The following is a 122,666-nucleotide window of genomic DNA, read 5'->3' on the forward strand; positions in this document are numbered from 1 at the left end:
TTTCAATCAAATAAGCATTATAATCAACAACCACCAAAAAATATACCACTGTCTTTATGCTGAAGACGTATACATCTTAAGTCAACAAAAGGATAACACCGACTCTAACAACACGTTTTCTAAAATAATATTAGAAATTTTAAACTGGTGTAAAATTTCGGGAGCAAGAATTTCCCCATCTAAATCATCTATACTACACGTTTGCAGAAAACAGAAATGCCAACCGAATGATTTCTCAGTCAACAACATAACATTTCCATATGTAACTCAATTGAAAATTCTCGGAATAATATTTGAGAAAAATTATCGCTGGAGAACCCATTTATTAGGGCTAAAAAAGGATCTTATACCTAGATCAAATATAATTCAATACCTTGCTAACAAATCTTACGCTCATATTAACACACTCACTTATCTTGTTAAAACACTTGTTTTAAGCAAAATAGATTATGGCCTTTATCTCTTCGGAAACAGTCCAAACTCTTCATTAAAATACATTAAGTCGGTTTACCATGGTTCTGTTAGATCCAGTATATACGCATACAGAACTACGCCTATTAAAACGCTTTTTATTGAATCAGGTTTACCGCCCTTAGAGGAAAGGTACCTTGAAATAAGGAACAGATTATTACCTAAAATTCTTTCCATAACCTCCTCAATAATCAATCAAGACGTCAAAAAAGTAATTACATCGAAAAGGAAGCCCAAAGTTCCATCTATAATATATGAATGTGTTAAAAACAATGTATTAAACTTTGTGGGGAAAACAGAAAGCTATACTGAGAAATATCCTGTATGGATGTATTCCGAAGATTCCTGTGATATATCTTTATCTGTGTACAAAAAAGATAACACACCCAATGAGATATATATAACCAATTTTAATCGTCTAATTGCACAACATACAAACTGGGACACTCTGTTTACAGATGCTTCAAAAAACGACTTCATCACGGCATACGCAGTAGTGAGTAGTGCTGGTAAAGTTCTCTCATCGAAAATACTATCAAATTATTGCTCAACGTTAACAGCGGAAGTAGCAGGTATACTCGAAGCCGTTAATATCGCTAAAAGAACCAAAAGTAAAACGTTAATTCTATCCGATAGTTTGTCGGCGATGAAATGCATAGGAAATATCTCTAATACAAAATGGACTGGTATCAATAAAATCAGAGATGAGCTAATATCCAGTAATAATAATATTAAACTAATATGGATTCCTGGCCATGTTGGCATAGCAGGGAACGTTTTCGCTGATACCGCTGCAAAAAATGCATGCAAAGCACCTCTTATAAAAAATGCCATAGTCGAAACCCTCGATATTAAAACTCACATTTTTAATCGACTGCGTCAACTACATAAGGACAACATGAGCAACTTTTATCATAATCACTACAGTGAAATTAATCCACTTTACAATATCGCATTATATCCCACCAACGTTGACAAAAAGAAAATCAAGGTTTACTCCCGATTACGTATGGGTCACACCATATTAACACATGGATACCTAATAAACAGGAATATTGACAACAGATGCCCAAAATGTGGCGAAATGGTCAGCATTAAACATATTCTCGTAACATGCAGATTTCTATCTCACCAACAACGAACCATTCTACAAAACCAAGGATTGGAAATGCTTAAAAATATCAACATCCAAAATATAAATTGTATATTTCAATATATTAAGCAAAATAATTTAATTATTTAAAAATTATACAAACACAATGTATCAGCTGATGGCCTTTGTCGCTAATGCTGTATCTTGTATATTAGTCTTATATTTACTATAAGCCTAATTATAAATAAATAAATTTGTTTTGCTGTACAAAGTTGATTTTAATTAGCCAAGACTATTATTTATGATGTCTAAACGATAAAATAATTCTTTATTTGCTCTTTAGTTAGCATTAGTAGTATAATGTGCTAACATTTTCAGTATTAAACAATAAACTTGTAATTTGAAGTTTGTTTTTTGAGACGAATTCAATTTACAAAAAATTCTTTTGACGTTTCATATTCGATCAGATGGGCTGATGCATCTACCTTGGTAATTGTGCTATGAACAAAAGTCAGCTGACTGTCATTTAAATCATCCAAAATGTATATCTAAATGCAATGGGATTTGTACAGGATTTATTAAATCCAGTCGAGGATTTATGGCTAAATGAGCTATTATCTACAAATTTGCTTCAGAAGTCAGAAGAAGATTCGCATTGGTTTCAGATATATAGCCCCGCATTTCTTTAAAAACTCAATATTTAACCACGTTTAACCCCAACTAGGGTTTCTTGTCGTTAGGGTCTGTACTTTCAAAAAATCCTTAGTTCGAATTGTTTGCACAAGATCACCTTAAAAATGCTGCACAGCGTTATTCCATCTATAAAAGACTAAAGGGTCGCAATTAACAATTTTAGGAGATTTTAAATAAATATTTCAACGAGTACATGGTTTAGTTGACCATGAAAGGTCATAGTTGTTTTTAGCTTGACATGAAAGGTCATAGTTGTTTTAGCAGACCGAATTCTCTTTGATTTCCGGTCAACCCAGTTCGAAAAAAACCCGCACAGTGGGATTGTGAAAGGTCGTAGTTGAGCATTGTGATGGTGTCGAAACTATCAAAAGATCCAAGGAGGATGTATTCAGCATACTGTTTGTGGGACCTTATAAGTGTGCCGGCTTTCTATATATTTCATCATTAAATGTCTAAACATAAAATTCAATATGAATTTGCCTTCTTTTATCCCACTGTAACTTCATATATGATTAGCTTTCTCTAACAAAGTCCATGACTAGATTTTTCATATAAAAGGCATTGTTTTGGTGGAAACAAATTATTCAAATGTTTTGCATTATGTTTTACACATACAAACAGCACGCCAAATGTCCGCTATATTCCCTATCTAATCTTTTAATCTTTGTTAAAACTTATATACAAGCATTGCTGCTGATAAGTACAAATCCATACGTCCGTACGTAACAAGAAAAATAACTCCCCTTACGCGGCGCCTTATCGTTCCGATTAAAGTACATACCACCTTCTGTCCTACTTGGAAGAAGCATTCCACTTTTGTTGGTGTACTTGCATACATACCTTCTTCCTGTGCTGTCTGTGACACAGTTCCCAGTAATTTCATAATCAAATATGGTGCAGTAAAAATGAAACTGAGGAAGGCCACAACTGGCCAGGGTGACTGTCCTTTACGTGGCAATTTGGGAGCACCTTGTTGGGCCGAAGTTTCATTTAACGCCTCGGCAAAGGCCTTCTTAAAGGATTCCGATGAGGGATCAATATTGGATAAGCGTAGCCAATAGAGAAGCCTAGAAAGACATAAATATTATCCAATTTAATTCTCCCTATAAAATCATATTTACTTACTTTCTATACAACCATGTTATGCCACGGAATAGCGCAAAGGTGTGCCAAAATTGTGAGAAAACTCCACGTAAACGACCAAAGTTTGCTGCTACTCCCAGTATTGCTCTGAAACTACTGGTCAACGCAAAAAATGTGGAATCCAACATGGAAGCAATATTTCCTATGGCCATAACCAAAGATTCAATACTTTGGAAGGCTGGTCTGGAACTGGCCTCAGCCAGCTGAATAAAACGTGCCTCAGGATCCATTGGATTCATGCCACCTCCATAGCGGCTTAATCCTCCATAACCACCACCAAATCCTCCATAACCCCCGTAGCCACCACCATAGCTACCATAACCTCCTCCATATCCACCCATGCCACCAAAACCGCTTCCAAAGCCATAACCTCCGCCTCCATATCCTCCATAGCCACCACCATATGCAGATGCACCATATCCACCTCCTGTACCAAATGTCGATGGTGCCAATGGTAGTGGAGGTGCAGACAATGATCTTACATTTCCAGCAGGTGTTCTTAGGGTTAAACTGCCACCGTTATCCATACTATTTCCACCTCCTAGGCCAGTAGGAGGTATCAAGTTCGTTTCCGATATAACGGGACTGCGGAAATTACTAGCTGTAGCAGCACTTTCACTCATTGCTCGTCTGGTCGTCGCGCTGATATTTACGTTCGTTCCTTCGCTTGACTAAATTATTAATGAACTGGTATGAACTTTGTTCTATGGGCCGGGAATAATTGCTATTGAGGACGGGGGGTAAGTATTGTTGTTCACAAATCAATGATTACTGCAATCAGGTGAGAGCATAATTAAAAAAAAACTTCAGAAAAACAACATGCAGCACAAGAAAAAAAATAACAAAATATGCAATGATTTTAAATTCAGTACTTTTACCTTTAAATAACTAAATTTTTAACAAATGAAACAAATTTTACTCGAAAATCGACTGAAATCAGAAATGGCGGATGGATCTATAGATCGGAAAATGAAAGGCAGATGGATCTATAGACCGAAATAAAGCTTATTCAGAAATTAGGGATTTATAGATAGCATTGCCAACCAAATAAGAAATGTCCCAGCAAAAAGTTTGAATCCGCGAATGCAATTGAATCACTACAAGTGTACAGTACAAGTGCCGTTGGAGTCCATCTATTTCTATGAATTCACTTATGAATTTTACAAGAGATCGCGCAGCTAGGATGCACAGCACACAGCTAGGATGCACTCTGTTTTCTATCCAAATCACAGCTTTTGATGCATGCCCGTAATTTCTACGCGTAGTTATCTATGAGTTCATAGATATCCCCCGTGTAAGCAAATTTTCATAATTTCAATCCATAGGTAACGTTACCGGGTCGAAAAGGGCCGTGTTACTTACACCAAGAATTTTGTCTGGTTGATCGTTGCCAATGTGTTAAAAATTGTAAAACACTTATATGTGGCAATGTTTTTACGAAATCATGAATGAAAATTACCAATGTTACCACATGTTTTCAAAATGTACACGCCTCGGTAAATGGCACGTAGAAATTACCAAACACATAGGTAAAGATAACTAATAGGTAGCTACCTACCCGGTTACCAAGGGCTAGAAATTACGGGCAGCAGTCGTTTGGATTGAAATTAAAGGAACTCTTCGTAAAAAACTGTTGCGAAATATCCCAGAATAAATAAAATGCACTTATATTGTTGTTTTGTTCTTTGGCCAATTTTTTATGTTATTAATGTTTTTTATTGCTCTATTCCAGAACATGCAAGAAGCCGCTACTTTTTACTATTTTTTTCCGATAACATAAAGGAAAAAATGTTATCGTAGTAAAAAATAGTAGATTCTGGCAGGTGCTGGAACAGAGCAATAATAAACTACACGACTTAAAAATTAATATCACAGGCCGTTTCACTTTATTGCAACTCCATAGCACGAGCTTATGTTGTCGGTGTCCTCTGTTTGGTTTACATTCGGCGTCGTTTCGTGATTTAGAAGGCGTTTCGTGATTTCGCGCGGAATCAAGCTAAATTTATCCTGATTTCGTATACAAAAATGAAATCATCTCATTTCGTGATTTCAGCGAAATCAACATCGAAATCACAGTACACATGATATACAACCCTGTTTTTGCCTAAAAAAGTACCAAAAGTTGCAACACTTTTCACGTGTTAGAATAAACAAATTTGTAATCAATATGAAAAAATATTAAATTACTTTGTTACAATGCTATTTTTCATTGTGTTCCCTTACTTTTTTAATGGCAATGTTAGAAACAAGTGCGAATTGTCAAAAATTGCTTCCCCATACAAATTAATGTATGTATGTATCAGTTATCGTATTTAGATGCCAATGAACATGCTGCAAGTTTCTACTAGGCCAAAATTGTATGGCAGAAAACAGGAGAAGAGGGTGTTATTCGGCGCTATTTTTTTTTAAAGAGAATTGCCAGTCTTGCTTCATTTCGGAGTACGGGAACTCATTTTGAGCACTAAACGGGAAAACTGCTGCAAGTAGTAATATTTTGCAAGTTCTGTAGTGGGATTCTCTAACTCATTTTTTAAGTTACCGACAAAAATCGGTAACTTTAAAACGCCAAATTATGAATGAGAAGTGGAAATAAAAGTTAACAACACTGCTGCAATCGGTAGAACTTTACGACTGCTTTTTATTCGTCGCTAACTTACCGAAAAACATCGGTAATTACCGAAATTATAAGCATTTTAATTTTACCGACAATTGTCGGTAACTCAAAAAATGAGTTAGAGAATCGCACTACTGAACACAAATTTTATCTATCAAAATTTATTATTACGATGTCTCAACGACAAAAATTATTTTTTCAGTTGTTAGTACTATACAAAATTAATACGATATATAGATAATTCTACGATAATTTTCGAAATAAAGTTGTAAAGTTCTATATTGTCGTATATTTTGTATGACTAATTCAATTTACATCAACTTGTTTTGTAAATTCATGTTCGAACAGCTGCGCATATGCATCCACCTTGATTATTGTGATATGTTTGAAATCAACAAAAAAATAAGTGTAAACACCGGGGTGTATTTCAGGATTTCGTGAAATCCAGTGGATTTTAGAGCGCAAGTGTAAACTTGGCACTCCTTTAAATTCATCGTTTTGTCAAACTACAAGTGTACAGTACAAGTGCCGTTGGAGTACATCTTTTCCTATGAATTCACTTATGAATTTTACAAGGGAGCGCGCAGCTAGGATGCACTCCATTTTGCTTCCACAGCACACAGCTAGGATGCACTCCATTTTCGATCCAAATCACAGCTTTTGATGTAGTGTTTTGGATTGAATTTAAAGGCACTCTTCGGATTGCATTTTTAGTCAGTCTAAAGATGTAATAAAAATGCAAGCCATTGCGAAATATCCCAGAATAAATAAAATGCATTTATTATTTGTATAAAACAATAATGCAAATAACTTTATTATATAAACACAAATTAAAAAAAGTTTCAATCATACTAAATTCAATCATATTTGAGTTTACTTCCTCCGTTCTCCTTTTATTTCAAGCGCATCTGATTTTGTTTCATCATCCTAATGCTTGGTTTACATTTACGAAATCCACTCGATTTCAACTGTCAAATCCATAGGTTAAACGTCAAATGAAATCCAGATGAGATTTCATTTGACGTTTTTATGTTGCCTTCCCATCACTAGTTCAGCTTTCGACTTCCAACTGGACTCCACTCCATTAAAAATTTCCGTCTCGTGAATTACCGCACAAATGTTCGCAACTTAACTTTTTATTTATTTTATAACAAATTCTTTTTTTTTTGGTAGGGATCTCTAAGGCAGCTGCTTATAAATTGTTCCAACGGAGTGCATTTTTCATAACTCCGTGTGGATTGCATCGAAGGATGTTGTGAAATCATAACTCCATTTGCACAACTTCCAACATTTTTTGCTGGGATACGTCAAAAATCATCCATCGTTTTGAATGAAAATTAAATAATTTGAGTAATAAATGACACAAAACACACGAAAACTGGAAGGGAACGCTATTTTATTTATTTCCATAGAAGCACACGCGTATATGTACATCCGTTTCTTTATATTATCACAATTATTTTTGGACAAATTTGTTTACATTTTTTCTTATTTTTTGTTTGTCATCTGTTTATTGGGGTTGCCATCAAGTAACACATATTACGTACAGATGCCTATGCGAAATTCACAAAATAAGTATTATGGAAACCCTGAAATATAAAACTTTTCTGAAATAGACGAAAGCTTTAACTAAGCGTTTACACCAGACAGTTTGTCTTCAAATACAACTCTGATTTACTAACACATACATACATTTGTCGGCTGTCCATCATTTTTTCAAAGACAGCCTGGTTAACAAATGTTTGACATTTTTTGAAAAAATGTGTGAGATAATAATTGAAATGTGTTGAAAACAAAAAAACATGAACAAAAACAAAATATGTGAACGGAAAACAAAATGAAATCGATGATTTTCATCCATAACATGGTGTAAGAAAGAAGGTGGTACAATAATAGCAACCTATGTCTTCATTTGCTGTCAAAACATATTTTTAATCAAAAATAAATAACAAATATTTCGCTTCTATAAAAAATATCTGTGTACAACATCTTTGTTTAAGCTTCGCAAATAATATTTTAACGTTTTCTTCTAACTTTTGTGGATATTTCGCGCAAAAAAATTTGACAGGAAATGAAGACTACAACCTAACGTCAACTATTGGATCACCTTGTTAAATTCGCCTTGATCCATAATTTTACAACTGTTTTTGCAGTTGTCTGGACGCCTACGTCACACAGGCAAGTTTTGGGATTTTGACAATCAATACATGAAGTCAATTGTCCTGTCATTTGTAAACGCAGGGTTAGTTTTCAAAATGTAATGTTTGGTTTACATTCGGCGTCTTTTCGTGATTTCGAAGGTGTTTCGTGATTTCGCGCGGAATCAAGCAAAAATTATCATGATTTCGCATACAAAAATGAAATCATCTCATTTCGTGATTTCAGCGAAATCAACATCGAAATCACAGTACACATGATATACAACCCTGTTTGTGACTGAAAAAGTACCAAAAGTTGCAACACTTTTCACGTATCACAATAAATAAGGTAGATGGTCAATTGCTGCAACAAAAAATTTTAGAATCAAAATTTTTAAACAATGTGAAAAAAATATTAGATTACTTTGTTACAATGCTATTTTTCTTTGCGTTCTCGTACTTTTTTAATGGTAATGTTAGAAAAAAGAGCGAAATGTCTAAAATTGCTTCCCCATACAAATTTCTTAAAAAATACGGGAACGAAAAAATGACGGAAATTGCAAAAACTGCAGCAAATCAACGTATCAGCTATCGTATTTAGATGATAATGAACATGTTGCTAGTTTCTACTATGCCAAAATAGTATGGCAGAAAACAGGAGAATATTTGACGCTATTTTTGTTTAAATAGAAGTGTAAGTCTTGCTAGACTTCGGAGTACGGGAACGGGTTCTATACACAATTAATACGATATATAGATAGTTTTACGATAATTTTCGAAATAATGTTGTAAAGTTCTATATTGTCGTATATTTTTGATGACAATTTGCAACAACTTGTTTTGAAAATTCATGTTCGATCAGCTGCGCATATGCATCTACCTTGATCATTGTGATATGTTTGAAATCAACAAAAAACTAAGTGTAAACACCGGGATGTAATTCAGGATTTCGTGAAATCCAGTGGATTTTAGAGCGCAAGTGTAAACTTGGCATAATAGGTCTACTCATGAAATTTGAAACTTCGAAATTTGCTACCATAAAATACTGCTTTTCAACCTAAACGTGTAACAAAAAAGAACTACGAGAGTTCTGAATGCTTTATATTTACAGCTCTGTTCCAGAACTAAAAAGTTTTTACAATTTTTACCACTTTTACACATTTTGCGTTCCCGTACACAAAATTTATATGAAAATCGTTTAGGACTTTTACAACTTTTACGACTTTTAACACTTTATAAAGTACGGGAACAGGCCATACATTTTGATTCAAAATTTGTTCTATTTTAGAGGATTTTCAAAATGTATTTATGTTTTTCCTGAAAGAATTTTTGGAACGACCCTATTATTCAATATTTTCTTTGACAATTAATTTTCAATAAGAACAATGTTGTTTTTGTAAATTTGTTAGTTGTTGTAATTCATGCATATACCTTATAATAAATATGCCTTGGGTGGTAATGGTGGGTAGTGTTATGATGTTATGTGACGTTTGTTTTTTGGAGGTTATGCTTTCGTTGTTTCGTTGTTGGCACAATTACCAGGTAGGGGAGCATCAGCCAACAACTACAGCAAAAAAAAAGCTGTATTAAAAAAGCGTCAAAAATTCACTATTTTAAATTTTGTGTTTTCTTTAACAACCTTTTTGACAGCTCGCAGTACATCAGCTGGGCTGATGCGGGGGTATATGATTGTTGTGCCATGTACTGCTATTGTTATGCATCCGAATTTTGAATGATTTTCCGAATCATGGCTGATTTTTGTTCAAGTTTTGAAGAGAAATTTTGAATTGCACGATCAATTTTTCTCTTCTTTATTATTTGATTCTCCTCCCTCATAATTAATTTTTCTCTTTTTTTAAGGTATTCTTTGTTCTCTAAAAGGCGGGCATTGAGACAATTTCTTCCGACGTTGTATCTTTCACTGACAGCTAATACTGACATACCCCGACACCCGAAATTAGTGATACATTCATTCATGGCGATTTTCATTCTCTCCTCTAAGTTTTCCTTCTCGACTTGTGCATTTAAAGCCGTACCAAGAGATGAAGCAGAAATTGTACTAATTTCATCATCTTTATATTCTTGCATTCTTCGTTCCAACTCCTCTTGGGAGACGTTATAAATTGATGCCGCCTCTGCCTCGCTTCTTTTGGTGTATAGGCATCTACGCACTGCACGTGCCATTCTCTGTTCTTCATTAGCAATTTTTAGAAAAGTTTCCAAATCATTGATGGTGTTAATATTAATATCGCCATCATCGTTTTCATGGTTGTTGTCAGGGTTTCCAGCATCGTCATCGTCGAGGGGGCTATGGTTGTTGTCGGGGGGGTCCATGTTGTTAGCGAGGGGGCCATGGTTGTTGTCAGGGGGGCCATGGTTGTTGACGAGGGTGGCATAGTTGTTGTCAGGGGGGCTATGGTTGTTGAGAGGGGGCTATGGTTGTTGACGGGGGGGCTATGGTTGTTGTCAGGGGGCTATGGTTGTTGTCAGGGGGGCTATGGTTGTTGTCAGGGGGAGCTATGGTTGTTGTCAGGGTTTCCAGCATCGTCATCGTCGAGGGGGCTATGGTTGTTGTCGGGGGGGGACCATGTTGTTAGCGAGGGGGCCATGGTTGTTGTCAGGGGGCTATGGTTGTTGACGGGGGGCTATGGTTGTTGTCAGAGGGGCTATGGTTGTTGACGGGGGAGCTATGGTTGTTGACGGGGGGCTATGGTTGTTGTCAGGGTTTCCAGCATCATAATGGTTGTTGGCAGCGTTTCCAGCGTCATTATTGTATAATGTTAAAGTCAATGGAGCGTATATTTTAAAACAGACATTCTGTAGTTTTATTAACACTACGTCCGGCAGAAAATCAAGTTGACAGGAGCATTGTGTGTCTCTGTAAAAAAATCACATTAGGTACTATATATCTATATATAAAAAAATGAAAATGACATGTAATAAATACACTCCACTTTTGTTGAAATTGCATTCTGTAAATACATCCGGCATTTTGTAAAACGCGATTTAAAAAAAAATGAGTAGACAAAAGACCAACCAACGAATTTATTACGAATATACAATGGGAAGAATCCCAGAACCGTTTGCTGTTGACCACGCACATAATAATGTGCTGGTACGCAAAGCCTTGGTCTCCAGGAGCGGATACGATGGGGAAAAGGAATATTTGGGATTCAATACACCCTCCCTCGAAACCCTAGAACATACACTTTTCCCACAGTGTCAAGTGGGTTTCCAGAGATCCACTATAAGGAAACTAAGTGAATTTTTTAGGTCAAAAACGGCCGAATACAAAATGTGCGTCCTCAGCTTTGACGCTGTGAAGTTGGATGATGAAATTATAAAAACACAGTATGCTTTCATGTTGTCAGGCCTCAAAGAACATTGGAAACTATTAATAGGCACCGTGGCAAAACAAACGTATACCCCGCAGGAATTGTCCACTTATTTTCCCACTATCTATACTGCAGCTAAAATGATAGGTGTGGAAATAGTGATGACTGTATGCGATGCAGGCGCTCCGAATTTATCGCTGATTACCGCCTTTAAAATCGGGGAACTATATATGGATGAAACACGCCACATAGTGTGGGCACTGGACCTGCCTCACATTCTCTGCACCCTCGTTAGGGAATTTATGAATGTAGAGATTACATACGAAAGGAAGATCCCTAATTATCACCACGTGAAGGAATTGTGTTCGGCGAAACAATTACATCTATATTTTTACGATACATTCAACATTAAAAAATTTCCTAGAAATTTTTAAGAGCGGTGTAGTTGAAATTCTACGAAAACTACAACATAAAAAACAACAACAGCTGCAAGAGCAGCAACAACAACATCAGCAACAAGAGCAGCAACAACAACATCAGCAACAAGAGCAGCAGCAACAACAACATCAGCAACAAGAGCAGCAGCAACAACAAGTAAAGAAACTAAAAGAAACGTTTCTTCAGAGTTCCAGCGGACAAAGAAAAATGGTTACGGTGGTCTGCAGCCAGTGGTGTTTCATTTGAGTTGAAAGATCGCGTTTGTGAAGACCATTTTCTTCCATGGGATATAATTCTTCGGAACAAAAGATGCTCGTTGATGCCAAAGGCTGTTCCAATTGTTGCTGCAAAAAACATTCCGGAGTAAGTATGCAGTATATGTATTGTGTTTAGATAAATATTAACGACGTGTTTCCAGAATGATTGGCCAGCACTTTTCGCAGGACGAAAACAATATGGAAGACTTCACGGAGTAAGCTTTCTAAAATGAGTTTGACGAAAAAGTTATAATCTGATATATGAAATTTCAATTTAGAATGGAAGTGCTGAACTTGATTGAACGAGATTATCAAATGGACAACCAGTTCAGAATGGAAGTAGAGTCGGAGTACCAAATGGAAAACCAAGGAGAGGAGTAAGTTGCTAATATTGCTTCGCATGTATTTTTTATAAGATGCACACATGTGTCTACTGTTTTCAGTTTGGTCAAGTTCAAGTTTTGACATAGACACCATGTAAACTTTCTGGTACTTTGTTATTTGGTATTGTGCGGTCACAGAACATAACATGAATATAAAAAAAAAAACATTGTTCCACAACATCCCATACGGGACATGGGAGACTTCTCTCATATCAATGAGTGCACCCCGATTCATATTTAGCTCAATGATATGGGACCTACTGTTTATCGCCGAGTCCGAACGGCGTGTCTTAAGACACCACTTGTGGAGAAGTTTTTCAAGGCTGAAATACTCAGGAAATGTCGCCAACATTACTGAGGGGTATTTTGCCACCGTTGAAAAATGTTTGATGTTGCTTGGCCGGGGAATCGAACCCCCGACCTTCTGCGCGGAAGGTGGGTGTGCATACCATTGCACCACGGTGGCACCCAACATGAATATACATTCATATATTTCCCATATTTTTGATTGGATAAACTGTGACATTTTGAATCGTCTGTGGACTACCTTACTACTTGAAACTTTAATCCGCACGAAGATCACCCCAAAAAATTGTTTTGTTCTTATTGGAGAGTGTGAGTTCGATATGACCAACGTTTTTTGGTCATTAAGATTACACTCAGAGCTACGTCTATATAGCAGATATCGTTTAAGGAACCTATTTGTGAATGTTTATTTCGACGTTCTATTCATTTTTGCAGTTAAGAATCTTCAAACTGGAACTGAAAAATATTAACTTATTTCTGTTTCAACAAAAAAACCGAAAGAGAATTAAAGGTACTAAGGTACCTTCTTCATTTAGACCTTGTAGTCACGTGGTACAATGGTAAGCACACCCGTCTTCCACTCTGTATGCCCGGCTGAAATGTCAGGGTCAGTATCCCCGGGTCACACTTTTAACGGTGTCAAAAATACACAGCATAAGTCTTTTTTTCAATTCATTGTGAACTATATGTAAATGGCAACAGTGAACATAGAATTAATGTCCGTCCGTTTGCCTGTCATATTGGATTAGTTGCATATGTAATGGAATCTGATGCGGTAAACCATTGATATAAAATATATTTTCTGATTTAAAAAATACACAACATCTACCCAACGAAGATAACATATCTCATATGCGAATCAGTCTACAACAATGTTTCCCAATCTTCTTATATGAAATATCATTCGTATTACTTCACTTTTACGTCAAACTAAAGCCAGAATATACATATCGCACCCGTTCCATAAAAGGATGGTACTTGTAAATTTTCAATTCCTTGTTTAAATTGATCACAGTGACACTTAAAATATTGAGCCAATTTATGTATGTACCTCTATTGAATTCAACACGATTCCCCGATTGATAACAATAAAATTTTCCAAAGAAGAATGTACCGATGTACACTTATAAGTATCGGAAGTGATACATATACATAAATGTTACAATAATGTTATTTTAAAACGATTGCCTTAATTTGATCCCTTCTTTAATGTTTTATTTAAAGCGATTATTTTAAAACGATTGCCTTAATTTGATCCCTTCTTTAATGTTTTTATGCTTTTGATTTCAGGCATATATCAGCTGTGTTCCAGAAAAAAGTTTTTACAATTTTTACGACTTTTACACATTTTACTCGAAAAAGCGTTCCCGTACACACAAAAGTTGTAAAATGTTCACTTCTCTTTAAACAAAAATGGCGCTGAATGAAGCTCTCTTTAAAAACGTTTTACACGATAAATTTAAGCGAGTAAAAAAATAGTAACATGGTTGCCGGCGTCTGATTGGCTGATACGCCGACTTTGACATTTGTTCCAGTTTTTTTGACGTATTTTCCATTTCTCCGTTCCCGAACTATTTCAAAAAACTTGTGTGTGACAACAAATTTTTCGCAGTTCTCTCTTTTACGAGTTTTACTATTAAAAAAGTACGGGAACGAAGCTATCAATGGAATATGTTGTTCAAATGACAGATTGTGCTGCACAGAGTATGCATTTGAGATATTATACTTTATTGTTACTTCAAATAATTGATTTTATGAAATAAACAATTTATAATTACTTTATAACAATACTCGTAATGTACTTTATTTTCTTTCTTTCTTATAAAAGGACAGTTCAGATTAATTTCGATAAATCTTTTTGTGTTATGAAGAAGAGTTATATAAAGCTGGGCTACCCACCCACCTTGTATGCTGCATATCCGAGTTCGATTCACAGTCCAGCAACATCAAATTTTCTGGCAAAATACCCCTCCAGTGTAAAGTTTCGACATTTCCTGAGTAATACTTCTTTACAAGGTGTGTCTTAAGGCAGGCCGTTCGAACTCGTCGCTAAACAGCAAGTCCCAGATCATTGAGCTAATATGAACCGGGGCGCGCTCACTATTATGAGACAAGTCTTCCTTGTCCCTTCTGTAGTGGGATTCTGTAACTCATTTTTGCTGTTATCGATAATCGTCGGTAAAATGAATATGCTTATAATTTCGATAATTAACTAAATTTTTCGGTAAGTTAACGATGAGTAGAAAGTAGTCGCTAGCCTCTACCGCCACAAACAGTGATGCCAACTTTTCTTTATGTTTTTAGTCATAATTTTGCAATTTTATTTTACCGATTTTTGTCGGTAACAGCAAAAATGAGTTACAGAATCCCACTGCTGGGATGTTTATGGAACAATATTGCAATCTCAAGTAAATATGTACACCCATAGGAAGATCAAATATTATATATTTGTCAAACAGACTATTGAAAATCGGGACTGTAAAATAGACCACAATAATGTTTTTGACATCAAACTTAATAATCAGTAGTGCGATTTTGTAGCTCATTTTTACCGTTACAGACAAAAATCGATAAAATTAAAACGCAAAATTATGAATGAAAACTATAAATAAAATTCACATCGTAGAATCGGTAGAGCTTAGCGACTGCTTTTTATACCCTACACTTACTAACAACACTTAAATGTAATATTCATGTTTTAATAATTTTTAAAATTAATAAAAATTAATACCAAAATAAAACTCGTGTTTGAAAACTTTGCATATGAAAAGAGTAAAGTAAATATTTACAAGAATTGTTTAAAATTCATTTACACAAATATACAGTCAACCAAAAAAGTCTACATACACCCTATAAATCTCGGTTTTAAGGGTAAAGAAGCTTTTTTATGAAAATCAAAGTACATAGTTCTATCTCATATCCCTAATAAACAATATTACATACAACAAAGATATATTTCATTATACGAATAACGGTAAATTCTATAAAAATTAAAAAAAAATAATAGGGAAAAAGTGTACATAAACCCAATGAAATATTAAGATTACCGAATAATTTATGGAATAAGCAATAGAAATTTTACATTTTATTGCTTTATCGAATGTCTCTTGTTGTCTATGACATAATTTAGACAAAATAGGAACATATTTGTGGATTAATTGCTATTATTTAATGTCAGACTTCGCGTATAGCTCGTTAAGGCGGACCCTTGCAGATTTCTTTGAGTTTTTCAGTCTGGTAGTTTCAGTCTGGTCAAAAACGGCCATAATTAATTATTTTCAAAAACGGCCATAATTAACTATGGTCAAAAACGGCCATAATTAATTATGGTCAAAAACGGTCATAATTAATTATGGTCAAAAACGGCCATAATTAATTATGGTCAAAAATGGCCATAATTAATTATGGTCAAAAACGGCCATAAATATATTAATTAATTTTTGATTTTTTGGTTATTTAATTCGACCTTTATTTTGATTATTTTAAATGTAGTAAATAAATCGAGCTCGAGGTCTTGGATGTTTGTTGTTTTTATTTATTCATTACTTTATTCGATATTTCGTCTTTCTTCGAAAGACATCATCAGGATCTGTAGAAAAACATTTACATTTTATTGTTTGCATACATGATCACATTGTTGTTGTTACACTTATGGCTATATTACACCATATGCTTTTTCACATGTATGACATCAGCTGATCCGTATATTAGTATACTCAAAGTGACTACATACATGTGAAAAAGCATATGGTGTAATATAGCCATTACAAATAGTGATTAAAACTATTACAACAATAACAATAATTTCGCCAAGCACAAACGTCGACCTGTTGCTGCTGCCATCTGTTTCGTCACTGCATTAATTTCTTCTTATTGTATTCTATTTATTTTTCTAATTAGATGTCTGTAGCTGTGCGCCTAATTCTCCGTATCTGTTTTGTAGTTCATTCTTTGTGATGTTGGAGTATTCATAATGTGTAGAGTTTCCAACATAATGTTTGGTTTACATTCGGCGTCTTTTCGTGATTTCGAAGGCGTTTCGTGATTTCGCGCGGAATCAAGCAAAAATTATCATGATTTCGCATACAAAAATGAAATCATCTCATTTCGTGATTTCAGCGAAATCAACATCGAAATCACAGTACACATGATATACAACCCTGCTTTTGCCTGAAAAAGTACCAAAAGTTGCAACACTTTTCACGTATCACAATAAACAAGGTAGATGGTTAATTGCTGCAACAAAAAATTTTAGTATCAAAATTTGTAAACAATGTGAAAAAAATATTAAATTACTTTGTTAGAATGATATTTATCATTGTGTTCTCGTACTTTTTTAGTGGTAATGTTAGAAAAAGAAGCGAATTGTCAAAAATTGCTTCCCCATACAAATTTCTTAAAAAAATATGGGAACGAAAAAATTACGGAAATTGCAAAAACTGCAGGAAATCAACGTATCAGCTATTTATTTAGATGCCAATGAACAGGCTGCTAGTTTCTACACATACACACATATGTTCCCACAACATCCCTGAAGGGACAAGAGAGACTTCTCTGCTAGTTTCTACTAGGCCAAAATTGTATGGCAGAAAACAGGAGAATAGGGTGTTATTCGGCGCTATTTTTGTTTAAGGAGAATTGCAAGTCTTGCTAGACTTCAGAGTACGGGAACGCATTTTTAGCACAAATCGGGAAAACTGCTGCAAGTTCTAAACACAAATTTTATCTATCAAAATTTATTATTATTTATTGTTAGTACTATACACAATTAATACGATATATAGATAATTTTACGATAATTTTCGAAATAAAGTTGTAAAGTTCTATATTGCCGTATATTTTTGATGATTAATTCAATTTACAACAACTTGTTTTGAAAATTCATGTTCGATCAGCTGCGCATATGCATCTACCTTGATCATTGTGATATTTTGAAATCAACAAAAAAATAAGTGTAAACACTGGGATGTATTTCAGGATTTCGTGAAATCCAGTGGATTTTAGAGCGCAAGTGTAAACTTGGCATAAGCCTCTTTTGGTAATTGTTTTCGCACTGTAGCACTCTCACTCTCTCCAGTTCTGGATGGTGTTGTTCAGTGGCACAGTGGGTTGAAAGTGCGGTTTTGGTTATTGTGGTAGATGATCTATTTTTGATATCAGATTTGTGTCCTGATAATCGCGTTTTTAGTTTGTTTTTTGTGGTCTCGATATAATATTTTTTACAATTTTCTTTTTCATTGCCATTGCATTTAATTTTGTATATTATATTTGATTTGTCCATTATATCTACTTTTGATTTTAAACGTGTGAATATTTTTTGCAAGGTTTTAGAAGTTTTTGGTGCTATTGCATAGTTTATGTCTTCATAACATTTGGAGTTAGTGAAGCGTTCGGAAATGCCGAGAATATATGTCACCGATTTATAACATTTATTTTGTTTTTCTGTATTTTTTGGTTTTTTGTTGTGGTGTTGTTTGATTAAAACATTTATAGTATTTGGAGGGAAGCTATTTTGTTTCAATATTGATTTAATTTTCTTTATGTTTTCTGTGTGGAATTCTTTGTCGCTAATATTTAGAACTCGATTAATAAAGTTTGATGCGGTGTTCATTATTATTGTTTTTGGGTGTTTTGAGTGGAAATTAACTAGTCTCCCAGAAGCCGTGGGTTTCTGGTACCAGTTCGTCAGTATGTTATTGTTTTTTCTTGTGATTAATACATCCAAGTATGGAAGTCGGCCGTTATTTTCGTTCTCTAATGTAAATTTTATGCGGTGATCGTAGCTATTGAATGTTGTCAGTAAGTTGTTTATTGCACTTGATTTAATTATCCCAAAAAGGTCGTCAACGTATTTTGTCAGGAACTTAGGTCTAATATCACAGTTTTCAATGCACCGATCCAATAGCTCTTCCATCACAATATCGGCTACTATCGGAGATGCTGAAGATCCCATGGGCAGACCTTTCTTCTGTTCGTAAAAGTTATTCTTATATCTAAAATAACGATTATCACAGATGCAAAATTTTATTATTTTTATAAATAAGCTCTTTGAGATTTTTGTGACTGGTTCTAGGTGTTTCCATTTTTCTTCTATTATTTTCAAGGCTAAATCTACAGGAACACTTGGAAAGAGGGACACAACATCGAGTGAAAAGAATCTCTCGTCTTCCTGTATTTCCGTTCCTTTTAACCGCTCTTTGAATTCTGTGGAGTTTTTGACATTGTATTTTGAGTTGATGGTAAGTTGTTTTAGTATGTACGTGATATATCTACATAGTTTTGTTGAAGGTGCGTTGATTGAAGAGCAGATGGGACGGAGTGGATTTCCTTCCTTATGAATTTTCGGTAAACCGTAAATTCTCGGGGCAATCACCGTATCAGTTTTCATATATTTCTTTTCCATTTCGCTTATATAACCATTTTTAAACAATTCATCAACTAATTCATTGTTCTTCTTTTGTAGTTTGGATGTAGGGAGATAGCGAGAAACAATTTCACATCGATGATAGAGAATCATATGAACAAACACCAACTATCGGAGAGAGACAAATATTGCATACGCACAGTGAAACAAACTAGAAAGTTCATGGAGGAAAATAAAAACATAATTATACTGGAAGCAGATAAAGGCAATACAACGGTCGCGATGGAAAGATCAGATTACGAAAAGAAGATGGACACAATAGTGAATGATATAATGACTTATAAAAGAGTGAACTCGGACCCTACATCCAAACTACAAAAGAAGAATGTTGCATGTGTTTCTGATGCCGAAGTAATTTTCCTTGCAAAGGAAATTGTCGGGGTTTTTGCGCGAAGCCGAATCGAGAGAAAACCGGATACACAGTGCGGCTGTCTAGAATGTATAGAAAGTGCTGCCACTGTCAGGGTTGTTTTCCAACAGGGCAATGCTTGAGCCAAGACGTATGGCAAATACAACCCTGATATTACCATAGGGTTTAGAGGACAGCTGGTGAAAACCAAATAAATAAATGTCGGAAAATTGTGGGAAAATTATAGAAAATAAGGAAAATGGTGGGATAGCGTCTTTCGCGGGGGTATTTAAGCGACGGAATGCAAGAAAAACGCCATTATTAATAAGTGGTGTGCTTCAAGGGGCGGTTAACTTTCGTCCTAATAACCTTTCGAAATAAAAAGACAAATACATTTCAAAGTGTTTTTTTTATTGGTGCCGAAGTAATTTTATTGTGATTTTTTCATATGTTTAGAGTGTACAAAACAAGATGTGAGTTGGTTTTAGAAGTCGGGTAAAAGTTTAATTAATTTACAGAGTGTCTTGTGTTTCGTGTTTTTTTTTTAAGATTACACCAAATCAGCTAAAAATCAGAATACGAAATACTAAGAGGGCTGGTGCCAAGGAGGGAATTCTATAACGAGGGTTGTGAGGTCTTCCAGGTTACATATCCGCCGGAGGCCGTAGCCCCGAGAGCCGCCACTTTTTAGCCCTCGGCACATACGGTCCGTTTAGTGACACGTTGGGACATGCGTTGTCCCAAAACAGTTAAATTATGTTTAACTTCAATGCGTCAGCCATGTTGTTGTTTTTCAAAAAACTTGGCATCACTTACACTTTTTTCATGTGGTTGTTGTAGCGCGACGCACAACGCACCGTATGTGCCGAGCGCTTTTCCCTGTAAAGACAAAATTGAATAAAAATAAGTTTCCAGGAAACAAGGTAACAAGTCAAAAATTATCAATACGTACCAAGAATTAAATATCCCCCACAATCCGAGCAAATTGACTGCTGTTTCCATTATGTGTATGGACTGGAATGTCCATCGAGTTTTTTGAAGCCACCCTGAAAATAATATAAAAAGATAAAAATTAATAATTAAAAAAAATATAATTAACAGAATTAACATAATTAAATAATGACCAAAAATCTGCAAAGATAAAAACCATTTATTTAATTTGCCATAAATACCAGATTTTATAATAATTGATTTAACATATCTTTAGATTATAAGAAAAATCGTGTTGTCCGTAGTTAGTATGACTAGTGTTTAAGTTTCGTTTGTGAGGATTAGTAATGCCCAGTTTGAGTGTTTGAACAAGTGTGAGATAGGGTTACCTTCGCATATATCTAGATTGTTGTTTTGGTACATATTTGGGACATGAAATTGAAATGTCCAAATTCTATCTAAGCGAGCTCATTTAGGAAGAAGTTTTTTTTTGAGTAGAAAAAGGATGCGTCACGATTGGCATCAAATCTAGTACTAAAGGAAGGCAATCTGTATTATTGACTCACGTAAATGAAATTAATTATCGGGTATTAATAATCCAAAAAAATATCTCCTAATTTGTTAGTGTTAAGAAAAATGATAATGTCAATAAATTATTATTCTGTATGAATGTTAAGATGAATATGTTGTGTTAAGTCTGTTTGTAAGAGAGGAAATCAGGCGTACGTTAGGTTGAGGTAAGTGTGTGTGGAAATCGGGGCCTTTTTAAAATTCTAGTAAATTGATATGGACTAAAGGGTCAAGGATGGGCGGGCATAGTGGGGGAGCATACCAAAACCAAGCTCCTTTGTCATAGGTGTATGTTGTGTAGTGTTTGTTTTGTTTGTGTGTTTGTTTAAAGATCCATTTTTCACGATTGGAACATTCCCTAGGTTTGATGGTGGCAGGGTTAAGAATCCCCCCTGAATTGCGCTCCTTCCTGAGCTAGACGGAACCCCACCATGATGCCGCATAGGCCAGAATGTAACAAGAACAATGAATTAGTTGATGAATTGTTTAAAAATGGTTATATAAGCGAAATGGAAAAGAAATATATGAAAACTGATACGGTGATTGCCCCGAGAATTTACGGTTTACCGAAAATTCATAAGGAAGGAAATCCACTCCGTCCCATCTGCTCTTCAATCAACGCACCTTCAACAAAACTATGTAGATATATCACGTCCATACTAAAACAACTTACCATCAACTCAAAATACAATGTCAAAAACTCCACAGAATTCAAAGAGCGGTTAAAAGGAACGGAAATACAGGAAGACGAGAGATTCTTTTCACTCGATGTTGTGTCCCTCTTTCCAAGTGTTCCTGTAGATTTAGCCTTGAAAATAATAGAAGAAAAATGGAAACACCTAGAACCAGTCACAAAAATCTCAAAGAGCTTATTTATAAAAATAATAAAATTTTGCATCTGTGATAATCGTTATTTTAGATATAAGAATAACTTTTACGAACAGAAGAAAGGTCTGCACATGGGATCTTCAGCATCTCCGATAGTAGCCGATATTGTGATGGAAGAGCTATTGGATCGATGCATTGAAAACTGTGATATTAGACCTAAGTTCCTGACAAAATACGTTGACGACCTTTTTGGGATAATTAAATCAAGTGCAATAAACAACTTACTGACAACATTCAATAGCTACGATCACCGCATAAAATTTACATTAGAGAACGAAAATAACGGCCGACTTCCATACTTGGATGTATTAATCACAAGAAAAAACAATAACATACTGACGAACTGGTACCAGAAACCCACGGCTTCTGGGAGACTAGTTAATTTCCACTCAAAACACCCAAAAACAATAATAATGAACACCGCATCAAACTTTATTAATCGAGTTCTAAATATTAGCGACAAAGAATTCCACACAGAAAACATAAAGAAAATTAAATCAATATTGAAACAAAATAGCTTCCCTCCAAATACTATAAATGTTTTAATCAAACAACACCACAACAAAAAACCAAAAAATACAGAAAAACAAAATAAATGTTATAAATCGGTGACATATATTCCCGGCATTTCCGAACGCTTCACTAACTCCAAATGTTATGAAGACATAAACTATGCAATAGCACCAAAAACTTCTAAAACCTTGCAAAAAATATTCACACGTTTAAAATCAAAAGTAGATATAATGGACAAATCAAATATAATATACAAAATTAAATGCAATGGCAATGAAAAAGAAAAAGAAAATTGTAAAAAATATTATATCGGGACCACAAAAAACAAACTAAAAACGCGATTATCAGGACACAAATCTGATATCAAAAATAGATCATCTACCACAATAACCAAAACCGCACTTTCAACCCACTGTGCCACTGAACAACACCATCCAGAACTGGAGAGAGTGAGAGTGCTACAGTGCGAAAACAATTACCAAAAGAGGCTTATGTTGGAAACTCTACACATTAGGTGTGTTCGTTTACTCAATAATTTGTACAAATTTGTACAAGTCCAGTAATTTCTTGTAAACGACTAAGGTCTTTTGCATTGTACTGTAGAGTAAACGAACAACATCCAGTAACAATTTGTACAAATTTTCAGTAAACGAACACACATATTATGAATACTCCAACATCACAAAGAATGAACTACAAAACAGATACGGAGAATTTGGCGCACAGCTACAGACATCTAATTAGAAAAATAAATAGAATACAATAAGAAGAAATTAATGCAGTGACGAAACAGATGGCAGCAGCAACAGGTCGACGTTTGTGCTTGGCGAAATTATTGTTATTGTTGTAATAGTTTTAATCACTATTTGTAAGTGTAACAACAACAATGTGATCATGTATGCAAACAATAAAATGTAAATGTTTTTCTACAGATCCTGATGATGTCTTTCGAAGAAAGACGAAATATGGAATAAAGTAATGAATAAATAAAAACAACAAACATCCAAGACCTCGAGCTCGATTTATTTACTACATTTAATATATTAATTAATAATTAATTATGGAATTATAATTTAAATTTATTAAATAATGGAAAATTAACAGTATTTCTTGTTACATAACAGTCTTTAGGTAGGTAGGTAGGTAGGATATAAGTTAATAACAAACATAACTCATAAATTCGACTGAAGGGCTTCAACGAGGGAAGCATAAAAAAAATTGTAGCCTGTGGAACCTGAAAATGTAAAGGGAATAAAGAAAAACAGTTTTAATATATATAAATAGTAAAAATAATGATAATTTCAATACTTACCCATACTTAGTCGCCACCCATTAAGGATGCTGTAACAGTGGAAAGGGATCTCCTGTTTCTGTAAATTTCTGCCCTAGCTTTTTTCACCTTTCTCGCAACTGTAGTCCTAGGGGTGCCATACATCGCTTGTGCCTTTGTAGGGTACAAACGATTACTTAGGCACATTTGTACAACTTCTTCCATGGTTTCATCGCTGTATTGCTTTCTTTTTTTCCTGGCGACTGGTACAACTTCCTCCGCAAAGTTTGCATCTTCCATGCTGGATGCCGAACTTGATGGGCGTTCTGAGTCCCAGTGCGAGTCCGAGGAGGCAGTTGTAGTCGATCCGGCTGCTGCTGCCGACGTTGATGGGCGTTCTGAGTCCAAGTCCGAGGAGGCAGTAGCAGTCGATGCGGCTGCTGCTGCTGCCGACGTTGATGGGCGTTCTGAGTCCGAGTAGGCATTAGTAGTCGATGCGGCTGCTGCCGACGTTGATGGGCGTTCTGAGTCCAAGTAGGCAGTAGTAGTCGATGCGGCTGCTGCTGCCGACGTTGATGGGAGTTCTGAGTCCAAGTCCGAGGAGGCAGTAGTAGTCGATGCGGCTGCTGCCGACGTTGATGTGCGTTCTGAGTCCAAGTCCGAGTAGGCAGTAGTAGTCGATGCGGCTGCTGCTGCCGCCGACGTTGATGGGATTTCCGAGTCCGAGGAGGCAGTAGTAGTCGATGCGGCTGCTGCTGCCGAAGTTGATGGGATTTCCAAGTCCGAGGAGGCAGTAGTAGTCTCTGGGAACCCGTGGAAGCCGTCCTCTATAACATCACCAACAAGCGGTGGTGGTGGTGGTGGAGTTGGTGACGTAGCCCTGTCAATAAATGTTCGTCGAGTTGTTGGCATAGTGGTAGCTACAATTTTTAACCGAACTAGCCGTAATTTTTGCTATTGATGTTCTCAATTATGCCATATGCAGTTAAGAATATTTTTACTTTTTAACATACAGTTTACCCTCTTCTTTTACAGCTACATACATTTGCTTCGAATCTCATTTTGACGACAAATCCGAAAGAAGTGCAATTTGGTGAACATCGTGAAGTCTCATTGAAAGTGGGTTCGGGGCCACCCACAGTGGCATTTAGTTCAGATGGCATGATGAAATCTATACAACTGAAAGAATCATAATGTCATACCCCAGTTAGGGTACAATTCTTTAAATTCCAGCTTGTAAATACCCAAACTCCAGTGGTTTTCGTTACAAAGGGCCCTGGAATCGAGTGTTTCTGCAGGTCTTGCATTTGGCACCCACCACACACTGTACTGCGAGAAGGGTGAACCACCCGAAATACGCAATTTTGTTGATATTGTTGGTATGGATGATACTTTTCAAACACGTTTACGCAGTGGAATACCTTCTATACAGATTTGAATGGTTTGCAAATTATTAAACGTCAGCGTTTCGCAAAACTTCCCATACAAGACAATACTATCCCATAAACTTTAATTCTAAATCAATATTGAATCCCTTTGATAAATTAATATTTGCCGAAAATGATTGGTTGGGTGTTTTGCCCCGGAATTGGCAGCAGCCATCGGCTTGGGTGATGATATGGAAATTGTTGCATTGAGAAATTTAAATCCCACCTATTACTGTAAGCTGTGGCACGTGATCTAAACCTCATGCGACCCTAAACACTGGCGTGGTTTTACATCGGGGTATACAATATCGTAAAGCGGCTGAGTCGGAAATCACCGTTTCCAACATTGGAGAATCTGAACAAATGACTTGTCGGTACATAGCCGAAATATTTCCAAAATGCCACGAAATATTTCCAAATGAAAACAGCAGCGAGAAAGATGATCAGATAATGATAAAGTTGACCAAAAACTTGAAAACCTGAATCATTTCTTAAAGCTGCCGGTTTGGATGTTAATGGAGTCAACATTTCCGTCCGTATGTGATGATCCGTATAGTTTTAATGAAGAATTTGGGCGAACAGTGTGTTTTGGGTCCATGGGCATAATCAACGAAGAGAAGGGCATCATTAGTGATACACCATTGCCTGACAATTTAATATTTTCCGTGTCCAAAGATGAAAATCTAGTTTTTGCTGATAAGAAAACGTAAGTAAGTGAATTATTTCCAACATATTTATGAGTGAGGCTAATCAGTTCTTCTATAATGTTCTAGATATGCTAATATTAAATAATTTTCAGTTGTGAATATAACAGCAGTAATTGTTTGGAACAGTGGCGTTAGAATGGGTCCAAGTGCTTTGATAGTGTTTCTGCCTTTTCTCTCCCAGTCAATGGCTATGCAAAACGATCTCCCAGTTTAGTTTCAAGGCAGACTTGGCAATATAAGAAATATATGATGCTATATATGATGGTGATATTGAATCAGACGTTATAGCTTTCATTAATGTGTACTCCGAAAATAATTTCATGGTATTTTAAGTCACAATTATCCAGGGCTCATTTCAAAGACTGATCGTATTGTACGATTTACTAATAGAGTTATTGTTGAAAGGCGCATGCAATATGAGATATGTATTTTTGCTGCTAAATGTGTCCTTACCCTCAAAACATTTATTTAATAATTGTTGTAGCATGTACATGATTCAAACTGTAATTTAAAAGCGAGCAAATTGTCGAACGATTTTAGCTTAAATTGACCTGTGTTTATTCATAATAAAATGTATATATACATATATATTTGTACTTTTTAGTTCAACTGGGATGATCCCCATCAAATTTGTATTTGCTCAAAATACTACTCCTATTCACTAGGTATCACCATCTCCTGAGTGAGTTGGGTTACCTGGGCATCTAAATAAATGCATCGTATGGTTTGTTGGTGGCATCAATTCGGGCTCAATATGTCATCCGCATCTTAGGTGGTCTAAAACTACTAGTGTTTGCGTTGGCAGTTGACGTTCTTCGATGGTTCTGAGATGGATGGCGGATAATCTCCGCGACTGCGTCAGTGTGAATGCTATTCAAGCTGTCAGGGTGGAGGAAACCCGTCCCTTACATCGCAGCAGTGATGGTCACTGCGATACACACAAGCACGTACTGCATTGAGAACATCCTGTTGTGTTGATGCAACGGTAAACTCAACATCCTCAACTTGTTTCATGAGAAAGAAGGTATCCTGTTGTTGTCTTCAGACCGAAGCTCTGGCAGGTTTAAATGTTCTTCAACAGTGTAGCGCCAACATTTCGTCTTTATTAAAAAAAAAAAACAAATATTGGACCAAATTGAATTAGTTACAATTGTTTATGTTATACCTGAGATAACTAAATACATACACATATATATTGTTTTGTATGGCTCCTTAATTGGTTTAATAATTTCATTAGATTCGCCATTTGCGAACGATTGTTGTTAGCCATCAATTGTTTGGCACAATTTAATTCCGACAATATTGTTTTGTAGTATGGTATCATTTCATGTGCTTTCCTAACATTTTCTATCGCTTCCTCATAATTTTTCAGCTCAATTTGGGCTTTGCCAAGGCGATAATAAGCTTTACCACATTTTGGATCCAAACGTAAGACTTCGCGACAAACAATAGATGGCTGTTGTTTAGTTTAGTTGTTTGACGGCAGAAAAACTATCAAATTTATTCAGAACTTCACCGGAACGTTTCAGATGTTCCAATTCCTCCCAATATAACGTTTGCGTAAAAGATTATAATAACGATTTGCCTTGCGATATTTCCGACGAGCATTGTAATATTGCCGTTTTGTAAAGAAATGATTACCATCATTTTGGCTGCAAACAAAACACATTTACAAATTGTATTGTAGTTCTAGTCTATCCTTCTTACGGTATATTCCTTGAATTTGTGTTCCCAATCTTGGGGAAATGGTGGTAAACTTTCATTGGTTTCGTCATTATCATTAATACCCCAATCTTGTCCTGGTTTGATTTCACCGCAATCCGCTATGACAATGTCCTAAAATTAAAAAGAAATTAAATAAACAATGAAAATAAGATTTTGTAATGGTAGCAACTTACTTACCGTTGTCGGTATCCTGTCTTGAATTCTGATCCATTTCTCCTGTAATACCCAAACCTCATAAAACCACCTTCCCCACCACAACATTTGTGCCATTTAAATTGTCACAGGCTATTGATGGTATAGAGAATTGAGAATTTTTTGTATTGGGTTTTCCAAAATTCGCCATAACAACTACGCCTTCATTGGAACGCTGCAATTAAGTTATTAAAGTAATGAAATGAATAGTTACAGATTCCCTCTGTATCTTTGTAATGCCTCGCAACTGCATGAGTGTGCATGCCTGTGAAGCCTTCCCGATAGTCTAACTGATCTAGAGGTTATCGTTTGTACCTTTGGAACTCTCTCTATAAATCAGGAAGATTTCTTCTCCTCATGAAGATGGTCCACTTCATGAGGAGGCACCACGTTGCTGTCTTCACAGTGGTATTTATTTACTTACCTCTGACAATGTACAAAATGTAAACAAATGGTTTGTGAACACGCTTGCAACTTTCCGTACAGTGGGAAATGAGTTGCATTTTTAGTACAAAAACAGTGTTGGATTACATTAGTATCCAGATTTGGTGCAGGATCTCAAACAAATCCGGTCATGAAAAGATTTAATACCCCGGTTACACTATTGAAGGTTAACCCACTGGGTTTAATAGATCCAGTGGGTTAATCTTTGCTGGTTACACTTAGCTTTTCGAGGATATAAACTGTCAGCTGACGTTTGTTTACGTATACATAGAAAATAACTAATAAAGTCGTGTTTTACACTTTTGCAATTTCTCGTATGAGATATCGTCCCCTCTTTGCTCATATTGGTATATTTTACACACAGGGATACATTTTTGTATCATTGTATCAAGCGTACTTTTCGTTAAAAAAGTGTCTAATGTAAAAAAATAAATAATTTTATGATTTTCAAATAACTTTAGATTTATTAACTCCATAAAATCTCATGCGACCAATCGTAAACGTGTAAAACACGACAAACTCTGTTGCAAAAACAGTTGCAACTTTTGGTACTTTTTGAGTAGAGTTGGATTTTTTTGCACAAATACCGAATACAACACTGTATTTTTGGTGGATTTGTGCCGGATTTAAAATAAACCCAGTCGTGAGAGGATTTAATTTTTGTATGGCAAATCTGGTCAGATTTGACCAGATTAAGCAATAAATCCTAATAAAGTGGGTTAACCCGGCAAAAAACTGTAGTGTAACCGCACTATAACTTGGTGTGGTAAATCTTCATAAATTTGAGGAGATTAGGCAAACAAATCCTGATAATGAGGGTTAACCCTGCAAAAAGCTATAGTATAAACAGCATATTATTGAAGTTAAAAGTCTTATGGTTTATAGATGGCAGCTATAACACAACACACGAACACAGCGTGTCACCTTTTGGACACGTATTTGCTATATGGCAGGAAATTAATTATTTAAATTATCAGACCATAGTCTTTTAGAATTATGTTAATCGTGTTCGAACATCCAGAAGTATTAATACTAGATAGATGATACATGTGTAGATAGATTGATTATTACACTATACAACACTGAAAATGCAAACAACTTCTTGTATGCATTTTTTGAAAGTACATATTTAGACTATAAAAACACCAGTAGGATTTTGTCCTGTCAGATCCAGGACTTTATCTCAGAAACGAATAGAATTTGGCCCTGCTGTCTTTAGCAATATTGCAGCCTTAACTTGTAGAACTTATCTTTTGAAAAAAAACACATAAGAAAAACTCCATCTAGGCCATCAAAATCTATGAAATATAGACAATTTTACATAATTCATGAAATTCTGGTCAATATCGGCAAAACTATTAGGAGTTGAACCGAGTAACCTTTTGCAAAAATATTCCAAATAAAGTTCTCAACAATTCTTTAGAACATTCTTAAACTCTAAAATGCTTGCTTCGTGTTGTTTCAGCGGTATTTTGCATCATATCGTTTACAACACGTATTTCAAACGCAGTTCACGCCAACTGTTTTTCTGGCATTTCGGATTACACTCATTAGCTTTGTTCCTTTACTTTTTTAATGGTAAGGGTGGTAAAAGAGAAAAGTGTTAAAACTGCTCAAAATTGCTCTCTCATGAAGGTCTCATGTAGGTCTGGCAGCAATGTCTAAAAGAAACAAAAAAATCAATTTTCGTCTCTCACACAGTTTTTAATTTAGTTTTATCAGCGTTTGACTTTTTCTTCTGTTTTGCGTCCATTTTCTTTTTCATTGTGAAATAATCGTCAAACAAAAGTCGAAAAATCAGTTCTGCCATTTTTTACCTGCAGACATTTTGCTGGTAGCCTGTGGTAGAAGAGAAAGCCATTTTCGCTCTCTCTCCACTCTCACTCTCTTAAAAATTGCTTCCAGTTTTGCCACTTTTCGGGGTTAAGGAACGCTTTGCAGGTTAAAAATGGTAAAAATGGCAACCTCAGGTAAGTAAAGGAACACAGCTATTATTGACATTTTATTAAAACCGTTGTTGAAAAATTTACTGAAAACAACGGCATGGAGGCATTTTACAACAATGACATGTTCTGAAGAGTTGTGTATTACATTCCAGGGAATATTTTTCCAAAAGAAAATAATAATATTCAGAAAAAATTAACGGTTTTGGAGATACGGTGCGAAATGTTTAAAAATTGTGGAATTTTTGCATATATTTTGAAATTTGAGGCAATAAATGTAGTTTTTCGAGTTCATTATTTGTCCATATATTTTATTCTTATCCTTATCTACAAATTTGCTTCAGAGGTCAGAAGAAGATTCGCATTGGTTTCAGAGATATAGCCCCAAATTTCTTTAAAAAATCAATATTTAACCATGTTTAGATGGGCCCATACAATCCGAGCTGGATTTGACACAACAAAACACAACTAGGGGTTTTTGTCGTTTGGGTCTGTAGTTTCAAAAAATCCTCAGTTCGAATTGTTTGCACAAGATCACCTTAAAAATGTTGCACAGTGTTATTGATTACACAGAAAACAAGAAAACCGACTTATAAAGCGACTTCTATCAATAGAAGGCCCATCCAAAGGTGCATCTATCAATATAGTGCCCTCGTAAATGGGATTGTAGCAATATGTATAAAACCTTTCTAAAGTGACTTCTATCAGCATTAGATCTTTATAATGGGGCTTTTATCAATAGAAGACCCTTTTTAAAGGGGACAATACATGAATTGAAATATAAACCAATATTGGCCCATTTGTACCATTTTACAGTGTTTTAACGGTGTTTTATTTAACTTGCTTTTCAAATCTGGTAACTCATTTTCAACACACTAGACCAATCGGACTAAAACTTTGCACTTTGGATGACAATACATGAATATGAAACCAAAATCAATATGGGTCCATTTTTCTTATAGCCCCCATAATTATAATAATCGACAAATTATTTTCTAGTTTTAAGTGCATTTATAAATAAAGCACTGAAACTTAATTTTTTTTAAATTATCTTTTATTTATTTATATATTTATCAAAAAGATGTATGTTTTATTTTAATACTTTTGAGAGATTGTTTATTTCTTTTATAAGAATTATATGAGCAAAACATTTCATGACAATGGATTTTTGCTAGAGTTTCACAGTGAATCTTCATCTAAAAAATTATGTTCGCTTAAAAATAATTTATAGGGAACATCATTATCAGTTGTCGTCTCTAATGCCGCATCAAACCTAGCCTTTGCATACTCCATGTCTTGAACCGTAACTCTACCATTTACCCGTCTTCTAACTTGAGCAAAGAAACGTTCAATTGTTGGATGGGATGTTGCGAAATTTATGATCAAATTTCCATGCGTTGAAAGCATTCTTTCTAGGGTGACGCATGTTGTGACGATTCGAAATAAAATTGTAGATTGCGTACATTCACAGCTTTCAAAAAATTCTTTATTTCTTCTTAATATTGCCAATTTCTCCGCTATTGACATCTCTTGATCCGGTTCCACCTTTTACACTAACCTCAGCAATAATGTCATAATTCTAACAAATCGAACTGTTACATTTAATGTTGCATTAGCCCGGTCATTTCTGCGATCTTCTTGAAGCTCATTAAACAATGCATGATTGTAAATGCGATTGAATACTTCAATTTTGAAGTCTTCATATGCGTAGGTCTTGTTAATTTTGGTTCGATGAGCTGCGTCGGAGCGGTGTTGGACATAGCGAAATGAAATCTTCTCATTTCTATATTTTATATTGTTGGCAAGGAATTGTTGTGTTAATACTACAATCAGATGGAGAAAATCAATTCACCAATTCAATATGCGGACCGTTTGAACGTAATTGGGTAATACGGACGCTCAGAGAGCGTTCTTGTGGGGGAAAGGTGAAATATTTGTGTACGTCCCGTCGTTAATTAGGTATAGCAGTTATGTACCAAGGTCTTTAGTTACTTCAAATACAATTTATAGAACCCTAATTGAACAGCTGATGTAATTTTGTTTTGATTTTTGTTTTCTTGTTTTGTTCGCTTTGTACGTCCATTCTAAACAATCTAATCATTTATCCATTTTTCTCTATTCCCTATAGTAGTCATTGTGAATGGCTGTGTTGACAAAAAAACTACGGAGAAAATAATTTTGTGCAATCGCCTCATCTAAAAATAAGATTAGTCCACTTCCTGGGAAAAAATGAATTCCAAAGAGTTGTATGCTATACGAGAATGGGCACCCCTAACTGATGTATTCGATCGAATACCCACCAAGATCTCCCGTGGTCTTTTTCCAGCCGATTTAAATATTACCTGTATTGATGGTATTGAAGAGTTCTTGGCACTCGGCTCGGACGCCGGCATTGTATTTTGGTATAATCGCTACACAGGACAGATACAGAAATTGAAATCCGAGGTAATTTTATAAAAACTAATTATGGGTGTTTGGTAATGTGAGACGCCTTGTTTGCTTGCTTTCCTCATGACTCACACAAATGTTAAGTAAGTTGAGGGTGTTTTTAATGTTTATTACCTTCTTCTTCTGTCCGTGCAGAATAACTCACGCATAACTTGTGTGAAGATAGTCAATTCAGTGGAATATATGGTGGCATCTGGTAATAGCACTGGGCAAGTTAGTGTGTTCCAGATACAAAAAGAGTTGCCGGCCGATTTGAATTTGGTTGCACCATGCACGAAAGCCAAGCCCATTGAAAGATATACCATAAGAGATCTACATCAGAGTCCCATCAGTTGTTGTGAATGGTCCAAAAATGGCATGAAATTGTATTCGGGAGATCGTAATGGTGTTGTGGTTCTAACGGAATTGGATTATCAATCGGTAGGAGGCAGTATTAAGTGCTCAAACAAACAATTTTCTAATTGATTGTTTTTTTTTTTTTTGCAGCACATTAGTAAATCGGTGGAAATCCTGAGCGAAGCATATGAAGTTGTGCAACTAAGTGTCCATCAAGGCTATCTTTTGGTCTCCACACTTTATCGTTCTATTGTTTGTTCCAAGGATGAATCGGGGGATTGGGTTGTGAAACAAATTGGCAAAAAGGATCGTAAACAATTGGTAGATTGTGGTGGTACATTCTTTAAGCAAAAGGCAAGCAAGAAACCTCGACTAATATGTGGACGTCCAAATTTACGTTTTTGGTTGGCAGATGTGGAGGGAAATGTGGAAAAAACATTACTTTTTCGAGAGGCTGTGGCAATGAGCCCTACATGGGAAATACCCATACTAAATCCAAAATGTTCAATGTTGATGAACACGTCCATGACCAATTCCCATCATGTCGATGAGGCCGTAACAACCATAGGTGATTCGAAAAATTTTCGCAATATCTATTGTTATGCAGGGCAGGATTCACTGATTGTTACCCATGATGAGCGTACATTGTATATTTTAAATTTGGAGCGATTGAAGGTGGAAGCTGTAGCCCGGGGATTTCGTAAAATCGTTGATTTTTGTGTGTGCAATAAGGAGATATTTGTTTTGGAGGGAGAAAGGTCACTTTTACGATTGGCTCCAATGCCCGAGAAGCCAAATAAAAATGGTATGCAGGACAACTTTAATATTCGACATTGTACAACTTTATATTGACATCTCTTTATCTTTTAGCCAAAATAATTTACAATCCATCTATGCCACCGCCTGTACCCATCATGGGTTCTTCGATATGTGGTACATTTGAAGCCCCCGTAGAATATGAACCAGAAGATCAACCAATTATTAATGCCGAAGAATGTTTTGAGCTGCCACCCATTGAAACATTAAATCTTAACATACCCATAGAATTAGCCGTGGAATCTTCCAAGGCCGAGCAAAATCGACGTTTAGAAGTTTTTAAAGAAATCTCGGAAATGGATTTTGATGATGATATTTTACACCATAGTGGAATTTTACTTAAAACTAGTACACATAAAAAACGTCGCAAAAGTCGGGATGGAGAAAAGAAGCGAACCGCAGAGGGAATTGTGGAAATTGGTCACATTGTTGAAGCAGAACATGGGAAATCTTTGGAATATACCGCCGAGGCAACACAAATGGAAGCAAGCTATTGTAATGGTGAAAGGTAGGTGCAATTTTATCATTTAAAAAATGTCTATAGAAAGGGCCTACTCAAGAAAGGCTCTTTAGAAGCACCCATTCTTTCAGAAGGGGTCTAAAGAAGGTGTATCGGAGCAGACTTTCTTTAAGAAAAGGCTTTTTCAGAAAGGGTCTATAGAAGTATCCTTTCTTTCAGAAACTGTCTTTAGAAGCACTCTTTCCTTCAGAAATAGCCTTTAGAAGCACCCTTTCTTTCAGAAACGATCTATCGAAGCACCATTTCCTTGAAAAAAGGTCTTTAGAGGGGTTTTTAGAAGCACCCTTTCTTTCAGAAATGGTCTTAAGAAGCACACATTATTTCAGAAAGGGTCTTTAGAAACACCCTTTTTTTCAGAAAGGGACTATCGAAGCACCCTTTCTTTCAGAAATCGTCTTTAGAAACACACTTTCTTTCAGAGAAGGTCTGTAAAAGCACCCATTCTTTCAGAAAAGGTCTTTAGAAGCACTCATTCTTTCAGAAAGGGTCTTTAGATACACTCTTTCTTTCAGAAGTGGTCTTTAAAACACCATTTCTTTTAGAAAGGGTCTTAAGAAGCACCCATTATTTCAGATGGGTTCTAAAAACGGTGTATCGAAGCACCCTTTCTTTAAGAAAAGGGTTTTCCAGAAAGGGTCTATAGAAGTATCCTTTCTTTCAGAAATTGTCGTTAGAAGCAACCTTTCTTTCAGAAATGGACTTTAGAAGCACCCTTCCTTTAAAAATTGGTCTATAGAAGCAACCGTTCTTTCAGGAAGGGTCTTTAGAAACATTCTTTTCTTTCAGAAGAGGTCCTTAGAAACACCCTTTCTTTCAGAAAGTGTCTTTAGAAGCACCCATTCTTTGAGAAAGGGTCTCTAGAATCACCCTTTTTTCAGTGAGGTCTTTAGAATCAGAAAGGGTCTCTAGAAGCACCCTTTCTATCAGAAAGGGTCTCTAGAAGCACCCTTTCTATCAGAAAGGGTCTCTAGAAGCACCCTTTCTATCAGAAAGGGTCTCTAGAAGCACCCTTTCTTTCAGAAAAGGTCTTTAGAAGCACCCTTTCTTTCAAAATTGGTCTTTAGAAGCACCCTTTCTTTGAGAAAGGATCTTTAGAAGCACCCTTTCATTCAGAAATGGTCTTTAGAAGCACCCTTTCTTTGAGAAAGGGTCTTTAGAATCACCCTTTCATTCAGAAATGGTCTTAAAAGGTGTATCGAAGCACTCTTTCTTTGAGAAAAGGTATTTTCAGAAAGGGTCTTTAGAATCACCCTTTCTTTCAGAAAGGGTCTATAGAAGCGCACTTTCAGAAATAGTCAATAGAAGACCTTTTGTCCATGGAAAATCTTTAAAAAACTTTCTACCTATCTTATGTTCCAAATGTTCTCTCTCTTTATTTCTATTTTACAGCGACCCGATGAGTTTAAATCTCAAGGAAGCATTTAGTCAACACTATCCCAACATTCTAAGTCCGACGACACTAAAAGAAACTATAGCGGAGAAGGCAAAAACCTTAGCAGAGGAATTAAATTTGCCCGATGTGAAATTGGAACCCATTACAGATGAAGAATTACGCTTGTCCAAATATTTAGCACAACCTCCAGCACCACAGCCACCGCTTGTCTCACCCCTAGACACCGTGTATCCGACAGACAGCATATTCAAAGATTCCAGCATGCAGACCACACCCCATAAAAAGATTTACTACATTGAAGAACAAACTATGGCAGATTTTAACGATGGTCAACCCATAGAAGATGTTTGTCATTCCTTAAGAGCTACAAATTTAATAGAAAATAATGATAATGGTGACGAAAAGCATATCACGTCTCAACCCAGCCAAAGTAAGTCACTAGCATTTATCAATGCTCAACTAACGGAAGCTGAAGAAGAAATTGATAGTTTTCTTTTGGATTTCAATAAAATGAAAGATCCTTTAGCACCAGTAGCAGTAGTAGCAGTACCGCCTGCAGCGCCAAACACAAAATCAGAAAATGAATCATCAAATGGTTCCTCAAGTGAATGGGAATTTTTGGATAATTGAAAGACAAAAAACGTATACCGCTAACAAAGAAAAATCTCATTAGCATTAGAGATAATTTTATTTGGTATTTTATGTTATCATTGACATTGGAGAAGTTAAAGGATTGTGTGTATACACTTTGGTCATATCCCAGTGAAATTTTTGTGTGTGAGAATGTGATAATGATACATATGTCGCTTTGTGAAGGAAATTTAAATACCCTCAACAATGTAAGTTAAATATTTTTAATATATTTAAAACGCTAAATGTTGTTCCTGGTTCTTTAGGCTCGCCGACCTAAATATCCATTTCAAGTTATCTTATTGATAAGTGCGGTCCCTTCGGACTTGCACGTATATCTTGTTCAACGTTCATTCCAGGCCCTTCAGCTTAAGTAACCTTACTATATATTAGAGTTAATTTTGGATTATAGTTAAATTGCCTTGAAGGTGGCATAAGGCTGTTCCGGTCTACAGGGTGTCACCTATTCCATTAGGCTAAAGAGTTTATTCGTCCAAAGACAATATCCGATAATTCTCTACCCTGTCTTCATTCAAATTTACTGCAAAGCTTACCAAGTTCTTTTCCTTCTTCTTAATTTTCGAATCCTGGCCTTTAAGCTACTTAAATTGTGGTCTTAAACCTTCATAAAAGTCTCTAATGACGTTCTTGTAACATCACAATATTGGTACATTCATGGCTTCACAGCGACACATAACTCGCGATCTCACCAGTACCAGTAAATGACACTGCTACTTACTGCTGCTTCTTCTGGTGCAGGTATCTCACCACTTTCATAAATTTAATTTTCAGCGCCGGAAATCTCGGAATTACTTCTTTCCGCAGAAACATTGTTGAGCACTTCATTATTAATAGCTTCGATATCGGAAGCCTCAGAATCAACAGCATTTTCAATATAAGGGCTATTTTCAGTAATATCATTATCCAGTATCCTCAGCATTAAAAACTGACATGTCAATATTATTCTGTCCTTCTGCTCTGTGCTCATCAATTTCACACTTTTGCTTCCTATTGATGTATCCACCTCCCAAAAATGCTTTGAGCAAATGTTTTTAATATATTTTTTCTCGCCGTACTGTGCCGTGTTTTTCCATTAATAACGGTATCTAATATTTTTTTGCTGCATGCATACTTTCATTTTGCATGGGATCTTTGCTTGAGCATAGCGGTATGCAGCAGTATCGGCAGGAGACAATTTGTGATGTTTACGTTTTATGTGTATAGTGTAGTTTCCTATTTTTCTTGTACTACATGCTGCTAAAGATTGTTGGGTAGTCCTGTGCGCAACATTCGTTTCCCTGAAAATGGAACGGAATACCTAGTTGTGCCGTAGGTTCTTCGGAGGAGGCTTTTGGTACCCTCGCAAGTACTTTATGGCCGTTTGCAAGGGAATAGCAAACATTTATATAATAAAGGCCGCCCGCCGAATAATTCATTTCTATTTTAGATGGAGCCCATTAAGCAACCAAAGAATGATAATTTGGTTCAAACATAATACAGATGATTTCCGTAAAAGCTTCTAGAGCCATTTAGAGAGTAGAAGTAATTTAGAGAATAATGTATAAACGTAACGTATTCCGAAGATCTTGATGGTCACCTAGGTTAGGATGAAACGACAAGAAGCATTCTCGATGCTCTTCCATATAAAGAATGTATAAAAAGACTTCTAGTTATGCACCTAGAAAGTTTCCCGATTGGCCACTAACTTTCCTCTTGAAGATATGTTTTTGTTTTCACTCCTGTTCCACGTATGAAAAAACGCCGCTCGATTGTACAAATATTAACTGATATTCCTATGGAGAATGATAAAAAGTATAATTGGACCAAAGGGTACACAAAGTTTTAGAAGTTTTCTCACACTCGCAATCGTACACATACAAATATACAAGAAAAATATCATTAGTATATATTCAACTGAAAACATTTCAATAATTTTGTGATTTATTTTAGTTTTTAAACAATCTGTGTTTTTATTGTGGTTTGGGTCCACTTGGGCCATTAGTTTTTAGCTGACACAAAACACGCACTCACAAATTCATGCTGACATACAGTGCTGCTCAAAACATTTGCAACTGGAATGACTAGTTCATATTTTATATAGTTCTGAGGTAGTTTGTGGATTTGAAATGCCAATATTTTTGTAGATTCATTGTTTATTGAATCCTTTTTAAAGATTTAAAAATTAATTTGCAAAAATTTCACTTATTTTAGAAAAAATATACAAAACAATGCTCGAACTCAGTTTTGGTTCTGCTCAAAACATTTGCAACTGAGAAAATTTTATTCAAAATCTGAAGAAATTATTTTTGTTTTGACAATATATTGTGAATTAAACATTTTTTTTATTATCTGGAGACATCAAAAAGGAAACCAGTTAACTAAATAAATTAATATATCCTTTGGAATCCTGTGCTCTAAGGATAATTTTAAAATACAAAGGTTTTATTCGATATTTAATAGTCTAGAGTCCAGATTAGAGTCCCGGAACCTCCTATATGAATTTAGATTATTACTATAGATGATTGCGTCCGACAAGAACCTAAGCATATTTTCAAAAAATTACTAGTTTTACGTGGTTATATATAGGTTTAGAAGCGGTATTATGCCAAAACATTCTGTTATACGACAATTCTGGAGTGTACATGGTGAGATTTTGACATGCTACCTGTCCTGTTAGTTCTTGGATCTGATAAATATCTCGACCTCATGTATCCTGTACCATTTCTGTCCACAAAAATACCTCCAGGACAATATAAAACACCTTCTACATTTTGGGTCAAATTTTTCGTATAAGGGGACTAATTCTATTATCTTTCGTTCTGGTGATCAATCAAATTTTTTGAAGTCATATAACTTAAATATTGATTTATATCGAGGAGAAGTACTCGGTTTCACTACTCCAAGAATATAACCACACATTTTTTGAATAATTGCTATGAAAAATTCCATTTTTCCTGGAAATTACTGTTTTCCCAAAATTTGCCTATTTTGGTATACCGGTGTCTTTGGTATGTATCGGAGAAGTTTGTATATATTTATCGGTGTCAAGTCTTTTTTTAACACCTGTTGATGACCTCTGAGAGATCTGCTTAATAATTCGTATAATTTTTTTATCATCCCCTGCAGTAGATGTTGTTGTCCTTGCATCTCCTTCCCATTTTATGACGATTTTAGTTCTTTTTACGCTGTATCCAGCTCTGTTTTAGATATTGTAATGTTCCTATGTTTATTTTTGGACCTCGTTGGATCCACAATTTTCAAAAATAACCATTTTAGCAAAGCGTTGAAAAAATTTCTGGTCATAATTTAAGTTTTTCTTAAAAAATTGGACATGTCTTGTTTTCGGCACACTTGTCTATCAAAAGTAAACATATGTGGGATAAAATGTACTCCTCATGAAAGCTTTTTGCCCCCTTCTTCTGATTAAATTCAATTTGATGCCAATCAATACAAAAAACTCGCCAAAAATGAACTGATAGATATTCGTAACACGGAGTTGCAAATGTTTTGAGCAGGCTAAAATATGTGTTCCTCCGATATTTCACACATTTTTTAAACATAAGTGTTCATAACCGAATAATGCTTTTTAAATCTTGAAAATATGGTCAATAAAAAATCAAATAACAAAAACTAACATATTTCAAAACTCAAAATGTCCCTAAAAATAGACTGAATCTGATATAGACATCTGAGTTGCAAATGTTTTGAGCAGCACTGTACATATTTACAAATGCAACAAATGTATTTATTATAAAATTATAGTTATATGATTACATTATAAGTTTATTCCTACTAAAAAACAAGTGAAAAAGAATCAGTCGGACTAGACGACATCTATATACCCTCAGCCTATACGAAAGGAAGAAAAACCAATACCATAAGAAGTGGACCTACATGTCCCCAAAAAGCACAATTTTGGGCTATTATCGTGGGAAATACGGACTTCCCGGAGATAACAATAGGGACCACAAGAAATACCAGGGGCAAAATATTAAAACTATCGCAGACTTGTAGTGCGATTTTCTAACTAATTTTCTGTTACTGACAAAAAAACCTTTCATTCATCACATCTATCATTTCCTCATTTTTCTCCTAGCTGAACTGGCATTTTCGGCATGTTTTTTCAACCTCCTTCTAGCCGGAGACATTGAACAAAATCCAGGTCTAACGACATATATATGTGTCCAATCTGTAACACTAAGGTCACACAAAGAGGAAGGTCAGTCCTATGGGGCACGTATCAAAATTGGGTACATTTTTGTTGCTCAGGGCTTGAAAAGGCTAGTGACTACTCTGATACCGCACATCACTGCAGTATAAACCAGTCACCACACACAACAACTTGATTATAAACTTACATCCACCATCACAACCTCAGCAACAACCTATAAACTTACATCCATCATCACAGCATCACCTACACACTCAACTTCACAAACAAATCCGCAATAGTCCAGCATCTATCATCATCACATATAGTCCAACCACAACACACAGTTTCTTTAAGGATGATCACAATGGACCTCAAGGTCTCCGAGTGAAGTAGCTGCCAACAACGGTAGCTGCGCGTCCTAAAACCAAACCAAACTCTCATACCATCCGCTGCTCAACCTATACGCATCCTGGCTCAATGGTAAACTTCGTCGTCGTAAACTGCTGTCGTAGTTCTCAACCAACAAACAACAGCATCTCCCTCTTAACATCCAACAAACAATTAATCTTGAACCAACGTATCACAACCCGGAAAACAGCCTACATCACCAACAACTAATCTAAACAAACACGACATTAAAATCCTGCAATGGAATTGCAATGGCCTAACACGTAAAAGCATTCTCATCGCAGCGGTGCAAAAAACCAAACTGATCGACAGGAATGATTATTACCCAGCAAAATTTGACGGAATGGGTTCTTTGCGATGACGTGATTTCATGTCATCTTTTGCATTGGTTCAAAGGAAGTCGTGAAAGATCCGATCTTTTCATTAGGATTTGAACCAATGCAAAGGAAGTCGTGAAAGATCCGATCTTTTCATCAGCATTTGTACCCATTCCATCGCTCCAATAGAGATGATGTTTGTGTTTTTATTACACACCTGTTTATTTTCATTTTGGTATGTTCCAGTACTGCAAAAATCTACTAATTTTTACTATTTTTTCCGATAACATAAAGAAAAAATTGTTATCGTAGTAAAAATAAGTAAGTAGATTCTTGCAGTTTCTGGAACAGACCAAAGTTGTTAGAACTGTCGTCGTGATGTTGTCTTACATTTCCTGCATATCAAACAACTAAAACTTCTAAACAATTGGTATTATATGAAGTCCCAACCATCGAGCTAAAAATAGAATCGGACTGCACACATTGCTATTTTAAAAGTTCCCATGTCTGTTCTAAATCTGACATAGAATGAAATCAATCAAATCTCGCTTCTTGGAATTTGAAACGAAACGAAAAGGAACAAGAATCTGAAAATAAAGAAGAAACTACTTTTGGAAAGAAACAACTAAAAATAAATTAATTAGGCATAAATGGTATTTTCCATAAAAAGTCTCTCCTCCCCGTTCGTTACATTTTGTTCTTAGAGATCCCTAAAGCAAGCCGGGTTGTAGATCCCTACATATTTCCGTCACTAAACAAAAGAGTATAAATTACCAAAATGTTGTTATAAAATAACAAAATTATAAAATAAAAGTAATTTACGAAATAAAAATACTTAAAGGAGTGCATTTGGAGTCCATGTTGAAATCTGAACTGGTGATGGGAAGATAATTGCAAAAACCTTTTGTAAAATGAAAGAATATCAGTTGCGGAGAACGGAGGAAGTAATCTTTTGCGTTGCAGCAGTGGTGATTACATTGCAATTTTGGATGTAAACTTTTGAAAAAATAAACTGATAAATTCATTGTAGTTATTTCATGAATTCGTTTGAATTAATAAAGAGTTTTGTTTTTCATGAAAACCATATTTCAATACAGCATTTCCATTTTCCAAACAAGACATGAAAATTTCATGCCAAGGGTTTGGTGAAAATGACATGCCAAAGAATTGGTTAAAATGACATGTCAACGCATTGGTTAAAATGACATGCTTAGGATCCAGAAAAGAACGTCATCTTTTGGGGTCCACGCTCATATAAAATTCATCGATGAAGATGCTAAAAAGATGACATGCTAGATCACTTGCACCCATGATTGAATGTCATCTTTGGCATCGAACATTTTGCTGGGTAGGCAAGACCGCGAAAAAGAGGCTGGCGGAAGAATTGCCTTCATTGCCTATGACTCTGTTGCGTACATTCCCATTACCATACCAAATCCACAAATTAAAATTCAGTAGTGCGATTCTCTAACACATTTTTTGAGTTACCGACAAAAATCGTTAAAATTAAAACGCAAAATTATGAATGAAAAGTTAAAATAAAAGTTGACAACACTCTTGCTTTCGGTAGAACTTTAACGACTGGTTTTTATTCATCGCTAACTTACCGAAAAACATAGGTAATTACCGACATTATAAGCATTTTAATTTTACCGACAATTGTCGGTAGCTCAAAAAATGAGTTAGGGAATCGCACTACAGGTCATCAAGATAAGCTCAGACGAAAAAAAACCAACAACGCTCAAACATCTACATTCCCAGCTAACAATTTTTTCCGATTTCTCTGATTTCCGATTTTTTATGAGATTATCTGAATATTTTTTTAAAAATTTGTTGATTTCTCTAATTTTTTCCTAGAAATTTGACCGATTTTCTAAAAGTTTTTTTTTAAGAATCTCTGCACATTTTCTGAAATATCCTCGTTCCCAATTCGAACCGACTTTCTTAAGGAAATCTAAATTTCCCGCCGAATTTTCCAGATTTTTTTCCGTATTCGGACCGAATTCTGTTAGAAAATCTGATTTTTTCTCCGAATTTACCTCCGAATTCGGACCAAATTCGTCGCGAAACTCTAATATTTCTTTAGAATTTCCTTAGAAAATTCTTTCCGAATTCGGGACAACGTCCATACAACTTTCGTACCGAATTCGACATCAGAATCGGAAATTTTTTCTGAATTTCTGTCCGAATTCGTAACAAAATGTTAGCCGGGGTCCTACCCAGACTGTGTGTGTGTGTGGACTTCAAACCGAATATTGTCCATGACTCGGTTACATACAGTTTCATTACCCTACCAAATCCAGACCCACATATTGAATTTTTCGAAATCAGATTTTCTCAGTCTGAAACGGGTGTCAAACTTTACATCATAACTGATCATGGAAAACGAATTGTGGTACTCAGAACTAGGCAGCAATTACATGAGAAACCACATCGTGAAAAGGTAGATGGCTAAAATTTCTGCGTCATCACAAGTATTACAGCCACTTGTAGAAGCTCCCCTGACATTTCCACTTGTGAAACTGAGTTTTCCCACCTTATAATACAGAACCTTTACCAACTTTGATAAGGCGAGAGGAACATCTTCAAGACGATTACAGAAAGTTAATTTTCCAACACACCCTTACCAAACACCACTCTCAACTGCCAAAAAAGTTAATAATATTGAAACGCATGAAAAAACGTAACCCGCATCCTTTATATCTAACCAAACTTCCCCACAGAAACCTCAAGATTAGCCTCCTATAGAGTTAGGATGTGAGAAACCAATTAAAGGATACCTGTTTTTAACAAAGAAATGGACAGGTTCGTGTCAAATCACAAGAGAGACAAGTAGAGGGAACAACTAGAAGACTCTTTCGCCTCAAAATGTATTCTCTTCATAGCCCACTACTTCAACAAATGCATTAGAACCTCGAGATCCCAGATATGTGGATAAAAGGACAAATTATCGCGATCCCCAAATCCGGGAAAGCTGCACAGAAAGAAAGCAATACCATTTACCATTTCTTCCCAACATCTACAATTAAAAAATATCAGAGGATCTCAATAGTAAAAGGCGTCACAAGAGATCTATACTGGTGTCCTTGGACCTGTCAAAGGCCTTTGATACAGTCTGCCACATTCTTAAACGATATAAAATATACTACTCTTCGAAACTCATGGCAAATTACATGTCCGGACGACAGTCCTATATTTAGTTTAGAGCGACAAAATCTAAACAAAAACGAAACAGGCGGTCCCCCAGGCAGGAGTACTTTCCCCACTACTTTTACCACCCAATCTAAGTCTTATCTTATAGGCAGACGACTGCAGTGAGATATCCACAAATAGAAAACAGATTAAATAAATACCTTCCACTGCTGTCAGTTTTTTTGTTCGAAATCAGTAACCTTAACTTTTCAGCCCCAACTTCCTCCGCTAAGTTAAAAGCCAAGACAAACGGTAACAACTATAGATGGGCAATCTCGTTCCTTTTGCGGTTCGATTTGTTCCGTTCCGCAAAAGTCGTTCAGTTAGTTCCACTCAGTTCATATCGTTCGTGCTTCTTCTTCATCAAAACAAAAGAAAAATAAATTGTTTTCGGATTTCTTCATGGTAGATTACAAATATTGAAAACAAATTTACAATCGTTTTGCCAATTAAAATACTTCAATTGCTTTTTTGTTAATTCGGCAAAGATCAGTTTAGTAAGAAATGAAAAACGAAATGACTATAGCTGTGTCTTTTTACGTGATAATTAGTAATAATTATTACTAATGTTGGGTGCCAACGTGGTGCAATGGTATGCACACCCGCCTTGCACGCTGAAGGTCGTGGGTTCGATTCCCCGGCCAGTCAAACATCAAAATTTTCAACGTTGGCAAAATACCCCTCAGTAATGTTAGCGAAATTTCCTGAGTATTTCAGCCATGTAAAACTTCTCTACAAGTGGTGTCTTAGGACACGCCGTTCGGACTCGGCGATAAACTGTAGGTCCCATATCGCTGAGCTAATATGAATCGGGGTGCACTCATTGATATGAGAGAGGTCTCCCTTGTCCCGTATGGGATGTTTGTGGAACAATTATAATGTTGCAGATTTTGACAGTTGTATAAAGGAAAAGTTGCTGGAAAAAATGTTTCAGCAACATTTAGTAAGTAAAAAGACACACCTAATATGAGATTTCTTATTCACTAATAAAAGACAGGGAGAGAGAGACAACTGATGTTAAATGAACTGATGGAACTAACTGAAAGAGAATACCAAAAAGAGAGAAAAACGAACGAGGGAGCAAAAGGAACTAGCTGAACCGCATAGTCGGACCTAGTACCGGTCGTTCCTTTTGTGGAGTAGTTCCTTTGAACTAGTTCGTTCCGGAACGACACAACTCTAGTAACATTCCAACGGTCAAATCGCTAAAAATTGTAGGAGTCACGTTGCAACTTAAAGGATAAAGTGAGAAAACTCAGGGGGAGTTGATGTTCATAATCGGGCTGTTTATCATTGTAATCAGGACCATAAGTACTAACGGTTGTAATCAGAGAGGTGGCTTTAAACTGCACTAAAGAGCAAACATTAGGTCTGTACGATAACTTTCCCAGTAATAATTACTCAGTAACTTCCAACAACTTCTCTCAGTGAATTTTACTCTCTCAAACAAGAAAAATTGCAAAAAGTTATCAAACAACATTAGGTCTGTACGATAACTTCCCAGCAATAATTAATCAGCAAGTTCCAGCAACTTCTCTCATTGAATTTTACTTTCTCAAGTAAAAAAAATTGCAGAAAGTTATCGAACAACATTTTGTAAGACTTTGCCAGATCAGCTGTTTCCGAAAATGTATGAAAATTGTTTTTGCTTCTTTTGATATTTTGAAGCAAACGGGACAAAAGCATAAATTTTAAAATTGCATTTTACTTATATAAAGCAATAATACCATCAACAACGCTTTAGAATCTAAAAAAAATGTTAACATTTGAATTTGTTTACATTGAACAGCTGATTAAAAGTCAGATGACCAGACTTCAAATTTTTATGGGACAAACTTTCCCAGCAAACATTTGCAAGTTCTCAGTCACAAAACTGTCATTTGTTTACATCAGCAGCTGATTAAAAGTCAGCTGGCCGCACTCACAAAATTTTACGGGACAAACTTTCCCAGCAAAAATTTGTAAGTTCTCTGTTACAAAATCTCTCTCAACACGCTCTCTTTTACTGAACAATTTTGTTATCGAACAACATTAGGTGTGTCTTTTTACGTGATAATTTGTAATAATTATTACGAAATGTTACTAAATGCTGTCTTTTTACACAAAAGTTCAGTAAAAGAGAGCGAAATGGGAGAACAATTTTGACAGTTGTTTGCCGAGAACTTGCTAAAGGTAGCTAGAAGAATTTTTCCCTGCAACATTTAGCAAGGTCGATCAGCTGATTTTGAATCACCTGTTAATGGTCAGATGTTCAATGTTTATGTGATATTTGTGGAAAAATACTCCAAATAATGCGATTCAGCTATATTTATTGATTATTTTATTAATATTTTAACTATTTCTTATTTATTTTGCTTCAAATTGAAGAAGTTTTTTACTGCTTTAGATTTAGTTTTTCTTTCATGTTTTTGTTTTTGGTAACGACTGTTATCTTGCTAAATTTGACTACTTTTCTTTTCTCTCCTTTTCCGTATAATTATTCTTACTCTCTGAAAACAAGTTACTGAGTAAATCTTACTGAAAAAGTAAAAAGACACAGCTATTCAGTAAAACATTTGTACGAATTTTTGGGTTATAGGTCTGTACCTATTCATTTGTTGTGGTGATGTATCCACAGGAATGGACAGATACATACCCAGCAAAATGTTCGATGCCAAAGATGACATTCAATCATGGGTGCAAGTGATCTAGCATGTCATCTTTTTAGCATCTTCATCGATGAATTTTATATGAGCGTGGACCCCAAAAGATGACGTTCTTTTCTGGATCCTAAGCATGTCATTTTAACCAATGCTTTGGCATGTCATTTTTACCAACCCCTTGGCATGAAATTTTCATATTGTTTGGAAAATGGAAATGCTGTATTGAAATATGGTTTTCATGAAAAACAAAACTCTTTATTAATTCAAACGAATTCATGAAATAACTACAATTAATTTATCAGTTTAGTTTTTCAAAAGTTTACATCCAAAATTGCAATGTAATCACCACCGCTGCAACGCAAAAGATTACTTCCTCCGTTCTCCGCTGATATTCTTTCATCTTACAAAAGGTTTTTTCAATTATCTTCCCATCATCAGTTCAGATTTCGACATGGACTCCAAATGCACTCCTTTAAGTATTTTTATTTCGTAAATTACTTTTATTTTATAATTTTGTTATTTTATAACAACATTTTATACTCTTTTGTTTAGTGACGGAAATATGTAGGGATCTACAACCCGGCTTGCTTTAGGGATCTCTAAGAACAAAATGTAACGAACGGGGAGGAGAGACTTTTTATGGAAAATACCATTTATGCTTAATTAATTTATTTTTAATTGTTTCTTTCCAGAAGTAGTTTCTTCTTTATTTTGAGATTCTTGTTCCTTTTCGTTTCGGACTTTTTTTTTCAAATTCCAAGAAGCGAGATTTGATTGATTTCATTCTATGTCAGATTTAGAACAGACAAGGGAACTTTTAAAATAGCAATGTGTGCAATCCGATTCTATTTTTAGCTCGATGGTTGGGACTTCATATAATACCAATTGTTTAGAAGTTTTAGTTGTTTGATATGCAGGAAATGTAAGACAACATCACGACGACAGTTCTAACAACTTTGGTCTGTTCCAGAAACTGCAAGAATCTACTTATTTTTACTACGAAAACAATTTTTCCTTTATGTTATCGGAAAAAATAGTAAAAATTAGTAGATTTTTGCAGTACTGGAACATACCAAAATGAAAATAAACAGGTGTGTAAATAAAATCACAAACATCATCTCTATTGGATCGATGGAATGGGTACAAATGCTGATGAAAAGATCGGATCTCTCACGACTTCCTTTGCATTGGTTCAAATCCTAATGAAAAGATCGGATCTTCCACGACTTCCTTTGAACCAATGCAAAAGATGACATGAAATCACGTCATCGCAAAGAACCCCTTCCGTCAAATTTTGCTGGGTACATATACATATGTAGGAAAATGTATATAAAAATTAATCATAAAAATGATCTGATCAACGTATATGGGGTTTAAAACCATTTTTTTCGATGAAAGCACATTTTTCTCGTATTAACCATATGGCTGAGGGTATAAAAATGTTGTAGGTGGTGCTTTATACAGTTGAACCTCGAGATTTTTAGTGTCCCTTTTTCCTTTCTATTGTATTGGGAAAACACAACCAAGGTAAAGGGATTTGCAATAATTCAAGGGAAAAGGTGATGCAGTGGAATTCGATATTATTAGATATTAAATTTATTTTCTCATGACAAACGTACTTTTACAATAAATTATATTTCTCTTCCCCGTTGTCGAGGTTAAACTGTATTTTTTAACTTGTTGAAATATTGAATATCACTTTTATTATACATATATAGAATCTCATACCTATGTACATCTTTATCTACCTATATATCTAGATATTATTTAAACTATATACCTATTTTTATGCTTCATTGAAAATTTATTTTGTTGATATTATTTATTACTATTAATTAGCAACTAAAAATCTGAGCATTCATAGACAGATAGACACATGTCTGCGATTTTTTTCTTCTGTTGTATGAAAGAAATTTGAGACGAAAAAAAAAAACAGAACACCGAAAACATTTGAAAAAATCCATAAAACGGATTCATATACGTATATAGTTGCTGCATATCGAACGCTTGACTGCTGCTAAGAAAAATAAACAAATAAATGCTTTTATTGTAAAAATGTATTGGGAAGGTATTTTGTTATTATTTCGAAGAATAAAATGTGGGTTTCAGGTTGGTATTGTGGGAGGGATACTATATAGATGTAGAACTCATCGTGATTGCATTTTTATGGAATAACAAGGATCGATGACCAACTGTTTTGAATATGAAATAACAAGAAATTACAACCACAACTAACTTTTAATGGCAACAAAAAATAGTTTAAAAAATTGTTTTTGAATTATAAAATTGTAAAATATATATCTAAATATATCATGTCGTAGTTTTCCCACAAATTACAGGTTTACTATTTTTTTCTAATTGGAGACAAATTTGCATGTCATAATTTAAATTCAATTATTCGTATTTCTATTATAAGCAACATCTCATCTAATATTATTAGCTAAAAATGTTAACGGCTATTTTAAATGACTTAACAAAAATGTACATTATTTTTAATTTAATAGATTTACGTAGACCTAAAGTATATGTGTTTGTATAAACATACAGTCACATTTACATTTATTTAAAATTACTTTGGTGGTCAGCAATTGATAAAAATTCACATGGTTTATTGATTGTTAAAACGTGCCTGTCGCCTGCCGCCTTTACATATTTGGATTAATGCATTCACATTTCTACATACACACATACGTATGAATGTAAATTACTTGTAAACTTCTAATAGCGTATAGTAAGTAGCAAAGCGTAGGAGTTGAATTATTAATTCATTTGTGTTGGATTAAATTGCAAAATTACTTTCATTGATGCATTTATCGGGAAAATGCACTGAAAAGAATAGAATTGACAAAAAATGTACAATAAACCCACTTGATCTACAGAAACATACTCTCCCATACCAAAACAATTAAAAAATCAGACGCTAAATACCCTCAGCTTATGACTTAAAAAGAAACAATAACAGGTCCATAATTTTAAAAATAAATAGTACTTTTGGGTGTTACAAAAGAAGTTGTGGACGAATTCAGCGTAATTTTTAGAAGTTTGTGTGGTAGATAGCAATGCCAACCTTGAAGTCTTTGCTTCGTCCGAGGGGGAGAAGGTGAGAACTTGTGTTGTTGGTAGAGAGAGCTTAAATCTAACGTTTTAATTACAGTAATGGAGATATGTGCATTGTTAGACTGGATCATGGTACGACGAAGGCCACACTCCTGCCCTCAGTTTGCATTTGAGGACTCGGACCCACAACCTGGACGTCGCAGGATGATGAACGAGTTGATGGGCGTATATATGGTTTTGGAATGCGATGCAAATGTCCAACATTTTTAATAAAGTAGTAAAGACGCCAACAGCAGAGGTGAGTCAATATTCGATTTTATTTTGTCATATAATTTACGAATATCTAACAAGGTTAGTGATCCGACTTTTAAAATTAGGGACAGAGATGAGGTCACTGATCTAACTCCCTCCAATATAGATGACTCTGCCATCAGATGTTCTTTTTCGGACGATATGAATATACTTTTCGAAATATGTATATTTTTGCGAGGCCTGTCAAATTCGTATAGAAATCCGAGAAGAACAAATTGGGGTAGGTACACAGAACCAACAAACTCTCAGCTGACGATAGAACCGGGGAGATAATCTGACTAACTTTCTTCTTCGCTGTCATAAGGATGCTTGTTCACTAAGTTACCCTGGAAAGAAATCCCAATCGATGTATTGGAACATAGATCTTAACGAACTGAAGAAAGTCACAGAAGATTATATAGCAGGACGCATGCGACCATACTCGACATTGATTGAGACTCATACAAGATGAGTATCAATAAATATAAGAGCGAGATCAAACCTGTAGTAGTCAACGACGCAGGCAGATTTCGAAGATTATTCTCCAACGACCCCAAATCCATTAAAAAATAAAGAAATCAGATGGCACTCGGACAGACTCTGGTCTTGAGACTCGAAGTCTCCTACTCGGAATCCATTTTCCAGGCTGCAAGGACGTTGGTACCGTTCATACGAAGTGTGACGACTTTCAAATCAAAGCAGATGTGGATCTTATTTTAAAGATGGTTAGCAGGAACAAGATAAAATCGGCAGTCAATACTGTAAATCACCTGGTCCTGATGGTGTTACACCGGCAATGCTCCAATTTTTCCTCACCGCGAATATGTACATATGTATGTATATCAAATCTTGTTCACTAGAAAAAGTACAAAAGTTCGTGGAATTTGTACTTCTTGATGGAATGCAAGTACGGCTACAGGAGTGCTTTATGGCAACAACTTTGTTGGCAAGAACCCAGGCGATGTCCCGCAAGCGAAACTTTAATTCGTAAGGTGTTTCGAAAGGAAATAGCCTCAATTTGAAAAGTCTTTCCTTCCGATCGGAGGCATTTCAGCCCAACGACTGCGCAGACTACACCGGCCCCGGTGAAAAAGGGAAATATTGGTACGTAGGTTTCAAGCAGCTTCAGTCCCTTTTAGACACCATTGGTGACTGCGGCAGGGTAAGGGAGTTTTACTTTATCGGTTCCAACGGACAATCAGACAGTAAAGGACCCCAATTTGGGATGGCTCGCAAAGGTAGCCAAGGGCAAAAGAAAACAAGCCAAGCCTGCACGGATGACCTGGTCGCAGTCATTGATAAGTCTGATCCTGAAGTCAAGATCGATCATTGGCTGTTAATGGAAGGTCATCTGAGGAAGATCATAACCTCCGATGATGTGGATGACAGTAAGGCCGTCTTGGTAAGGCAACGATCTACAAGGACGTCAAGGGCATTAATTGCCCGAATCGAAGGATTTCTTCATCCAGACAATAGCAACCATGAACGCACTTTGTGGATGGTTGTAGGTAGTAGTGATCTCAACTGCTTATGTCACATGTAAGATTGCAGCTACAATTTGGTTGCCACCTCCAGATTTAGATGTGCCACATCTGGATGTTGAAGGAACTGTAATGAAGTTCGCATTGAGAGTGCCAACTACATTGAACAATTTAAGAAAGAGCTGTTAAGCGGCTTCTATTCAATGGTGTCCAAAATAAATGAGAGATAATTTCTGGTAGAGTATTGTGTCATTGTTTAACAACGGCTAACATAGGAAAAGAGAGAGAGACTTGGAGGAAAAGTGAACCCCAAGACGCTATTCCGGCTAAAATCGTTTCAGTCTCCTTCGTTCAATTTGCTGGTAAAAGCTCTTATATTGCAGTGCACTGATCTTAAAGAAATTGGTTGGACATCACAGTGTTCCAAGACTGATCTGAACCTAAGGGCGGCTTCAGATTTGATACTAAAGGATTTAATGGCTTTATCAAATCTGCTGCCTTCCTGAACGCGAAAATATCTGCTTGGAATATAATACAATCGTTTTCTAACATGTATGAGTGTTCAAGACCTAGCTTTGCACAGTATATGTAAGCTCCGGAACATTCTTCCATCTTGGAATCGTCTGTATAAAAAACCAGTCGCTAGATTTCCCATGAGGGCCAAGGCTATGGGCCTTCGGATCACGCTTCACTATTTTGAGGCAGTTGACTGTTGGTTCGACATCTCAGATTACGATTGTTTTTCAGGCAGCTCAATCACCTTAGTTTCCTTACTGCCTGTGAAGGTTCCTACAACAAACAATCCTGTAGCTTTACCCATGCCTTTCGGCTAAGAGTCGGGTTTGGAAACAGACCCCTCCTTCATTTGTTCATCTTTACGGATCTCGCTCAGTTCTTTGGCCTTTCTTACCTTTTGGGGTTGAGTTTGGCTTCGGAACAGAAACAGAGTCTACTATTTTGCTTTGAGTAGTACAGGTTTGTCGCCACTATTTTCAGGCTTTCGCTGGAACAGTTCCAGTTTCAATTTTTTCATGTACCTGAATTTACTTTTGATGAAGAAGAGCTCCATCTCACAGTGCAGATTTGGATCCTTCCCACGAATTTACGAAGATACAGCACTTTTATAATGCTTGACACTTCTGTCTTCTCTTCTTTCTTGCTCGTCGTCGTAGCCTCTTCCAGGAGGAAGATCTTATTCTAGTAAAGTTTCTGACGATGAAAAAATCCATCTTCTCAGAGTTCAAATTCGGATACCTTGTTACGAATTTACGCAGATGCAGTACATCACTTTTTCAATGCTTGACACTTCATCCCTTTTGTTGGTTGTCCGTACACTAGACAATGTCTTTGTGGTTTCCTGCCACGCAAGTTTTTTATCGACATATGTATGCTATATGACCAGTTGGAACTGATGTTGCTGCCAGTTGTGCACATGAGTCCATAACCCTACCTTCCACATTACCCTTATCTTCCTTAGCAGACTTGGCCGTGATGACCGTGGTGTCCATCTAGTCGTCGGTCAATATCTGATTATGTAACATGTCCTTGTTCTTATTCCCTGGAGCAATCCTTTCGAATTGGACGAGGAGTTCCCTACTTTGCTTTCCTAAACTGCCTTCAATAGTCATGAGAGTCTTGTGTAGATGATCCCCACTCATACCGACCCAAGCATGACTCTAGCATTTTACAAAGAGATTTCCGGGTCATCAACTATTTTCTATCACTATTTTGCCTGGGTTCGATTCCCATCACACCACACTTTCAACGGTGGCAAAAATACCCTCCAGCGTAATATTGGCAACATTTCTTGAGTATTTTAGTCATGTAAAACTTCTCTACAAGTAGTGCCTTAAGATGCGCCTTTCGGACTCGGCGATAATATGAATCAAGGTTCACGCATTGATATGGGAGAAGTCTTACCCCTTCCCATCCGCCACCACTGTAGGAGAATGTCATCTCCCTTGAGAAAAACCAGTTTGATGTAATTACGGCTGTATTCCTTTTAAGAGAAAACGTACTTGGTATTCTCAGTGTATTGTCTGACGTACAATGACCCAACCTTGAATGTTCCAACAGCTTAGTAGTTCGACGATAGTCATGTAATATAGTTCCTCATTTGTGCTACAGATGTTTCATATCAGAATCACACCAGAGATGAATTGCACAATATTTTGTAGCGATAAAATTGGCTGGAAATTGAAAATTGATTTCCGTTCAATACTCGTTATCACTAGAAACAGTCCAGACGCTTTTCCTGCAAAAGGCATTGCATAAGTTTTTAAAAAAGGGGGTATTAAACTGCACGAAGCTACATACAAATAATTTAAGTATTTTATTAGGAAAATGAGGTTATGCTAGTTCCATATGGTCTGAACATTGTACGATCGCTTAGATCATTTACCCCATCGGTCTTGTATACCCACTGAGGCTAAGGGCAAGTGTTTGTCGGGGGTCACGGCCTTCATTACGATATATGCAGGATGCCAAGTTGGTGGTTTTCCCGCTACTTATGGTGATTTTTGAAGTACAAAAAACACTGTTCCGAGGCTATGATCTATAGACTTCATTACAATATATGCGGGGATGCCAAGTTGGTGGTTTTCCCGCTACTTATGGTGATTTTTGACGTTATACTCAACTGCATTTTATGACTGTTGGAAAATTTTGGAACAATTATTTTCAATTGTTAATTGTTTACGTGTTGCTAAATCTCAATCAGAAGTATGCACAAATTTACAAGCTATGTATCCCCTCATTTCGTCCATTGGAAGTAAAGAGATTCAATAAATATGAGACATCTGCTATGACTCGGACCGAGAACAAAGAAAGAAACCCTTCTTCAGAACCACCGGAAAGCGTTCGGTTATCTTAAAATCTTCAATAATCGTCTCATCCAACTTTCATCCCAACTTTCTCTTTCACATCCAATAGACTATTTTCCTATGGTGTATGTATTTTTGCAACCTTTGGGTCATGGCAGTGGCATGGAAAAATCCAATAACAACAATTTAATTTCTTATTATTAAAAAATATTTGAAAAAAGTGCGTACACACAAAACTTTCCGATCGCCATTGCACATAAATTCTAGTAGAGGAAAAGTACCCATTGCGGTTTGTCTTCAATTACAAGTGATGCAACTCATCATTGTTGGACAACAACAAACACATAACAACATAATGGATACGATGGAAAGTTTTAGGCAATGAATTGATTGTTTAAAACGATATTCTAGAATTTACAACAAGTCATTGAGAGCACTACTGAAGAAGAGGTGCTGATGTGGTGTTGCATTTCTCGCTAGCAATTAGCATTTGAATGTCACACTGAATGTTTGCCACAGACAAACTTTCTGGATGAATCAATATTAATGAATGAATGGAGGTTTGAATGACGCGGTTGCTTCTTCTTCTTTACTTTAAGCTCTTAATAAAAGGTGACACTTTAAGGGAAAGTAAACACCTAGAATGTCATGCCACTTGCGGGCTAGTATTGGACAAGTATTGTTCCATCGTCTCAGCCTCGTTCTCATCTGCACAGAGCCTGCAGTAATCAATACGTTCAAAGTTCCATTAGCTTATAAACTGAAATATTAAAGTTCAGTGCCTGTCATACCCTAATTGCGGGTTTACTTAAATTAATAAGTGAATTAATTCTGGTGAATGGGGTACACAGATGACTAGAAGGTGTAATTCAGACAAGAAACGCGGAAGATGTTCAACGTAAACTGAGACACGTAATTATCCCATCTTGTTTAGAGACATATGGTTAGAATTAGCCATAGCCTGGTGTAGTAGACGTCAGCGGCGGTACCTTCTTCCATATTGGAAGAGTCTGTATAAAAAGTCAGGCCGTCCAGAGGAGGTTTACTTCGCTACCAGTCATCTGTACTTGACCTCGATATATTCAAATTGCATGACAGGTGATATATAGGCACTAGATTTCCCACGAGAGTCAATTTTAATGCTTGCTCCTAACTCCCTTAGGATACATTCTTGTCCGAAGGTGCTGTTGCGCAAAGTTCTTGCAGCCTTATATCACTACGTGCCGCCTCATATTTCAGCATTGCATTCGGAGCTGGTTGTGGAATATTTGTATAAGGTCCAGTTATTGCCTTTGCTGTTTACACCTTGTTCCACTAGACAGTACACCCATAGGAAAGGATGGTGCTGACCACAGTGTTGCACATCACCAGCCTTTCCGAATCGAATTTTTACATGAATATAGTGCAATTAAAACTCATTTCGTTCGCTCCTCAATGCTCCTTTTCCATCGCAGTTGTACCTAGTTACTTAGCTTCCGAAGAAAGGTGTAGGTAGCTTCCTTCATACTATATCATGAATGAAACTCTATCAATTCTCCAAAATCAGGTGGTAATAAATGTCTCAAATACTTTTCTACAAGTTTTTCTCCCCAGACCTTCCTATTTTCCTTTACTAAACCCGCTTCTCTCGCCTCTTCAGGAATGTTCGTGGGAAATAGTTTTTCAGCCACAAATAGAACAAATATCCTTGAGATCGCGCTTTTTTTTATCAATGATCGCAACCAACAGATCATCTGAATCAATTAACCCAGTCATCCTGTTGTATGAGTGGCGCCCAACGCCATTAGTCTAAAGGAAGTTTCTCCTCGCTCTTTATTGTCGAATTTAAAATCCTATATGAAACTAAATCCTATTTACCGGATCTGAAATCCAATTCTACCAGAGGTTGATGTCTATGTAGGCTGTGCCTTTTCAACTGTCCTCCTTTGAACTTTTTGTCTACAATTTCCTGATCAATTTGATTGAAGAAAAAGTAAATTTCTGTTTTAATACTGCTTATCTATCAAAAGATCATCAGATTCAATCCGCCTGTTGTATGTGTATGTGGCGCCCAACTCCGGAGGAAGACCCTTCTGCAAATGTTTATTTCTTCCCAATCGTGCTTACTTAAGCAAGTGTTGAACTGAAAGTATGTTAGCCTTTCATCCTGAATGAAATTGATTTCTATTCACCGGGTATGAAATCCAATTCTACGAGATTGTGATGTATCTGTATGCTATTTGTTCCCATCTGTTGTCCTTCGAACCCCTTAAAAAGTTTTCTTCTGTAGTAGAACTAGCTTTAAGCTCATATTTTATTCACGAACAAACCTATTGTTATATTACGATTACCGATTATCAATACAATTGAAAATACAACACTGAATTGTAAACGATACATACAAAAGAACGAAGCATGATGAAGAAATAAAAGACGCCATTCTAGTGAGTGCCGTGAAACGTACAACAGCTCAGGTGTGACACGAACCGCTCTGAAGAATATAATTTATTGAAAACAAAAAGAAAAACTGAAGAATTTTAGAGAAGACTACTTTGAAAAAGAAAACTGTTTGAGAACAAGTTAAGTAAAAGTGGAGAACTGAAGACCTGAAGAACTGAAGACCTGAAGAACATATAAAAAAGAAGAAAACCAACAAAAAGTTTAAGTGCAAGCAGATGCTGGAAATCGACACGATGGAGAAAGAAAAATTGATGGCCCAACTACGTGAGTTGGGAATAGATTTTCCATTAACGGCCACTCTTTGCCAGCTAAGGAATTTGTTGAAGGGTGTCATAGGAGCGAATGCACCTTTACCGCAGGCAAGTAATATGACTGCATTAGCTGAAGAAGATGCAGAGGTACAGCCAAGTGAATCCTCAACACAAGATGCCACAGCAGCAGTGGTACAGCCAAGCGAACATTCCACTCAAACACAAGATGCCGCAGCAGCAGTGGTACAGCCAAGCGAACATTCCACACAAACACATGATGAAGTAGCAGCAGTGGTACAGCCAAGCGAACGCTCAACACAGACGCAAACTAAACAAGATGGCGCAGCAGTTTTGCCCGCAAGGAAGTCATCGTCACAGGCGTGTGCAGAGCAAGAAGCAGAGAATGACTTAACCTCAATTGCGAAACAAATGCAAGCCAAATTGAACATTTTGAAATTACAACAGCAAATAGATGAATTAGAAAGGCAGAGAAATGTCAAACCGAAAACAGTGGCTTGCTTTGCGGATGTTGAGGGCTCTTTACCAAAATTCACAGGCGATGGTGAATATAACATTTATAAATGGGTGAAAGAGTTTGAAAAGGTTACGAACATTGTGGGCTGCACGCCGGCAGAGCAGTTTCTCTATGCACGTCGTATGATGGCGGGAAGTGCATGTCTATTCATGCGAACATCGATGGCAAACAACTGGCCACAATTCAAAATGGAGTTATGCGCAGAATTTAAGAAAGACATTGGTGTGAAGGACATTTTAAGAAAATTGGAGAACAGAAAATGGTATAAAGGAAAAGAAACCTTACACCACTATGCTTTAGTGATGCAAGAGATTGCAGAAGAGGCTCCAATCATCAATCAAAGTGAACTGGTCGAGTACATTGTGGAAGGTTTACAGGACAAGACTTTGGCATCAACAGTGTTTTTTAATACAACCACAATGGCCGACTTTAAGAGCAAAATTGGCAAGTATGAAAAGTTGCTGGAAGAGAGAACACAGCGATATGCTAAAGGTGGTGCAACATCTTCAACTCTTGAAAACGTAAGATGCTTCAATTGCCAGGCTTACGGACATTACGCGACCAGTTGCCCAAAAGAAAGGAAACAACAGGGGGGTTGTTTTAAATGTGGAAAAATGGGTCACTTACGAATTCACTGTCCCCTTAAAGTGGTTGCAGCCATGCCGGAGGAAGAGCTAAATTGGAACACGAAGGTAAGAGTAGTCTTAGGTTATCCTGCATCTGGGTCTAACTCTATTTCCATTCATTCTTTAATTGATACTGGCAGCCCAACTAGTTTTATAAATAAAGCAGTGATTCGGTCGTTGAGCCATAAAATACATATTGAAGAGGAGAAGTTTTCGGAGTTTATAGGTGTGGACGGTGGACGGTTAAAGACGTGTGGAAAGATAGCTGTTTTTATTGAATTTAATGGAAAAATTAAAAAATTGGATTTGAACATTTTAGTTAACAATGCCCCTTGTTCTTTAATTCTCGGTAGAGACTTTTTAACATTATTTTCAATTGTTTTAAGTGTGAAGGATGGGAACCCGGATCCCAATGAATTTCTAAATAAATCCGGCAATAATTTTGTAAACGTATTTTTATGTGCGGACCCTAATACTGAATTAAATTCAGGGCCGCCGCAAATAAAAGAGAAAATAAATAACGCCTTGTGTAATGTTTATTCGCGGGTGGTTGAAAGGAAAAACGAGGAAGAAAGTAGCCACTTAAAACAAATATGTAGTATAGAGATTGAGAATAGTGAGGAGAAATGGGATATTAACCCTAACCTGGAATTACAAGAAGTGCGTAAGATAAAAAAGGTGATTCGTGAAAATTATTTTGAAAGTTTCGAGGGAGATACGGAACAGTCAGATTTTAGAGCATCCATATTGGTAAACACGGGGAGCACAACCTATTCTTCGCCAAGAAGATTGTCGTTTGCAGAAAAGGAAGAAGTAAATAAAATCATTACGGACTTGTTGAAAAAAGGTATCATTCGCCATAGTAATTCTCCTTATGCATCTCCAATTGTATTAACTAAAAAGAAAAGCGGAGAAACAAGAATGTGTATAGATTATCGGTCGCTAAATAAAATTATTGTAAGGGACAATTACCCTATACCATTAATAGAGGACTGTTTGGAATATTTAGAGGGGAAATCCTGGTTCACAATAATGGATCTCAAATCCGGATTTTACCAGGTGAAGCTAGAGGAGGATTCTATTAAATATACTTCATTTGTGGTCCCCAATGGACAATATGAATTTTTAAGATTACCATTTGGTCTAAAAAATGGACCAGCTATTTTTCAAAGGTTTATTGCGGGGATTTTTCAGGATTTTTTAGAAAGGAATGAAATTGTAATATATATGGACGATATTGTTATCGCATCGAAGACAGTGGAGGAACATATAGTAATATTGGGGAAAATTTTGGATCGCTTAGCTTCATATGGGTTGAAAATTAAGCTGGAGAAGTGTAAGTTTGCGTACGAAGAAATAGAATATTTGGGGTATAAGGTGTCAAAGAGCGGCATTGCGCCATCATCAGGACACGTGGAGTCAATAAGAGACTACCCCGAGCCGAAAACAGTAAGAGAAATGCAATCATTTTTGGGTTTGTGCTCGTACTTCAGACGATTTGTGAAAGGGTTTTCTTTGATTGCTAAACCCCTGTATGATTCAACTAAAGAAGGTGTGAAATACAAGTTTTCTGATAAATGTAAGCAAGCTTTTGAGATACTTAAAGGAAAATTAATGTCAAGCCCAGTATTGGCAATTTATAATCCTCGAAGAGAAACTGAACTACATTGTGATGCAAGTGCGGTGGGTTTTGGGTCAGTTTTAGTGCAGAAGCAGGAAGACAACGTATTTCATCCGGTTGCCTATTTTTCAAAAAGAACTACTGATGCTGAAACTAGGTACCATAGTTTTGAGCTTGAAACTTTAGCGATTATTTATTCCTTGAGAAGATTTAGGGTTTATCTAGAAGGTATACAATTTAAAATCGTTACCGATTGCAACTCGCTTACATTAACACTATCGAAGAGAAACATTAACAGTCGTATAGCAAGGTGGGCACTAGAATTGGAAAATTACAACTATACTATTGTTCATAGGCCTGGAAAGAAAATGGGACACGTGGATGCATTGTCTAGATTGGGACAAGAGGGTAATAACGTTGTTGCGACTATCGAGACTGAGGATATAGATTTTCAACTGTGTGCTGCACAATCACGGGATAAAATAATAGGTGATCTGAAATTAAAATTAGAAGAAAAACCTGTTGATGGTTATGAGATGGAGAACGGGGTAATATACAGAAAATTAAAGGATGGTTTGAGATTTTATGTGCCACGGGAAATGGAAACAGAGATTATAAGGAACATTCATGAGAAGATAGGGCATTTAGGCGTCGACAAGTGTTACTTAGAAATGAGGAATCATTACTGGTTTCCAGAAATGAAAGATAAAATAGACAAATTCCGCAAGAGCTGTTTGAAATGCATTATGTATTCTGCTCCTCATAGACCCAACGCGAGAACATTACACAATATACCTAAGGATCCGAAACCTTTTCATACAATTCATTTGGATCATTTGGGTCCATTACCATCACTGCAGTCGAAAAGGAAGCACATTTTAGTGGTCATTGATGCTTTTACAAAATTTGTCAGGTTGTACCCAGTTCTCACAACGAGCACTAAGGAAGTTAAGGCGGCGTTGTTGAAATATTTTGACTACTATAGCCGGCCTGTTAGGTGCATAACAGACAGGGGAAGTTGCTTTACCTCGAAAGAGTTTGCCGACTTTTTAACTGAAAAGAATATAAGTCATGTTAAAGTTGCAGTTCATTCGCCACAGGCAAATGGACAGGTTGAACGTATAAACAGAACTCTAATAGGAATGTTAGCTAAACTTAGCGAACCGGTAGCGCACGCCGATTGGGTTAAGCAGTTAAGCAAAATAGAGTTCGCGTTTAACAACACAGTGAATAGGTCGATAGGAAATACACCAAGTAAAGTCTTATTTGGTGTTAGCCAAAGAGGTGAAATGGTAGATAAATTAACAGAATACTTGGAGGAAAACTTTTTGGACCCCGGGGGGGATATTGAACAGATAAGGGCCAAAGCAGAGGCTTCGATCGTGAGGTCACAAGAGTATAATGAGCAAAGAGCTAAAGCTAAAGGATGTAAGGTTAACTCGTTCAGCGTAGGTGAGTTTGTGGTTATTAAAAATGTTGATACAACAGTGGGAGTCAACAAGAAATTACTTCCAAAATTTAAAGGGCCATATGTCATACGAAAAGTCCTACCGAACGATCGGTATGTAGTTGGCGATATCGAGAACTGTCAAATAACGCAAATCCCATATGAGGGAATAATAGAAGCCTGTAATATAAGGCGCTGGAGAATGGATAACCCAGATGGGGAGGCCTAGGGCTGCTCTCCCCTTATTTGTATACAGACTAGTATAAGTAGTATTTATGTATAGCATTAACATAAGAATAAGTACATCAAACACTAACACCAGTAGTTTACCCACTCGGTGACCGGGGCGGTCATTTCCGTCAGGTTAGCCGAGCTGTAGTAGAACTAGCTTTAAGCTCATATTTTATTCACGAACAAACCTATTGTTATATTACGATTACCGATTATCAATACAATTGAAAATACAACACTGAATTGTAAACGATACATACAAAAGAACGAAGCATGATGAAGAAATAAAAGACGCCATTCTAGTGAGTGCCGTGAAACGTACAACACTTCTGATATTCTTTCGGGATTTCCCCTATTTACCAATGACTGGAGATCATAGGAAAATTTACCCTACCTACCTGTCGTGAGTGGCGTCCATCGCAAGTAACTTCACTGGCTTTAAAGATACATTTTCAAAAGTTTTGGAGTGTGTAACTTATATTTACACTGGAGGTGGATGTCTTCATAGATTGTACTTTAATTTATCTCCACAGGACCTTACTAATCCTGCTTCCATTTACTGAACCCTTCGGAATCAGTTTTATTTATCAATGTTTGCAACTTGACGATAGTCTGGTGTTGTTGATACTGTAGCATTGGTTTCGCTTCAAACTCCAAATTGAAAAATTACGCCATCCGCGTACATATTTATCTCAATGCCATTGGGAGGGCGTGGAATTGCTGAAAAGTAGAGATTTAACAGTTCCGAAGATGACACTCTCCTTTCATTATTAGCATGGCAAACGTTTAAGAGGCTTTAATCAGATTTAATTTTACCATCACTGATCTATGATACTGTTTCTGTTCTGGTGGGCTGCTTAATAAAAAGCCTGTAAAATAACACTCTTCGGAGTTGTCACGAAAACACTGTTATACACGACAGAAGTCCGATCATCGTTTTTCCCAGGGTTCGACAAGGCCTTAGCCGTTGTCCAAAATTGACTACTAGCGGTTGCAATGTGCAGCACTTTAGGTGTTCTAGCCACTTTTTCGTTTGTGCTTACTGACTAGTACGATGACGCTCACTAAATTAATCCCGTTGCCTCTGCTGGGAAATTACGCCTTATTACAGGTAAACGAACAGCCAAACTTTGTGTGGGAGGTGCCCGAAAGAGTGGTCGGATGTTGACGATATTCTGAAATAATTAGTCTGTAAGAAATATGTAATACGATGTCAAATAGGGTTCTCCCTTCGAGGGTTATCTTACTTATTGGGAGTTTGCAAGTTCTTGCTGGAAAAATTTATTCTTGCAACCACTTGCAACTCTTCCTGAAAACAATCAATCATCTGTTTTTATTTATTTGGTGATTTATGTTTGTGCAAATTGAAATCAATATTATTGCAGAAATAACAAGCCTAATTGGGTGTGTTTTTTTTTTTTGAGAACAAATTTGCAATATGAAAAATTTCTTTTTTTAGGTCATTTTCTTTTTTTATTTTTAATGAAATACAACACATTTGCTTGCTTCTGCCTCTTTCACTGCCGACAAATTGTTTGCAGATTTTTACAGGAAAGGCGTCTGTTTACTTTTTACAGTTTTCTTGCAAAAGAGAATAAAAACTCTTTATTCTCCGGGAATTTTCTTGCTGGGAAAGTAACTAGACTGACCTATTGTCTGAAAAGGATTTCGTCCAAACATTTGAAAGAATTGAAAATTTCGGTTAACCGAAAACTGTTTTGTTTGAAAACCCGGTTTTTGACTCACTATTTACGTCAGATATGAACACGGAGAGATATTATTGTATGTTCGTGTATGTAAAGACTTAAAGGCCTGCGTACATAAGCTGCTCTGCCTGATTGCCTTGCTTTTCTGCTTCATTTTTGACATAATAAAAATAAAAGAATAAAGAAGGCCGACGAAATTTCGAACTGGGTTGCCCTTTTCTTTTTTATTCTTTTATCAGAAGTAAGCAAGGTAAGCAGGCAAGGCAGCTTATGTACGCAGGCCTTAAGGCCTGCGTACATAAGCTGATCTGCCTGATTGCCTTGCTTTTCTGATTCATTTTTGACATAATAAAAATAAAAGAATAAAGAAGGCCGATGAAATTTCGAACTGGGTTGTCCTTTTTTTATTCTTTTATCAGAAGTAAGCAAGTTATGCAGGCAAGGCAGCTTATGTACGGAGGCCTTTACCCCCTGTTTTTGTAAAAAAAATTATTGTTCTCACACGAATTGTCAAATTGTGTACATCGATTTACTCGCCTTAGGGCAAATGTGGAACGCTGATTTTTGAATGAGGAATTCTTTACTATATATAGAACATGCCTACGAAGAATTAGGTCTGTATGTCATCTAGGGGCTGAGCTATGGATGCTCAAATTATTACGAATATAGACAAACGAACAAAAAATAGTTGCAAAAACAGGGGGTTAATTTATATTAAAGGCCTGTGCATGGCTGGTTTACGTTAACCTAAATTAGATGTCATATCTCATGTGAGAATCAAATTCTGGACCACACTTTTCCGGTATTCCTCCGGTATGTATTTTTTAAGAATTATTAATTTATAATTTTTTCATTTGACACTTTTCTCCTCTATAAAAGTTTTCATTTCACATTTTCATAGAAACAGAATTGGGCCCCTGTGATGTAAGAAACGCCAAAATAAGGCGCACATACAGTATCGGACAAAACATTTGCAACTGACACATACAATTTAGTTTTAGCGCTATTATATTTGTAAAAACCAACTTTTTGTCCAGTTTTTCAGCATTAAAATGTTCTTCATACTCCGAGGAAAACCCCCACAATTGGTTTTTGTACCTTATAACGGTGGTCCACTTTTAATAACGTATTTTAAAGAAATATCCCATATTTTAACAAGACAAAACAATTGCAACTCACTCCGTCGCTATATAAATAAGGCTCAAAATAATAATTTTTTACATTATTTTTGTGTCACATCCAATTTTTATTAGTTAAGGGTCTCCTTGAGACTGAATTCATCAATTTATAAAGCTAGAAAAGTTACATAATGAATAGGAACAGAATATTTTAATCTTATTTTTATTTGACACTAGATAAGTTTGGAAAAGTTGAATACGAAGCCCATAAAAAATAAATTAAATGAATTTTTTCACGTTTTTGAGCGAGTCAGTCTGCTGAAGTCCATAAAACGAGGCTTATTTATATAGCGAAGCTTATTTATATAGCGACAGTGTGAGTTGCAATTGTTTTGTCTTGCTTAAATATGGAATATTTTTTAAAGTACGCCATTAAAAGTGGACCACCATTATAAGGTACAAAAACTAATTGTGGGTGTTTCCTTCGGAGTATGAAGAACATTTTAATGCTGAAAAACTGAACAAAAAGTTGATTTTTACAAATGTTATAGCGCTAAAACTAAATTGTATGTGTCAGTTGCAAATGTTTTGTCCGATACTGCAAGTAAATTATAATTAGTGGAAGTTTAAGTTGAGAGTATACTTCACGAAAAGCTGAATTATTTGTTTGGTAAGTTCTAGAGTTAATTTCATTGTCCAAGCCTTCCTCACTATGTCTAAATGTTGATTTATTCACGCCTTGGATACCTTGTCATTTGATATGCATACATATGTATGTATGTTTCCAGAGCAGCCCCCTCATGTCTGGCTTGAAACATACAGGGCAACACAATGACATGAAAATTCATAGAAATCTACATATAAACAAAGAAATATAATGCAAAACTTTTCCAGAAGCTTTCATTGTTTAAAATAAACTCAAATTTCTTTTTCTACTAACGCATACAAAATGCAGCATGAATAATCATACCACAATTATGTTGTACAACAGATCTGTTCGTTAACCCAAAAGTTTGTACAAATTTGTACAAACTTTTACAAAATGTTGTTCGATAACAAAATTGTTCAGTAAAGTATAGTACACATTGACAAGCAAAACTGACAGTCATCGAGGTCTATTTCGTGAATATCAAAGCCTAATTGAAAAATTTCTTTTATAATCTCTAAATAATATCGTAAATATTGTATTTCAAACGTTTTTAGCTAAATAAAAGTTGTTATTTGCCGGAAAATTGTCCTTAAAGTACGTTGACTGTCAGTTTTGACTGTTAGTGTGTACTCCGCTTAAAAGAGGAATGAGAAGAAGTTGCAAGTACTTTTAACTAGGCGTTTACACACAGACAGTATTGGCACGACGATAGCAAAGTTACAAACCATTTTCACCAATACATTCATACTTTTCTCTATACACATTTAAAATTTTATAAATGTATTTGTGAAAAAGGTTTGTATTTTTGCTATTGTCTTGCCAATACTGGCATTTGTAAACGAACAGTCCTAATATGACATACCTACAAATCGATATAAAATAGCAGAATTTTTTTGAGTGTACCCTCCCCTTTTATAAAGCCTCCACAATAAATAATACACTGTCATAATAGACAATAGTCTTTTTATTTCTTTTGACAAGTAAATTACACCGGCCGGGCCGGGCGGGAATATGACATAAACAAACTCTATATTGGGGCTTCCCAATCAAACTCACCTTTCCCCAACATTAATGGAGAGCACACAACAGACCGGTAAACACACGGACGGCAAATAATAGGAAAGAGAGGGTTTTCTCTCTCAACATGATATTTGTGGGGGAGCCAAGCAATAACAACAACTACTTGCCATGAGAGAAGAATCAACAACAACAAAAAAGTTGGGGACCTGCTTAGTCATGAGAAAAAACCTCTCTGAGAATTTCTTTGGGGGAGGAAAAAATAACAACAAATTTAACCGCAATATCATGCCATAGCCAACATGTGTATGTATGTGTATGTGTATTGGGGGATTTGTGATGTTGGTTGGTTAGTTTGGTGGTGGGTTTATAAATTTTTATATCCAACAGGCAATTGACAGTTGGCCCTCATCTAGCATAAATAGTGGTGTATAATTTCCAGGCAAGCAACTAGCTGAAAGGCATTGAAACCGTGCACATCATCGTATCTTAACCAAAGAAGAAAATAGAAAAAACGGACAAAATAAATTTCTTTACACAAATAAAGCAAGAATTTTGACAAGTCAATACAAAGTGAAGACAAGAAAAAATAATTTTTTGTAAAGAAAAAAAGATTTTATTTAGAAAAAAAAATTAACAAGAATACCTGAAATTGGAACACTGGAGACTGCTGCTTAAATAAAAGAAAAAAAATAAAAAATAAATAAAATAACTTGGTGTGATATAAAGTGTATTTAATATATTTTTTGCTCAATTAAACTAAAATTTTGACACGTTTTCTAATCTTCTTAAAGAAAACATATTTTTTAAACTGTTATACAAAAGAAACCACAACAAAAGGAAACAAAATGAAAGCCAACAACAGTGCCAACACAACTTTGGAAGTTGTCTCGCCCAATGTTCAGATCACCGAAAATTACATTGAAACCGACTATACATATCAGACATCAAATGTTAAACGTTTGGCAAATGGCAAAATTCAGGTAAGTTGTAAAAGAAAACCTGAAACGTATTTTCAAAAATAGAATAGAAAAAAGGTTCTACATATAACATTTTTAAAATTTGTTGGTGTAAAATATTATTCGTAATGACGTGATGCAATAGCTAAAGAAATATGTATGTATGTATTAAAGTGGGTACTTTGTATTGTTTAGGATATTTTAATTAAAATTGTGGTTTGAATATTAAACAATTTCAGTGTTGATAGAAGGAACCATCTAGATTTTCTCAAAATGTTTGAAACTTATTATTAAGGCACAGGTAATCAATCAAACGATACAACTTAGCCATCGACTGATTTAAGTCACTTTTTTTTTATTATTTTTTTCATTGTTTGTAGACAAAATGCTTGCTAGGCATTTTGCTGATGGGGGGAAGGGGAGCGGTGAAAAGGAAAAGGGGTCAGTTCGACATAAAGCAGAATTAAAACTTTTGTGATAAGTAAATAAATAAATGATAAGTAAGCAGTATTTTTGGAAAGTGTTTTTTATATATTCTACCGGCCGGCTTAAATATTATTGAATATTACAAAAAATTTACATAACAAATTAACAACTTTGCAAATTTATAAAGTAAACAAGTAAGAACCCAGCAAAATTTATTTGAATTTGTTCTATGAGAAGTAGTGATTGCATAGTTGGTTTTGAAGCAGTCAAAATAGAGTTATTAAAAATGCATTCCGTTCTTCACATTTTGACAATGTCCAATATGAATCCATTTCATAACATTTCACGTTTTAGCAATGTTTACGTTTATAATATTTTTTGCAAATAAAATTCCTTATAACACAATAAACAATTTATTTTTTAATTTATTAATTCGCAAGAATTCACTTTTTCAATACAAACTCCTTAGGTCATGTTAGCTCGATTAATTCAATTAAAGTATGGAATAACAATTCGATGTTTATCAAATACTACAATAAATACAAAAAACAAAGTTATTCTTATAGATGGGATATTACCGGGAATTTACCTTTTTGTTTATTTGGGTACTTAAACATTCATTTTGAAATAAAAATTTTGTTTTTCTGTCAGACAGAAAATCGAAAGAAAACAAAAAAAAGCGGTCTAACCTCGCGGACTATACTTTTTATATGAAAAATCGAGCGTTGGAGTTGTATGTAGGAAGAAAATCAATGCAGACCGCAGCAACTATAGCTTTGTCGAAGAGGACCAAAATCTCAAGATTATTAGCTGAAATCAAAAGTTAAGCCATCAGATATATGAAAAAAATAAGAATATCGGTCCAGCATTTACGTTTTTCCACAAGAAGGAATTCAACAAACCGTTCTAAAAGCCCACATATGTCAAAATTACGCTGTAACTATAAACATATGAGAGATTTACCAAAAATATGGACCAAAATTTAGTTAAAATATTAACTAGTCTCATTTCCAAAAAAGGTAATTCTATTCATAGTAAGTTAAATTTTTTTAAAATACTGCGTTTTCGCTTCCATTTGGATGATTTTAGTTTCTGTAGTTTTTACCCACATATTGGGTAAATACCTGGGTATTTACCCATTTGTACCCAATTTACCCATTTTAATGGTTACTTACCATTTGGGTATTTACCCATTTCCCATATCTAGTTATTCTTATTGAAATTAGGTCTGTACGATAACTTCGCAAGTGAAAAGTACTTGCAAGTACTCAGCAAGTTCTCAGTAACGTCTCTCCACCAATTTTACTCTCTCGAAGCTAAAAATTTGCAGATTGTTATCGAACAGCAATTTGCAAAAAATTGCAAGAAGTCAGGTGATTTGAAGAAGAAGTTGGCGGAAAGATTAAATAAATAAATAATAAAATAAAAAGTTGTCACCACAAAATACAAAATAAGTTATTTTATTTACATTATCGTTATTTCTATTTATTTTAATAACCAAACGTACGTCGTTTATGTTTTTGCCAAGAAGTCCGCCACGAAACATTCGAATTTAAATCAGCTGATCAAACTTGCAAGTTCTTACAAGAAAAATTTTCCTTGCAAAAACTTGTAAACAAAACTCTCCAAAGCTCTCCAAAATTCTCTCACTACTGTCTCCAAATTCGCTCTCTTTTACTTTACAAGTTTGTTATCGAACAGCATTTTGTAAAAGTTTGTGCAAATTTCTACAAACTTTTGGGTTATCGTACAGACCTATTGTATTTAGCATTCATCGAATTGCTTCAAATATTGGAGAAAAGATACGATGTTTCATTTATTAGGTCTGTCTGGTTACTTTCCCATCAAGAACTTTCTCAGAGAGTAAGTAATTTTTATTCACTTTTGCAAGAAAATTGTAAAAAGTAAACAGACACCTTCCCAGCAAAAACCAGCAAGCAATCAATCAGCTGACTTGCCAAAACAGAACAATTTGTCCGCCAATAAAGGAAAAAATGAAGCAAAAGTGTTGTAAAATAAAAAAGAAAATGACCCAAAAAAGGAATTTTTCCACATTGCAACTTTGTTCTCCAAACAAACAACACATGTAGGCTTGTTATTTCCACAATAAAATATTTTTTAATTTCACAAACATAAATCAACGAAAAATTAAAAACAGATGATTGATTGTTTTCAAGAAGAAGAAGAGTTACAAGTGCTTGCTAAAGGAAATTTGTCCAGCAAGAATTTGCAAACTCTCAGTAAAAGAACTGTCATCATGTCCCTCTCGATTCGCTCTCTTTTGCTGGCTTTTTGTGTTAACAAACGACTTCCAACAATTGGTACAAATTGTTACAAGTGTTAGGGTAACCAGACAGACTTGGCCTTGGCATTTTTGGAGCAAGTTCTAATGCTGAAGAAAAGATCGGATGTTTCACGAATTCTTTTTTTCATTCAGTGAATTCGTTCCAATGCTGAAGATCTTTCATCACTTCATTGGAAACAATGCAAAAATTCCAATGAAATTTTGCCTGGGATGTCAACATAATACAAGAATATTCCTGAACAAACTTAAATAGAATTATGCTTGGTTTACTGTCAATTCCTTTGCGTATACGTCAAATGAAAACTTATCAGAAATCCATTGGATTTCATTTGACGTTTAAGCAATGGATTTCAAATGTTAATTCCATAGCGCAAACGTCAATTAAATCCTCTCGAAGTAGGTTAACCCGGCAAAAAAACTCTAGTGTAACCGCACTATTACTATTATGGCCGGCTTCTCTTAGACGATTCGAATTCAAATTCGTTCAAGTTACTTACTACCAAACTCCTTTTATTGTATGACCTGCTTCACTAAACAGGCCATTAGTTTGATAAAAAAAAAAAAAAAAACAAAGTATGGTTGTATGTAGTTCGATAGAATTTGAATTCGAGTCGAATTCATTAATTTGTATAAATTGTACTTGCGTTCCCACTTTAAAAAATGTTGGGGTATGTAAGATAATGTGCATTTGTATGTAAAACCTAACAGCTGATTCGAAAACTCTCGAATGTTTTTATTTCTGGGATGATTTATTGTTCTTTCTACAATGTACATATGTATAGGCATATGAACATTATTCGGTATTATCTCTGGGAATTATAATCCCATAAGACCCAAAATTCCATCCATCATAATGACGTAAACAAAAACAAACGAAATTACACCGGATTCCAATTCAACTTGTTAGATATCAGTTTACCCCCAATTTGTTTTTTACATTAGAAACTAATGAAAATAGTTACAAGCCAAAGGAAACAACAATGGCTAGAAAAGCAGGTAAATTCCATGTATTCCATGTTTTACATTGTTTTCCTATTCATTCTAGAAATCTGAAAAAAGGTCATGTTTTTGGTCATCACCACCGACCTTTCGAGAACAAAGGAATGTAACTAAACATAAACAAGGAAAACCGGGAATATAGCATTTTCCAATGGAAATTCAAACCACCCACAATCGATTTCATTCAAATGTAGTATTGTTCTCACAAACGTCAAACATGTCCATGTTCTCTACTGTAACGGGCATGCGTTTGTAAGTACTTTGCAAATATTTTTTTGTGGAGACTACTTGGCGGCACATAATTGGAATGAAGTACGTATTTTGTTCCCATTTATTTTCGAAATTCTGTCATTTTCGTGACAACAATTCACGGATAGGGTATATGTATGTATATTCTTATAAGTATCTGTCACTGACAAGCGCAAAGGCTAAAATATCTCTTACCAACAACAGCAACACACGTTTTTTTTAGCATCAATGGGTCCCAATGTGTAATTTAATGACGTGAAGACATTTCTCCCCATCAGCCCATGGTAGAACAAAGAAGGTAGAGTAAATACTACAACAAATAGAACTCAACAACAACCACATAGAAATTTATTTTTGTTTGTAATGTTAGTGTCACCGGTACATGTAAACAAAACAAGGAAATGTCCACAGTCTATACAGTCGGACACTAAGCCCACCTGATTGTTATGTTTGTTGTCAAAAACATTATTGTCATTTAAAATACAAATAAATTCAAATCACAATAATGTAAAATCTATTATGTTTGTTGTCAAAAGTTGTTAACAGAACTCTGAATGGCCGACTTTCTGTAGGCCTTGGAAATGTCTATAAATGATTGGAATTTATAAAACTAAAATTTTTTTTAAATTTGATGGAATATTTTGAAAAAACGTGAGTGAAAATTCGTCACATTTTCAATTTGAAAGTATCCATATCATTACTAAATGGCTAATTTCTCACAGAAAGTATAATAGGTACTTGCAAAAATGTTTGGGGTCGCTAAAAATTCATTGAAAAAGGAGAAGCTGTTTCAAATTTTTGTTTTTGAAATCAAAAAGCACATGTCTATTAGGGCTTTATTTTTTTTTTTTTTTGTTGTACCGCCTCTATAAGCGGTGTTATAGTGTTAGTCATAACCCTAGTGACTTTTTTACAACCTCATATCCCTGTATCATAGCGTGATGAGTTTTGCCATAAGATTACATAAAATCTTAATTATAAGGTGATTCGGTGAAAAAACCTCACGCACAAAATGATTTTAAAATTTGAATTTATCAAAATTATGGAAAATTTGTTGAAGTCTCTGAAAACAGATATATAATTGAAAATAAACTTTAGAGCCACATGAGAAATTTAAAATGACATAAAATTTATTCCTCACTATTTTGCATCAATTCTGAGAATCGTAAAAATGTCGTAAACGCTTTTATTCAAAAATACAATTTTTTAACAAAAAACAAAAAATTTAAATTTTTTTCAAAGTGACTTTTTTCGCGACTTTTTAATATTTGAATGAAATAAACGTTATTACAGTTATTAGTAGGCTTATGCCATGTTCAGACTGACGGTAATTCGTTCTCTATTCGTTGTTCGAACCCAAATTACGATATAATTACTTCATTTCCCATACAAAATTTTGAGAACGAACAACGATTTGTGTACTTTGTTCGATTTAAATTACTCTCAGAACGACGATAAAATATGTCCCATCTCTAACAAATGAGAGAATTTATCGAAATAAATGAATTATGACAGGAAAAATATAAAATTTAAAATTTATTAAAAACCCAAAAATTTTTAGAAAAACTGCAAAACCTGAATGAAAAGTAAACGGTTCAAGGACTAATATACTTTCAAATCATAGCAAATTTTCTCTTTTCGTTTATTGTAGTTGCATTTCTTGTCCATCGTTTCAAATTCGAGTACAAATTTAGGAACAAAAATCAAATGCCTGCCAGAAAGTCTGTATACCAAAAAGTTATTTTGGCAGGTCTCTCTCTCGTTCATTTTGAAATTAGAAAAATATTTTTATTTGCTGAAAACACCAGAATTGTGAAAAAAAAATAGAAAAGATGAATGAAAATAATGTAATTAAATATTAAATAGATATCTGAAAAAAGGACAAATAGTTTTTCAGTTCATATCAATAAATTTTAGTCGTCTTTTGGACGAAACTTTCTTTAAAATCAGAAAATAAAAAGTATGAAAATATGAATCATGTTGCTATGAATTGTGTAACATGTCGTATGAACGGGTTAATTCGTGTACGTAATTATGAGAACGAACGACGTGATTCAAATGCTGGTATGAACATGGCATTATATTTATTCATTCGTGCAAAAAAAATAATTTTTTGAAAAAATGTTTTTTTTCATTTCATATATTTTTTCAAAAAATTATTTTTTTAAAATCGATTTGTGCGTGAACTTTTTTTATATTTCAATGGAATAAACGATAGCAAAGTGATTAATAGGCAAAAGTTCATTCATCCCTGCTACAGGAAATCATTTTTGAGGAAAAATGTCAAAAAGTCATAACCCTAGTGCGCACGTAGTTCGGACATGGAAGAGGTCGATATGAAGAAGCCTTTACGGGAAATATATTTTTTCCTCAAAAAATATATGTCCCTAATATACATAGGAAATAGAAATAATATAAAACAGGAGGAGGCATTGTGACTCACAAGAGAGCCCATTTGCTCTAAGTGAGCGTAAATTTGTTATCGCTCACAGCCTGTGTAGATGCTAACACGTTGTGAACAACAACAAATTTACGCTCATTGAGAGCACAAGAGAGACCCAAAAATGTTCTCTGCCTCACTCTGATATAAAATGTCGTATGGAATTTGACACTAACATTACAGCCCAGTTCAATCAGATGTTTTGCTGTTACCTTATATTGTTCTACCATGCCATCAGCCCATCAGAGAAATAAACAAAACAATATTGAGAGAGAAAACATTTGTTTCTCATCACCCACTTCCCCACATTTACGCTCTCTCTCATTGGAAGGAAAGGTGGCAAGTGTTTTCTGTTGTTGTTGTTGTAATTATATTCTTAATGATATGTTTTTGTAGTTCATGTTCAAGGTTACATAATCCATCCATTCGTGTTACTAGGTCTGGGTTGAGGTTGCTGGCGTCGGCTTCGTTAACTGTCGGTAATGGCGTCTTTTGTTGTTGTTGTTGCTCTTTTCACTTGTTGTTAGATATTTAATGGGGGCATATACCATTGATGCTCAAAATATTTTGTTCATTAGTCTCTCTGAGCGAGCCATTCCTTTGCTAAACCACGGCAAATGAGAAAAAAGGAGAACATATGTTGTTGTTGTAGTCACGTTAACGTATATGGGTGATCTTGGCTGATATACAAACAGCTGGCGTTAATGTAAACAGTCATTAAAATATAATGATTGCATTAATGCATTCGTTTTGTTCTTCATTGAAGAGGAAAGGGAAATCGTGAAAAAATAAGAAAAGTATATTCTTTAAATCCATATAAGAGAAAGATTACGTTATGTCTATGTACCTATAATAAAATATGACGTTTGTTAGAATGGGTTGTTTACATTTGATGCGAAAATACAGTGTGGCACAAAAAATATTTGGAATAAAATGTCAAAATTTGCAATGGGGACTAATGGAATTTTTGTTCCGTCACAAGGGCCATTGACATTTTGGGTTTATTGCGATAAAGAATTGGGGAAAAAACGTAGAATGAGAAATAAGTTTGATCAACACTGTAGGTATTTAGGGATACAAAACAAAATTAGCTTATACATACATATGTATGTAGGTATTTTTAAATAAGCAATAAATACCCAGTATTTGTTGTTATTAGAATTATTGTGAAATATTGCAAATATTGTGGCAATGATGTTACACATCTTAACAAAAAGACATGCATATGCCGCTCGGTACTCATGAACTTAAATTTAAAAGAAAATCTTCAATAGGTGGCTTATGGCATATGGATGGAATGAATGAATGAAAGGTAGATGAATTCTTAAGAAACTGACAGTCTCTATTAAAGAATACCGAATTATCATCGATAACTCTGAAATTGGTCCAGACATCACCAGAAACTCTACCTTTTTACTGTAAGATTTCTAAGGAAAATGCTCGAGAATTTCATCCCATAAAATATGCGAAAATTCGTGTTTGACTCATTGGACAATAGCTTCGACGAAACTAATACAACAGCACTTCATATGGCCAAACATGAAGAAACATATTAAGTTGTGAACTCAACAATGCCTAACGCGTCAACGTTCTAAGATCCATAGGCCGTTCGCCGTGGGATTGAGTAATCTGATACTTTTTTGTTGTTTCGCAAATTCATATTTCCCAGCAAAAAAAAGTCCTCCCAAAATCATGGGTTTTGTAAGGGATTTTTGGCAGCCGTAACTACTCGCAAACCCCCTTTCTTCCCCATTATTTTTACAAGGGCATGTCGCACTCAGTTTGTAGTTATTTTATGACCACTAGAAAAACTAGTTATTCTGTGGCCACTAGAAGTTGAAAAGTAAGGTGAAAAAATTCTATTTTTAGAACAGTTGATGTAGAGAATTTTTTTTTTATTTTCATCACACTTCTTACTTTTATTTTACTCTATTTTATTTCGCTTGCTGTGCGAGTTGAACACACGAACCCTCTGATTTCTAGCCAAAGACACTACCCTGTAGGAAATGTCAATAGTGAATCTATACTGACTTACTACTGACATTGTCAACAGTACTACTGACAAAGTGTAGACAACTAATGTAATTTCCTATAGACATTTTGTATGAACGTGTCATTCGAAAGTCAGTACTGACAATGGAACTAGTATGTCAATAGTAAGTCAGTAGTTCCTGAGGAACCATGTGTTGACATTGGAGGTAGTGAGTCAGTATAGACATTGGAGGTAGTAAGTCAATATAGACATTGGAGGTAGTAAGTCAGTATAGACATTGGAGGTAGTGAGTCAGTATAGACAATGGAGGTAGAGAGTCAGTATAGACATTGGAGGTAGTGAGTCAATAGTACCAGATTTTCAACACTAATTTTTTTAGCTTATTTGGAACTTTTCATAGATAAAACTGCTATATAGTACGTTTAATAAGAAGATGAAGCTACACATTTGTTTAAATACTATATTTCATTTAAGAATAAAACAAATAATATTGAAAATGCTAAAGATGTACAAATTGCGTATTACAGTATTTTTATCTTTTTAAATGGCTGAGCCAAAGATTCCACATAAGTAAAAATTCATGGTTTAATAAGAAAGGTTAGACAAAGCTTTTTGTCAATTTAAATTTTTTCATTCGAGTATGCCTAAAACTTCAAAACAATATAAACAAACTGTGTATGTGTGTGTAATGTTTGAATAATATGCCAAACAATTTTAAAAACAATCGAATTCAATGATTTTTAAAATTGTTTTTAGACCATTTGTATGGAAGAAATTGGTGAGATTTGCATTGAAGCAATCAGTTTATCATATTCACAACTCGATTATGTGGAGAAAACTTAACTCTTCATTCATTTTTCGCGTTTCTTATAAAATGCCCAAAAAATGCACTGTAAACAAACCCACTTGTTGCTTTTATTTTGAAGTTTTAGGAATTCAAGAAAAACAAGGGTTCTATAGACTTTTTTCATTTAAATCTACCTCTTTACTTATACCATGGTAAAAATTAGTAAATAAAGACAATGTTTTCAAGGCTGCTTAAACATTTTAACATATAAATAATAAAAAACGTTTTCGTTTTATTTTCTTGGCCAAGTCGCACCAATGACTTGTCTGCTTAAAATAGTTCTTCTTCTGTTGCACTTAACGTTTTATCAGGCGATTCGCTGAATGTTGATATAACATCTAGGAATTGAAAAGAATAAACATGTATAAATAAACATAAATAAAAAAATATGTCCTTAAATTTGCTTGCCTATTACAGCTGTATAACATTGGAAAAATCTCACAATCGATTTTTGCCAAATTCTTCAACATTGTAATTCATTATTATGTTTAGTTGCATTCATCATTTCCACCGAGACGGGACAATATATACATCAGGCTCCACAATCTTCTCTAAAGGTTCCACATAATGTCTAATTGTCGAAATTTCACCACAAATGTTGTTAGTCGCCTCAGAATTCTTACTTTGCTATAGAATTGTTTATTTTTCACTTGTCTTTTATATTTTCTTTTGCTCATACTTGTTATTGAAATTATATGCTTTAAGTTTTCACGATATTTTATTGATTTTTACAAAAACACTTTTTTCACCAACCGCAAAAATTATTTTACGCCAAACAATTAAGAAAATTAAAAAAAAGATGCTTCGTTGGGCTATCATCTGTCAATATACACAATGCTTCTTCTTATTAAGGTAAAGGTATCAATAGTTGACAACCTGGTGACAAAGTGTTGACTTTGTCACCATATTAGTAGACAAAGTGGCGACATGTCAACACATAACCCCACACTTCCTACAGGGTACATACTATGCCACGCACACAAACATTAAGGATTGCTTAAGAACTTAAATGTGCAGTGCACATGTGCAATACGAACCCTTATTTTTTAATTAAAAAAAACTCGCGTGCCGACAGTGAGCGTTGAACACACAACCCTAGGTTTTATAGTCGGACACACAGTCACTGTGCCACCGTCCTCATTACTTAGTGAGGAGCAAAGTAAGTAGGTTTGCCTTGTAATTTTTTTAAGAAGTATCCCATTACTTTTCAGATTACTTGTAATGGGAAAATAAGCTTGTTTACATTACTTTGTAATGGGTTACGTAATGACTACTGGATCCAAATTTTTGCTGCGTTCATACGGTATCGCCCAATGTGCCTTCATTTTCCAATTTAATTGTACTAATATTTATTATCTACAAATTATTTAGTTAATTAGTTTGGTATTTATTTTAGTTTCGTTCTTTGTTGACATATCACCATGACATTCGCATAACGAAAGAGTACCACGTAGAGATACATGTATCTACCTAAGCAATCTAATCTAAGTAATTGGTATTCTTTAGGGGGTACAAAAGTGGGTGAATGCTAATCTACTTTAATAATAGACTGACTAGTAAAAATTAAGAAATCAGTATTTTCGAAATATAAAAGTGCCGTTGTTTTTCTTATGTAACTGTGGTAATAATGAGTACAGATTATTATAAAATTATATGTTTCTTTTTGTTCAAAAAAGGAGGCTCAATAAAATTAAACTTAAATAAAAAATGCTATTAAAGTCGGGTTATAAATTATTGCTCTGTTCCAGAACTGCAAGAATCTTCAAATTTTTATTTTTTTTTCGATAATATATTTTTATCGTAGTAAAAATTAGTAGATTCCTGCAGGTTCTGAAACAGACATAACTTTTCAGCAATTTTTGCCCAAAATTATATTTTTTCTTTCTGAAACATTTTATATAAAAATGCTATATCCACCATGAATTGTAATTACTTTTAATTTCTTATCTGTGGCCATAATGAATAATGCAAACAACTATTTTTTTAATATTAACAAAATATTTGCATTTCAGCACTAATTTTTTGCCCATACTATGAATTCGCGCTTTATTTTTGCAAAAAATAAAATAAACAAAATCCCAATGGAATTCTCTTGAGCTAAAAAAAAAAATATAAAAATTCGACCAAAGTCTGTCGGCTACATTGTTTATTCACAACGGTGTAGCCGCGCTAGCCACCTCAAATATCATTAGAATATTTGGAAACAATTTTGGAATAATATTTTATCTTGGACTTTAACGCTTAGAAACATAGCCTTTAGATTGATTTTTTTTTTCATTTAATATGGATAACATGTTCGCACTCATCCATAATAGCTTCTTCTCTGATCTGTAGGAATTTGATTGGACAGTTGTTTCTTCTCATTGCCGGTAGCTAGCCGGGCGTCTATCAATTTAGTATGCACATATTAAGCGATCAATTAGCAGCTTTAATTTATCAAAAAAACTATGCGATCACAACAACAATTTCTATTACATATTAAAATTTTACACATTAAAGTTTAATGAACTGACAAACAGACAACTGTCGATATAGGCCGAAGTCTCCACAGACACAGCAAAAAAAAAAAAAAAATAAATAAAATGCCGACCGCACGCATTTTACACCATGATTAGGGGGAAATTATTTGATTTTTAGGTTTTCGATTAACCCAATTTTGAAAGTTTAGCACAAATGAAAGTGTTGAATAACACTGGGGAACAGATTACATTCAAAAATGACAAAGAAACAGGAAACAGGATTATGAAAGTGGAAGTGGTGAACTTTTCCTATAGAAAAATATTCAGCAACTAACTTTTTCTATAGAAAAATGTTCACCAATGAAGATTTTCCATAGAAAAAGGTTCACGAATAAATATTCTCTACAGAAAAATGTTCACCAATGAACTTTTTCTATTGAAAAATGTTCACCAATGAACTTTTTCTACAGAAAAATGTTCACCAATGAAATTTTTCTATAGAAAAATGTTCACCAATGAACTTTTTCTATAGAAAAATTTTCACCAATGAACTTTTTCTATAGAAAAATTTTCACCAATGAATTTTTCTATAGAAAATTTTTCACCAATGAATTTTTCTATAGAAAATTTTTCACCAATGAACTTTTTCTATAGAAAAATGTTCACCAATGAACTTTTTCTACAGAAAAATGTTCACCAATGAACTTTTTCTATAGAAAAATGTTCACAAATGAACTTTTTCTATAGAAAAATGTTCACCAATGAAATTTTTCTATAGAAAACTGTTCACCAATGAACTTTTTCTATAGAAAAATTTTCACCAATGAATTTTTCTATAGAACATTTTTCACCAATGAACTTTTTCTATAGAAAAATGTTCACCAATGAACTTTTTCTATAGAAAAATGTTCACCAATGAACTTTTTCTATAGAAAAATGTTCACCAATGAACTTTTTCTATAGAAAAATGTTCACCAATGAACTTTTTCTATAGAAAAATGTTCACCAATGAACTTTTTCTATAGAAAAATGTTCACCAATGAACTTTTTCTATAGAAAAATGTTCACCAATGAACTTTTTCTATAGAAAAATGTTCACCAATGAACTTTTTCTATAGAAAAATGTTCACCAATGAACTTTTTCTATAGAAAAATGTTCACCAATGAACTTTTTCTATAGAAAAATGTTCACCAATGAACCTTTTTTATAGAAAAATCTTTACCAATGAACTTTTTCTATAGAAAAATATTCACCAATGAATTTTTCTATAGAAAATTTTTCACCAATGAACTTTTTCTATAGAAAAATGTTCACCAATGAACTTTTTCTATAGAAAAATGTTCACCAATAAATTTTTTCTATAGAAAAATGTTTACCAATGAACTTTTTCTATAGAAAAATTTTCACCAATGAACTTTTTCTATAGAAAAATTTTCACCTATGAATTTTTCTATAGAAAAATTTTCACCCATGAACTTTTTCTATAGAAAAATGTTCACCAATGAACTTTTTCTATAGAAAAATGTTCACCAATGAACTTTTTCTATAGAAAAATATTCACCAATGAACTTTTTCTATAGAAAAATGTTCACCAATGAACTTTTTCTATAGAAAAATGTTCACCAATGAACTTTTTCTATAGAAAAATGTTCACCAATGAACTTTTTCTATAGAAAAATGTTCACCAATGAACTTTTTCTATAGAAAAATGTTCACCAATGAACTTTTTCTATAGAAAAATGTTCACCAATGAACTTTTTCTATAGAAAAATGTTTACCAATGAACTTTTTCTATAGAAAAATGTTCACCAATGAACTTTTTCTATAGAAAAATTTTCACCTATGAATTTTTCTATAGAAAATTTTTCACCCATGAACTTTTTCTATAGAAAAATGTTCACCAATGAACTTTTTCTATAGAAAAATGTTCACCAATGAACTTTTTCTATAGAAAAATGTTCACCAATGAACTTTTTCTATAGAAAAATGCTCATCAATGAACTTTTTCTATAGAAAAATATTCACCAATGAACTTTTTCTATAGAAAAATGTTCACCAATGAACTTTTTCTATAGAAAAATGTTCACCAATGAACTTTTTCTATAGAAAAATGTTCACCAATGAACTTTTTCTTTAGAAAAATGTTCACCAATGAACTTTTTCTATAGAAAAATGTTCACCAATGAACTTTTTCTATAGAAAATTTTTCACCAATGAACTTTTTCTATAGAAAATTTTTCACCAATGAACTTTTTCTATAGAAAAATGTTCACCAATGAACTTTTTCTATAGAAAAATATTCACCAATGAACTTTTTCTATAGAAAAATGTTCACCAATGAACTTTTTCTATAGAAAAATGTTCACCAATGAACTTTTTTATAGAAGAGTGTTCATCAACGAAGATCGAAAATATCTTAAATGATTGATTAATTATTGATCCCAATTTAATTATTTTTAAAATATCAAAACAAATCCCAATTCATCTTATTTTCTTCTTCTTCTATTTTAGGTCTACCCTGAATCAGCTAATTTGAAAATACGCACCGATCGCCGTGTACCCAAATTGGGTTTGATGTTGGTCGGCTGGGGTGGCAATAATGGATCCACTTTAACCGCCGCTCTGGAAGCCAATCGCCGCCAGCTGCAATGGCGCAAACGTACCGGCATTCAAAAAGCCAATTGGTTTGGTTCCATTACCCAAGCCTCCACCGTTCTGATTGGTTCCGATGAAGAAGGTAAAGATGTCTATGTACCCATGAAAGATTTGGTTCCTATGGTCAATCCCGACGATATCATTGTCGATGGTTGGGATATTAGTTCCATGAATATTGGTGATGCCATGAAGAGGGCCCAGGTGTTTGATGTACAATTGCAAGATCAATTGTATGAAGATTTGAGTGCCATGAAACCCCGACCCTCCATCTATGATCCTGATTTCATTGCTGCTAATCAATCGGATCGTGCTGATAATTTGATTAAGGGTACAAAAATGGAACAATTTGAACAGATTCGCCGTGATATACAAGATTTTAAGGCAAAGAAAAATTTGGATACGGTTATTGTTTTGTGGACCGCCAATACAGAACGTTTTAGTGATGTTAAGCCTGGTTTGAATATGACCATGGAAGAGTTGGAGGCTTCCTTGAAGGCCAACAAAGTGGAAATCTCCCCTTCGACCATCTTCGCCATGGCCAGTATTGCTGAAGGTTGTACCTACATTAATGGTTCCCCACAAAACACATTTGTACCTGGTTTAATTGAGTTGGCCGAACACAAGGGTGTCTTTATTGCTGGCGACGATTTCAAATCGGGCCAGACAAAATTGAAATCCGTGTTGGTTGATTTCCTGGTGGGTGCTGGTATCAAGCCGGTGTCCATTGTCAGCTACAATCATTTGGGCAACAATGATGGCAAGAATTTGTCCGCTCCACAACAGTTCAGATCCAAGGAGGTAGGTGAAAACTAATCTCTATGTGTTTTGGTAAATAATTTATTCCCTTTTTTCTTTTAGATCTCCAAGAGCAACGTTGTTGATGACATGGTTGAATCCAACAGTGTTTTGTATGGGCCCAAGGAACACCCCGATCACGTGGTAGTCATCAAATATGTACCCTATGTTGGTGACAGCAAACGTGCCATGGATGAATACACCTCGGAAATCATGATGGGTGGCCACAACACCTTGGTAATTCACAATACATGTGAAGATTCCTTGTTGGCTTCGCCTCTAATTTTGGATTTGGTAATTTTGGGTGAATTCTGTTCCCGCCTCACCATTAAGGATAACAACAATGCTGGATCATCATGGGTACCCTTCAAACCTGTCTTGTCTTTGCTGAGTTACTTGTGCAAGGCTCCCTTGGTGCCACGTGGCACCCAGGTGGTCAATTCGTTGTTCCGTCAACGTGCTGCCATTGAAAATATTTTACGCGGTTGCATTGGTTTGCCACCCAACTCCCACATGTCCTTGGAACAAAGAGTAAGTTTTGGAGAATAATTTGAAATTTTTTGAGTTAAAAGTAAATTAATTGAATTAAAATTAATTTACAAATTCGAATAATATATTTTTGATTTGAATTTGTGTTAAATCATAGTTAATTGTGAAATTAAAATTGCGAAATAAAACCTACAAATATAGATTTAAAAATGCAAAAGTATTAGGGTTTGGAAAAAATTGAAGTAATCGTTAAAAGTTCAAAAAATTGTTATTACTTTACTAAATTTACTTCCCTTGCCTTTCTTTACAGTTCGACTTCACCAGCATTACCAATGAGCCACCCACCAAGAAACTCAAAACTGCAAACTGTGCCGTCGCCAATGGCAAAGTGGAAGTGAATGGTCACTCTAATGGTGTTTCCAATGGCGTCCACTAAAAGTGAGGCTACTAGAAAAACAAACAAACATAAAATCCCCCATTTCGATGATCCTTTTGCTGTGTGTGAAGAGCAAACAAAAATATTGTTTAACTAATTTCTTTTAGTTGTGCAATCTCATTGTTACTCCCGCCCTCCAACAATATCCATTCTACTAATTAAGGATCACCCTTAGCTGTAAACATTAGTATTTAGTTATATAATATGTATGTACTCAATCCTTTTCCTATTCCTCCGCCACATTTAACTACAAGTACCTAGTATTAAGTGAAACTCTTCGATGTATTTGTAGACATTTGTATATTTGAAAAAGTATAGTATTTAAAAAATGTCAAATGTAATGAAGTGAGTTTCAAATTGAAAGAAATGATAGATTCGAAAACCAGGAAATCCATTGTGGATTTTGTAGAAACTTTTGTAAGATGTTCTTCTGATTCCACCCTTGTTTAATCTTACTTCAGCAGTACCTCACACGGAAAAAATGTATAAATAATTTGTATGTATCTAATATGTACTATACATTCTTTATATGGTATTTAATTATTATTTTTTCAAAAAACATATCCTATGAATTTTGACGAGTTTTTTTTTATTTGACAAATAAAATGATACAATTTCAATGTTAAAGGTGTATTTTATTACTTAATGGGTCGGTTATGGATGACAACCCAACTATAGTTGGGTTGCCGAGAGCCAATTTTTTCCTTAGTTTTTCAGTGATTATCCTGAATCTTATCTGGTTCGCTTTCCAGGCAAAGCTGAAGTGCCATATACTACTATTGTATGGCTTTTATCCATTCAGTATTTTCCCTTTCAACATACTATTTTCCGGCGACAATTAAAATAACTGCTGAACACGATAGTCCTCCACTACTACATAAGTCCTTGTTCCCCTCCAGAAACCATATTCTTGTAGAATTAAGGCAATGTCACTTCACAATTCGTGAGAGACAAGAGTTGTTCAGAGGCAGCAGCAGATGTAATGAGATCTGGATTTTGTAACTCAATATGAGCTCCTTTTCCACTGTAGGTGGAGGAACCCATGCTGGAAACAACTTTCTGGATGGTATCCAAAGTTCACAAAGGACATAAACTGCCCTGACAAGGAAATCTAGCGATTTCTTGCTATAGCACCTAATGACCTTGACGCCCTTTTGAAGGTAGGCACTGTCGAACTGACGGGCATCCTGGGGCCTAATTATGTGATTCGATATCGAGTTGTTTCTACCTGAGTACTCAAAGTTGGGATGACAACATTCGTTATCGAGTAAAATTATCGAGAAATTGAGCATAAATTTGCGAGTAATTTCTCGAGGCCAAATTACCTATCGTAAACAAATAAAATGAAAGATTTCCTTATTGTCTTATTGTTTAAAATGTAAAAATTGTTGTTTGTTGTCGTTTTATAGAAGAAAAACGATGTTAGTAAATAATTGGCAGCATTTTTTAGACAATATAACAAGAGAAATTGGGAAAAGTCCTTTGCAGTCGTTTTGAGAAATTGTGATAAATTTAGAATTAAAATGCATGCAATCATTAACCAAAAATTACTTTTGCAGTCGTTAAAAAATAAGTTGAAAAATAAGCATTTCTGGAAAAAAGAAAAAAATAATATTTAATATTAATAGCCTTTATTGTATAAGGGAAGTACATTTTAAACATTTCATCCCCCGTTGTTTCCAAAGGAAATATTCTCTCAGAGAGGCTAATGCAAAACATCCACCAAACGCTCTCTCATTTATTTTGAGAGAGGATTATTAAGGTAGATGTATCAGCAATCCGTTACAACAATGTCAAAAAGATTTTGCAAGAATTAATAATTTTCTTATTTTCATAGCACAACTTCATTCCGAAATTATTATTGAATGTATTGTTCAACAAATTCCACAAATATTTACATTTTTCATTCATAATTTTGTTTTTGTTCTTGCTTTCAAAAAACACCTTTTTTACATCTACCTTCATAATATTCCCTATAGTACACATAGGTTTTCATAGTTCGATTACCGGTTACTCTCGAAACATTCGATCAACGATTTCGATCGAAACTCGTCATGCCGCTTTTTTATCGTGTCGAAATCTTTTTCACGAGCAAATACTCGATCGAATCGAATCACGTAATTAGGCCCCTGATTTACCATTATGCCAGAAACACTGATCTACCCAAGGCCTGTTTCGACTAGCAACCGGGGACTTTTGCGTTTCTCTCATCGGAGCCAGCTCGGTCTATGATTGCCATTCAAAAGTCGCCAGCGGGCATCATTGGGGTGGGTCTGGCGTAGGGTTTATGGTGCATTTGTCCATGTGCCTTAAAAGTGGCTTTTCTAGAGGAAGTGCCTGGCTTTCTGGGCAAGGCAGCAGCATATGAGGTCGGTGGGTTAAGCACCTGAGAAACCACCATAGTATTTTAGATTGCTTCTATAGACCCTTTCTGAAACAAAGGGTGCTTCTATACACGATTTCTGATACAAAGGGTGCTTCTATAGACCCTTTCTGAAACAAAGGGTTATTCTATAGACCCTTTCTTGAACAAAAGATGATTCTATAGACCTTTTCTTGAACAAAGGGTGCTTCTATAGACCTTTTCTGAAACAAAGTGTGATTCTATAGACCCTTTCTTGAACAAAAGATGCTTCTATAGACCTTTTCTTGAACAAAGGGTTCTTCTATAGACCCTTTCTTGAACAAAAGATGCTTCTATAGACCCTTTCTGAAAGAAAGGTTGCTTCTATAGACCTTACTGAAATAAATGGTGCTTCTGTAGAACCTTTCTGAAAGAAAGGCTGCTTCTGTAGACCCTTTCTGTAAGAAATGGTCCTACTGTAGAAAAAAACAACATTGTTCCACAACATCCCATACGGGACAAGGGAGACTCCTCTCATATCAATGAGTGCACCCAGATTCATATTAGCTCAATGATATGGGACCTACAGTTTATCGCCGAGTCCGAACGGCGTGTCCTACGACACCACTTGTAGAGAAGTTGTACATGGCTGAAATACTCAGGAAATGTCGCCAACATTACTGAGGGGTATTTTGCCAACGTTGAAAATTTGATGTTGCCTAGTCGGGGAATCGAACGTACGACCTTCTGCGTGCAAGGCGGGTGTACATACTATTGCACCACGGTGGCACCCTATTGTAGACCATTTCTAAAAGAAATTGCGCTTTATAAGAGAAAGGCTGCTCTTTATTCTTCTTCATTCCCTTCTGAATTTGGTTCGGCTTCGGAGCAGATATTGACTCCACCCTTTTGCTTGGGGATACTTCTATAGACCCTTTCATGAACAAAATTTGGTATCGTCAATTCTACATTTTTGGTTGCCACCCCAGCTTCCTTAGAGGCTTTGGTTTGAGCAACTACAAGGTCTGGAAAGAATATCTTGTCCCACTGAAGTTCGCATTTGGGTACATGAAGATAAGTTTTCTCAGATTTCCTCATGTACCTCTGCTTGCAGATGATGAAGAAGACTTCCTCCTCATTAAACCAATTCAGGACTCGTCCTAAGAATAAGCGAAAATACATTACATTATGTATCTTTGACTTCTCTGTTAGATCTATCCTCTCATATGTTTATTGCCGGCATGTGGCGATATAGTCTATGTCACTCTCATCTTCCCCAGTTGACTTGGCCGGGATCACCGTGATGTTCAGCTCTTCGTCAGTTATGGTCTTCCAGGAGTATGTCCTGGTTCTGCTCTTCTGAACAAGACTTTCGAGTTGGTCGAGAAGTTCTTTACTTTTTTGTTCTAATCTACCTTCAATAGTTTTAAGGAACTCGTGTAGATTGTCTTCGGTCCTGTCAGCCGTAGACCGGTTTACCAATCGTTGTACTTTGAAATCTCCGGTTCGTTATCTTTTCTATTATTAATATTTGGTGCACTTGTAGCAGGTATTACTGTTGGTGCCAAGGCATGTACACCTAAAACAGCCGCATAATAATCACTTCATCCCGACGATACATGGATTGTATTTTCACCAACGCCTGCCGCCAGCGTACTGCTTTATTTTGGCCCTACACCGTATTATTATTCCCTTTATTAGTTGTTTATTAGGGGAACTACCCCGATCCCATTTTAGTCCACGGGGGATCCAACAGATCTACAGAGTGCTGATGAGAGGGAAGCAGGTATCTATTAGATATCACTATTTGTTATATGTCACTTCCCCCCAGCTTACTGAGAGTCCAGGAGATCCTCAAGGTTGAAGAGACATATTGGCCCAGGTCTGTCGGAGGTTACCTTCAAACATTTCTTATTCAACATGTCCCAAAAACCCCCTTCCCACCCGACACGTGGGAAGACGCGCCCAGTGAGAGAATGGCATCTCCCTTGTGTTGGACAACATTGCTATGCAGCCTTTTCAGTGACATCCTCTCATTTTGGTAGAGTACTTTTCATAGCCTCAGCAACTTAAATAGGCTTGGGGTTGAGAGGTTCCAGTATAAAAGGTTTCCTGTCCTTCTGAACAGGGGAATCCGATGATCTCGGTGGTCACATTCACCTTCGGATCCACCATTCCTCTTGAACAGGAGGTTCCCACATATACAGTGTTCTCGACGTGGAAGTTTCACTGATAGGAAGTTTCCTTGTAGCAAGGTGGGGATAGTTTTTTCCGAACTTCTTTACAAATATAATGGCGATCGCAACGGTTAAAATTCTCTATCGGTTGAAATTCAACTTCCTTCTCGCCAGCGATAAGTTTTTTGTCGTCCGTGATCCTCGATTAGATTGAAGAGTACCCTGCATGTCTATCCAAACTCTCGTTGATTGTATTAACTTCTTCCGCATATTGGCCGAGATACACTCCCCCCTGAGACCTTGGGAGGATTTTTTTTCTCGATAAGATTGAATAATACCATGCTCCAGTGCTTTGTTATCTGATGCTAACAAGCGAGGCGTTAGCTTGTACGATGTTAGGGCTTGATGGCTCTAGTTGGACCCGTAGCGTGGACAATTTGGGCCATGACCTTTATCTAATAAACTGTTTATATAAAAGCTTTTGGCCTGGCTAACCTTCTTTATGAGGATTTATTTGACGTATGTACAATTAAATTGACATTTGAACCCAAATGGGTTTATTAAATTCGCTTATATGTAAACGGGCCTTGCACGCTGAAGGTCGTGGGTTCGATTCCTCGGTCAGGCAACCTAAAATTTTCAACGGTGGCAAAATACCCCTCAGTTATGTTGGCGATATTTCCTGAGTATTTCAGCAATGTAAAACTTCTCTACAAGTGGTGTCGTAAGGCACGCCGATCGGACTCGGCGATAAATTGAGCTAATATGAATCGGGGTGCACTCATTGATATGAGTGAAGTCTTCCTTGTCCCGTCTGGGATGTTTGTGGAACAATTATTATATGTAAATGTGCTATAAGTCACTAGCTCTGTTCCTTTATGTGCAAAAATCTTCAAGTTTTACTAATTTTTACTCGAAAAACGTTCCTTTGCATCAGACACAAAACAATTCATATGGGTTCAGTTTACAGCTTTTACTACTTTTGCCGGTTTTACCATTTTCAAAAGTAAAGGAACAGACCAACTGACATAAAGTGACAAAATTCCCAACATTAGATCCAATTTTACCCCCAGTTTTTGTAACTTATTTTTGTTCGTTCGTCTATATTCGTAATAATTTAGGCATTCATACCTCAGCCCCTAGATGACATACACGTCTAATTTTTCGTATACCCGTTCCATATATCATTAAGGATTCCTCATTTAAAAATCAGCGCTCTACATTTGCGCTAAAGCGAGTAAATCGATGTACAAAATTTGACAATTCGTGTGAGAAGAATAAAAATTTTTACAAAAACTGGGGGTTAAAATTAAACCCTATTCATCGGATAAACTCAAGTTAAATAATAATAATAATATATTAATATATGTATGTATAATAATATTTTGTAGCGTTTGAATTTATTGAAAATAGCAATTTTGTCGTATTGAAATTATGTCATTGTAAATATTGTCATATATTTTATGTGCCCCATACACTGAGGGCATGCACGGCAGCATTTGTAACAACGCCATTTGGACCCATGAGTTCTCTTAGTTCTTTGTATTGAAACAAAGAACCCTTCCCCAATTTTATGACGACTCGAGCTCAAGAATAAGTGTGACTGATGAATTCGTTTAAATGCGAATTCAGCCGAAACACCTAAAAACTCTCGTAGCCGCATATGTAAACCAAATTAACTACTCCCACTGTCATGTGTATACATACATATGCGGCTACGAGAGTTTTTAGGTGTTTCGACTGAATTCGCATTTAAACGAATTCATCAGTCACACCTATTCTTCAGTCACACAATTCTGCATGCCCATAGTGTATGGCCGGTATTATTTTACCCAACATCGATATACATATATTTCATTCATATTAGTCTCATAGAAACCTTCGTACTTATCACATATTATTTTATTAAATAAAGAATTGTTTTTGTAACGCGCTCTTGTTTCCGCTTGAAGAGCCTTTGGCAATTGTCGCCCACAAATATTGATATCCCGCTACAATATTAATTTGCCATGGATCGACGGGTTCCTGCCGAATTAGCTATGATTTTGTATTAAAGGTTCCAAAAACTAAGGAGTTTTTATCTTCTTTTGCAAGAAAACTGTAGAAAGCAGACTCCTTCCTAGCAAAAACCGGGAAGCAATAAGCTGACTTGCCAAAACAAAAGAATTTGTCCGCCATTAAAGGGACCAAACCAAGCTAAAATTGTGTATTATTACAAATAAAAAAAAAGAAAATGGCCCAAAAAAAAAAACGATACAATTAGGCTTGTTATTTTTTACAATAAAATTGTTTTTAACTTTCACAAACATAAATCATCGAATAATTAAAAACAGATGATTGATTGTTTTCAGGAAGAAGAAGATTTTGCAACAATTTGCAAAATCTCACTTAAAGAAATGTCAAAATGTCTCTCTCCTAATAACTAAAAAATGCTAAAGAAACATGCTAAATGCAAATTTTGCGGCTAAATACAAAAAATAATGCTAAATTTAGCTGCAAAAATGCTAAAATGGTCACACTGACTGCGAGCCTATCATATTTAAAGCGAGGTAGAAGAGAACATTCCGCGATAATGTCGCAAAATATTTTAATTGAAACCAAATAGTCGTCGTTTAACGGCCTTTGTCGTCTCACGTGGATGTGTTTAGTTGTCATTTGCATTGTGCCTAATGAACACAGCACACCAACACTGTACAAAACATTCCTAAAAGTATTCTATACAATTTGAATACAAACGTTTGTTAACCCATGTTGAGGCTTGTGAACGGACTGCTTCACTAATTGGATTCTTATAAGAGTCTTATACTATGTTTACATTTACGAAATCCACTCGATTTCAAATGTCAATTCAATAGCACAAACGTCAAATGAAATCCAATCGATTTCAAATGAGTTTTCATTTGACGTATAAGCAAAGGAATAGACAGTTGAAATCGAGTGGATTTCGTAAATGTAAACATAGCATTATAGTACGTTTATATATAACCTGATTTAACAAACCCACTGGGTTTCAAATGTCAATTCCTTTGCGTATACGTCAAATAAATCCTCATTAAGAAGGTTAACCCTGCAAAAGGCTATAATATGAACATGGAAATGAAAACTTTTATTAAGGAAAAAAGCGTCAAATGAAAAAAATTATAAAGGAAATGTTTTTCATTTCAAATTTTCATAGAACAAGAATCCAGCCCCAGAACTTGCAAAATGGTACGACTTGCACAAATTTTTCCTGTTTTGTGCTAGAAATGCGTTCCAGTATTTAACTCTCCCTCACGTTTTTGCAATTGCTGCATTTTTTCGCTTCCACGCTGTGTGAACAAATTTGCATAGGAAAGTATTTTTTGACATTTCGCTATTTTGCTAATTTTACCATGATAAAAGTACAGGAACACAATGAAATATTAATATTGTAACAAACTAATTCAATTTTTTCACCTTGTTTACAAAATTTTGATATTTAACTATGTTTACATTTACGAAATCCACTCGATTTCAACTGTCAATTCCTTTGCGTATACGTCAAATGAAAACTCAACTGAAATCGATTCGATTTCATTTGACGTTTGAGCAATGGAATTGACAGTTGAAATCGAGTGGATTTCGTAAATGTAAACATAGTATTAAAGTTTTTGTTGCAGCAATTCGCACATCTACCTTGTTTATTGTGATACTTGAAAGGTAGACGCATATGCGCAGCTGATCGAACATGAATTTTCACAAGTTGTTGTAAATTGAATTAATCATCAAAAATATAAAATTATAGAACTTTACAACTTTATTTGGAAAATTATCGTAAAATTATCTATATATTGTATTAATTGTGTATAGTACATTCTAACAAATGAAAAAAATAAAAAAATGATATTATCGTTGAGACATCATAATAATAAATTTTCATAGATAAAAGTTGTGCTTAGAACCTGCATAATATTAGTACTTGCAGTAGTTTTCCCGTTTAGTGCTAAAAATGTGTTCCCGTACACCGAAATCTAGCAAGACTTGCACTTTTCTTTAAACAAAAATGGCGCCGAATAACACCTTCTTCTCCTGTTTTCTGTCATACAATTTTGGCCTAGTAGAAACTAGCAGCAAGTATTTTCATTGACATCTAATATGATAGCTGATACGTTGATTTTGACATTTATGCAGGAGTTTCTGCAATTTCCGTCATTTTTCCGTTCTTGAATTTTTTAAGAAATTCGTATGGGGAAGCAATTTTTGACAATTCGCTCTTTTTTCTAATATTGCCATTAAAAAAGTACTGGAACACAATGAAAAATAGCATTGTAACAAAGTAATTTAATAATGCTTTCACATTGTTTACAAGTTTTTATACTAAAATTTTTTGTTGCTGCAATTGACCATCTACCTTGTTTATTATGATACGTGAAAAGTGTTGCAACTTTTGGTACTTTTTTAGGCAAAAACAGGGTTGTATATCATGAGTACTGTGATTTCGATGTTGATTTCGCTGAAATCACGAAATGAGATGATTTCATTTTTGTATGCGAAATCATGATAAATTTAGCTTGATTCCGCGCGAAATCGCGAAACGCCTTCGAAATCACGAAACGACGCCGAATGTAAACTTAGCATTATGCCAAATTTACACTTGCGCTCCAAAATCCACTGGATTTCACGAAATCCTGAAATACACCCCGGTGTTTACACTTATTTTTTGTTGATTTCAAACATATCACAATGATCAAGGTAGACGCATATCAAATATGAATTTTCAAATCAAGTTTTTGCAAATTGAATTAATCATCAAAAATATACGACAATATAGAATTTTACAACTTTCTTTGGAAAATTATAGTAAAATTATCTATATATCGTATTATTTGTGTATAGTACTAACAAATGAAAAAATAAAAAAATAATTTTATCGTTGAGACATCGTTATAATAAATTTTGATAGATAAAAGTTGTGCTCAGATCCTGCACAATATTAGTACTAGCATTAGTTTTCCCGTTTAGTGCTAAAAATGCGTTCCCGTAATCCGAAATCTAGTAATACTTGCACTTCTCTTCAAACAAAAATCGCGCCGAATAACACCCTCTTCTCCTGTTTTCTGCCATACAATTTTGGCATAGTAGAAACTAGCAACATGTTCATTATCATCTAAATACGATAGCTGATACGTTGATTTGCTGCAGTTTTTGCAATTTCCGTCATTTTTTCGTTCCCGTATTTTTTAAGAAATTTGTATGGCGAAGCAATTTTAGACATTTCGCTCTTTTTTCTAACATTACCATTAAAAAAGTACGAGAACGCAATGCAAAATAGCATTGTAACAAAGTAATCTAATATTTTTTTCACATTGTTTAAAAATTTTGATTCTAAAATTTTTCGTTGCAGCAATTGACCATCTACCTTGTTTATTGTGATACGTGAAAAGTGTTGAAACTTTTGGTACTTTTTCAGTCACAAACAGGGTTGTATATCATGTGTACTGTGATTTCGATGTTGATTTCGCTGAAATCACGAAATGAGATGATTTCATTTTTGTATGCGAAATCATGATAATTTTTGCTTGATTCCGCGCGAAATCACGAAACGCCTTCGAAAACACGAAAAGACGCCGAATGTAAACCAAACATTACTTCCAACGGCAAATCCAATGGATCAAATGCCACACCTATTTCGAAAAAACATCAGAAAACTTTATAAATATCTCCTTATGCCAAGTTTACACTTACTCTCCAAAATCCACTGGATTTCGCGAAATCCTGAAATACACCCCGGTGTTTACGCTAATTCTTTTGTTGATTTCAAACATATAACAATAATCAAGGTAGATGCATATGCGCAGCTGATCGAACATGAATTTTCAAAACATGCTGTTGAAAATTGAATTAGTCATCAAAAAATACGACAATATAGAACTTTACTGCTTTATTTATCATATTAATTGTGTATAATACTTACAAATAAAAAAATTAAAGATGATTTTATCGTTGAGACATCAGAATAATAAATTTTGATAGATACAAGTGGTGTTCAGAACCTGCAAAATATTACTAATTGCAGTAGTTTTCCCGTGTAGTGCTACAAATGCGTTCCCGTACTCAGAAATCTAGCAAGACTTGCACTTCTCTTTAAACAAAAATAGCGCTGAATAAGAAACACCCTCTTCTCCTGTTATATGATATACAAATTTGGCATAGTAAAAACTAGCAGCATGATTATTGGCATCTGAATATGATAGCTGATACGTTGATTTTGACATTTCTGCTGGAGTTTTAGTAATTTCTGTAATTTTTTCGTTCCCGTATTTTTTTATGACATTTGTATGGGAAAGAAATTTTTGGCAATTCGCTTTTTTCTAACATTACCATTAAAAAGTACGGGAACACAATTGAAAAAATCCTTGTAACAAATTAATTTAATATTTTTCACACTGTTTACACATTTTGATACTAAAATTTTTTGTTGCAGCTATTGAACATCTACCTTGTTTAGTCCCGGTCCACACTAGCGTGAATTTCATTAAAAAATTTCATGAAATTAGGCGTTCTTAAATCGAATTCCTACTATGGAAGTCGATCTAGAGACGCATAATTTCATGAAATTTTTTTCAATGAAATCACTCTAGTGTGGACCGGGACTTATTGTGATACGTGAAAAGTGTTGCAACTTTTGGTACTTTTTTAGGCAAAAACAGAGTTGTATATCATGAGTACTGTGATTTCGATGTTGATTTCGCTGAAATCACTAAAAGAGATGATTTCATTTTTGTATGCGAAATCATAATTTTGCTTGATTCCGCGCGAAATCGCGAAACGCTTTCGAAATCACGAAACGACGCTGAATGTAAACCCTTATCCAAACTATAAATGGGTGCAAATTTCATCGCAAATACTTTCATTTCTGGTATATGTTGGGCTTAAACATGGATTTGGTTTGTAATATGTACATATTTAGTTCAAGGGTATATTTCAAATTTACTTTAAACAATAACTTACAGTGCATGAAAATAGTTATCCGATATTAGTTCAAGGTATTAGATATCGGCATTCAGTCAAATGTCAGTGAAAAATTAATCTAATTGATGAATTTGTGGCTGATATGAAATAACTTGTTTCATTACAGACTTGTAACTTATAGTGCGGTTACACTACAGTTTTTTGCCGGATTAACCCACTTTATGAGGATTTATTGCTTAATCTGGTCAAATCTGACCAGATTTGCCATACAAAAATTAAATCCTCTCACGACAGGGTTTATTTTAAATCCGGCACAAATCCACCAAAAATACAGTGTTGTATTCGGTATTTGTGCAAAAAAATCCAACTCTACTCAAAAAGTACCAAAAGTTGCAACTGTTTTTGCAACAGAGTTTGTCGTGTTTTACACGTTTACGATTGGTCGCATGAGATTTTATGGACCCAGCAAAATGTTCGATGACAGATCATGAGTTGAATCATAGGTGCAAGTGACTTGTCATAGGTGCAAATTTAGGTGAATCACCGATGAAATTTACAAGGGAGTGACACCTGATTTCACCTGTTCATTGTCATGGCATTTTGCACCAGTTCATTGTCATGACATTTTGCACCAGTTCATTGTCACGGCATTTTGCACCAGTTCATTGTCACGGCATTTTGCACCAGTTCATTGTCATGACATTTTGCACCAGTTCATTGTCATGGCATTTTGCACCAGTTCATTGTCACGGCATCTTGCACCAGTTCATTGTCATAGCATCTTGCACCGGTTCTTTGTCATGGCTTCTTGCACCAGTTCATTGTCATGGCTTCTTGCACCAGTTCATCGTCATGGCTTCTTGCACCAATGCTTTGGATCCGGATTTTTGCCAATCAGAAATAAAATTCGCAATACAATTATGTAATTTGTTGAATTAATAAGAATACAATGCGCAGATGATTTGTATCGCCAGATGTTATTTTTATTTATTTTGTATGTAATTTTCAAAATTATATATTAATCTGCAATATCATATTTATCTCTTCCGATGGCTGCATGATACTTCTTTCAACTTGGGGGTTCCGTTTTTCCAATGTTCGATAAATTATGTGTCAATCTCTGAACCAAGCTCATCGTTTGGGAAATCTAGTATAAATTTGAATTCTGTTATTTTATTTCAAAAGAAAAAGCTTATCCTGTAATAGTTACCACGTTATGGTCTCTTTTATACTTATTTTACCGATCTCCTACTTTGCTTCTCTCACTCTGCATGCCATGCTTGTGATATCGTGATCTTTCCATTGGAGTTTTGTTCCCTCGGGTCGCATAACGTCAAATGGCTCGTATTCATATGCCGGTGGCATCTTTATCCATCCTGTTAACATGGCCCAACCAACCCAATAATTGCAGCTCGATATGTTTTACTTCTTTTTAATATCCACAAAACGAAATAGGTTTCCAAACACAAAATATATTTTTCTTTTGTTTTATATCAATTTACATTGTATTTTTAATTAAAATATATAAATTTTGCCACTATCGACCACTTTCATCTGACTTTTATTTTCATTTTAACAATTACTTTTGCAAGTACACAATTATTCGGGTATATGAGTATTTGATAATTTATTGTGCGGTTACTTATCAATTTATTTGAACAATTACTTTTGCAAGTACACAATTATTCGGGTATATGAGTATTTGATAATTTATTGTGCGGTTACTTATCAATTTATTTGAACTCATGATAATATTGTGACAAAGATCGGATCTTTCACGACTTCAATTGCACTCATGAAAATTCGATGAAAAAAATCAGATCTTTCATGACTTCGATTGCACTCATGAAAATTCGATGAAAAAGATCGGACCTTTCACGACTTCAATTGCACTCATGAAAATTCGATGAAAAAGATGGGATCTTTCACGACTCCTTTCGCACTCATGCAAAAGAACCAGTGAAATCATGATTTCACATGGAATCACTTCCATTTAATTTTGCTGGGGAGTTAATAAATCTAAAGTTATTTGAAAATCATAAAATTATTTATTTTTTTACATTAGACACTTTTTTAACAAAAAGTACGCTTGATACCATGATACAAAAGTGTATCCATGTGTGAAAAATATACCAATATGAGCAAAGAGGGGACCATATCTCATACGAGAAATTGTAAAAGTGTAAAACACGACTTTATTAGTTATTTTGTATGTATACGTAAACAAACATCAGCTGACAGTTTATATCCTCGAAAAGCTAAGTGTAACCAGCAAAGATTAACCCACTGGATCTATTAAACCCAGTGGGTTAACCTTCAATAGTGTAACCGGGGTATTAGTTAGCCTGTCAGCTAATAGGCCAAGGTGTATCAGAGATATTGGTTTGCAGCAAAATAAAAAAAAAACTATTTATAAAAATTGAAAAAATAAACGTATAACTTATGGCTACATTTTACATACAAAATTGCAAATAAATGCAAATGGATTATTTTAAATATAAGAGCCAAGAGATTCCCAAAATATTTTATGACACTTAACTTATTCTATTATCCCGGAAACATAATACTGTGAAAAATTTCTTTGTAATAAAACAAAATTTGTGAGGGTTAAGATTAAGATATTTTTATTAAATGTGAGAAGACCGTTGTTCATAGATTGAAAGTTAATAACAATAACGCGAATTGATTGGAAAACATATACATATAAAAATAGAATGAATTAATATAAATATATACATATGTACATACGTAAGGCGTAGTGTTCATTGCTGAATTGATAACGATAAAAAGTGAAATTATCAGAAATCTAAATCGCATATAGTAATACATACATAGTAACATAAATATTTTGTACGAAACGTAGAATGTCCTATGATTCATTTCGAATATTCTATATACGCCAAAAAATATCAACTAAAACGTCAGAATATATGTATGTATGTATATATGTACATACATATGTATGTGAAGTCTAATTAACCTTTGTACATTCCAGATTTTTTTTGTGCGGGGATTTCTTTGCTACTCATGGGAATATCCCATATATTTTCGTAAACAGGACCATCAATCATTCTTCGAAAGCGTCAACATATGAAAATTACGAGACATTTTATAAACAATAAACAACAATAAAAAGGCTTAAAGTATAGAATTTCTATATTTTCTAATGAAGGGAACTGCAATGAATGAATATTTTGCCATTCTTTTTCATGTGTGTGTCTGTTTATTTTAAGATTGCAGATCGAAATTCACAAATTATTAAATTAATATGGTAATGAGATTTAGAGTATATGTAAATGGAGTAGTGGTATGTATACAAAGTCTATCCTATTTAAATACCTACTCAAATTTATTGTTTTAAAAGGTAACAAGTAAATAAAAAATAATTAAAAACAAGTAAGAACGGCGTTAAGTTCGGACGGGCCGAACTTGTTATACCCTCCACCACGAGTTGCATGGAAGTAAAATGGAACAATTAGTTTCCTTTCGTTTTCGAAGAAGGCTAAATACCAAATTTCAGCCATTTCGGTGGATTATTGTGGCCACAACCTTCAAAATACCGAAAATCCGGAGGTACCGTTCTATGGGGGCTATATGAAGGCGTGGACCTATATCGACAAATTTCAGTCATTTCGTTCTATAGGGCCTATATAAGCGTGGGTCTATACCAACGAATTTCAGCCATTTCGGTGGGTTGTTGTGGTCACAACCTTCAATATACCGAAAATCGGGAGGTACCGACAAATTTATGGGGGAAAGTTTTATACCACCAACGATGACTAAGTACCAAATTTCAGATATTTCGGTGGAATATTGAGGTCACAACCTTCAAAATACCGAAAATCGGGAGGTACCTTTCTATGGGGGCTAAAGGAAGGCGTGGACCTCATTTTTCATATGAACATTTCAGTAATTTCGGAGTGATACTAATAGCCTAGACAGACGGGAGTCTTAATTTGCATTAACAGCCTTAATTCAAATTAATTTGAACATTATCCCCATTCTTAATGCACAAAATCAAAGGAAATTTAAACTGAATTTAGCAATTTCAATATGGCAATGCTGTTGAAAATCAATTGCCTTTTGTCAAATTTCCATGTTTAAGAAAATAAAAAGGGAAAGCTAATCAGCAATTTTCGCGTTTCTTAAAAATAAGTAGTGGTCTTTCGCGAGTAGAATAGCAGCTAATCGGTTTTCACGCCTTCTAACAAATCTCTTTTTCAAATTTTTATTTTCATTACCCACCATACCAATTCTATCGAAAATTATATCTTCCTCAAATGTTTTTTAAAGGTGTGCAATATTTTTATAATATTAAAAAGACTCAAAAATATCGCGAATAAATTAAATTTATTTTTGCTTCATCATGGTGAAAAGATCAAAGGTAGAAAGTGTATTTGTTTCGCATATTTTGGCGAACTTTTGTAAAGCTTTATGAAATGGTCTGCTGGGTACAAACAAACAACACAAACAGCTGTTTCATAAATGCAGATACTATCGTCTGTCAGGGTGAAAAATTAATTCAAATTAGGACATTTTTAATGCAAATTAACTCTGCCGTCTGTCTAGGGTATAAGGCTAAAACCTTAAAAATACCGAAACTCGGGTGGTAGCGTTCTATGGGGGCTATATCAAAAGGTGAACCGATATAGCCCATTTGCAATATCAAACATCCTAGGAGTAATAGAAACATTTATTCCAAATTACAAAGCTCTATCTTAAAAATTGCGAGCTGTATCTTGATTTCAACTGACTGACGGACGGACGGACATGGTTATATCGACTTAGAATTTTACCCTGATCAGGAATATATACTTTATAGGGTCTCTGATGAATATTCCGATGTGTTACAAACGGAATGACAAATTTAATTATACCCTCCATATTATGGTGATGGGTATAATAAGCTACAGTGTTTTATTTATAAATGCACTGAAAACTGGAAAATAATTTTTTCGCTTAGCCTCCAAAAGTATATTCTTCATTCATGATGGAATCCTTGAATAAAACCCTTACATATAAATTAAAAATGGTGATTAAATGGCAAGCGTTTTATTTAAGGATTCCATTTTTTGACCACTGAGAAGTCTATACCAAATTACAGTCAATTTAAGCCGAAAATGAAGATAAAAACTTTAAATTGCCTGAAATCTGATGGTATCCTTATATGGGGGCTACACCAAAATCAGACCCATGTCCACAATTTTTGGTGGGGGAGTTTCTGTACAATTGGGAACTCCAAATGCCGAGTTACAGCCAGTTCATATTAAAAAATGAAGACAAAACGCCTGAAATCAGGTGGTAGCGCTATATGGGGGCATGTATTGTCATCCAAATCTGAAAAGTGTGCAAAGTTTCAGTTCGATTGCTCAACTGCAACTGTGTTAAAAATGAGTTACTAGATTTGAACTAGATCGGGTGGTACCGCTATATGGGGGCTATAGGAAAAAAATGGACTCTTATTGGTTTTGGTTTCATATTCATGTATTGTCATCTAAATATGAAAAGTTTGCATGTTTTGCATGTTTTGTAAAACCTCGCAAATGAATCTAATATCAGAACCCTCGGCAAAAATTGTTTAGTGGGAAGATTCAGTTCGATTGGTCAACTGCAACTGTGATAAAATGAGTTAATAGATTTGAACTAAATGGACACCAAAGCAAGTTAAATAAAACACTGTAAAAAGTATCACTCGGCTTTGCCGACCGAGATACAGTGCTGCTCAAAACATTTGCAAATCAGATGGCTATATCACATTCAATCTATTTTTAGCCTCATTTTAAGTTTTGAAATACATATGTATATGTGTTTGTTTTTGTTATTTGATTCTTTATTGGACACTTATGTTACAAAAATGTGTGAAATATCGGAGGAACACATGTTTTAGCCTGCTAAAACATTTTCAACTCCGTGGTATGAATATCTAGTAGTTAATTTTTAGCAAGTTTCGGCAAGTGTTGATTGGTATTAGATTGTTTTTAATCAGAAGACGGGGACAAAAGGACTTAAATTATGACCAGAAATTTTTATCAAAGCTTTGCAAAAATGGTAAATTTGAAAATTGTGGATCTAAGGAGTCCAAAAATAAACATAGGAACAGCACAATATCTAAAACAGAGTTGGATACCGCGTAAAAAGAACTAAAATCGCCATAAGATGGGAAGGAGGTATAAGGACAAAAACATCTCATGCAGGGGACGATCAAATAATTTTACGAATTGTTAAGCAGATCTCTCAAAGGTCATCAACAGATGTTAAATTAAGACTTGACACCGATAAATCTATACAAATCCCTCGGATACATACCAAGGATACCGGTAGACCAACATAGGCAAATTTTGGGAAAACAGTAATTTCCAGGAAAAATGGAATTTTGCATAAAATGTGTGGTATTGTTTTTGGAATAGTGAAACCGAGTACTTGTCGTGGATTTAATTAAATTTAAGTTACATATACGAGCCCTAACCACTATTAATTCGTACACCAGGTATTTTTTCGATGTTTAACATCAAACGCCAGAATAAAGGTTTAATAATTATAATAACACCGACATATTTATACTTTTCTGAAAGGTCATTTTATTTCCTCTAAACTGAAATAGAAATAACATTAAACTCAGTGTTAAAATGCTAAAAATATTAAGTATACAAAAAGGCTTTAATTATTGCTGCAAATTATTTGACCACTATTTATTCGTTCAGTTTATAAATTGCGCTCAAGCTAAACGAAAAAGCAAAATTTAATCAAAAAATATAAATTTATCGTTACTATGATAGAATAGGAATGTAAAGGTGTCAAAAAAGATACAATTTTCACTTTATTTTATTTTAATTTTCATCGTTTCTAAAAATGACACGTGGCAAGCCTATTTGGGAGGAAATTTGAATTTTAATCGTCGATAAATTCAAATCTGGAACGACATATGGACAGATTTCGACTGATCTTAAAACTCCAAGATCTACAATACAAAGTAAATATGAGAAAATAAAATATGAAAAAAAGATAATATGAAAAATGTGAAAATATTAAGAAATTTCCGCAATAATGTTTCAAACCGAGTCCGGAATTCCAAAATAAGTCCTCGCGATAAAAGAGCTTCGGCAAATGTCATTAACTAAATCGTAGAAGCACTGTTCCAGATATAGCCAACGTGTGTGGACCCGACTGCAAATAAAAAGGTTATAATTTGTATAAAGTAAGTTAAAGAGATTAAGCCGGTATTTCGAAGTCAACTCGATATTTTATATAATTTTTTGGGCCAAGAAAAAGCCATTGCTTACAGTGCTTAAAATGAAATAAACGCCTATTATGGACTAAAAAGAGAAGATTTTGAGTACAACGGCAATGGGACGAATCCAAGTTTTATATATGTTTGTTTTCGTGATGTAAAAAAAGGGTAGTACGTAAAAGCACCGACGCATACAATAAAAACTGCTTAAAACGTACAGTAAAGTTTTCAGCTAGCGTTATGGTATAGGGATGTATTTCTTTCAAAGGTTTTGGTCAGCTCCATTTCATAGATGGAGTCGTAAATGCAGAAAATATATACAAATCCTGGAAGAAAATCTGATACCATCTGTATCGAAATTAGCAGACTGTGGGGAATACACATTCTAATAGGATGATGTTTTTTCCGGTACTGCTAAAAATACGTAAAAGTGGCTTGAAGAAAATGGAATCGAGGTTCTGGATTGGCCATCCTCTTGTCCAGACCTTAATCCAATAGAAAATTTGTGGGCTAGTATGAAAAGAAAGCTTCGAAATGAACCTCAACGGACTGTAACGGGTTAAAGTCCAAAATTCAGAAAATTTGGTCCTCGATAACCCCAGGAGATTGTCAAAAGCAAGTCAGTACCACGCCAAACTGGGTCGAGACCGTTTAAAAAAACAGAGAATCCGTAACATAATTCTAACAGTGATAATTGGTGACTGTACGAATTAATAGTGGTTGCAATATTTTTGTTTAAAATAATGAACTTTCCTTTTTTGTTTGTTTTTAAAAGGACCTTTTCTTTATATGTATTTTTATTAATATATGTCTAAAGAGAATAAAATTACCTTTAAGAATAATAAAAATTTGTTTGTATAGTCATTATAGTTCTGAAGATATGCATATTTTAATATCACATTGTTGAAAAATGCTATGTGTACGAATTAATAGTGGTTAGGGCTCGTATACAAATAAGTTAACCCAAAATGTAGAAGGTGTTTTCAATTGCCCTAGAGGTAGAATAGAAATTGTACTGGATGTATGAGGTCGAGATATTTTTCAGATCCAAGAACTAACCCCAGACAGATAACATGTCAAAATCGCACCCGTATACAAGGTGCTTTGGCATAATATAACTACTAATTTTTTGTAAATATATTTGAATTTTTATCGGACCCGATCAGCTTAAGTTATCTAAATTCATATAGGAGGTTCCGGAACTCCAATCTGGACTCTAGACTATTAAATATCGAATTAAACCTTGGTATTTAACAATTATTCTTATATCACAGGATTCCAAAGGAAATATTAATTTATTTAGTTAACTGGTTTCCTTTACGATGTCTCCAGATAATAAATAAAATGTTTAACACACAATATATTACACTGTCTGACAGCTAAAATTATGGAGGCAAAGTTGTAGCTCTTGTCATAAAGAATATAAATTCTTCTCGGTTTAGAATATATGCGCCTGCCATCGTAATAGGGCCCGATAGAAGGTTTTAAACTTCACTTTTCCGAAATTTTGTGTTAAAGGTACCAAATGAGTGGACCGGAGCAGTCCATATTCGAACCTGATCTATGTCTCGCAGAAATATTACGATGTCCAAAGTATGGACCAAATCGGTTTCTGCCTTCGAGAGTTATCGTGCACGCAATTTTAGCGAAAAGTTTTGAACTTAAACTAAATTTGGAATAAATATTACGAATGCCAAATTTTGGGCCGAATCGGTTGATTTGTTCGAGAGTTATCGTGCGCTCCAACCAACCAGACAGACGGACGAACGTTGCTAAATCCAAATCGTTTGGGGTCTAAGACCATTATTTCGATCAGGCATATTTTGCCCGTACACACAGAGAAAAAAAATATGATTGATCCAACAATATTCGAAGAGCAAAATTTGTATTGTAAAGATATTGATAGATTCCGCATGTAGTATTGTGAGTCCAACAATCGTTAATGTTAATTACAACAATTGTTTTTGTCATATCCAATAATAGTTTTTGTCTGCTGGACAATATTATTCTCTTTTCTTCGACAATTTTATTCTCTTCTCTCGGTATTCGATGCCGTGGTGAAAAAAAAAAACAAATTTTATTTTAACTTTTTTTTGTGAATGGACACCATGAGATTATTGTTTTTATTTGTTTCTTCTTTCTCATTCTTCTTTGTGTTTTGATAGTTGAGTTACACCCCAATCTGAGAAGTGCTTTTGGTCGTAATTTGTGTCTTCTTTTCATGAAACCCTACACCATTATGTGGGGAGGGTATTATAAGTTGGTTTGGGCCAAAAAGTTTGTAACGCATCGAAATAATGGTCGTAGACCCATACATAAATATACCAAAATCAATGTCTCGACGAGCTGAGTCGATCTGGCTAAGTGTGTCCGTCCGTCTGTCCGTATGTCTATCTAAACCTTGTAATCACGCTACACGTCGCAATTTTGATTGGATCGTCACGGAAACCTATTGATTTTGGTAATGGTCGGGTATTATTCAGGGGTCGGAATGTGGAAAAACTTATTTGGAGAAAAGGCCAACGTTTTATATCAAAGCGAATGTCTCTCTTCTGTAAGAGGTATATCGAAAGCAAAATATGGCAAGGAAAGTAAAAAATGTCTCCTTCACACCGATGTGAAGTAGGTTGTCATAGGTGGTCAATAGAGTTGGGCAATGTAGTTCCCGGAGCGGATCGATCTTTCCTTTTCCCGTCTTTCTTTCATCGTTTCATCGTTCTTTTCGTTCAAATAGTTTCGAGACCGAAATAGTTCAACGAATCTTTCTCCTTCGTCGCTCTTTTTATTTTATTTATTTATTTTTTTTGTTCCAAATAGTTGACATAAAAATAAAAAAATTGCAGCGAACAAACACCAACAACGAAAGATCGACGTGGGCGTTAAATTGAAGGAACGAGAAAAACGAAAGGAACTATATGAACTAAAGGAACTATATAAACGCAAGAGCTGGATATAGTTCCAATAGTTTCTTGTCCGGAATAGTTCCTTGGAACTAGTTCGTTCCGGAACTACACAACTCTAGTGGTCAAACAACAGAGATATCGCAATAGTCGGTAATGCATCCCTTTTCCCATTTTTTGTGCAATAACACTGCAGGTCGGAATTTTGATCGTATCCTCACGAAATTTTGGGGATTGATGGGGTCTCACAGAGAAAGAAGCCTATTGATGGTTAGCGTACATCCCACTTTTCCATTTTTTATTTGAGTTGTACTAACGACGCACTTAAATGCGTTTCAACAAAATTGACCTGTATTAACCCACTTAGAGCCGAGAACTTTTTTTGCGAGAAAACTTAAAATTAACTCTTTTCCAGAACTAAAAAGTTTTTACAATTTTTACCACTTTTACACATTTTGCGTTCTCGTACACAAAATTTATATGAAAATCGTTTACGACTTTTACAACTTTTACGACTTTTACCACTTTATAAAGTACGGGAACAGGCCAATTGTTTATTAAAATTATATTTTTGAGACTTTTTAAGCATTTTTTACAAAATAACTTTTTTCTCTCAAACATATAGTTTTCCTGCAATCGGGCCTTCTGTGTAGGTGTATCCTTATATGCCAATCGCTTGTTTTATGATTGAGAAAATACTCTTACTATATTCCTAACAAATCCCTGACTTTATATGATTCTAACATTTATGATCAAATTTTTAAATTTAAAAATTACAAAAAAGTCGATTTTTGGTTGGTCGATTGGTCAAATGAAGCTTTATAAGCGTGATATGACAGATAACAGACAATACTATAACAAAATGCAAAAAACAAACACAAAAATATTCGAAAAAAAAAACCAGAGTTTTACGCCAATTTTTGCAACCATTTTTTGTGGCGTTTAAACGACCAGTTGCTTTATCTGGGTTAATGAAGACATTCAGAGGAAAGCCGCTAAGCTATACCGATTTTAATATTTTGAATTTTACCAGTCAAAAGCTTATGCACAGGGGTATTGGTGTAGGGTATCACATAGTCGGCCCCGATCCGACTATAGGCTTGGCTCACTTGTTTTTTACCAGGATACTTTCATTCGACGAGGACGGAAGTACAATCGATAATGGTCCGATTGTTCCAAAACCCATGTCCAAGTGTTGTTCTCGCAATATAAGAAGGAATTTTTTTGGTGTATACTGAGTTGATGTTGTTGTTGTAACAGAATATGATCTACCTCTATCTCCAGTTATAGGAATGTGGCTGCTTCGATAGATTGTAACCACAAAGCTACTGTAGTAGAAGCATAGGTTTGATGCTGGATTGGCAGCCGCTTACCGAAACACTATGTTTTCTGGTCAATCCGGTACGTTCTAACGCTGCCGTCTGATTGATTGGAGCTAGTTGAGTAGATTTACAGGGCAGTTGAACATGTACGGTGTGTTTTGCGGAACTGTACCGCATGCTGGACAAATGTTTTGCATGGCGTCATAAATCCTTGTCTATAGAAATTTAGGAAGCTGCACCAACCCGAATTTATTTAAGTCAAAACTATTCAGGTAGGTAGCGTTCTGACAAGTTTGAATATGGTTCCATCTCGTTGCGCTTATGTTTGCGGACCAAATAAACTATCACAAACTGACTTATTGTGTTATATGTGGTGAACAAGGTTTCTTTGCCTACACCCCAAGTGCTGTTAGCTAGGGACTTGAAGATATTGTTCCTACACTTAGCTTGTCGCAGATATCTGTGGTATGTGCGGACCACGTGAACATGCTGTCGAATATTACCCATAGAATCTTGGGGCCAGGCCATTTAATTCTGTGTTGATATCCGCAGTCCATGTGGTGAACAGAGTGGCAGTAAACACTATATTTCCTCGCGTGGATGAAGATGTTAAGATCAATTGAATGGAGTCCAGCCTTTCACAAATGACATTAGCGAAGGTAGCTGATGCCATGATTGTAAAATCATTCCAAACGCAACGATCTCAATGTCGCCTGGAGGGAAAAGAATGCAGGAAAGGTAGAGGTTATCACCCCAACAACCCCCACTGTGTTGATTGAGCCTGTTAGTGGAATAATTTGGCGCGCTGTTTGTGACACCTACCTATAATAACCTCTCCAACTTTCGTTTTAATAAACATTCGATGTTTCACTCAATAGGACAACGTACAAATTAAAATGGAAAACTCATGATAAGTTTAATAACTCTAAACATGGTGTCTGTTGGAAGAGCCAAGTGCCTTGAGATCGATTGCTAGAACTAAAGTTTTTAATATCTCCTAAAGTCAATGAAATGCAATATCATTGCCCTAAAAATATCTCAAACCATTCACATTTCTAGCTGTAATAGTTATCAAATTTTCAAAAATAATAAAGATATTGAATGTGCAACACTAGCAAAATTCCCGCATTCGGATGACTCAACTTGCTGAGCATTCGATAAAATGACACATTTTACAACTATTTACCTTAATATTAAACAAAAAAGTACTTGAGGTTTATATAGGTAAATATTTGCTTGTGCAAGTGTCATTAAGTTTTTTTACAACAGGCCCTACACTACACATCCTTTCTAATACCCCTACCTTAGTTGATCAAATGTAAAATTACAACCTTCTTTTGTGCGGTTGTCCGACTTTGGCGGAAAAAATAATTAATCAAATTACTTGATGGCAGTAATTAAACTCAAACTTTATGAATTTCATCGTCGGTAGGCTCAACAAGGTTCATCAACAATTTGGCCAACACCTTTCGTTGGTGTTAAATCAACAAAACTAACCTAGGCACACTCATCAGCACCACATCAGCAAAAAAAAAACTAATATTCAAAATGTAATAATATTTAACCCGGTCAAGACAAAATCAAGGTCGTTACATTGATTATAACGTGATAACCAGACATTTGAACCTGGACAAAAAGAAGAAGAAAGGACACAAAAAGACCAGCAGGACATCCCATCGACATACTGACACAAACTTGAACTGAATTTTCAAAAGAAACACAACAAAAACATGAAATTGTTGTTTGATGGACGACGGACTGTTGCTAACACCAAATAGAAAAAACGCCTTATTAAATAATTTAATATGCTAAGCAGAGGCTATGGGAGGTAGGAGGGTGGGTGTATCCTTAAACTTTTGATTTTGTAGTATCCCTAAACATGCTCGTTATACTTTCATATGTATGTCCACATGTAGGTATGAATTTAATTTATTTGAAAGCTTTATGTGATATTATTTTTTTTTTTTGGATTTCCGCATTTAAATAATTTCACTTCGGATTAAATACGAGGTTTCCCTACAAATTTGTGTTAATTAATTTTCTGAATTTTCATGTGGACTGGGTTGCGTATACATAACTTCGCAAATCATACGCCTGGGTATAATAGAAATTAATTCTCTTAGAGTTAAGTCATAATAATGAGCAAAAAAGCTTGCAGCCTACAGAGTTTACTAACCTACATATATGTATATCAGATATAGTTTAGGGATTCTGAACTTCATCCAAAAAATGTCTTTAAGCATCCACGTTTGTAACTCTAACCTCTAACAACATATTCTTCATTTCGTAGGTGACAAAAGATGGTTTGGAAGTTTCCAATGTACATCTTAGATGTTTGTGGGATATGTATTATAAACAGTGGGTCTTATAATTCCGCTGACAGACCTGATCAACACAGTCCACAAAAAAAAAACAGCATCAAAACTTGTCTTATATTGTAAGAATATCACTTGAGCATGGAGAAAAACATTATATCGTTGTAGCAAAGATCGCAAAGACTGCTAACATTTTAGTGCGAGAAGTGTATTAAATTTAGATTATGTTACGTCGGAGGATGAGTAGCTGCTGTTGTTGTACACCACTCTCGGTAATCATTGTGTTTATGCTGAAAAGGGAAACATGAAGTTAAGTAAGAAGGAAGTAGATACACGGAAAAGAAAATTATAATATAATTCTTCCACAAACAACCCATAAGGGACAAGGGAGACTTCTCTCATATCAATGAGTGCACCCCGATTCATATTAGCTCAATGATATGGGACCTACAGTTTATCGCTGAGTCCGAACGGCGTGTCCAAGACACCACTTTTGTAGAGAAGTTTTACTTGGCTGAAATACTCAGGAAATGTCGCCAACATTACTGAGGGGTATTTTACCACTGTTGAAAAGTGTTTAGATGTTGCCTGGCCGGGGAATCGAACCCACGACCTTCAGCGTGCAAGGCGGGCGTGCACACCATTGCACCTCGGTGGCACCCATGGAAAATTGGAGAAGATTTTAGTTGAATGTAAGAATATCTAAAATGAAGCTCTCCATAGCCATTTAAACCTCCTGCCTTATCTTCACTGACCCACAGGTTCTAGGGAATAGAAGCAGGAGAGGGATTCAATCTCATGGCCACCAAACAGCCTTGTTCATGTTATTATAATACGACACCGACAGGAAAGGTTCTCGATCGTGTTAGGTTGTCATAGTTCTTATTTGACAGAGACCAGTTATGGCGCCTACATCAATTCTGATCACAGACCCGCTAGATCACGTGGCTCACGTGTGGATGGGATACGAAAACCTCTTGTTGTGCTGATACTCCGGTAAAAACGTCGTCTCCCCATGAAGATGGCTCACTGGTGTTATGGCAGTATGGCAGATTTTAATACAACAGTGGCAGCACAAAGCTAACCACAGACGGGTCTATTGCTTTCTTAGAGATCAACAATGTTTCTTTATCAGCATTCCAAATTCGGTCAACATTTTGTGAACCTTGTCCCTACTTCTTTAGGTGTGGCTTGCGCGAGCAATTTAAACATGCTGCCGAAGGTTACGTCCAATATCATTCGCTATTAAGTGGTCAGAATCGGGACACGAGCCTCATTGTATCCGTCCAGGTGGTGAGCAGTGTGTCTGTGGATTTATTGTCGGATATTTCCATATTCCTCAAGTGGAACAACTGCACTAAGTCGGCTATCTTGATATTTAACTTATCACGTATGTTAACGACGATAGGACCCGACGCCAATCGTAAAATCATTCACATATGTACATTACGGTCTATATGTTGTCAAGAGGGTGTGAAATTTCAGAAAAAGTAGGGGTTAAGCAGTTCCGAAAATATCACTTTGGGAAAATCTCTGTTTCAAACTATAGGGTTTCGACTTCTTAATTTTTCTCAATTCCACAAACAACTGGCATCCACATATGTAGTTGATTATCCGACGTCTCAAACAGGACTGGTGGGAAGTCTTCTCTATGTCCTCGTACAGCTTGGCATATTTGACGGTAAGCCTTCGATTGGTCAAGAGTCACCGCAACTGTTGATTCTTTCGCACGACCTGCTTTGGTTCAGCCCTCGACTGATATGTGTGGATATGGCGTGTAAAGATGCTATGCGATACTGTGCATTTTTCGGAATCCATGCTAATGCTTCTAATTGTTGGGAGGAGTAGTGCCTCTCCAATTTTCGCTACTGGCGTCAGAAGGGAGATCGGCCTATGCTGCCATAATTGTCTGGCTTCAGTATGGGGCTTCTGATAAAATATGGGGGTGGCTAACAATAAATTGAAGGCACTTCATCGGTGGCATGCTTAAGTGTTCCATACGCCATTTTCCCGTTATGTGATAATCGCATTTTAATGTTTGCGTCACAACTGCTTGACTGAAGAAACTACATATTTATATTTTTGATAAGATGTATTAGTAATAGTATATACAACATCTTCGTCAAAAGTTAGAGAAATATCTGCTAGAATAAAATAGTTATAGAGAATATTTTCAAAATAGAATTTTTGTCGAATTGTTCCATATCCACACTTATGACACAAATGCACAATTTTGTAAATCAAAGTGATAATAATATTTCCCATCTTTGCCTCAATAAATTCGAACCTTCTAAAACAAAAATTAAAGTTCTGATTTTTGGAATGTATTTTTAAATTCGTAAGTTATTCAAATATTATATTCATACCTGAAATGAACTTAAGCTTTCGTTCCGAAAGTTGGATATCTCGGAAACTGGAGCAAATAGGAAAAAGCCGATCAAAAATTCAGAAAGAGCATACGCGAAACCCCTGGAAACCATCTATAACTCAAAATAATACATTGTCTCTACCTGACATTAGTGGTATAACAGGCCACACACTGGTAAATTTAACTCCAGTGCATTTTTGAAACCAACGTGGTCAGTGCTTAGGGCGAATAATTCGCATTCACTTCATGCCTCGAGTCACTCATATATTTCAGAGCTGGTTGCTCATGACGAGCTGGCTACTGCAGGGAGTTAGATACACGAATTGGAACTAAAGGCTGTTCTAAATCCGCCAACGTACACCCTGATGTTACCGAGTTGGGAATACTTTTTGGAAGCTACCCATTAAATTGTCATGAGTAATAAATTGCACTGTAACTTCGGGTTTTTCAGTTCTACAGGGCTCTTGAGTCATATGTTCCATTCGGCACTGGAACTTCGGGGTTTTCAGTTCTACAGGGCCTTCGGGTCATCTGTTCCATTCGGCACTGGACCTTCGGGGTTTTCAGTTCTACAGGGACTTCGGGTCATCTGTTCCATTTGGCACTGGACCTTCGGGTGGGTTTTCAGTTCTATAGGGCTTTCAAGTCATCTGTTCCATTCGGCACCGGATCTTCGCGTTTTTCAGTTCTACAGGGCTTTCGAGTCATCTTTTCCATTCGGTACTGGACCTTTGGGTTTTTTAGTTCTACAGGGCCTTCGGGTCAGTAGTACATTGTAGAACCTAGATCGTAGCCCTAGCGTCGAATCCATCGTGCCAACACCCGAACGCCGTACTCCTTGTGTTCACAAACACCGATACCCGAGCATCAACACCCGAACGCCTTATCCATCGTGTTTCCGAACATCGACAGCTGAACGCCGAACCCACCGTGTTCCCGAACATCAACACCCGAACGCCGTATCCATCGTGTTCCCGAACATCGACAGCTGAATGCCGAACCCATCGTGTTCCCGAACATCTACAGCCGAGCGCCTAACCCATCGTCTTCCCGATCATCTGCAGCCGAACACCGAATACATCGTCTTCCCGATCATCTACAGCCGAGCGCCGAACCTAACATCGTCTTCCTGATCATCTACAGCCGAACACCGTATACATCGTCTTCCCGATCATTTGCAGCCAAACACCGAATTCATCGTCTTCCCGATAATCTGTAGCCGAACACCGAATACATCGTCTTCCCGATCATCGACAGCCGAACACCGAATACATCGTCTTCCCTATCATCTGCAGTCGAACACGGAATTCATCGTCTTCCCGATCATCTGCAGCAAAACACCGAATTCATCGTGTTTCCGATCTTCAGTATCCAATCAACGACTACATCGTCACACCCGAACACAGACAACACGGTTTCCCTCGAAGAAGAACCCGATAATTCAACACGAGCTCCTCAGCTGCCAAACCCCAGCGAGTCTGCATAATCCTCACTCCAACTTTTAATCCTAATATATACCCATTGAATTCATTCTTATCGCATTGAAACAGAAGTAGATTGTAAATTAGCATTTAATCAATAAATCCCAGATATAACCCCCAGGAAAGGGAGAATAAGGTTTAGGGGGTCCTTATGGAGACCCTGGACGCAACTGAGCTTTCCCTAGCCGACGAAAAAACCACGTTACAATGACGCCAATGACTTGTCAAGTGCTCAACGCCGGGTACCATTGAGATTCTACTAACCCGTTGACTTCAAGAGTAAGCTCCGTAACTTTTGGGTGTTTAGGGTTCGTACGACGAAGCTCATTATGCTCATTTGTCAGTCCCATCGCCTTTCTTGGAAATTTTGGGTGTCGATGGGATGATGTCCCGGAAAATTCTCTCAACTACCCGAATATTTGAATGAGGAATGGGCAGCTCTCTGAAGCGGTAATAGGTAAATTCTCTGAACCATTGCCAATCATCTTTCCCATGGTTCAGAAAAGCACGGCTGTCAGTGGTTTTGAAGTTGGGTGATCTATTAACGGAAACGATGATAGGAAGATGTTCTCAGCAAAGACAAATGAAGGGTTGTCAGAACACGTCATTTACCACACTGACCCGTTGACATTACAATTGTATGTCTGGCGTTCTGTGGAAATCTGGAAATTTCCTTTTATACTCGTGAGAGAGTTTTCATTCACCGTGCAAAATGAGCAGCAATCCATTTGCTCGACCAGCGTTGTACCCCTCTGATCATTGCCTAGGACGGTATGCCAAAGCTCAAGCACGACATGGTTATTGCCCTCCAAAAGTGAAATAATGTCGAGCATAGAACGCAGGACACAACACTTTATAAAGCGGCGGTATGTACACCTTAAACACCTTCACCTCGTCAGTCTCACAATTTATTGCTACCCCAATACATTTTATGTATGTGTCACTACACCATTTTCACATGTAATTCGAATAATTTTAGTTGTAATTCGAAACATTTCACTTGTAATTTGAGAATTCCAATTGAATTTCGAATTATTTCATTTGTAATTTGAGAATTCCATTTGAAATTCGAATTATTTCATTTTTAATTTGAATTTTTTCATTTGTAATTCGAATTTTTTCATTTGTAATTCGAATTGTTCCATTTGTAATTTGAATTTTTTTCATTGAAATTCCAAAGGAAGGCACGTACTCCTCCTCCGTTGTAATTGAATTGCAGGCGGGGCGCTGAACAACAACATGTGCTGTTAGATGCTGTGATTGTTGTTGGGGAGTCTACAGGGGTGTCTCTTATTGTGACGACGATGAATCCGACAACGAAGTCGGAGACACAAGGGAGATGTTGTGGCGCAGCAACCAGCAACATAACTCATAGCGCAGTAGTCCTGGAGGCAGGTAAGACCAAAACAGAGCCTCGGAAGTGCATCCACTGCCCTCATCAATTACATCTTACAGATGTATCTGAAAAACGCAACAGATCTCTATCCCGGTACGAACCAAAAGAACTCGGACCAGGCATTCCGGAATATATTACCGCCCCATGGTGAACAAATTTACGGACATTAACATATATTAGTTGAGGTGATGACCCCTGGTCGAAGATTCCTCAAATCAGTTCGGTGCATAGAACCGGACGAACCTGGACCAAACACTATTGTTTCGGGTCAATCCGATACGAAAGGACCCGCTGCCGTGGGATTGGGTGCTTATCAGTCATTTTAGTTGATGGCGGCAGGGTGTTTAGATATCGCTCATTTACTCAAAGAGTGGCATAACTAAAAAAATGCGTTTTCTGAGTTAGCAATTTCTATTTTTTCTACGACTTCTACTTTATCTTGTGTCAAATTGACATGCTGATATCTCTAGCTCATTTACTACGAGTTTCGCATAATTCAACACAAAAGTATTTTGAGTTTATGAAACACTAAAACACTTCAAATCTGCTTGATCATGCACAGAAATTTAGCACTGATATCTGGCTATCTGGTTCCAAAATGTGGTCCAAGTAGTTATTTTAGTTTTAGTGTAATAATCTTTTTAAGTTGGGAAGTCAAATTTAAATCGCCAACTTAAAACGCGTTTTTCTCGAAACTTGATTTTTCGAGATGTGTCACTCTTTGAGTAAATGAGCGATATGTTTTGCCACTATCTCAGGGAGAATACACTTATAAGTAACAAACTCCATTTTTACATCTTGCGTGCATTGAAAAGTGGCACGGATGACGGTGGCTACATAGCCGGAAATCTTAGCACTTACATCGTCGGTCATCAGCGTACGACACCATCGTGGATTAACGAATTTCGCAAGGCAAAGATTAAACCCATTTTGATCTTATTATATCCGGGATTTATGGCCACAGAATTCGACAACGTCTTGCCTACCATTAAGGCAGCTCGCAATCCAATGCGTGACATCGTTTGGAAGAGTGGAATTCGTGATGTCAGAAATCAGCATTGAATGAACGACCATATCGAACGCCTTGAACGGGTATCAAGAGCTTCTACAAGGGTACATTCTGGCGGCCGCCGTTGATTTAGGTCGTTCGCAGTCTTACTTGGTTCAGGCCAAGCTCCTTTGGCAAGACCATTCAAGTGTCATCTGGACCAACGCCTTCACAAATATCTCTTTTGAGATTCTTGCATCTCCGAAAGACCACAGAACTGTGTAGCACTCTACTTGGTATTAGAACACTGGATGTTATTGAAGTTGGTAGGGGGAGATTTTTTTAACTAGGTGAGCTTCTTATAGCATACCAACAGCTCTAAAGTCAGCTTCGAATTGATAAGATGTTCCAACCATTTGGAAAGCCTGCACTAGGGTTATGACTTTTTGACATTTTTTCTCAAAAATGATTTCCTGTAGGGAGATTGAATGAAATTTTGCCTATTAATGCCTAAAATAGCATTCATTCCATTTTATTATAAAAAAAAGATTCCACACAGCGACAGGCAGTGTACGCTTACTGAGAGCATAAATTTCAATGCATTATTTACGCTCATTTGCTCTCAGTAAGCGCACACTACCGGTCGCTGGAGCAAATATTTGTTTTCCCATATTTGCCAAAACAAATTTGAATTTCATACAAAATTTTGTTTGTGTTTACATTAGAGGCAAATACTTGACACATTTTGTTTGTTCAATAGGGCTATGTCTTTTTTACAACCTCGTATCCCTGTATGATATTTTGATGAGTTTTTACCTAAGATTGTATAAATCTTAATTATAAAGTGATTCGATAAAAAAGCTTCCGCACAAAAAGCTTTTAAAGTTTTTATTTTTCAAAACTTTTGAAAATGTTTTGAAGTCACTGTAAGCATATATTTAACTGAAAACAAAATATAGGGACAAACGACACAACCAAAATGACATAACCGTATGTTTCTCAGTAATTTTATCATCGTATTATAACATATATGTATATCATTTTATTGTATATATAACTTTATTTCATATATCATAAAAACTAAAAGTGGTTTGTGCGGGACCTTTTTTATACCCTCAGCCTTTAGGCTAAAGAGGGTATTTACACTTTGATACGACCAAAAATGTGCCTCATCGAAATAATGGTTTTAGACCCCAAGTATGTTTGTACGATATCCGTTTCAGACAATTTTGAGTAGATCTAGCAATGTCCGTCCGTCTGTCTGTCTGTTCGTCTGTCTGTCTGGCTGGCTGGTGCGCACGATAACTCTCAAACGGATCAATCGATTCGGTTCAAATTTTGGGTATCGAAATATTTTGTCCAGATTCGATTTAAGTTCGAAGATGGGCCATATAGGTCCACTCCTTCAGGTACCTCCCCCACAAATGTTCAAAAATTGTCGCAAAACTTGTGCGCACGATAACTCTTGTAGGGAATAACCGATTTGGTCCATATTTTGCACATCGTGTAATTTCTAAAAAACTTAGATGAAGTTCCAATATGGACTCAATCGGTCCACTCCTTCGGGTACCTCCCACACAAAAATTCGGAAAAGTTCAGTTTAGGGCCTGGTCTCGAATCGCTTTGATTTTTGTTTACGCAAGTTGTATTCGCTGTCCTCTTTACGACGCTGTAAGTTTCATTAGGGGCAAGTCCATACTTCCTGAGAAAATAGCCTGAAAGTTACAAAAAACCCTATGACACCGTGTGTAGTGGTTGGAGCGCAAGATAACTCTCAAACGAATCTGCCGATTCGGTCCAAAATTTGGCTTTCGTAATATTTTGTCCAAACTTAGTTCAAGTTCAAAGATGGATTATATCGGTCCATTCCTTTCGGTACCTCCCCCACAAAAGTTCGAAAATATTCGGAAAGTTTGTGCGAACGATAACTCTTGAAGGAAGTAACCGATTTGGTCCATACTTTGCACATTATGAAATTTCTACCAGACTTAGATGATGTTCCAATAGAGACTCAATCGGTAAACTCCTTCGAGTACCTTCCACACAAAATTTCGGAAAAGTTCAGTTTAGGACCTGCTCTCGAATCGCCTTGGTTTTTGTTGTAACATCTTGTATTCACTGTCCCCTATACGAAGGTACAAGTTTCCTCAGGGGCAAGTCCTACTTCCTGAAAAAATAGCCTGAAAGTTGAAAAACAAACCCTATGACACCATGTTTATGGGTGGAAGCGCAAGATAATTATCGAACGAAAATTCCGATTCCGGCCAAAATTTGGCCTTCGTAATATTGTTTCCAAACTTAGTTTAAGTTCGTAGATAAGCCATATCGGTCCACTCCTTCAGGTACCTACCCCACAAAAGTTCAAAAATATTCGGAAAAAATGTGCGCACGATAACTCTTGATGGGAGTGACCGATTTGGTCCATACTTTACACATTCTCATAATATCTACCAGATATAGATCAGGTTCGAATATGGACTATATTTGTCCACTCCATCTCGTACCTCCCACACAAAATTTTGGATAAGTTCACTTTAAGACCTGCTATTGAATCACTTTGATTTTTGTTGAAGCAACTTACATTCGCTGCCTTAATTACGATGGTAAAAGTTGTTTCAGGGGCAAGTTCATACTTCATGAGAAAACAGCCCGAAGGGTGTAAAAACTCCCTATGTCGGTCCATTCCTTTAAGTACCTTTTCCGCAAAATTTTTGAACTTTAATGCTAATCAACATTTTTGTCGGTTCATACGACCAACATTTTGAAACCCCCTAAATTCATAAGTTTTTTGTGAAAAAAGTCTTTCAATTTGAACTGGCTGAGGGTACATCTCTGTCGGCAAAGCCGACTGATACTTTTTTACTTGTTAAAATTTAAATGGAATAAAGGTTATTTTAGCCATTAATAGGCAAAAGGCCATTCATTCGTGTAACTGGAAATATTTTTTTTTTTTTTTCAGAAAAAACTTTTTTCATTTCATTTAATTTTTTGAATTTTTTTCAAATTGGTTTGTGCGGAAACTTTTTTAATAATAAAATGGAATGAATCTTATTTTAGCCATTAATAGGCAAAAGTTCATTCATTCTCACTACAGGAAATCATTTTTGAGAACAAATTTCAAAAAGTCATGTGCTTTAGAAAATTATTTGTATTAACGCTTTTAATTTTTCATTTGCCAATGTAATGTTTTCAAACCCAAAGAAGATGTTTCTGGTGAATTTATTGAAATTGTCAGATAACACGGTGCGCCTGAACCAATTTTAAATGGAAGGTGCTTACACCTGGGAAGTTGTTTCGGATTCTGAAACAACAGTGTTCATAGATGAGAAAATATCAAAATACCATAAAATAAAATTGCAGGAGCGATTTTTATATAAATGGCGGTCAAAGTTCACATTTGTAGGGTTTTTATAGGTTTTCACGATTTTGCTTGGAAACCGCAAGTCCTTCCAAAATGGTATTAGAAATGTTGTAGATGTGAAAATTCTATACACGATTGACCTTCATGACTTTTTCCTAGGTTTTACCATTTTTGAGATATATACAGTGAGTGTCAAAAATATTCGGTTTTCAATTTCACCAATAATAACACCCAAATAGCAACCAGTATCAAAAAAAACTAAATACTTAAAAAAATGTTGGTCCTGTGGCAATTAAAAAATGTATGTAACCCTATAATCGAGAATAACAAAGAAAACGTTGTCAACCCTGTTTTCAATGCGCCATAAATACTCGGTTTTTGTAACTTTTGATAAATATGTTGGCAAAAAACAGGTCATTATCGAACTTTTTCTGCAATATTAGTATACATTTTAATAATTGTGAACAGAGTCTTTGTTCCTGTGTACAAAACTATTATATTTTATAGCAAATTATTAAAATTTAGCGCTAAGGAAAAGGGCTATACTAGAAAAGAGAAAACTGGTTATATTTCATTATAAAAGCGGCAGAAATAAAGGGAATTTTTGCTTATTTTTTAATACTTAGTCCAATGAAAGGCTTTATCCTTACGATTTTTTTGGAATGTAAGTGCATATTTTCTATCTTCTGAAAGTCATTTAGGACTCGGTTACCAATTTCAAGAAAATTAAGGGCGGTTTAGCCCTACTTTTTCAGGAGATTCTTCTACTTTCGCTCCCACTCCTTGGTTTAACTGGTTTATTTGTTTCACGAAATCGATTATTTCTATATTTTCGAGACTTTTGCAGATTATTTCAACTATATAGCAAAAATTCCCTTTATTTCTGCCGTTTTTATAATGAAATATAAACAGTTTTCTCTTTTTTAGTATAGCGCTTTTCCTTAGCGCTAAATTTTAACAATTTGCTATAAAATATAATAGCTTTGCACACAGGAACAAAGATTCTGTTCACAATTATTAAAAGGTATACTAATATTGCAGAAAAAGTTCGATAATGATCTAATTTTTGAAAAAATGTTTAACAAAAGTTACAAAAACCGAATATTTTTGACGCATAGAAAACAGGTTTAACAACGTTTTCTTTGTTATTCTCGCTTATAGGGTTGCCATGGATCCATGTTATGTACATTTTTTAATTTCCATAGGACCAACATTTTTTTAAGTCCCAATTTACATTGGGCGAGTTTACTTGCGGCAATTGTCATTTTGTAGGAGAGAGAGGTGAGGCATATGGTAACCCTTTGCCTCTCAGCACCCTCTCTCACCTACAAACTGACAATTGCCGCAAGTAAACTCGCCCAATGTAACCCAGTGATTACACATGCAAGTGACAGTTCGAAAAACACCAATACACTCACACATATTCACTGCCACACCAACTAACAACCTCACTGCCGACAAAATATCATTGTCAGTAATCAATGTAAGTGCTTTGAAAGTAACTTCAATTTTTTCCGAACGTTTACACATGCAAGTGTCAGTTCGAAAAAATTGAAGTTTCGACTATAATATGTATACACAACTGCCTGCAAGTTACTTGCATGTGTAATCATTGGGTTAATTGGGACTAAGTATTTGGTTTTTTTTGGATATTGGGCATGGTAGAATAAGAAAAGGTAGCAGCAATACACAGCTGACTGAACTGGGTTGTAACGTTAGTGTCAAATTTCATATGACATTTTATACATTTATTTCTATTTCGATGTACATTAGGGACATATATTTTTTGGGAAAAAAATATATCATTCGGAAAAAACCATTTCCCAGAAAGACTTCTTCATATTAATGATATGTAACCTCCTCCAAGTTCGAACGATAAGCCGCGCAGTAAATCACCGCTTGTAGAGGCGATACAACGTTTGTTAATATGTGAGGTATTTTGTTAAAATTTAAAAAAATAAAGCCCTAATAAACATGTGCTTCTTTGATTTCTAAAACAAAACATTGAAACAGCTTCTCCTTTTTCTATGAATTTCCAGCGACCCCAAACTTTTCTGCAAGAATTCTACTTTCTGCGAGAATTTATGCATTTAGTGGAATGATGTGGAAACATATAAATTTAAAATGTAACGAATTTTCATTCATGTTTTCCAAAATATTCAACCAAATGTGAAAAATTATTAGTTTTTTAAATTCAAATAATTTATAGACATTTCCTTGTTTTGTTTACAAATACAACTGGCAGTAACGTTACAAACAAAAACAAATTCCTTTGTGGTTGTTGTTCGAGTTGTATTTGTTGTAGTATTAACTTTACCTTATATTTGTACTACATGGATATTGGGTATGGGTTTCTAAAATAGTGAGGTGTTATTATTGGTGAAATTGAAAACCGAATACGAGGGCGGTTCGGAAACTTCTTAGCCTATCAATGAAAGAGAATAGTTAGTTTTTCAAAAATATTTTTATTTTTCAATATAATCTCCTGAAACTTCAATACACTTAGTCCAACGCTTTTCTAGCAATTCTATCCCTTGATTAAAATAGTTTTCCTCAAGGTCTTCAAAATAGTGGTTTACAACTGTAATTGCATCTTCATTTGAGGTAAAACGCTTGCCATCAAGGAATTTTTTTAGATTTGGGAACAAGTAAAAGTCACTGGGAGCTAAATCAGGAGAATAAGGTGGGTAGTCAAGCAACTCGTACTTTAATTCGTTGATTTTAGCCATTGTTAAAACACTCTTGTGCGCTGGTGCGTTGTCTTGATGAAAAATTATTTTTTTATGTTGTAAGCCAGGACGTTTTTCTCGAATTTGTACATTTAATTGATCCAAAAGGTTGCAATTATACTCTGAATTTATTGTTTTACCCTTTTGCAGATAGTCAATCAATAAAATACCTTTGAAGTCCCAAAAACCGTTGCCATAACCTTACCAGCCGATTGAATTGTTTTTGCCTTATTTGGGGCACTTCCTCCATCTTCAGTCCATTGTTTGGATTGTTCTTTTGTCTCTGGAGTATAGTGATGGATCCATGTCTCATCAACAGTTATGAAACGACGCTTAAAATCCATTTTATTTCGCTTAAAACGATCCAAACAAGTTCAATGTTCATTCTTATGCGTTTTTGATCGACTGTTAACAAATGCGGCACCCATCTTGCAGAAAACTTTTTCATCTGTAGTTCTTCATGCAAAATTAAATGGACTCGATCATTTGAGATGCCCATGATATTAGCAATTTCACGCACTTTTATTCGTCGATCATTTAATACCATATCATGCACTTTGGCTACAATTTCTGTTGTTGTTGCTGTTTTTGGACGTCCACTACGTGGTTCATCTTCAATGCATGTAGGACCACGTTTAAATTCAGCAATCCAATTTTTTACTGTTGCATATGAAGGAGCACTTTCATCTAACACATTCACCATATCATTATGAATTTCTTGTCCCGATAAACCTTTTTTATGTAAATATTTAATGACAGCACGCATTTCTAATTTTTCCATTGTAAAAAAATTGCGGATGCGTCTTTTTTGAACACCTGTTTCTATATGAAGGAGTTGTCAGATCGAAACAAAATTTAACATGTGTTCATAACAGAGATGGAAGTTTCCAAAATACTTAACTTTTTTCTGTTTATACCGCGCTTTTTGTGCTAGGCTAAGAAATTTCCGAACAGCCCTCGTATTTTTGACACTCACTGTAAGTTTAAATTGGGACAATATTAAACAATATCGCGACTACAATATCCAAGTTTAAATTTATATAGCTCAAAAATTTTACAACATAGGATTTTACTGCCATACTTGTTATATTATTTTACATTCTTCTTCAATACCATATTGTATCCCACTATATGGAAACACGCCAAAATAATACCAATCCCCAAAACAAATAATGAATTTCGTCCTATCTCAATACTCGGCTTTATTTCGAAAGTTTTCGAGAAAATACTCCATAAACAAATTTCAGCTTATCTTAATAGAGAGTCATTGCTATCCGACAGACAATCCGGTTTTCGATCTGATCACAGTTGCATTAGTGCTTTAACCGATGTTACCGAAACTGTAAGAAGAAATATTGATGAGAATAAAGTATGCTTTCTAGTCCTGCTTGATCATTCTAAGGCGTTTGATTTAGTTGATCACCAACACCTCTGTAGGAAATTAAATACTTTTTTTAAGTTCACTTCCACTGCTACTAATCTCATTAAGTCTTACCTAAATGAACGCTTACAAACTGTGTGTGTAGGAAACACAAAATCTAGTCCCTTGTTAGTACCGAAAGGAGTTCCTCAGGGATCAATATTAGGACCACTATTATTTTTCATTATACGCCAATGATCTACCACTACAATTAATCCACAGCAATGTCATGATGTATGCAGATGATGTACAGGT

At 35.4% G+C, this 122,666-nt stretch overlaps 5 protein-coding genes and 1 long non-coding RNA gene across 18 annotated transcripts in view; 4 read left to right on the forward strand and 2 right to left on the reverse strand.

Annotated features, from left to right (window-relative positions):
* Pex13 (peroxisomal biogenesis factor 13) overlaps positions 1–4,387 on the reverse strand; it is a 10,122-nt gene extending 5,735 nt beyond the window's left edge. The window contains exons 1-3 of one of the 2 annotated variants that reach the window (XM_073989137.1): positions 4,279–4,387; positions 3,383–4,171; positions 3,098–3,324 (exon numbers count right to left, since the gene is read on the reverse strand). In XM_073989137.1, coding sequence (XP_073845238.1) covers positions 3,098–3,324; positions 3,383–4,023 — 868 coding nt within the window. In that variant the 5' untranslated portion in view covers positions 4,024–4,171; positions 4,279–4,387. Of the gene's footprint in view, positions 1–3,097; positions 3,325–3,382; positions 4,205–4,278 lie in introns of both variants that reach the window. The other variant, XM_073989138.1, reaches the window with a different exon arrangement.
* A 16,130-nt stretch (positions 4,388–20,517) lies between these two features.
* On the forward strand, positions 20,518–26,451 carry LOC141404635 (uncharacterized). Its single transcript, XR_012413058.1, has 3 exons — positions 20,518–20,567; positions 24,851–25,948; positions 26,016–26,451. It is a non-coding gene; the product is annotated as an uncharacterized lncRNA (long non-coding RNA).
* A 32-nt stretch (positions 26,452–26,483) lies between these two features.
* On the reverse strand, positions 26,484–28,526 carry LOC141404634 (peptidyl-prolyl cis-trans isomerase D-like). 3 transcript variants are annotated; one of them, XR_012413057.1, is made up of 5 exons: positions 28,182–28,281; positions 27,848–28,041; positions 27,657–27,785; positions 27,136–27,601; positions 26,484–27,049 (listed from the first exon to the last, which is right to left on the reverse strand). XR_012413057.1 is itself a non-coding variant. In XM_073988151.1 (5 exons), the coding sequence occupies exons 2-4, from the start codon at positions 27,942–27,944 to the stop codon at positions 27,593–27,595; spliced, it is 231 nt and encodes a 76-aa protein (XP_073844252.1). In that variant the 5' UTR covers positions 27,945–28,041; positions 28,291–28,526; the 3' UTR covers positions 26,484–27,049; positions 27,136–27,592. The 3 variants fall into 3 exon arrangements, 2 of the variants coding, with proteins under 2 accessions (XP_073844252.1, XP_073844251.1); XM_073988151.1 differs by lacking the exon at positions 28,182–28,281 and adding an exon at positions 28,291–28,526 and having other exon boundaries at positions 27,852–28,041; XM_073988150.1 differs by having other exon boundaries at positions 27,852–28,041; positions 28,182–28,294.
* A 3,728-nt stretch (positions 28,527–32,254) lies between these two features.
* On the forward strand, positions 32,255–40,026 carry LOC141405749 (WD repeat-containing protein CG11141). Its single transcript, XM_073990426.1, has 6 exons — positions 32,255–32,284; positions 32,382–32,698; positions 32,837–33,121; positions 33,188–33,842; positions 33,908–34,361; positions 35,763–40,026. The coding sequence occupies exons 2-6, from the start codon at positions 32,483–32,485 to the stop codon at positions 36,394–36,396; spliced, it is 2,244 nt and encodes a 747-aa protein (XP_073846527.1). The 5' UTR covers positions 32,255–32,284; positions 32,382–32,482; the 3' UTR covers positions 36,397–40,026.
* Positions 40,027–49,635: 9,609 nt separating this feature from the next.
* On the forward strand, positions 49,636–84,079 carry Inos (Inositol-3-phosphate synthase). 10 transcript variants are annotated; one of them, XM_073990427.1, is made up of 6 exons: positions 49,636–50,208; positions 50,263–50,463; positions 67,194–67,382; positions 81,589–82,530; positions 82,591–83,058; positions 83,327–84,079. In XM_073990427.1, exons 2-6 carry the CDS (start codon positions 50,413–50,415, stop codon positions 83,450–83,452), a joined length of 1,776 nt encoding a protein of 591 aa, XP_073846528.1. In that variant the 5' UTR covers positions 49,636–50,208; positions 50,263–50,412; the 3' UTR covers positions 83,453–84,079. The 10 variants fall into 10 exon arrangements, with proteins under 10 accessions (XP_073846528.1, XP_073846529.1, XP_073846537.1 ...); XM_073990428.1 differs by having other exon boundaries at positions 49,834–50,208; positions 66,842–67,382; XM_073990436.1 differs by lacking the exons at positions 49,636–50,208; positions 50,263–50,463 and adding an exon at positions 66,342–66,709.
* Positions 52,170–58,882, forward strand: LOC141404765 (uncharacterized). The gene is made up of 2 exons (XM_073988475.1): positions 52,170–58,676; positions 58,751–58,882. Exons 1-2 carry the CDS (start codon positions 57,414–57,416, stop codon positions 58,757–58,759), a joined length of 1,272 nt encoding a protein of 423 aa, XP_073844576.1. The 5' UTR covers positions 52,170–57,413; the 3' UTR covers positions 58,760–58,882.
* Positions 84,080–122,666: the final 38,587 nt, after the last annotated feature.

The sequence above is a fragment of the Musca autumnalis genome, unplaced genomic scaffold, assembly GCF_047663935.1.
Source record: "Musca autumnalis isolate F117 unplaced genomic scaffold, ASM4766393v1 scaffold_5, whole genome shotgun sequence".
Lineage (NCBI taxonomy): Eukaryota > Metazoa > Arthropoda > Insecta > Diptera > Muscidae > Musca > Musca autumnalis.

What these genes read in the sequence shown, in the direction of transcription:
- LOC141404634 (XM_073988151.1), bottom strand. Translation starts at nt 27,944, where the DNA reads ATGGCACAAATGTTGTGGTGGGGAAGGTGGTTTTATGAGGTTTGGGTA. An exon ending in AAGACAGGATACCGACAACG is followed by an intron (nt 27,786 to 27,851) that starts GTAAGTAAGTTG and finishes TTTTAATTTTAG; the next exon opens with GACATTGTCATAGCGGATTG.
- LOC141405749 (XM_073990426.1), top strand. Translation starts at nt 32,483, where the DNA reads ATGAATTCCAAAGAGTTGTATGCTATACGAGAATGGGCACCCCTAACT. An exon ending in TACAGAAATTGAAATCCGAG is followed by an intron (nt 32,699 to 32,836) that starts GTAATTTTATAA and finishes CTGTCCGTGCAG; the next exon opens with AATAACTCACGCATAACTTG. An exon ending in CGAGAAGCCAAATAAAAATG is followed by an intron (nt 33,843 to 33,907) that starts GTATGCAGGACA and finishes TTTATCTTTTAG; the next exon opens with CCAAAATAATTTACAATCCA.
- Inos (XM_073990427.1), top strand. Translation starts at nt 50,413, where the DNA reads ATGCAAATGTCCAACATTTTTAATAAAGTAGTAAAGACGCCAACAGCA. An exon ending in TGGCAAATGGCAAAATTCAG is followed by an intron (nt 67,383 to 81,588) that starts GTAAGTTGTAAA and finishes CTTCTATTTTAG; the next exon opens with GTCTACCCTGAATCAGCTAA. An exon ending in AACAGTTCAGATCCAAGGAG is followed by an intron (nt 82,531 to 82,590) that starts GTAGGTGAAAAC and finishes TTTTTCTTTTAG; the next exon opens with ATCTCCAAGAGCAACGTTGT.
- LOC141404765 (XM_073988475.1), top strand. Translation starts at nt 57,414, where the DNA reads ATGCTGGAAATCGACACGATGGAGAAAGAAAAATTGATGGCCCAACTA.